Source organism: Telopea speciosissima, chromosome 1 (assembly GCF_018873765.1).
Source record: "Telopea speciosissima isolate NSW1024214 ecotype Mountain lineage chromosome 1, Tspe_v1, whole genome shotgun sequence".
In the NCBI taxonomy this organism is placed as follows: Eukaryota; Viridiplantae; Streptophyta; class Magnoliopsida; order Proteales; family Proteaceae; genus Telopea; species Telopea speciosissima.
Genome location: NC_057916.1, coordinates 87,090,027 through 87,224,560, shown reverse-complemented (window position 1 = coordinate 87,224,560; position 134,534 = coordinate 87,090,027). Strand labels below are relative to the sequence as shown.

The following is a 134,534-nucleotide window of genomic DNA, read 5'->3' as shown; positions in this document are numbered from 1 at the left end:
TAAAGGTAGCATTAATAGAGCTGGACAGAAGAGATTTGGTAAAAACCACTTTACAGCCAAGGTAAGATCCTCCCCAACAACCTCCCAAGAGTGTTAAAAGAAGGCCACCCCAAATCCATCAGGCCCCGGAGCTTTGGAATTCTTCATAGAAAACACCACATCCTTAATCTCCTTATTAGAAACCTTCCCAATTAAGTTTTCTTGTTGCGCATGAGTCAAGCCATATTGCAAAGGAACAAAAATAAGAAAAAAACCTCCATCATCAGCATTAGCTCCAAATAAATTCATGTAAAAGGAAACCGCCTCTTTTTTTATAAGATTGGGCTCTTTGATGACGACATCCCCTTCACTATGCACCTCCAAAATATGATTTCTGTTTTTCCTGCAAACCATAGATTTATGAAAGAAGCTATTGTTTCCATCCCCCAGCTGAATACTCTTCACTCTTGACTTTTCTTTTAGGAATTTTTCTTCAATGCTAAGAGCTTCCCATAACTTCTTTTTTGCTTCTGACTCCAAAGATACCAGATCCGAGTCATTAGGATGGGCAGCAAGGTATATCTAAATCTGTCTCAAATCAGAATCAGCAGTCTTAACTGCTAGGAAAACATCCTCGATTCTCTCTTTATTCCATTTTTTTAACTCTGCATTATCATTCTTGAGACGGGCAGCAAAGCGAAGGATAGGGTTGAGGATCATACTAACTGGGTAATTCCACCCATTCATCACCACATCATCAAACCCTTCTCTTCCAATCTAAGCCTCAAAGAACCGGAAGGGTTTTGGGCCAAAATTGACTCCTTCAAGGATCAAAATCACAACCGGGAAGTGATCCGACAACCCGGGGGGAAGGAAGGTAGCTTCAGAAGTCCTTAAAGCATCCATCCATATCACATTTACTAGGGCCCTATCCAATTTACAACAAATCCAAGAATTACCCCTCTGCCTGTTATTCCAAGTAAACAGATCTCCCTTCCATTTTAGATCAATTAGCTCTATGTCAAAGATGAATGAGTTGAATTCATCAACGGCATCTTGTCGGATGGGATCCCCTCCAACCTTTTCAGTTTGATGTCGAACAACATTGAAATCCCCAATAGCAGCCCAGGGTTCTGAAATATTTCTAGCAAAAGTGCTAACATCCCTCCAAAGCTCCCTTCAATCCTCCATCAAGTTTGAGCCATAAACAGCAGTACAGAAGAAGATGAGAGAGGTCCCTATGACTGTCACCTTAGCATGAATGAATTGATTATTTTTTTGAACCTCCTCAACCATAAAAATTGTTGTATCCCAGCCCAACCAAATACGGACAGTTGAATCTGCTTCACCATTATGAATGTACTTCCAACTAGATAGGAAAGGATAAAAAATAGAAGCTCAATTTTCCACTTTAACCTTAGTTTCAAGTAGAATAGCCAATTTGACTTGATTATCCTGAATCACCTTTTTAATCCCACGTCTCTTGGTAGGGGCATTCATACCCCTAACATTCCAAGAGATGCAATTCATTTAGTAGGCTGAGTTGAAAATTCACCCCCACCCTTGCTGGGTCCCTCCATCCTAATACCAGCACCTTCCTTAGGGATTAAAGGAACCCGTTGAGGTTGAAACCTAGTACCCCTCCCAACGGGCCGGCCTAATAAAGAAGAACTAATGGAATTTGAATAGCCCATACCTTTATCCGAAGACCCCTGGATGGACCAGTTCTCCGCTGCCTGCCATTTCAATCTTTCAAAATTTGCAGAGGTTTTATTAGCCAGGGCTAACCCTTTTCCCTTCAAAGGCACCACATCTTCCAAACTTTCATTCCCTTCCATGACGAGACCTTCCTTTTCCACCGCCGATTCATCAAGGTTCCTCCCCATGGGGGTCAAAGTAGAGTTCGTTGGGTAGTTGGATAGGATCAGATTTCCCATAGATTTTGCCATGGCCAGCTCATCAACGATTGGTAAAGTATCTATCCCAGCATTCCCTCCTTTTTCCAAGGGAGAATCACCAAGTGTCCTCTCATTATGGCAAGAAATTGAAATTGAAATCAAATTTGAGACAGAATCTTTTGCACATGGATTCTCCTCAATATCCTCTCCGCCAAATCTGCCTATAATCAAACTCTTTTGTCCATCAAAGGAAAGTCTATTTTCTCCCTCCTTGCCCAATCTAGGAAGAATAGCTAACGGTTGAGGAAAAATTTCTCCTTCCTCCTTTTCATCTCCATCAAATAGTTCATTGCCCAATAGTATAGCACAAGAATCCAAATCCAGCATCATATCCTCCGGGTTATAATGCACCTCCTCCGTTAGATTCTCCAGCAAGGCAAAGGCATTAGAATGGGTAACTTCTTTGACTTTAGTCTTTCCCACATAATTAGGCACAGATTTTTTGGATATCTTCTTACTCAAATTGGCATCTTGCTCCAAGGATTGAGAATCTCCTTTCCCTTTTGCGAGAATTAAAGGAATCTAAATTTGAATTTGAACCTTCCACACCAGCCTGTCTAACCGACTGCCAAGCCCCATTTTTGGCCAAAGAATCACCACCATTTCCGGCCACTTCCTTTAAGGTCTCTTCTACAGCATGATCATTAGACTTCAAATGGTCCTTCACTCGCCATTCTTTTTTGGATCCCAAGCTTTTCTGGTTTGAACTACGACTGCCAAACTCGCAAGTAGAATCTGAATGTCCGAAAACTCTACAGTGCTTGCATAAGGGCGGCCTCCAATCATAGACAACCCGTTGATAAAAGGAAAAACCATCATCATCATAAACCGGAATAGAAGAAGGGAGATCTTTACTCGCAGAAACTTCCACACACAGTCGAGCATAGGACAATCGCTCCATGGATCGCATCATTTTATCAGTCACAATAGGTTTCCCAATAACATTCCCAATCGAACTAAGAGCTTCGGACGACCAGAAATGAAAAGGAAGATTGCGAAGAGAAACCCAAACCGGGACAAAACACAAATCACCGTCTCCATACAAGCATTCGGGCTCCATGGACGAAGAATCATCAGCCTTCTTTGAACATACCATGGCCCCCCTTCAAGAACTTTAATCTTATCATCTTCAAGATTAAAGCGAAAAATGAAGATTCCACTTTCTAATAAGTTAACATCAACATGACCCAGATTTTCCATTGCTTCAATAACATATCTCGGGCAAAAATGAAATTGGGCCTGCTGCCAATAAAATGTCCCATAAGGGTGTTCTTCCATTTTTCCAGGCCATTCTTGATCATCGAAGATGAGCACTTAGCAGCCAAAGCCCCGTCTATCTACATAGGTTCAACAAAAGAAAGTTTTAGCCCATCCCCAACCACCGAAGAAGATGAAGAGGAGAATAAGGCTGACCAAGGAACCCCATTTCTTTTCTTGATGGTCACTTCAGATCCACTCAAAGCACCTTCTCTTTGCTGCAAAAGACCTCCAACACCAACTCCTTGCACATCCGATCCACCCATATCTTGTGCATCTTCCATCGAAGGCCCCACAACCATTGCACCTCCCTCCACCCCACCAAGATCAGCCAAAGCATCTCCCACACTTCCTACCATTCCACCCAAAACCCTTCCTCTCTCCCCTCCCCCCAGGATAGGAGGAAGGCCATTAGCCAGAGCTAATGGCCAGCCGGCCATTCTCAACAAGCAAGCAAAACCCACACTCCCTCAAAATCGCCAGAGCTTCTCTCTCCTTACTTCTTTCTCCGACTTGTCAGAGGCTGAATTGTCGAGCCCAAAATTGAGGATTATAGGATTCAATTCCACACATTATTTCGTGATTGCTCTAGATAGACACCATAGTGCAAGTTATGACAAACCAAAAAGGAAGCCCATAACTAAGAATGGGTTAATGGGTTGTGAAAGGCAAAAACAAGCCAAACAGGGATGCTAGTTAAAGAGTGAAAGGGGATAAAGGTGCTACTAGGACGGTCTTCAGGAAGTTGCAAGAAGAAGAGAAAACAAGCAACTAAAGGGCAGTGACTGACATTCGAAGCAATTTCAAGCCAGCAATAGGATAATCTCTGCTGGAAGGAGGTGGACTAAACTCAGGGAAATATGCATTGACCCAAAAGGGCCTCCTCCACCATGGGTGGAGTTAGACCAGACCAATTCATTATAGCCACTGTAAAAGACATATAAAACGCCAAATCAATTTGTTGTCCGTCAGTGATGAGCACAATTATGTGTAAGATCTTAGGGCATAAAGCATACATTTTACCACATTGGACGGAGTTACTTTGGTGCTTTCTTATGTTTTTCAGGTTTTGGGCTATTTTGGGCTATTCTGGACTATCGGGAGCTGTATGTCCCAAGTTAGACGTAAAGTTGCCATTTTTCTTTCCATGGCTGTAAAGAGGATTAAATTTGGAGCAAGTTGGACATGACGGAACGCAAGTACGCATTCGTCTAGCCCACCGTACAGTTGATTATTCTTTTCAGCCCAAGAAAGGATAATGGGTCAGAATGGAGCTGTAGTGCAAGCCCATAGTCATTCTACCACTGCCCAAGGACATTTTTGACGTTGTAGAAGATATTTCTAAGCAATGGTGGAGATCTACTGCAAGTACAGGGCCGTTTCGATAATTTTGCTTTCTTGAAGAGAGAGAAGGACTACTACCCACATGGAGGGACCCACACTGCCACTAGATTCCATATTTTTTAAGGCCCATAAGGTATCCACGATTTTTATTGGGCTGCATTTAATGCCCCACGAATTTTAAAGGACACATTGGGGATTTTATCATTTGTTGAGTGGAAATCCTAGTCATCACTCTCTCTCTCCCCTCCAACTTTTCAAGGGCATTCCTGGAATTTCACTTGGGAAAGATTTATTTTGAAAGATATTTTATCATCTATGGAAGGTTGAAGATGCTTTGATTTTATTGCTTGGAGAAGATATGTACAAAGAAAAGGAAGCACTTGTTAGAATTGGAAGTTTACTTTTCTAGAAATAGAAGGCTTATGTAAACAATATTCTCTTCTCTCCCTCTTTCTATTTTTTTTCTTTTTCTTAGGAGCCAAGACATTGTAAAAGAGGAAGGAGAAGAGAATATTCTCTTTTCTTAGGGAATATTTCTCCTACACTTCCCTCTTCTCTCTTCTCCTCTCTTCCCCCTATAAATACCCCTACCTCTCTTGTAAAATTCATTCATTCACTTAGTAAAATTTTCTTCTCTTCTTTGCTTTCTAAATTGTGATTTTTGGCTTTCTAGTTTTTAGCTTTAATTTCATAAGATTAGTTTCTTTCAAGTTTTTAGTTTTGATTTCATGTTCTTAGTTTTAATTTCTTAAGCCTAGTTTAATGGTTGTGATAGTTCTAGTTTAAAGCCTCCTAATCTAAGCTCCTATGTTGATGACAAGACTTGGAGATTTAGAAGAGGAAGCCATGGTAAGTTCATGCAAGTATTCATTCAAGCTTCTTTAATTAATCCGGTTCAAGCACATCTAGGTTCGCATTCTCTAAACTCTCAATCTCATTCTCCCTCTTCTATCTCATTCTCTCTCCCTTCTTCTTCTTCTCCCTCTATTTCTTTTATTTTTCTTTTATGTGATTATTGTGTTTATGTAGATGTAGATATGTGGCTACATTTTTATTACTTCTAATTTACATTAGTTTGATTGGTTTCTTTTATTCCTTTATTCCTCTCAATTCGCTTTAGTTTAATAGGTTAGATGCTTGTGAGTAGGATCCATTAGTTTAATTTAGTACTTTAATTGATTCGGTTGATTCGGTTCACTTTGCATTATTTTTAAGTTAGTTAAATAGAGTGGCGTATATCTCCTCGTGTTCGACCCGTAGCTACGATTGATCCGTACGCTTGCGGTTTTATTTTAACTCAAACAAGTTTTTGGCGTTGTCGCCGGGGAGATTATTGTCCATTTTATTTATCTGACTTTTAAATGGTTTGAAGTGTTTTAATTTATTATTTTCTCTTCTTTTTCTGAAAAAAAAAATAATAAAAAAAAAATTCAGTTTTTGAAAACCTCTTCTTGTTTCTCTTCTGTTTCAAATAGTGTGTGCCCAATCTAAAGTCCTTCATATGCTTCAACCCTCCATCTTTTGGTGTCCCTCATAGGATTAAGTTCCCTATGACGCTACATCTTGACTTGGTTGGGTGGATTGGCATGCGACTTATCTTTCGAGGTGACCACTCTTGATAACAGGAAAGCGACATAGTGAGAGCGTTGGAAACATAAACGTATAGTAGTCCTTCACTCTATATCAGAATCCATTTGGAGTCATCCGTAGGTGGCTATAGAAGATTATACGGGTTCCCTTGTTGTCAACCTATATGGCTCCTTACAGTTTTGGAACCATTGTTTCAATTTTTGAGGGATAGATGCACTATCTACCTCAGGCTCCCTCTTATTTTTAGTATTTTTTTTCCTTAAGTCTTTTATTTTTTTTTCTTTAATTTTTCAAAGGAGACCTCATATTTGTTTAGGTGGCTATGGTGTGGACTCGTGATTCATCTAATCGTCTTATTAGAATACCACCTTCTCCAATTCCCTTAACCCCACCTTTGACCATGGGTGACCAACAACCCAAAACTCTTAAGGATAGGTTTTACCCTACCAAGGCTGCACAACCCTCATGCATCAGTCTGCCTGTTGTTACAGGGAATAACTATGAACTCAAGACCAACTTCATCAACATGCTACCCCATTTCCATGGAATGGCTAATGAGGATGCATATCTCTTCCTTAGGGAATTTGAGGAGGTTTGTGTTCTAATTAAGGTCCAGAATTTGACCGATGATGCAGTTAGGCTTAGGTTTATACCCTTTGCCCTGAAAGACCAAGCCAAGAAGTGGCTCTATGGACTGTCAACAAACTCCATTAATACATGGGATGAATTCACCATTGTCTTTTTGAGAAAATTCTTCCCTCATCACAAGACCAATAAGCTTAAAAGTGACATCCTCTAGTTCAGGCAAAAACCACATGAGTTCTTTTCTAAGTTCATAGAAAGATTCAAGGACCTCTTCTTAGAATGCCCTCACCATGGTTTCGACTTGTGGCAGCTATGCCAAATTATTTATGAAGGTATTGATTATCAGACCAAGCAACTTGTAGAGTCCATGTGTCCTGCAGGCTTTACTTCTTTTTCTGAGAAAAATGATGCATGGACATTCTTAACCAACTTGGCTGATAAAACTAGGGAATGGGAATCCTCCCAAGAGACTGAAAGGACCACTAAGGGGTATCTTATTGAGGATATGCTAGCCAAGGAGGCCAAACTTGACAGCCTCATAAAACGGTTGGAGTCCATAGTTCTTAAAGAGTCTATACCAGTTAATCCGGTCAACCAGGTCAACCATGTGTCGGTATGCAGTTGGTGCCAAACCCTTGGACACCTTTCTGAGAAATGCCCCAACACCTTGGTGGGCAATTCCAGCACTGAGAATGTAAGTGCTCTCTACTAAAATAACCCATAGAGCAATACTTACAATTTAGGATGGAGAAATCACCCCAATTTCTCCTGAAATCAAGGGAACCAAGCAGGCCCATCCAATTTTAACCATCAAGGCCAGCTTAGTGCCCAAAGGCCCAACTATGCACCACAAAGCCAAGGAATGTCTCCTAACCCCTTTCCCCCTCGTCCTCATCTAGGACCTTCTATTAATTTTGCTAGGCCTCCTCTCCTTGCACCTTATCAGCAACCCCCAGGGTTTACCAATACAGGAGAGGCAACAAGACTGAATGAGATGGACAACAAGATAACTCTTCGCATGACAACACTACAAGAAATTGGTGCAATGGCGGCACTTTGGGTTGAGCTATTGCGGCATATTTTACAAATGTCGTCATATGTGAACATATACCGACATTTTATTAAAAATGCCGTCATATATACAGGTATAACGGCGTATGGGTATAATCGCCGTCATATATAAATATATAACGGCGTTTGATCACAATTGCCGTTAAACAAATTAGTTTCCGCGGCATTTTTTTTAACAAACGCCACTATAGTTTACTATTTAATAATGATTTAACATTTTTATTAACGGCGTTTTCAAAGAAATGCCGTTGTATGTCACAATACAACGACGTTTGTAAATAAACGCCGTATAAAATAATAGGTTTCAGCGAAAAAAACCCCAAAATCGTTTTCACTTCCCCGCGCCTTCCATCTCTCTCTCAAAAACCTTTTCGTTTTCCCCCGCTCTTTCCATCTCTCTCTCAAAGTTCTCTCAAAAATATTTTCAAACTCCAGAGCAGCGGTGAGTCGATCAGTTCTCTCAAATCTTTTTCTTCTCTCAATCGTCAAGCTTCTCTGAAATCTCTTTCAAACGACAGAGCAACGGTGAATCGGCGACTGTTGCTAGTTGGGCTTAGGTAATAGATTGGAAGCATTCTATGAGGAAAAGATTTCGGAGATTTCAATCAGTGATACCATTCTCGCAAGTCCCACAAGGTCTGATCCCATTGAACCCTTCTCCTCTGCTTTTTTCTTACATATTTTGATTCGTCTAAAAGAATTAGTTCTTGTGTTTGATCTGTTGTTAGTATTTCAAGTTTTTTGTCCACTATTCTTTTGTTTAGGGTTTCTATAGTTAAGTTGTGTTGTTTTAAATTTTTTTTTTTTAATCTTAAACTCTCCTCTCTCTCGCTCTCTCTGTTTCTGTTTCGATTCATTCTGTATTTATCTATGGATTTGCTTATGTAGTTTATATATGTATGAACATGTGGTTTTGATCTTTGAGGGGGAGAGTATTTTCTACTTCTCTGTTCTGTCTTCGTTCATTCGATTCTTTTGCTTCGTTTGAGCACCAGAAAAGATGGGTTTGATTTCTGGAATTCTAATGCGGTCGTCATCGGCATCGCTTTGATGGCTGGCTGGCGCCACATGATGCGGTACCGTAGCACCAAACGTATCGCAAAGGCAGTTGATATAAAACTTCTTGGGTCCCTTAGCAGAGATGATCTGAAGAATATTTTGGCGACAATTATCCAGAATGGATATCTTTCCCTGTGTATGAACAAGTGAAATGGCTAAACAAGCAACTGAGCAAATTGGGTCATAAGAGAATCTGTTGAACCACTACTGGAAGATTATCGACCTCCTGGAATTACATCACTGAATTTCAGCAAACTCTCTCTTGTAAATGTAGCACCCAAGATTGAAGGAATTCGTGTTCAGAGTCTTAAGAAAGGTCAGATCGCAATGGATATTCACTTTCGCTGGGGTGGTAATCCTAGCATCATTCTTGCTGTTGAAGCAGCACTTGTTGCTTCTTTACCCATTCAGTTGAAGGATCTTCAAGTTTTCACCGTTGTGCGTGTTATCTTTCAACTAGCTGAAGAGATCCCTTGCATTTCTGCTGTGGTAGTTGCTCTTCTTGCTGAGCCAAAGCCTAAAATAGATTACACATTGAAGGCCGTTGGAGGAAGCTTAACTGCACTTCCAGGGTTATCAGACATGATTGATGATACTGTTGACTCAATCATCACAGACATGCTTCAGTGGCCCCACCTGATTGAGTCTTGATTCAAGAATGGTTTATCTGAATTTGGGAGCAGCAGCAGCAGCAGCTCAATTGGGATGCAAGATTGATGGAGAAGATGAAAACAACCATAATAGACAGAGAGAAGCTATGAATCGACATGGATCACACACACAAGGTGGTTGTGACACATCAATGTATCAGTCTCATGACTACTAAAGCTAAGCTAAGCTAAGCTAAGCTAAGCTAAGAAGCTAAGAAGCTAAGAGCTTCTTCGAAACAAAGACAAAAAGGCTTTGGTTATAGTCTATGGAGAGAGAAGTGATTATTAGATTTGCATGTTATTCTGCCATTCTCTTTAGACTTTTTTTTTTTTTTTTTTTAATTTCTTCTCTGTTTCTTTCTTTTTCCTTCTTTTGTGGTATTTTTTTTTGTAGGGTTTCGATGATCATATGGGGTGGAATACCTCTGGACATGGATTTTTATGATGAGAGGAGACAACAAGAATCTAAGTTTGCTCTGTAGTGGGGGAAGATGCAGGTCAATCTTTTCAAACCTGGCCTGTCAACTCCTTTTGTATTTATTGTTATACAAAAATCATGAATTATTATTTCTTATGATTTCTTTAATCTCTTTTTTTATTTTTTTTGTTTTGTTTTGTTGTCCCCAACAACCATTTATATTACATCAATTCTACCAGTTTTTATGTGGTGGGTCTTTTGGTATTTTTGATATCTTAAATTTGTGGACTTTCTTGGTCCTTGGAGCCTTTGTTTCCTCCTCCATCCACCTATCCTCTCTCTCTCTCTCTCTCTCTCTTTTCTATCTCTTACATACATGGCTTCCACAGGAGTTAGATTTATCTTTTGGTATCCATGAAAACACTCAAGTTATTAATAAGTTCTTCTTGCCTACCATAAAGGTCTAGCCAATGTCTAGGAGTCCTTGGCAATAAGAAGGGATCTTTGAATGCTCTTTGCCCCTTATGCTCTAGTGGTAGTTCATAAATATATAGCATGTGCGAATATGAGTCTTTACTGGTTCTTGTTTATTCAATTACTTAGGCTGCATTTGGTATGCATTCTAGGTCAATTTCGCATTCTCGGATGATAAAAATAGTTGTTTTTATTGTCCAAGAATGCAATATTGGCCTAAAATGCATACCAAACACAGCCTAAAATTTCCAGTAAGAGAGTGGGAATCCATACTTTTTCTCCCTTTTTCACCCATGTGTTTGATTGTTGCTGAGGCATTTGTTTAGATAAACAAAATGTGCCATGCATTGCTACTTAAATCTTTTTATTTTGATAGACCAATCACTTCTATTTGTGTAAGTGATTGGTTCTTGGATTTGATGATATCCCATGCATTAAGCCTGTAGTGACAGAGCCTTACTAGTTTTCTCTTCTTAAAGAGTTGGTGAATTATTGAGAGGAAGTAGAGTTATAAGACCTAGAGAAACCAAGACAGGATAAATCCTTCTCCCATCCTAGACATCTAGATATAGTGGTTGAATGTCATTATTTAGTGAATGTAGTCATAAACTGTCTATATGGCTGTTTATCTATCCAACAAAATTTGGTGACTGTTCAAGGGTAAATATTTTGTCTTTCTTTGGATTGAAGGAGGTCATCTATATGAAATTTAATGCACAAGTCATGTTTACTTCAATGGTTACTCTAGGGTTTCAATCAACAATTGTGTCTAATTTATAACATCATTTTGGGTGCATTCTTGGATGTTGTCACCTATATTTGATGAAGATGAATGAATATTAAATTGTGAAATAGGTGTAGGCTCACACATCAGATTCAACAATGAGGAAAAATGATACAAGATTTTTGGTTAACATTGTGACAGATTTGAAGTATATAGATCTACAGTCTAGCCAAACTTCTTACCTCTTGAAAAGAAAAATCAGAGAAAAAAATATTAGAAATACTTCTAACAAAAAACATTAACAATAAGAATTTGATTGACTAAAGAAGCAAGGGTGGAGTTGAGGGTGGATGCTCAGGGAAGGCCTAGATACCGATTGTATTAATCTGATCTAGTTTTGTTAATTTGTCCATTTTTTTTGGGCTCGCTAGTTGTTCTCCCCGTTGATGGCATTGCCGTAAGTGGGGTTTCCTTCTAGTTGATTTCTGTTGTTTGTTTTCAGGTTCTTGCCAGTTTGTTTTGTACTCTACTTTTCTGTTTCTTAATATACATGTCAGGAATTTGTTGACAAACCTAGCATTAAAATATACTCTATTCTTTGCATTCAACCAAGAGTGAAGTACAGAGCCATGCTTCCAACAGCATTCTCACCTGACCTAACTTTTTTTTGTGTGCTAAGCAGCTCCAATGTCTGTTGAACAGAGTCAAAGAGATAGGAGAGAACTACAGCAGAACTCCAACACAAGTTCTCTCTTTAACTCAACTTTTTCACCATTATTTTAGACACCTAGAAAGGGAAAAAAAATATTGATTAAATAAAAAAGGATCCCTCTCTTCATGCTAAGTATAAGAGCTAACATTCCAAAACATTTTGAGTTGAAGCTTTATGTGTAATTCATTTTTTGTGGATCTTTGTTCAAACCCTTCTTTCCCCAAACTTATGCTCCTAGACACTGAAATCAACAAGAAAAAGATGCCTCTTCTTTTCCTACAAAAACTGATTAATCAGAAAGGAACAAGATTACATGTACTATAACCAAAGCAGAAGCTATGCTCCTCTGCCTGTGCCAAGCACAAAGATCAAGAAGAAAAAAAAATTCACAAAGCAAAAAGGGCTACAAACTCCTAGAGGAATGTGATCCCAATATCAAGTCTAGCCAGCCACCTCTTGTCTTCACTGAATTTGGCCTCTCTTGAAAACCTCGACTATAAGACCTCATGGTAATATGCTTTGAATCAAAGGGCTATAATCAGCCCTGGTTAAATTCCAAGATCATGGGGCAGAGGAGCTCGGCCAGCAGAGAGAGAGAGACTGATGTGCGTGTGTGGGTTGTGTAAGTCCATGTGCATGTGTGTTGCTGCCCAAGTGGTTGCGAGAGTGTGTGTCTTTGGGTGTTTATGTGGCTGCCCATTAGGCTGTGTATGTGTGTGTGTGTGTGTGTGTGTGTGTGTGTGTGTGTGTGTGGTGGTGTTTGGGTGCTTGGTTGAGGTTCAAGTGGCCTCAGCCACAGCTACTAACTGAAAAGAAAGTAAGAAAGAAGAGAAAAGAAAGAAAATAATAAGGAGAAGAGGAGGCGATGCTATTACTTGTGTTTATGTTTGCGTGTGTGTTCATGTGTGTTCTTGTGTGTATGTGTGTGGTAGCCATGTCCTAGTAAGTTGTGAGTGTGGTTGTGTGCATGTTTGGTTGAGATCCTTTGGGATCTCAATCACTGGTATTGGAAAGAAAAGAAAAGAAGGGAAAAGAAGAAAGAGAGAAAAGAAAGGAAGAAAATGAAGAAGAATAGAAAAAAAAAAAAAAAAAAGAAATGCTAGGGAGAAGATGAGAGACCCATTGTAAGGTTTAGTAGCTTTGGGGTGGCATGAGTGATGTGGACTTTCAATAAAAATTAAGATATAAGTATATGCTTGATGTTGGTCTTGTAAGATTTGTCTATATGTGAAGGTAACATTGCTGAATTTAGAGAGTTATGTTTTCAAAATGTTAAATCGACCAAGATACTCCCTCATTGCTCATGCAAGGCTGCTATACCATGATAAATGGGTTTAAAAGTGTTGTTTGAATTGTTTGTTTGAGGAACGCCTTGTATGACTGGAATGGTTGGAATAGTATATTATGACAATAGAGCATGTATATTGCTGAATTTTATACTTAACTGTTAGAAAACTTGTTTTAGTATAATTTTTTTCTTCCTCATTCATTCCCTTTTCTCCTTGTGAAATTGCTTGGTTTTGGGCTTGTGTTGAAAACTCAGTTACTAGCAATTGCTTTCAATAGTGTCCAAGTCCCATATTTTTTGTGCTCCTTTCGTATTTGAATGGAATGAGTTAGTTGATTTGAGTTATTATGCTTTTCAAATCATTTTTTTTTCACAGGGATCCAAACTTGCGACCTTCATTTGCACAGCTCACAATAGCTCTCAAGCCCTTCCAGTAGCTGTGGTATTTACATTACCCTCTTGAGTTGTCAATATTTTTTTAGTTTCATATTCGATATATACATTACCCATTTGCTGATCATTTTTGCTTATTAGATGTTATTAGATGACCTTATGGTTCAATGTCAAATGGATTTATGAGTACAATTAGATTCAAGTTGTTATTAAGCTTTTTGTCATGACGTTGTGACCTAGAATGAAAAGACTTTTTCTTTTTAGCATGTATCTGATGTAAACTTTTGGCTTTCTTATTCTAACCACAAGTTAGATAGTTGATATATCATTATTTTGGAATTTTTCTCTCTTACATTAACAAACTCAGCAATGGTTGAAAAATGTATCTTTCCTTGACTATTTTGATTTATGTTCTCTTCTTTCACTTTGGTACTGTCAGTCAAGTGTAGAGGCTTAACTATTTATGGATGAATGGATTTCTGTTTGCACTGGGATTCTTAATCAATGAGTTCTTTCAGGTAGCCTCATCCTCACAATCTTCAGATCTCAAATAACTATGGGAATGCTGCTGGCTATTGATACCCACCATTCAGACTTCCCTCTTGCTTTTTCTTTTTCATGTTTTACATAGTGAACAATCATTGGGAAGCTTACTTCTTTTTTTTTTGGGTAAGGGGAAGCTTGCTTGATACTTAATAGGTTATGATAGTCTACATATGAAAATATTGAATTTCTTGGTTTGATTTGTACCTTGGTAGGGAAAGATAGATTGGCGGGTTTGGCTGTTGAGGCAGCAAAGAGAGCTCTTCAAATGGCTCAAATCAATGCTGATGATGTAGACTTTACCCTACTGTGCAGATCTACTCCGGACGATCTTTTTGGCAATGCTCCTCAGGTACATCCACATGATTTAAGAATCTTGAAATGCTAAGGTTAAAGTAATCATCTTTGTAAGAAGAGGCAATTATAACTGTACTGTGGTTGCAAAACATGCTTTCATTTGATTGTGAGTGAAGAGCTAAGTACTTTATAAGAGTAATATTTCATTGTTAGTATAAAGAAGTGTGATGCTAGGTGATAAGGATCCAATTAAAACTCTATTTCTTGTTAGTTCATAAATTTCATTTTCTCTGTGTTATGCCATGCTTAGCTTAATATTGTGTTTCATTTATCATTCTTTTAGACTTGATACAGCTAAAGAGGAACAAATTAGTTTATATAGTTGAGACCAACGTTTCAAGAGACATATTCATTTCTAACCTATTATTATACTTAGTTGACAATCCATACTTGTGATATTGTTTGTCTAATCATTAACAAGTATTTGTGTTGGATCTCATACTACCTAATGTGCTTCATGTTTCTGTACCAGAGCATTCATTGTAACTTACCATCTCATGATAGTTCTAAAGATATACCATCAATTATTAGATTACAATCCCCTCAAGTGTGTTAAGGCATCAGTTAGACCTGAGCAACTCAAACTCAGAATTCTTTTTAGATGATCAGTGATGAATTTTGAATTTGTGCATAAAAGGACACTCTGTTTCAGTCTATTGATTTGGATAATTACTTGCTCAAGTCCTTGTTTCTGCCTATTGCTTATAAATGGGTCAGATTTGAGTTTGATTCAGACTATTGATCGCTTAATCTCTGTTTCAGTCCATTGCTTTTTAAATGTATCAGACTTTAACATGACTTGGATATATTTACTTAAATCTCTTATTTCATCTCATCTCTATGGATGCACTTCGAATCTGAAATGGGTAGGGTATTTGGTGAAGTATATCTTTGTTTTATATATGAATTTGGTTTGGATATAAAAATAGGTGACATGATGAATCTATTATCTTTGAAACAGGTTAATGGATTGAATATATAAATAATTTTAAAAAAAAAAAAAAAACATTTAGCGGCGTTTTTTTACAAATGCCGCTAAAAATATAAACTCAAGACCTATAACGGCACTTTTTAAATGCCGTTGTAATACACTTTTCCCGTTTATTACAAAACGCCACAAAAGAATAGAAATTCAATACCTATCACGACACTTATAAAAACGCCGTTGTAGGAAATTTTCCCCGACATTTATTAGAAAACGCCGCGGAAAAGGTACATACACAGACACCCTAAAAAAACGCCGTTGTACAAAAACGGCGGTACCTTTGCCGACATTTCAGCGGCACAAATTATAAACGCCGTTATATCCTATGGCGGCATTTTTTAAACTTATAGCGGCGTTTACAAACGCCGTCACAGCCCCAATTTCTTGTAGTGCAAGCCACAATAACATGGAGAAACAACTCACCCAGCTTGTCACAATCCTGCATGAGAGAGAAATAGAGAAGTTACCTAGCCAACCTGAGCCAAATCCTAGGCATCAGGTTCATATTCAGCAAGGTACCCAAGCTCCTCCAACCAATGTTGCACAAGGCCAACAGCACCAAAGGCCCTTCAGACAGGTAAATGTTGTTTATGCTTTAAGGAGTAGCCGTGAGTATCAACAGGCTAGTGCACCTCAGTCTTTACTATCTCATACTCCTGTTGACTCTCCCCCTTCTGAAGAGGCCATTGAAGTGCTTACTGTTCCAGGTTCGCCTGATGAACCTAAAGATATTCTAGATGATTTGATTAAGGAAACCAAAGAGGATTCTGTTAAGAAAGTTAAAAAGCCCAACCCTAAAAGAATTTATACCCCACCTGCCCCTTTCCCAAATAGGTTGGTTAGCAAGAAATCTCTTTCTGTGGAGAAAATATTGAATGTGTTTAAACAGGTTCAGGTGAATATCCCCTTGTTGGATGCCATTGCCCAAATCCCCGCTTATGTTAAAGTCCTCAAAGACTTATGCACCCAAAAGCGGACCACTAATGTGCCCAAAAAGGCATTTTTGGCTGCTAACATCAGTTCTCTCATCTCGCAGCCAGTAGCAGCCAAGCATAAGGATCCAGGCAGCCCCACCATCTCTTGCACTATAGGCAATACTACTATTGATCATGCCTTATTGGACCTTGGTGCAAGTGTGAACCTCTTACCCTTTCATGTCTACCAACAACTGGGATTGGGAGAACTGAAACCCACCAAAATCACTCTTCAGCCTCGAGCACTGAGTACACCCTATAGTTTCCCAATCCCGCTCCATTCTTCCATCAACATAATCATGCAATATCTGTTCCATTTTAATGGCCATATAACCCACCAAGATTATTTTGGTTCTCACAATTATTGGTTTTTGTTATCTTTTGTTGTTGAGCAGGTATGTAAAGCGTGCACTGTATCTTTTACATCTTACTTGTGGCCCATCTCATCCAAACACTGCGGCTACCTACATCAATGTTGCTATGATGGAGGAAGGCCTTGGAAATGTGCATGTTGCCCTTAGATATCTTCACAAAGCTTTGAAGTGTAACAAAAAATTATTGGGGCCAGATCACATTCAGGTCCTTTTTAATCTATCTAATGTCTCCCTTTGTTAGAGTATGTTCTTCTAATTTGTTCAATAGAGTGATGGGATTTTACAATTATGTGTTATTCTTATCTATCATCACAGCGAATCATTCCTTCATATGAGCAGCATACAAGCGGGGAGTATTGACCCATTGTATCGATGAGTCATATGTAGAGATCTGGACTGAACTTTTAGCTGATCTGATAATGTGATACCATTTCATCTTAATGGTCCCAAAAATGCAAATGATAATGTAGTTAGTCATTCTACCTGGTGGGTTTTGAACCAGGATATTTTTTTCATTTTTTCTTCCCTAAATGGTTACCCCACTTAGGGTTCTACAAAGTTTCCCGGCTTGCAAGGTGGGGAGCAACTGAAGACGGAAAAGCACTACCATTACGGATTAGTGCATCTACCACTACTTGGATATTTCCCCAAAAACTTTAACCTGAGAGTTGCCCCTTAAATGGGAGTATAGATACCAACTCACCTAAAGGGTGATTGGTTGAACAGGAGAATAATTGACGGGTTGATTGTGGACTCCAAATTCCAGATGAATGAGCATGCACAGATTGGTGCTAGATGTAATGTCACTAGTATAAAAGAAGAGGTTAAAATATAAAAGCTATGACCCTGTTTAAATGTTCTTCAGTGTTCGTGGGGATGTGAACTGTGCTTGTGATTGAATCTAGTGGAGTTCTATTTTCTCTATACATTGAATACTTAAAGATTATTTCACATCTTATAACCTATTCAAAGAATTTATGCCCATTGCCCTCTAAAGAGCTTCAAGATGGAATTCAGAAATTTTCCAGCAAATTGTTTGCAACCTCTGAGAAACTGTTCTGTTTTCAAATTTCAATTGATACAGACTGCAGCAAGTTACCATGCAATAGCAATTGCACTCTCATTGATGGAAGCATACCCCTTAAGTGTTCAGCATGAGCAGACAACCTTGCAAATTCTCCGTGCTAAGCTGGGGCCAGATGATCTGCGTACTCAGGTATCTTATGTGTTCTATGGTCTAACTATGAGTTTTTCCTTTTGAGAAGGTGGATTATTTTTACTCCTAAAGCTCTATAACATCCATGGTCATTGTCCTTGATGTCCAATTGGATAGCCACATGGTCAAAATCTCACATGACCCCAATCATGACTGCCTAATAACAGTCATGACTCCAACCATAATACTTTGGACAGAGAGTCGAGGGTGTTGTCTCTGCTATACGGTATTATGGTTTGATTCTATGAACGCTACATGGCAGCAAAAAGCCAAAAGTCCTTCCCCACCCTCGACATGATGGGACATGGGTGGTTTGAACTGCTCTTTCTAATTGTAAATCTGGTTTTTACTATTTATTGTCCATAGAATGGATGTGTAAAATATTGCTGTCAATTTTGCAGGATGCTGCTACCTGGCTCGAGTACTTTGAGTCTAAGGCTTTTGAACAGCAAGAAGCTGCCCGAAATGGAACCCGTAAGCCTGATGCATCCATTGCTAGCAAAGGCCACTTAAGGTATTATGTGTTAATATTGTTGCTAGCACTAATGACCTTTATGATGTGTTGCCGTTTCTGTAAAACTGTTGTTCCTTCTGAATGTCTTGATATACATATTGAATTGTTATGTATTTCAAATTTTGCATAAACGAATATCATATGGCCTAGTTATACTTCTCAAGAATGGGTGTTAGGAATAAAATGAACTCAGTACTGCCACAAGTCTGACAGCTGGCTTAACAGCTTTGAGATTCAACAAATCTCTGGAAAGGGGCTACGGGGAAATTAAATAATACTAACCATCGGATGCTTGACTTGCCATGACTTGGTAGAAGAGTGCAATTGATCTGATGGTTAGCATCATCAATCTAGTTCTATTTTTCCCTGGAGATATCCTTGGCAGGACTCATTAAACATGGGGTCATTATCCCTATGTGCATGATATGGCACTGTCAACGAGCTAGATTTTCTGGCATTGATGATCACTACTGGTAACATTCTTATAGGTCGTGCATGATATTAAGTCCTAGTGACCCATAGTTACCCTTTGTTTTACATGACAGTGTGTCAGATTTGCTTGATTACATCAATCCTAATCAAGATGCCAAAGGAAGAGATGTTGATGCAGTAAAGAGGAAAAGCCTTAGTACAAAGGTATGACAAATTCTTTTAGCATGGTTTAAACTGTTTTTTGTAAGTCATGTAACAACTAGAATGTATGGTCAAGACAAGTTAGTTTTCCATTACTAACTGTTGAATCTTAGTGGTTCATCCTAAGGTGTGATTCTTTGGTCAGTGCGGGCTCCATGATTATCTTCTAATCAAACAGTGTACATTGTCCACATATTCTGCAGTAGGTGTTTGGTCATATTTTAAATCTTGAAATCGGAAATTACTGGCTGTTCAAAGAGGAACTTTACTGACTTTTCATGTGTTTGTGAAGACAATGTTTGGCTTGTGATAAGATGCAAGCTGAATTTTCACCTTTGTTTAATGTTAGAGCTAGTTCTTTCACTTTCCTTTTTGAACTCTTTAATTCAATGAGTTCTTATTGGACATTCCCTTTGGTGCTTGTCCAAGTATAATCAACCCAATTGAAAAACCATGATGCATATGTTTGTATTCTTTCCTGGGATTTTTGAACAGTTAATTTTATAAATGTTTATTACTTCAAATGATGCTTCAAATCCTCCTTTGCAGGTTAAGGAATTATCCACCCAAAATTTCAGCTTAGCAAGTTCTGAAGTATCTATAAAAGATTCACCTGCAGCAACTTCAGATGAGGAAAAACAGGTCCCTGGTCCTAGAAATAATGAAAAAGAGATCCAGGAAAGTATTCCACCAATTCAGTCTGAGCTGACTGTGGTGGAAGAAGTTGCAGAAGAGAAGCTGAAGAACGTAAATGAAGTACCAACAGAAGTGAATGCTGAAGGAGAAGATGGATGGCAACCTGTCCAAAGGCCACGATCATCTGGCTCAAACAGTCAGTTAAGACAGAGGAGAACAAATGTTAGCAGGGTATATAATTATCAGAAAATGGATGTAGTTGCTGAAACAGATCAGTTTAGAGCGAAGAATACTTATCATAACAGCAGGTATTATTTACTAAAGAAAAGAACCATTATTCCTGGGAGCTACATAGATCATCACCCTGCAAAAAGCAACTCTCCAGCTGCTAAATTTGGTCGGAAAATAGTCAAAGCTGTAACATACAGGGTTAAATCAGTGCCTTCATCTACCAAAGCTGAAATAACAGATAATTCTATGAATGGAGATGAAGTATCCAATCCTCTACTTGAACCTGGAACCTCTTCTGCACCAAATGAAGTTACATCAGTCCAACAGAGCAATTCAGTAGTTAATCTTGGAAAGCCTCCTTCTTACAAGGAAGTAGCACTTGCCCGGCCAGGCACCATTGCCAAGATGCAGGTCATGAAGTCCCAAGGTGACCTTCCAGGTGATGATGTGCTGAATATTGGAAAACATAAAGAGGAAGAAAATGAACCAAAGGAAAAGATACCCATGACATTGGAGGTAGAAAGCACCATGGAAGAGAAGACAGATAGTTGCATTGCAGATTCTGTGGTCGACTTAAATGATGAAATTGAAATTGTTGGGAGGCAAGAAGAGACAAAACAAAAGGATGAATTGGGACATAACACTTCCGAGAATGTATCTTCGGTTATGGAAGTGGATGCATCAGACATCATTGAGGAACGTGGATTGGTACATGAAAGCAACCACACCGTTAATAGTGTAAGTTCCAGCAACGAGAGCATCCAAACTGATAACAGTGCAAGTTCCAGCAATATCTGCATCCAAACTGATGATAGTGCAAGTTCCAGCAATGCGCTAAAGGAAGATATTTGCGTAGAGGCTACATCTAGCATTGTTGAGCCTGGGGATATTTCTAGCTCTACAATGCAAGGAGAGGATCTTAAGGGGAAACTCTCAGCTACAAATACTGGTGATGTTCAAGATATCCCCAACAAGAAGTTGTCTGCCTCAGCAGCTCCATTCAACCCTTCTCCAGCTGTTGTCTGTGGACCACCGGTCTCGATGAACATTAATCTTCCCTCTGTTGTTGGTGCTGTTCCAGCTGTTGCTCCTTGGCCAGTGAACGTGACTATTCACCCTGGGCCCCCCACTGTCCTCCCTACAGGGGCTCCCATGTGCTTGTCCCCTCACCACCCATACCCATCACCTCCTCGAACCCCAAACCTTATACACCGTGTGCCATTTATATACCCTCCGTATACTCAGCCACAAGCTATTCCAACCAGCACCTATCCCATGACTAGCAGTCCATTTCATCATAATCACATTACATGGCAATGCAACATGAACCCAAATGCATCAGAATTTGTTCCTGGCACTGTGTGGCCTGGTTGCCATCCAATGGAGTTTTCTGTCTTGCCACCTGTTGTTGAGCCAATTGCTGACCCTGTCATGGAGCCAAAAATGCAAACCAATCATCTTGAGGGAATGAGTTTAGTTTCAACTATGCCAGTTGAGAACAGGGATGGGGGTGAAGCCAACAAAAACATTGGTGATCTAGCATCTGAGGTCGAAGATAGTGGGAGCACAGTATCTGAAATTGGATTGGAAAATATGGAAGAAAATGAAGAATCAAAATCTGGTAGAAATGAAACAGCTAAAAGTCAACCGAGCAATAGTAGCAATCTAAATGAAGAGTCTGGAGGCAGTGGTGAGAAGCATGTGTCAAGACACAGTCAAAGGATTGATGGAGAGGGAAGCTTTGGCATTTTGATTAGGGGTCGAAGAAACCGAAAACAGACTCTGCGAATGCCTATAAGTTTGCTCAATAGGCCATATGGATCACAATCCTTCAAAGTTATTTATAACAGAGTAGTCAGAGGGAGTGAAGTTCCCAAATCTAGTGGCATATCCTCTAGTGAAGGTTAACACTAGAAAGTGAACTCCTATATTATACTCAGTAGACTGGAGTACTTTTTTTTTCTTTCAGGTTTAATCCTCACATGATGTAGTACCATTTTGCCTGATTTGACCAAGCATTGGGAATGAATACACGTTAGTCACCATCTTTCACTTATTCATGGTCTTAAGATCACCCGGGCATGCAACCATGTGTGCTCAAACCCTTCTTTACTGATTAAATTGAGAGTCAAAATTGAGCTTCTACTGACATTCAAAACCCATTGGTGCAGATGCCAACAGTGAAGAGCTGGTCCCTTTTCCATCTATAGGTACTATTGAAGAAGCAAAAGGCTTTTCTGTTTAAAGAGGTATTTATCCTATTCCTAGTTTCAATTTACTATCTAGATCAATAAAACAAACACAAAGGTCAAAAAAGTCCAGGAATCTGCCCCCCCACCCCCCCCCCCCCCCCAACCCCAAAAGTAGGCCACCAAAGGATAGTTCACAGTGCCATTACCGCAAGTTTAAATACAAGCCAATCTTAGGCTATGTTTGGAAGGCAAGAAAAAAAAAGAGAACAAATTTGAAAAAAGTTGAAAATGAGGAGAGAGAAAGACACTAAGACAATAATTGCTTTCATCAATTATTTTTGTCTTCCAAACATAGCCTCAGGAGTGGTTTAAAATAGACCACTGTCTTTACCAGAGGAGGATGCAGGCAGTTTCCTTGGAATCAAGTTAGTTACAGAAAAATGTTACAGAATTTAGACATTTACACTTTTGGGATCATTGAGAACCTAAACTAGCATGGAAGTTCTGATTTTTGTTGGATCAGGTTGTTTAGTGAGCATAATGCAAGTCAATTGTGTAATGTTTCCCGGTCTCATTCTCATGGTTAACAGGATTCATTCCTCCACTTAATTTTTAGGGTTTGAACTCCAACAAAATAGGAAAATTATCTGTCAGTAGAATTCCTATCTAATAGCTAATGTTAAACATAATCAGAAATTATAAGGAGTCACCCAAAACTGATGGAAGTTTTAACTCCCTTGGAATGGGTACTTGGATGGGTCTAAGCTTGCTCAAGCCCAAAGGCTCCAAACCCCAAAAGTCCTTGGGTATCCTAAGGTTAGGCTGGGATTTCTGGGTTTTGGGTTGGGCCAGATATAAAAAATTTGAGGTTCCTTGGCTTGGGCTCATGCCATCCTCCAAGTCTGCCTGCTGCAGAATCCTACAACTCCCACATTCCGAACAGCATTAAAGGGGAAATTTTCGGATTAAAAGGCTCATTTTTTGGATTCCGATACAGTTTGAGAACCCTGTAAAATCATGCTCAGTTGAGAGTGAATGTTGCATTCGGCAGATGGGCTTATATGAAAGCCCATATCATTATAGCTCGAACGCTGTACTTTTTTCTTCATGTAATGCTTTTGTCTTCTGTATGATAATAGGGCTTGGATCATCGCAGTCTGATTAGTGTATTTTGCTGTCAAGCAGGCTTACAGTTATTTCTTTTGAATTTTGAAGAGATGTCTCAGGCAACAGCTTTTTGGTTTCCATAGGACATGTTTGGTGATTAACCTGCTATTTCCGGAAATAGCAGATTACTGTGTTTGTTATCATATTTAACAAAACCTGATCCATATTGTTTATTTACTGCAACAATGTTGCCAAAACAAATAATGACAAAATTTTGACATGTGCAAAGTAGTGATAAACTGTTCAACTTTGAGTATTTGTATTTGGTTACCTTCCCATTCTATGAACACCCCCCCCCCCCCTTCAATGATTAGTGTAACTTCTTCAGTCTTGGATTTTTCAATGCTTTGTTTTGTCATTTGGCCACGTCTATTTGGTTGAAATTTGATATGTGAGTAGAGGATCTAGGGTCTACTTGTCCACAGAATTTGCTCCCCCAGTTGGGTGCCACATGGCAGATATATGGGTTGTTATTTTTAGGACTTGAGTTTTATTTCATCAATTGTGAAAGAGGAATCTCATCACCAAAGGCATCTAGACCCTCTGATTGAACCAAGGCTAGTTGTGACCATGAATAATAGGGTATGGGAATTAATGATGAACCCAAAGTTCAATTATAGGGTCATATCACCAGTGGAACCTCTCCCTTTTGTCAAATTCCAAAAAGGGTTCTTTTATTTGCCCGAAATTACACTCATGCAATCTCTCCCTTTTGTCAAATTTCAAAGGGGGTTCTTTTATTTGCCCGAAACTACATTCATACAGTTTAGGAAACCCTCTACCAATATATATATATATATGCAGTGAATGTGTACTTCCCTTTCAGAGTTTGTCTCACTGCTGTTTTAGCTTGACTTGTAAGATGCCAATTTAAGCGGGTAACATGTAAATCCCTCTTTCCTTTTTTATTAGATTCCGAATTTGTTCTCATTCAGACCAAGCCAATAACAATCGTCATTCGTTAAAGAACTTACAAATACCAGTTTGTTCTTATTCAGGCATCCTAACATATTTAATTCTTCAAACCACTAGACAATCCCAAACCTTTGAGCTAATTATGTGACCAAATGTAGTAATTTCCACCCCCCCCACACACACTAAATGAATGAAATATTTTAGATATTATAAGCATGACGTATTTGCAAATTATTACCCTCCCATGTATGACCATGATCATCGGATCTTTATCCCCTCGAGTTCCCTACTCGGCCCAGTTTCCCAGTGCCTCTAACAAGGGGGGCACAATGATCACCCTACCTTTGTCCAAACTCTCTCTGCCCGAGTGGGGTCCATCCCCCCCCCCTCCCCTCCCCCCAACCTTATTTAGAGGAACTAGGAAACTGGACCGGGCAAGGAACTGGAGGAGATAATTTTCCCATGAGCATTCATCTCAATAGTTTTTGCACAAGGTTTTAAAGAAAGGAATCAATATTCGGATTAGTCCCAGCCTGATTGGAATCAATCTGAATTGGTCAGAAATCAATTAGAATTGAAAATCGATCAAATTATACCTTAACCATAGAAATCCAGTACGGATTGACCAGACGATCCTGAGTCTTGAGACACTATTTTTGGCCCTCTCTTAGCAGTCCTGAAAATTTCTAATGCTTTTATTTATGGCTTCACTAACTCTTTCTCAGCCTTGGCTAACTTGACATGTGGTAAAACTAGGTGCTCAACATTAGATTCCTTCTTAGACCACCTACATGAGGAACCAAACTCCTTGTATTCACAATTAGGGGTGTCAAAGTAGGCCCGCAGTGATAGGCTTAACCTAAATCGATCAGTTGAATCCCGAGATTAGTCCAATCGATTACTAAATGTGTCAGACTCAAGGTCTGACCCATTAATAATAGGACGTTCCCAATTCAAGGTAGTGGCCCGATGATTTCTCAATTGCATACTATGACCAACTGATAACCGGCAATTTTATAACTTGATTATAGTTTGTTTAAGAACCATTTATAACCCGATTTGTCAATTAGCTTGCTTAAAGCCCGAGTGCAGCCTGATTACCTTGAGTTTGATTATAGACCAGTAACCATCTGATGGAATAGAAACAAGTGGAAAACGGTGAATGACCTTAAAGGATCAGGATCGTCTCCAAGGAACCCAGCGACCAGGGTACTGCCAGCCGTTAGGCTGTGCCACACATTAGATAAGGGAGAATATGATATGAATTAAGAATGCGCCTATTAAAGTAATAGATTTTTTTGGAAGCTTTGCTTTACTTTACCGCTAAGCAAACTTTGATTAAAACTTAAACAACTGGAACAAAGCGATTTGAGCTCCATCATTTGCCACCGTAATACCGTATAGTAAGTAGTAACAGTGGCGTCCTTAAGGAGTAATTTGAGGCGAGGTGGGTGGAAGAAGCCTGGAAGTACGAGTCATGAAGCCGATTCGGAATCAGATCAAAAATAATTGCGAGTTGCGTATAAAAAAAACAGTTCAGATCAAACCCAAGGGTTTTAAAAAAAAAAGGAATGGACTCTCTCTCACTCTCATCTCAGCTCTTGCATTTAATGTTACATGAACTGTAATTCCCGTATTACGAGAGAGAGATGGAAAGGATGATTACATGTCGTTACCAACCGGCTTTCCACACCACAATAATCAGGAGTGGGGAGAGGCTTCAAATGCAAGAGACAACAACTCACCAACCACTTTGTTGGCATAGCAACATCATCGTTTCTTCTTCTTCTTCTTCTTTCTTGCAAAGCCCTCCAGTTTCATCATCAGTTGCTCTTCTTCTTCTTCTTCAATTCGACGGCAAATGGCGGGACCGAAAACTAAGGTGCTGCCTCTAAGGTTCCTCTGTATCTGTACAGCGCTGATTCTCTTCTTAAATATAGAACTTCATTCTGTGGTCGCTGATGATGTTACCGGGCTGCTCTGCAATGAGGATTTAACTAGCTTTCTTCCCGCTCTTTACAGCGACTCCTCCCGCTTCACCTGTAGATCTGTATGGAATAACTATGTCCTCAGAGTAAGTCTTAACTTATCTTACCTTCTTTCTCTGTTCTAGATGCTGTTTCGGATAAATTCAGTTGCTCACGTATTGTGGTTTTCTCTTAAATTGTTTATTGATGTTATTAGAGATAATGTACAAGTACAAATTTCAAATTCCTAACCAGTCAATTGCTGTATAATAATCCACAAGTAATATTGACTAAGATAATAGAAGCTAATTCTTGTATCTTTGATATGCAAGTAGTCTTCATAATGGATAAAGTCTTTACAGACTTCTGATACATTAGTATGGCCACTGCAGTACTTCCAGAGTGAGGATCATGTCCTGACCGTTGTATTATCTACTGAATATCTGTCTGGTTGGGTTGGAATGGGATTTTCAAAGACTGGACTCATGATTAATTCCAGTGCTATGGTGGGTTGGATTAATAAAGAAGGCCGAGCAAGAATCAAACAGTACTACCTACAGGGATCTAAGCCATCACTAGTCAAACCAGATGACGGCAACTTGAATATTACTAGCAGTCCAATTGTTGTTCTTCATGCGGCCACCATTTACTTGGCATTTCAACTGAAATTTGCTGCCCATCTTCGTACACAAAATATTTTATTAGCTTTCGGAAGTACAACTCCTCTTCATGCCCATTTATCAAAGCATGATGCTAGGACAACCATTACATTCGATTTCGGTACAGGTTTGTTCCTTACTCTGGTGCTTCCCCCTCCCCCCCCCCCCCTCTCCCCACCCAAAAAAAAAAAGAAAAAATGCAGATGCTCCTACCATATTCTGTCTATGTGGTATTGTGTGGATGGACTTCTTGCTTACATAAATCAAACAATGAAAATATGGAATGTGCAGTGCTATTATGGTTATTATGTGTGTGGTCTATGCATTAAAAACAGTTGATATTCTTTCCAACTGTCATTTCAACTCGCTTGACCACTGCTGTTACTGTTTTGGTAATCTAGAAACTTATAATTGCTTATTTCATATAAAAAGATGAAATAGTTTTTTTCTTTTAAGGTTGGTGGGGGGTGGATGGGGGCTAAGATTTTTCACTGCAGAAGTAAGTAAAACTTTATGGAGGTCTTTTCATTTTCCTATTATAACTTTCTTACACAAAATTCAATTTTTTTTATCCGATCTGGTAACCCCATGGTGCTTTAAGAAGAGAAAATGAAGAACCATGAACAGAGAGGTATGTGAATATTCGTTAGGATTGACCAGGAGCTGTAAAAGAGTGCTTCAAGGTTCGAAAACTCGGGTCTCGGTGCCAACTCGGACCGTTGAAAAACCGAGTCGAGTCGAGATCTCGCCGAGTTGGTGCACTTCTTTTTTTTCTCGACTTGAAGCCTCATCTCGGTGGGTTTTAGACCTAGTTTGGGTCTGAAACTTGGTATTCAGCCTATTTTAGGCCATTTAAACACAATGACACTATCAGATTTTACAAAAACAAAGTCCAAATAAGAGTTTCAGTTAGTGGGAAAGCAGGACAGACACTTATGCTAGAAACCAGGACAGACATTGGACAAACATACTTATTTATGCCTAATATCATTTAAGTTTGACCGGTACATAACTCCTTCAATATAAATCAGATTTTAGCAATCTTGGACTTGTTGGAAAGCTTTGTTTTGAAAGCTTTCCAACAAGTCCAAGATTGCTTAAATCTGATTTATATTGAAAGAGTTATGTACTGGTCAAACTTAATTCAGTGTGCACGAATGCTGTCAAAATCGCTCTGAATGAAAATAGTTTTTTGGACATCAACACAAATGAATATTTTACCGCACTTTTGGTTTTTAGCAATGTTTTACCATAATAAGATTTATGGAATTTTTAGATTTGAGAAAAACCCCAACATTAGAAAGTTGAAAATTGCACCTACCGCCGAAAATCCAGTTTTTGTTCTTGAACTGGGGGGTTGATTTTTTTTCCTTTTGGAATTTTATTTTTTAACTATTTTTATTGGATTCAAATAGGGGGTATTTGCTTATTCATGAATAATATCTTAAGTAAATGAAATACAAACACAAAAACATTTACTTAAATGATATTAGGCATAAATAAGTATCTGTCTTGTCTGTCTTGGTTCCTGGCCTAGATAGGTGTTTGTATACCAAGAATTTCCAGCAAGATCTCGAGATCTGGCACTCATATAAAGGACCTAGATGGGCATTTTCCTATGTCAAACCGAGATCTTGACCGAGATCTGAGATCTTGACCGAGATCTGAGATCTCGGCGAGATATTGACATTTTGAGACTCGTAAGCAGTCTCGTCTCGGGATTTCGAAAAGCCGAGATCTCGCGAGTTCTCGAACTATGGAGTGCTTATGTGAATATTTTACAGTGAGTAAAAATGGTCATCTATATGCATAGGAAATTAGGCAGAGAACAAGAATATTGCATGTAGTTTGGCTTTTTAGTTTATCTTCTTTAAATTTAGATGCATGCAGCCACAATTGTTATTTTCCTAGGTCAACCCTGCATTGTGTATCTCTTGACTGGTGTTTTTTTTTTTTTTTTTGGGGGGGGGGGGGGGTGGTGGGGTGGGGGGCAATTTCCTAGATTTACAGGATAAGAAAATTAATTGCAAAACAAGTAGGTTTACAAGACAAAGTTAGTGTAAAACAAAGTCAAACCTATTGTAATTCATACACCGCAGCTTTGGATGAAGACGGACCCTCATCCACTGGGGCCAGGTCAGCCGCAACTTTGGATGAAGAGGCACCCCTCAGGCCCTGTGCAATAAATGCTGCAAACACCTTTTTAATTTCTTAGATCTACGAGATAAGAAAATTAATTACAAAACAAGTAGGTTTACAAGACAAAGTAAGTGTAAAACATAGTCAAACCTTCTTCAATTCATACACCACAGCTTTGGAAGAAGACGGACCCTCGCCACTGGGGCCAGGTCAGCCGCAGCTTTGGATGAAAAGGTGCCCCTCTGGCCCTGCGCAATAAAAGCTGCGAACACCTTTTTCTAGTTAAATGAACTTTGTTTCTTTGTTTTTGTAACAATTGATTGTGCTCGTCTAAGTTTAAACCTGATAGATCTATTCTTATTCTTATTCTTGCTGAAGTCATTGAAATTGTGGTGACCATATTGCTTCCTCAGATGTTGCAAGTTCCTATTCCAACTGATATGACTTTTCATGGTTAGATTCCATTAGTGCCTTCCATATCTACTTGTGGTTGAAAATTTTGAGAGGTTATCTTAACAGCTTAAGTGGATGGAATTACTCCATTCAAGCAACTCTCCAGGATATGATCCTCATGTTGTGCCAGAAACAGTTATCAATGGAAGATATTTGCGGGATGCCAAGATACTACAAGGTCAAGGCCTGTAACTCTTTACCAAGACCCTTTTGATAACCTGCTAAATTCAGCTTGTGAAACACTCAACAAAATTTGCCACATGACCATAGAAAAGAATCAACATTCTTTTTGTATCTTGGCTTCCAAAGTACCCGGATAAATGAGCATGGCCACTAGAAGTCAGATATTAACATGATGTGAGAGCAATAAAGCAGCCGTAGAAAAGAAACCCTAAAATATACAGAAAATAATGGAAATCGTGAACAAATCACACAATGTCCACGATGAGATGAGATCTGCTTCACTATCATAGAGAATAGGGTTACAGCCGCTCGTCTTCACGCCTTTCTTAGGTTATAGAGAATGAACTTCCTTACGTACGTCAACATTCATAACGAACATTATATAGGTACAGTTTACCGTAATACAAGAAATCACACCCTAACATAAGCAGTATAGGATGCTATGGCTGTCCCTGTTGGAGGCTCTAGAGAGTTATGATTGTGTGGTATATGGATGGCATTACATGTCATTTTCACTAAAGGACCGGAAAAACAGAACAACAGCTTAAATAGTAGAGCTATGCTGAGTAGGTTAATGACACAATCCCTCATTTCAACAATTGTGATTCCATCATCTTTCAACTTACAAAAGAGGGACTAGAGGCAAACTGTTAGGGTTGGGTGTGTCTTGTATTCTGCAAGTCCACATAATTATTATTGGGCTTGTATTTGTAATTGGTTCGGATTTTGTGTCCATTACATGTACGGGTAAATTTGTAATTTTGTGGGGATTAGGGTTTTTGTAGGGTTTCCTATATATATTGTCTATGTGTGGAAAACCCTAGAACCCAAGCAAGGGAAGATAACATTATGAGGTGGAGAGTGGTGTAGAGAGTTTTTTCTAGCTTAGAGAAAAATATTTAGTTCTTTCGGGTGGATGCGGTCATTCGTGCAGAAACACGTTAAATTCCTTGTGTTCTGTGTGATTGTTTGCTTGGTTTCTTCCTTGTGGTTGCACATTCGTCCCCAATAAGTGTGTCAGAGTTAGGTTCGGTGGGGCATTGCAGGTGGTGCGTTGAGATCCAGGAGAAGAAAGCTGTGGAAGGAAAGCGAAGGAAGGAGGTTTCCGAAGTAAAAATCGGAGGTACGACTCTGATTTTGTACGAGATAAAGGAAGGGGAAAAAAAGGAGGGTTTATGCATTGTGTCATTTTGGAAGAAAAAAAAAGGGTTGTGTACCCACGTATTGAAGGGAGGAGAGACTGACAAAAGCACAAGTTCTTGCTTCATTGAGTTTTTTTTTTCGTGGTGAACAAAAAGATGGAGTAGGTGAGTTAGTTCCCCAATTTCGTATGGGTTTGGACCTGTACGGAAATCTGATTTTGTACAAAGGGTGTGGTATGGAGGTTAGGTGTTCCTAAGGTTTTTCGGCTTTCCAGATTCAGTGGAAGAGACAAATCGGGCGGATTCTGCTCCGTAGGTTTAGATCATGCAGATTCATGCAATATCAATGGTAATCATAAATTTTGAGATTGATGGTGGGTGCAGAGGGCACAAATCAGGTAAATCGGATGGTGGTAAAGTGGTTAAGCTTCTCCATAGAACCTTTCAATGGCTATAATGATTTCACTTTGTGGTAATAACATGTGAAGAATATTCTTATGCTGGAGGGGACAATCAAGGCTCTTATTAAGAAATTGGAAAAACCGGAAGATGAAGATGAATGGCAAGAATTAAGGGATCTGGCAGATAGTACGATCCAGTTGTATCTTGCAGATAGCACTCTTCGTGTGGTCATCGGGTTGGCAGATCCAGAGGAAGTCTAGACAAAGCTAGAGAGAAAGTACAAGTCATGGTCATTGACAAATCTATTGTTTTTTAAGAAACAATTATATAGCTTTCAGTTGTTAGAGGGAGCAAAATTTAAGGTATACTTGGATGAGTTCAACAAGATATTGATGGAATTGTCAGCTCTAAATGTTAAGATTGAAGAAAAGGACAAGGCACTTCTCTCTGTTGGCTTCACTAATTCCTTCATTGATCACATTTGACTACACTACTGTTTGGTAAGAATACTTTCAAATTTGACGAGGTTATTGTTGTTTTGTTGATGAACGAGTTACAACGGAAAAATAGCGGTGAGGGGGCATTAGAGGAGGGTAGTACCTTGGTTATAGATGGTGGTCAGGGAAGAGGCAGATCAGATGAGAGATTGGAGGAGTTTGGCAAGTGCAAAGGTCATTTCAAGTCAAAAGGTCAAAAAAAAAAAAAAAAACAAACTTGCTATTGTTGCAAGGAGGAAAGTTAAATAAAGAAGAATTATCTGAAACCTGAGGATAAAAAAGAGGAGAATGGAGAGAAATCATCAAATGCTGCTGTTGTGGGAGGGTCCTGGAGTGATGGATTAATCCTTCTCACTACTTCATCAGGTACGGAAACTACAAATTGGATTTTAGATTCTGGTTGTTCATTTCATCTGTGTTTAGTCAGGGATCACTAGGTGCTGTTAAAAAGCTAAATAATGCAGAAAGCAAGGTTGTCAGGGTTGGGGCCGTACGGATTTGTATGTTTGATGGGATTGTACGAACTTTGACTGGGGGTGAGGTATGTGTTGGATATTAGTAAAAATCTTATTTTAGTGGGAACACTAGATTCGAGAGGTTTTAGATGCTCATCTGAGTTTGGGAATTTGTACAGACTTGCAGGGAGTGTTGAAACATGTGGAGCTACTGTTGGTACTCAGGCAAAAGGTACATGTGGATTATAGAGACTGGATATGAGTCAGACGTAAAGAAGTGGGTGTCTTTCGATCGGATTGTGTGAGTGGAAATGATCATTTGAAGCAGGTTATAACGGTAGGAGAGGTGGAGCCACATCACATCATGCAGCGGTGAGTTGTATAGGACACCCCGAGTGGGGGTGTAGGCCATGTAGGTTGGGAATGGCGAAAAGGCAAAGACAATGGCGGAGTTTGTAGAATTGACAGCAACATTGGTCTTCTTCAAGATGGCTTGCAAAATCCAAGCCAAGGTGGAGATTGTTGAGGGTGGGTATGTCTTGTATTTTGTTGGTCCACATAATTATTATTGGGCTTTTATTTGTAATTGGGTGGGGTTTTGGGTCCATTATATATACGGGGGTAAAATTGTATTTGTATGGGTATTAGGTGTTTTTGGGGTTTCCTATATATTGTCTTTGCGTGGAAAACCCTAGACAAGGGAAGATCACATTTTGAGGTGGAGAGATGTAGAAAGTTTTTTCAGTAAGCAAAAAAATCTTTAGTTCTTTCGGGTGGATGTAGGCAAGGGTGCCAAAACCACGTTAAATTCCTCGTGTTGTGTGTGATTGTTTGCTTGGTTTTTTCCTCGTGGTTGCGCATTTGTCCCCTAGGGGCCCGAAGAGCCCAAGCCCAGCGGAAAAATTCCGGGCTTGGGTCAGCTTCAGATTGACGCCTTGGGTTAGGCCTGGCCTGGCCTTAAGCTACACCTTTGTGTATAAAATGTATTATATGTGCGTTTCACTGAAAATTGAAGAGTTGGGAGACTTTAGCTCATGAAATATAAGAAAATAAGCAAGCCATAGACCATCAAGGCAGCTAAAGACCCGGGCCCAGCCCAATCACTGACATCTATCCTCAAAGCAGATCTCTTCTACGGTCCTTTTTTTCCTCTCACTCTACCACCACCTAACCATAAGTTATTTGTTGTCTCATGCCCCTAAACCAAAACCAAGAAACAAATTGCAATGATTTGTTTGAATAAAAGAGTTTGGTTGAAGATTCTTAACTGCCTACCTCTGAAAAATCTTAGTAGAACAGAACTTGCAAATGGAATATGAGAGCAGTGGCATTTGTTTGTGTCTTGAACAAACATTAGGACGTTTTGCAGACATCATGGTTTAACTGAGTGAGATATCAACTTTTTCAGATATTTTTCTCATCAATTGTTTCAAAGTTTTTGTTTACTTGTTACCATTCTCTACTTGATAAAAAGTACAGATATATAAACAGATTTACTTTAGCAATTATGCATAAGCAGGAAATTTAGAAGGAAATATTTAGAATCTGAATTACTTTAATTGTAATTACTGACGTTTCTTAAAAAAGAAAAGTGATTTCTTTCTATTTTCTCAATATCTTTTGGTATTTCCTGTCTCTTCCAATGGAAATTTATACTGTTGCTTTTTCCTTTTTTTGTTTATTAGGTTGCAATACAAATTGCTGGCTCTATCTTTGACAATATGCCATTGACAAATAAAAGAAAAAAGTCACTACTCTTTCCTATAATGGTAGATGGAGAAGCCAGCTAGTACTATACTTTTCAAAGTATCTTTCATGTTAATTTCTGTGCACTGTCAAAGCCTGTCTATGCTTTGATTTTTGTATCCAATTTGTTTATGATTCTGCAACTTTTTCTTTAAAGTGATTTTACTGTTTTGTTTTTTCAGTCTTAGTAGTTATCTATGTATGAGAATTTCTTTTGGTTTAACCAAGTTAAAATTAGAAGTTTGTCTAAACACATATTAATGTTCTGCCACAGGTTCTGCATCTGCTGCTTACAACTTTGATGGCTTGAAGAGGAACCATGGAATACTGGGTACAATTGGATGGGGGGTGCTTCTTCCAACTGGGACAATTATTGCAAGATACTATAAGCACCGAGATCCTCTATGGTATTATCTCCATGTCTCCATTCAGTTTGTAGGATTTATCTTTGGGCTTGCTGCTGTGGTTGCTGGGAAGGTACTCTATGGTAAACTGCATGCCAATGTATCGACACACAGAGGCATCGGAATATTTGTCCTTGTGCTTAGTATTCTTCAGGTTCATCTAATTCTCCCTTCGCCCCTCTAGCTGATATTGACTTTTCTTTAAAATTCATTTGTTCTGATGTGGGAATTATTTTTGAAAAGTTTTTGCATAAGATGCATGGGAGCACCAGTAAAATGAGTATTAAGTGCTTGTGATGTAACACATTTGGTTGTGTTCTCAACCATATGGCAGGTCCTACATCCATAGATGGGTGCTTCCACTGTAACAGAGCATCCCTGCCAGTCATGTCTGTTCCAGCATTTAATTCTATAATACTTGTGTTCCTAGCATTTTCCAAGATCTATATATTGTAGAAGCTTTACATTGTCAGACGTGTCTTTGCATATGACCATATGCAGCATGTCCAACAATTCAGGTAGAAAGCTTCATATGATCATAAAAAACAAACTTGGGTCAATCAGAAGAGAATTACATAAATGAAAAATGCCCCAGATATGACCAATTTCATATATACATGGATGGATGTTTATGGGTGTTCACATGCATGCGTGCGTTTTGCATGTATGTGTGTGTGCTCCATCCATGTTTTTGTTTGGTGATGCTGGTATAAATTTTAGGGAAAAGGCTGGGTATGCTATAGTGGTATACCATATGCTAGCACCCTATGTGTCTATCTCTCTCTTCCTCCCTTTGAGGGGTAAGGGAGTCATTTCAAAGGGTGGAAGAGAGAGATAGACACATAGTGTGCTAGCATACGGTTTATCGCTAGCATACCTATCCCTCTCCCTAAATTTTATGTATATATTTTTTTAATTCTTCTACATCCCAAATCTAACCATATTTCTTACACAATGATCAGATAATGGCATTCTTTATACGGCCTGACAAGGATTCCAAGATTCGCAAGTTTTGGAATTGGTACCATCACTGGTTTGGGAGATTTGCTTTGTTCTTTGGAGTTTTGAATATTGCCCTTGGAATTCAAAATGGAGGCGCAGGGAATTTCTGGGTAGTAGGGTACTGGGTTCTTGTTGCAGTTCTTCTGATTATTGTTGTTATTTTAGAAGTAGTATTGCGGATGGGAATGTATCAAAAGACAGTTGATCCTCCGGCATTCCAGATGAATCCATCGAAATAGGTAATTTTCATATTCCTAAAAGTAAACATATGCTGTCTCGTTCTCTCCTTTTTTTTTCGGTGCATGAATGGTCCATTTTATTTTTATTAGTTTATTCATTGAGTTTCTAGTGCCTCTTCACATAGAGGATAAATATTATGTTACAATAGTTGTAGCTTTTTGTTGCTAAAGCATTGTTGTCAAAGCATCACCTAGGCGTCCAGGCCCCCTCCATCAACTAGGGTTGCCTAGAACGCCGTGACAACTATGGTCTAAAGACAACAACAGTCTCTCTCTCTCTTTTTTTTTTTTGAAATGATGGTAAGGAAAACTCATGCTCACACCCATCTTGTTTCTATAGAAGACCATTCCTTGTTGGCTGGATGGATGAGTTCCACTTTTATGATAAATGGCTGAGGATGTACTCTGTGCAAGCAGAGTATGTGGGATGATATGGTCTTTAGATGTTGATCCTGTGGACATGGAAAAGAGAGAGTTACACATATATCTTGGCCACTCTCGCTTCACACCTTGGCATGAAAACTCATTGTTCATACTTATATAGCTGTGTTGTATTGTGCAAAGGAAGATTCTTTATTTGGATTGTGCACTGAAGTTCTTCTTGAGGGTCAGTCTGGTGCTATATATATATATGATCAGACATCCTATTGATATATCTGTATTCAGTTTTGGTCTGTATTAAAAAAAAAAAAAAAATGTTTGATCTCTTGATTTAGTAGTAAAGAGAAGAATTGATTGCTGTATGGAAAGAAAATTGTATGGTCAAGTAATGGAGCATCAGATTCTTATGCTTGAGGAATATATGTAGCCAATCTTGCATTAAGTAAGCATCTTCATCTGCTCAAATCATAGAGAGCAAAAACCAGGACCAGAGTTTCCACTTAGCTCACCAGCATATGTAGGAGAAGGACTTTAATGAAGAGCTAGACAGCGTGGGCTCTATGAATGGGATGTGCACACGAGCATGGATGCGTCATGTTCATGGCAGTCTTTTTTTGTTTTTTTGTTTCCAACAAAATTTTACTTAGAAATGGCGTGTTATAACGTGACGTATAGGAAAGGAACAGAAAGATAACGGCGTAGGTATTATGACTCCGATAACGAGTGGCTTTCTCTTTCCTTCCACACACCACGACCCAAAGCTAGCGGTGTCGTGTCTTTTATGGTGTTTTGTTAATGGTGACTTCTGAAACCACGGCGGGACACTTGTCATTTTGTGTGAAGGAATGAACAGCTGGATCAAAACTCGGTTTTTGATCCCCACCCGGCGACACTTTGTCCGACTCCGATATAATTCCCCATCCACAAAAAAAATAATATATGGGATTCAACGATCCATGATCCACTGATCGTCTCTAATCCATCATCCATGGATCAATGGTTGCATATTACCCGGTATCAGCATTGATATCAATTGCCGACAAGACTGTTATCGAGTATGTATATTATAGACCGTATCAATTCATATCGGATAGGTCCGATGCAAAGATCAAAACACCAACTTTTATAAAAAAATATGATATTTGTGTCCGTATCAATCCAATCCATATCGGTTAAGTATCAGTATCTGTAACCATGGTTCTAAAGGTTTGGTATCGGGTGATCCAGACCAGTTTTGCACCTTGCTGATCTCGATATTGTATCTGTGACATGGTACAGACAAGGAGTAAAATGATCAAAAAAATCAAATTTTTAAAGAAAATCAGGGATAAATTTGTCCGATATTATCGATCCATGCCAATACCAATATTAATATCATATTGGTTTCTAGGTTGATCGATACCCGTCTGTTTTGTGCACTAAAACCATGTCTGTAACCATCAATACTGATATAGATCGACTGATACAATCGATCCGATACCGATGTGTCTAAATCGTAAATACACCACCACTCCCCCTCTACCTTCTAACCCTTAAACTTTTTGTCTCAAATGCGCTGTGGGACCCACATCATTATGTGTGGGACCCACAATGAAGTGGGATCCTCCGTCCATTCGTATAAATGCCAAGTAGTAGAGGAGAAAGGCTAAAATGAGTGATAGACCTTAATAAGTGCCAACAAGTTCAAAGAGGAGAGAGAACCCTTCTTCTTCTTTTTATAAGATGAATTTATGACAAGTTGGTTGATTATCATCTGAGGAAGACACATGCGCCGATGGAGTTATCTGGGCCATCCCTCTTCTTTGTCTCATTCTTTAGTGTTGTCTTTTCATATACAAATTACAAAGTTATCTCATTTTTATTTTTTATTTTTGGTTTGGTAAAGTACAAATCTCATCATTGGAAACTTTTGCTTAAAATCAATGGCTCCAATAACTTTGTATCTCCATTAGTAGCATTCTTTTTCAATCCCATTTATGTCATCGCCGGAGCAAGGTTTTAAAAGGTATCCTAATCGGATAGGGTGTGATCATATCGGATCGATACCGTATCGGTGGTATAGAATAGAAGAGGGTAAAATGATCCCAAAACAACACGGTATCAGTTTCAGCGAGCCGCCTATCAATACCGGTGTCAATATGTAGCCCTAAAACCCTGCACAACTATATGTTCTCTATTGCACTGGGGGGGCGCAGGGTGCGCCCAAACACATGGGGTGGGCGAAATGATCAGCCCGCCTCCCTGAATGATCGAAATGGTCACTCTATCCCATCCCATGTATATAGGCATAGTCTATGCCCCCGTGTGCTCCCAAGTAGCGAAACATCCCGCGGTTTATAAACGTGTGTTTTTATTACATTGAGATTACAAAGCAAAGCACTACTTAATTAGGAAATGTTATCTTTATTATCTTTGCTTTTCCTTTTAGAAGCAATTTTGTTTAGCCTGATATGTTTCTTTTTGTAGTTGTTGGAAATTTTTTCTATGATTATATAATTTTATTTAGTGATCAAAATGTAGGAGGGGCAAATGAACTTATAGTAAACCCATCAGATGTGATAAATCGCAAACCTAGGGTGTGTTTGTTTGGTTCTTTTCTTGCCAAACAAACATATTATAAGTCTATAATTCTGCCAACCATCTAGGGGTGTCAAAAGTTGGCTTACACTGGTAGGCTCAACCGGAATGGACTAGTTAAAGCCCAAAACTGGACCAACCAGCAGTAAACAACCCGGTGTTGGGCCTAGACCAATTAATAATCAGTTGGAATCAGCCTTTGGTAGTCGCCTGACAGGTGCCCAATCGGGGCTGATAACCATCCGTTTATAGCTTTGATCAACATTTCTAGCCCGATTTAACCAATTTATAACTCAATTAGTACATTTATAACCCGACTAACATGACATGATTATGAATCAATAACCTGACTGATCGAACGTGTGCATGCCTAGCCTATGAGTTCTGACCCATGTTGTTGAACAGAAACACTAACAAGAGAAAATGGAAAAAAAGTTTAAATTAAGTTTATAGGTACAATAGAGAGGAATTGGATCCTCTAGGCCATCATGTGGATTTTATACCAATTCAATGGTTGGTAGACAATTGCTTAAAATTTTTGAATTTTAAATTTTGAATTGAGTTCATCTACCAACCATTAGATTGGTATAAAACTCATGTGGCAGACTGTGAGTTGAGCGCAGCACAATGACTGCTCAACCCCAGGGAGCAGAGCATCCAAATCCCAGTAGAGAAGCCTTTTGAATTTGAACTGTCAATGTCCAACTTGGTACTACTTTAAATAGAGCAAGTTGTCCAGGTTAACCCCAGCCAACCTTCAACCTTTTAACATCCACCACAGGGCCCAAAACAAGTCCTTTCGTACTCATAGTTGCTGTCAAATATCAAAAACTGATTTAAATCTAACTGTGTGCTTCACTGAGTACACTCACAGGTACACACTATGTATGTAACATTATTCAATACTCGAACGGATGGTCTCAATGACAATTTTTTGATTGCCCGTTTATTTATGGACAAAGTTTTTCTCCACACGTAGAGGACGGTTCACCCATCATCGTAAGGTTCACAAACCCCTCCTAGGATTTTATTATGTTCCAAAATACTCTTCCGATACTCATTCCCACCCTCTCCCACCCCTCAGTGAATGGGATCCTATCATTGGTGGGTGTAGGTCCTTTATTTATTTTTAAAACTTGTTTTAATAGGTACCAACTCTACAAAAGGGGGGGGGGGGGGGAGGGAGGTAACAACCAGGAGATTCAAACTGGTGAGCGTGGGTTTAGCACACCACAACTTCACCAACTGAGCTAGGCCGTTGTTGTTTTTCAAAACTTTTTAAGTTCCAGGTAAAGAGGATTGTCAATTTTTTTGAAAGCGACTTAATACTACATCAATTTCAAGAATTGTCATTGTCCCACATTTTTTTTTTAGTATACATGTGAAATGACAAGAATTGCTCTCAATGAAGAAAAAAAAAATAGTGGTCATAAATGTATCGGAGTTCCACACGAAACTAGTGATTTCACATCGGATATGAATAGCTTGATATATAGGCTTAGAAGGACTTAGACACCCACTTTTTAATAAATAGTTTTAAGAGTAAATTATAATGGAGTTTCAACAAGTGGTATAAGAGTCATTGGGGTTTCATGCGAAAACAGTAATCCTACATTGGATGTAAACAGCTTGCTATAAAGGCTTATAAAGACTTGAGAATCCTTTTTTTTTTTCCCTTGGGGGTTCAAGTTGAGAACCCTCTCCTTAATGTCTAACCATTTGAAGATGAATTATATTCAAATTCCAAGAAAGGATCCATGATCTGATGAATCACATTATAATATTTTAATCCTTGAGTGGATAATCTGGTTTGTTTGTTGGATGTACAATAAATATTGCTTGAGCATAATAGTTAGGTAGAGGTCATCATACAATTATTTGGGAATTGGTGGTCCTTATAGGTATCTAGTATTCAGCTACACAGTATTAATAATGGACCCTTTTTTCCATTGGAATTCATGATCATGTTCATGCACTGTGTCATTGAAGAACTCATGGATCATACATTTCATGATTCCTAAATTTGATTATTCCCCATTTGATCTTCATTTATGATAATTCTGAGTGGTCCTGGAAATGGAATTGAAGAGGAATCAAGATCTTCCAAAGAGGAAGAAGCTACCACTTATGTAGTCCTCTAAGATTAGAAAATGGAAGAGAGTGATATGAATACCACCTTAGAATGCTTTGGCCCAACTATAAAAAGGAAGATTAGTTGGTGCTTGGGCCCTTTTTTTTTTTTTTTTTTTAAAATATATTTTGAGGTTTTTTCTTGACCTTGATCTAATATTAAATATTAGCGAAAGTTTTCATTCACCCGTACGGTAGGGTTCAACTATCATCCTAGGGTATTATTACTCTCCTCCTATTGTAGGGAGTCGATAATACCCCGTATTGTAAGGCGATACCCTTTTCACATCATTCAAACCCCTCAATCGTGGTTGAAGGAAAACCCAGTCCTTAAATATTCATGCATAGGTAAAATTGTTCGATCCGGTTCAATACTGGCCGATCCGTATCGGTATTGGTGCCGACATTGATCTTGATACTGATATCTCAATCCTTGGTTTGGGATGCTCTTATTTTTGGTAGGAAACAAACAAATTCCATTTATTTTGAGATAACTAACTCGAAGAATACGATGGAATTACCAAACTCTTTTTATTGAAGGGTCTAATAACAAAAAAAATAATACATTAAAGCATTATATGGAGAGAGCTCCTTGAGTTTATGAAGGCACCGTTGATCTAAATAAATTGATTTGAGACTATAACTCTATAAACTTTCAACATCTCAACACTCTTAATCACGTGTAACTTTGGCATACTTAACTTAGTTTAGGAAATGGACTCTAATACCATATTGCAGGGTCAACTAAAAACCTTATAACATTAGATGCAAAGGGCTACTCAAATATATAGAAACACCAAGAATATAAACAAACTAATGTGAAACTATAACTCTATAACTCAAAACGAGTCAAATTATCATTAAGGGGAAAAAACAATAAATACAACTTAGATCCTTGAAAAAAGAAGGCCAATGAAACCAAAACCTTGAGCTCCAATCAGAAATCAAAGATCTAAACTCCTGCATTGAGGTAAAATTAGCCAGTTCATGATATTAAACTCGGATGTTACCATTACCCTTATAAAATGCATTCCATTTTCTTGATCAATATAATAGAGAATAAAACTCCAAACCCAGTAAACAATTACTCGCCACTCAAATCCAAAGGACCCATCCCAAAAAAACAAATCAAATATTTGAAAATTGTTTGTATTTGGTTTTGTGGAGATTTTTTGTTTTCTTAAAAAAGAGAAAAGAGTTTTTTTGGGGGGAAAAGATCTTTCTGAAAGCCAAATTTTGCAGTTATCTTCGACTGCAAGAAATCTTGAAACACACAATGGTTGAAACCTTCGAACAGGATTGGCTCCGATGAAACTTTTAATTGTCCACATCTATAAACTATTAGCTGCAAACTTTTACTAAGCAAAAGATTCCACAAATGCTTTAAAGTTCGGATTCATGTAAGAATAGAATGGAAAAGATCGTAAAAGAAAAGTGGTGAGGGGTCCAAGGCTCCCTTATTATAACCTCAGAAAAGCTGCTCCAATAATGCTGTTGCTGTCTGTCTGGAAAGGAAAGGAAAGGAAGAAAGAAAAGCCAAATTGCACTAAGAGACAATCTATTTCGGCTGGTGTCGACATCTACTGATCTTGTCTCTCTTTCTTTCAATTAAAGCTTCCTCCCAATTTCAAGTTCTTCTCTGTTTTCATAATTGGTGATGGAAAATCCTTCCCTCCTCTCAAATTTTCTTTTTCCACTTCTTTCAGTAAAAAAATGGGAGAAGGGATTCATTTTCCTGTGCTTTTCAATCCACAGTTTTGGGTATTGGTATTGGTATTGATATTGGATCCGCTGTGTTGATTGAAAATAATAATTCTATATTGGTTGTGAGTAGTCCATAGAGATTGATAGGTACGTATTTGGATATCCTCTCCTTTAACGTTTAGTTTTAAGGTGAGTTATACCCAAATACCTAACAAGTGGTATCAAATCTCAATCATAGATGAGATCGATTATTTTTTAAGGATGAATTCTACTCAAATCCTTAACATGCTATGACCATATCGATCAATATACGTAACCATTTTTTGGTTGAAATTTTTTTTTTTTTAAATCCCATATAATAGTGGTAATACAATGAACTACGTCCATGTTCCCACCTCTCAAAGTTCATTTAAAAAGAAAAAAAAAAAAAAATGAATGAAAAGAGGGAATGAAGTTGAAAAAGGTTGTGTGGATGCAAAGAAAGCAAACAAAAATGGTGACCAGATTCATTTCATCTCCTTGTCAGGCTTTCCTCCTTTCCGTTTTCCAATCCAGCTAGCTATATAAGTCTATTTTGATAAACAAAAATTATAGCTTTTAAGTCCGGAATTGGATTTTAGTGTGTGATATTCAGATTTGATATTTATAGAGTAGAAATGGCAGTAGCTGCTGTGGTTGTGAACTTCTGATCAAATAATTCAGTGCGTTTCAAGACTATGTTGAATGTAGTTTTCTTTATTCATTTAGAACAGGAAGACTAGTCAGTCAGGAAGATACTTGGTTAACAAAAGCTGATTTTGGAATGTTTGCATTATTATAAGATTGATTATCTAAGGTTGATTTACCTTACAGAAATGGGTTGGTTAGAATAACCACATAAGCTCTTAGAGAGAGAGAGAGAGAGAGAGAGAGTCAACGGAAAATTATTGCCCCCAGCGCATCATGCGGTTGGGGCACCGCCCGTGTGTGCACAGTGGGCCCCACCATGCACACATGGGTGGTGCTCAACCGTACGATGGTACTTGACCGCCCCCAATATTGGGGGCGATAAAGATCTGAGAGTCAATTGGTTGGTATAGGCCAAGTGTGGACACGTTTATATTCAATCGATGATTGCAGGTCAGGTTTTTTTTTTTTGGTGCCAAAATGAGCCCACTCAGTGATGGCTTGGAGGGGGATAGGGTACCGGTGCAGGCCAGCTTTTGACATCTGAAAGAGAGAAATTCACACCTACCATGAAAGCTGCAAGTCAGCAAGAATATTCCTAATTTTTATATGACTAAAAATATAAATATGATGACATTATATAACAAGCCATGGACCATAACTTAGAAGTAAAAAAAACTTCCCACTTCAAAGAAAAAAGGAGAAAAAAAAAAAAAAAGTAAATACAAGTAAACCATGCTTATAGTACGAATCTATCTCAATAATAAAGTGATATAAACTCCATAAAATACATTTGTAGGATTCTGTTTTTTGAGTGGCTAAGTTGGATTTTGAATTGGTAAATAGGGTGGGGGAATTTAATGATAACATAAGAATCTAATCACATGATCACATCATCAGTGGAAAAGAGATTTCTCTACTCCATACTCCACGGGTGAATCAAAATCTAATCCTAAATATTATACGCATAATCTATGAATTTTTAGTATACTAATGAGTTTTAAATATTATAATTATAATTATGAGTCCCAACTCCCAACATGTACATCGCCCATATAAAATGATTAAAAGTTTCAAAATACTAATCTTAGAAAGAACTTAGATAACTGAAAATACAAAAGAAAAAGTGTGATACATTCTTTTCCTTAATTTTGATGTGTGATCAACATGCACTAATTGACACATTTATTGTGTTCTTTTCTCTTTCATTTATTCGTAAACTTGTCATTCATATTTATAGATTTGTCGGTCTAGAAAAACTTGTCTTCTTTGATATTTTTAAAATGATTCGAGGGTGGGCATGTAACCCGCTTACTAAATGCGGACGGCTTGAACCAATGGGATAGAGGGACAGGGAGGGGTAGGGGTAGGGGTTCTTTTCATCCAAGAGAAGTGACATTAAGAGTGCCCAAACTTTTCCCTTGTAAAATTTTAGGAACAAACCTAAACGTGTAGAAATAGAAATTTGGTTTCTTTAGGTGCTATTTTGTCTCGTTTCAATATATGGGGAGGGCATAGCCTACATATGAGTGGATTAGTGAATATATCGAATATTGAATTGAAATTTGAAACAGGGACAATTCATATAATTTCCTAAATATCCAAAAGTCAAAAGCATGAATTTAGTGGGTATCGATCATCCTGAAAACTAATACAATATCGATACGGATCGGCCTACATTAGATATTTTTGTATTTAATTTTCTTAAAAAAATTAGGTTTTTTGATAGTTTTACCCTCCAATCCATATCGTTCCAGTGACATGGGATTGGCCTGTGTAAGATACGGATCGTCCAATACAACCAATCCAATACTGAAACCTCAAATCATGGTCAAATTACCCTTCCACATGGTAAAAAGATATATACTTTTAGGTGAGAGAGCATATTGAAATATCGATACATAATGGGTCTTTACAAAAATTAAGTAAACAAAGATATATAATGAGTGGAACTTGGAAGTAAAAGATAATTAATATTGGGTCCTTCTAAGCATCACTATGTCCACTGAAGTACTATACTTAACTATTTGCTACATGATAGTACATGGATTAATCCATGTGGCAGAAGACCAAGGAAGCATCTCATTGGTACAATTTCAACTTAAAATGAGTAGAGAAAATAATTAAAATTACCAAAGATGCAATTTTGTATTTTATATTCATTTTTATTTGATGATATTTTGATAATTTTATCAAAATTTTGAATTAGAATGTCACATAGATTAACCCATATACTGACAAGTGGCAAATAGTAAAGTGTTATACTATCTAGTCATGCTAGACAACATGTCTGGTCGATTTGAAATTTTTTAGAGAGCTTAACTATAAAAGCCCCCTACTCATATGTCATGTCAATTTTCATCTCAATTGAAATAAGATTAAAAAGAAAAAACTAAATTTTGAATGAAAAAGTTTTTAGAGAGCTTAAGTATAAAAGCCGCCCCACACATATGTCATATCAATTATCAGCTCAATTGGAATCATATTAAAAAGAAAAAAACAATTTTTTTCAATGCAAGTCACATTAAACGAAAATGCAAAAACAATCCATGACTATCAAGAGGCTACATGATAATGCTTACTTTTAGTGTATAAACAATAAATGACATAATCAGTCTAGTCTCTTTTATTCTAATATGCATCTATGTATTTCAATAGTCAGAATGATCATATCATCAATTCAAATGTCACAACTATATAGGTCTCCCATTGATATTTTGGATAAGTTCAAATTATAAAACTTTTTATTTTATTTTTGGGAGAAAGAACACTAACTGGGCACGTGTGGTGTGTTGCCCATGCACCCAGACACAAGGGTGTGCAAAAGGACCACTACCCCCCCCCCATGAAAAGAGTGGATTTCCTGGGGATGCGATGGTCATTTCATGTGCCCTTGTGTCTAGGTGTATGGACAACATACCGCATGTGCCCATGGGGGCACAATGGTCATTTCATGCAAGAATGCTACCTGCCTGGGTGCAGGGATAGCGTACCGCATGTGCCCTAGTTGCGTTTTCTTTTCCTTATTTTTTTATTGATCCATGTGTCTAAACAAAAGGAAGCGCACCACACTTGCCTAAGTAAGGTGTCAAAATGTGACTTTTCACCAATGAGAAGGTAAGAAATTGAATCATCCACTAAAGGGTGAGACAAATTTTTTTTACCTATTTTATTAGTAGATGAAAGCAACTGACGATGAAATTCTTTAGTATGGGACCCACTATTTTACACAGATTTGGTGGCATGTGCTTTTGTTTTTTTTTTTGTTTTTTGGGAGACAGGAGGGGTATCCGGTGCTTTTGGGTTTTTAAATCATATGTCTCATGTTGGGCTTATGCTTTGCTCCGCCGAAAGAAAACAAAATATAAACAATTTTGGGAGAAAGTTTTAGGCAAGAAAATTAAAGATGGACTCCAAAAAGATGTTGCGAGGAGAGAGCAAAGCAATGCAAAAGTTTTCTTGTCCAAAAGTCAAATCAAAGACGAGTGAGAACAGTAAAACTGACACTTTCGATGGTATACAGCTTGAGATTTGAAAGAGAGCCACACAATGCTCTGATGAAATTAGACTGAGAAGACCATTTCGTTTGCTCTAGAGAGAGATTGAGAGAGCAAGAGAATAGAGAAAGGGACTAGTGTGAATGGTGCTAGAGAAGTGCAAGCTCATCATGTCCAAGTCTCCAAGATGTGTTCGATGAAAGTCCTCAATGGCCACAAAACTGTTTTTGATGCATGCTTTCCATATGTGGGCAGGCATTTATGATTGTCTTTGTCCCCATTAGCCATTTCAAAACTCTACATATCGAAAGTTCCCAAACGGCAGCATATAATTGGCTTTCTTTTTTTTCTTTTTCCAATGATGTGGAATAAAATTTTTTCAGGCCAAAGTGCCAAACCAATGAGAGCAGGAGTTACAGTGCCTCAAGATTCATATACAAGAAGACCCACATGTCAAGAGAGCGATGAGATCGTATAAACCCGGCAGTATGTAGTATGTACAGCCCTTTTCCCCTCTTTTTTTTTTTTTTTTCATCATATTTTTCTTTTGATTCTTAACTACAGGGATTAGCTGAAATTCTTTAAACCTTTTGGCTTTAACTTTACAACCAATACTCCATATTCTTCCCACTTTTGCCAAAAAAAAAAATTCCCCTCTGAAACTTGAAATCTAAATTGACTTTGGAATAAATACACATTCTTTTGAAAAGGATCTCTAAGTGGGTGTTACTATTTATGGGTTATGTCCTTAGATTCATGTAACTTACAGTGTAGTGTCTTAATCTTGACTTTAAGTTTGTGTTCATTCCATGCTTACTTATTTTATGCTTTTAGTTAGAGAAAGAGAAAAAGAAAAGAAAAGGGTATCATCTATTGTCAAGTTTTCTGAAGTGTGTTTTCATGTGTGAGTATCTTGGAACTTCCCATGTAACTTCCTTCATCATTCTTGTTATTTAATATCAAATTGCAGTATGGGGAAAGAAGAGGCCCCAGCAGCACTCTAAAGAGAATTTGAATAATTTGAAGGAATTGGAAGACAAGAATCCATCTTTTGTTTCTTTTCCAGCTAATTTTTCCTTGTCTTTATTTGTTTTCCCTTGTTTTGATGTTTTTTTTTTTTTACCAATCCTCAATGACATGCTTGTGCACATCATGATATAGACCCTGGTTTTGTGCTGATAGCTTACACTGAGAAAGAGAAAGAGAGAGAGAGAGGGTTGTTGACCTAATCTCCTAATAAAATATTTTGCCAAGAGTAACCTTAAAGCTATATTTTATTTTATAGGTTGGTTGTTAGAACCTAAGACTTGATTAATTAACACATGAATGGAGTCATAGAGGAGGAGCAATCATGGTTAATGATAATATCTCTAAAGAGTTATAGACTAAGACCACTTTCAATAAAGCCCTTAAAGTAAAAAAAAAATTAAAAAACACAGATTCATAAACTATACAATGTGAGTGTACCTATTTGCTTAATATGAATCCTCACTGTAACCTAACAAGTAGCTCCATGAGTGCTACACACTAAGATTCTATTAAGACTTAAATAAAGATAATATGAGTGTGGTTCATTGGAAAAGTGAATGTGCTAAAACCCATTTAAACAGAGAAAGATGCCTTGCCAATTTATGATGACCAAAATATCCTTGCAGAAGAAAGGATATTTCCTTGGATAAGAAAAAAGTGCCATTGTATTTAAAATTTCCCTGGAAAAGAGGAGGAGAGCTTGAGAAACTTGGTTCTGTTTCGTAGGTTGAGGGTGTACTTGGTTATGGTAACTGTGTGAAGTACAATAGCTGGTACAGAGAGGGTTTGGCCGTGTGGGGGTTGACCGGCCATACACCCACACAAAACAGAGAGAGAGAGAGCATCTATCTGCCAAATGTATAATGCCCACCAAAGCAAGTGCAGATCAGATGCTGTGGAGCCAACCTTTCTTGTTTATAAACTTTTATTTTTAGGGAATCTTGTTTATACACTTACTAGAAGGAGAAATGGTAGCTTCACTAGAACTTTTGAACAGAGCATCTAATATACTCAATTAAGAATGGTAGCTTCACTGGAACAGCATCTAATGAATTCAATTAAACAACACCATAAAGGATCAGATCCCTGATCTATCTCCACACTTACAAAAACACACATGTAAAAAAAAAAATTTTGAAAATAACATAAGGAGGAAAATGAAAAGTGAACACTGGATGAACAAAATACTAAAGCTTTCCTTTTTGTTATATTTATGTTATGGTTAGAGTATCATACTTGTACTTACTGCTAGAAGAGGAGGGGAAAGTTCTGCTAAGCCCTAATTTCCTTTTCTGGTGCACAGCATCTTTTTTTTCTTTTTAAACATTTTTTTTTATGTTTCTTTCTAATTCTTTAGGGCTCAGATGCTCATACTAGTGCTTATGGTGCAAAAGAGTACTCCCTTCACCCTTTATCTTCTTCTATAGTATTTGGAATCATCACCAATGAAAAACAACAACAATAATAATTGAGTCTGTTGCCCTTTATGTTATATTTGTTAAAGTTGGTGGTTTGATTCTGATTCTGATAGAACTATGGTAATTGGTTTTGATCAATTGGGTCTAAGTTAGGTTTTGTATAGGTGGGGATGTCTCTCTCTACAAAAACAAATGATAATTTATACTAATGAAATTGTCATATGAGTAGGTCTAGCTTCATGTTGACAATATGTATGCATTGTTTCCGCATCAGCTTTTCTTTAGTTACTTCACAAAAAAAAAAAAAAAAGTTAGATATTGAATCAACAAAACCTTCTCATCAATTAGTAAATCCTCATCTACTTGAAGATTCCCTTTTGTTACACTACTAGCAACTAGCAAAGTAGCTGGTTTCTTGAGCCTTTAAAAAGAATTACGGGAAAAGGAACACCACCTGGTCATTGTGCTGTGCCGTGTATCTACTACCAGATAGCAAGGGTGTGCTGGTCATTTTGCGCTCGATTGTGTCTGGGTGCAGGTACACGACACAACACACGACCGATTGGCATTCTTTCTCTAAAAAATTATTATCTACTTATTACTAGCAATTTGCATTTATGGATTCTAGGTTCTAACATTTTGGATTGAAATTTAGATCTCATACTATTATCAATAAATTTTTATATTTGTGAATAAAGCAATATTTTGCTTGTTTGTTTTTTTTTTTTTTTTTTTTTGTTCTTCTTCTGAATGTCGCATGGTTCTATATTAAATTATTAACATGTATATAGATATGTGCAACATACAACTTTAAATAATTTCTTTTGAATAGTAAAAATAATGGGTTAAGTTGCATTAAAAAAATAACTAAAGATGTGATTCCATTTGTAAAGTAAGGGGCAAAGGTATCAATTGAAAAAAATTCTTGTTACCTCCAAAAAAAAAAAAAAAAAAAGTCCCATGGTACCACATGTTAAGATAGTGGTTTAAATATTGTTTGAAGTAGCCAAACTTCACTCGAAGAATTAAATTTTGAAAATAAAAGGGAAAAATCACAAACGAAACTTGACATGTAAATTTATGAAGTAGCCATAACTATTATAGATAAATTAGAAATTTCTTAGATAGGTTACTTACCAAATTTTGGTGACCCATCTCAATAACATCACTCACAATATATATATATTTTTTCTTTGCTTTTGCATAGTCTATTTTTTGAAGTAACGTCGAAAAGATTTTTAACTTTTACAAACAAAATTTGAAACATTAAGGTTATAAGGTCACTACATAAATGTGAAAAATATGGCTCGTTCTTGATATAACTCTCTTTTGAGTTTTAAATTTTCTATCAGATTAAATTAATTAGCATCCAGTATACAATATGCTATTTGATGAATTTTAAATACACTGTTTTTCTTTTTGGTAGATTTTAAATACACTGTTAAAATGATAGTTAATCTAAAATTTTGATCAACATTCCAACATTTAATGACTGAAAATACAGAAATTAAACACACAATACATAATGGTTTGAGATGATACACAACATTTGACAAGATTACTAACACACATGGGTCATGACATCAGTATAGATCTATAGTGGTATGTACTATGTGATAAAGATTGTGGGAGCCCCGGGTCTTTGGAGAAGGCCTGATTGAATTATGAAAGAAAATGGAAGGCTGACAAGATAGTAGACATTAGGACATTATACCTAAGATGTTCTTTCTTTTGTTTTTTCATTACAATAATGAAAAATAATATTAATAATAAAAGGGAAAAAGTTTTGTACGTCGTTAGCTCAAAAATGAATTGCACACCCCTTCAAATATCATTTGTTCACATGAGGAGGTGATATATCTTAAATGCCCCTCTCTTTTTTGTCAGATTCCAAAAGGGGTTCTCTTATTTGATCAAAACTACACTCGGGCAGTGTAGGGAACCATCTTCCTACAAAAATATCAGAATAGGAAAGCATAAGTATTCACTTTTTTATTTTCCATCTGATCATGTATCAAAGGTAGTTTTGAATTCATTGGATATATAAGGGATAATCTAGATTTGCCATGTATCAAATTTCATAATTTGATCATTTACCCTTTCATGTAATGGCGTACCTTCTTATGGATGTTTATGACCTTGTCTTGGTTGATGCAGTTCTTAGTTGCCAAAAAAATTTATCAATATTTTTATTTTTTTATATGGTAAATGTCATTTGTATTAAAACTTAAAGTGTAAGGGATCTTGAGGTCTACTTGTCTACAAAATTTCGACTCCATTAAATCTGTTACGTGAGAATCTTTGTGCCATCCTCATAATAAAATGTGGGCATATGTTTGTTTTTTTTTTGGTACGATAAATGTGGGCATATGTTGTCTACGTAAGAAAGATCCAAATGTTTTTTCATTTTAAAAATTAATATTTTTATAAGAAAAATATATAAGTACCATTTTATGCAAAATATTAATTAAAATGTTCTTATTTTTTAATACATTTTAAGAAAAATAATGTTCTTGATGTTCTATCTAGTTTTTTTTTTTTTTTTTTTTTTTTAAACAATGGTTTTGTAGAAATATCCAATTATAAAACTTAAGCTAATAGATGTAGATGCTTAAGTGGAACATGAAGGAATCAAAAGTTTCACCCAACTGGAATATGAAGGCATCAAAAGTCAAAGAATTTTTCAATACAGGATTATTCCCAACACTCGTTCTCATGTGTTGCCTCTCTTTTGAGTGGAGTACATATGACATGTGTGGCCCTACTGTTGGTGTCCATATTCAAATATTTATTAATATAGTAAAATTTTAATGGTTCTGATACCATGTTGAAATATTCAATTTCAAACTTAATCTATTAGATGGTGAGACCATAGTTAGCAAAAACAGGAATGGTAATAAAACGGAGTTTTACGGTACGGGTTTTAAACGGTAAAAAATTACAAATAGACGGTCAAATAAAACGGTCAAAAAAACAGAGAATGATAAAATACGAACAAAAAAAAGTCACTATTCTCATATAAATTGAGGAATTTTTATTTGAAATCCATGCTTCTATTTTCGGTATCCATGCATTGACTTTGAGTTGAAGGTGATATCATAAAAAATGTAGCCCTTCGAGTCATCTTTACGTCAGTGAAAGAATCAAGCCGATCAGAGTTTGGGAGAGAGATATGGTCAGTTAAGTCAAAGGGCTTACAAAACGCCAAAAAAAGGGGGAACGTGTTTTAAACGTGTTTTCAACGCGTTTAAAACGGGAATGCTTGCCGTTTGCCATTTTTTATCGTATGTTTGGGAAGCATACGGTAAAACGTGTTTAAAATGGTAAAAAACAGGAACGTGTTTAAAACGGAGTTTTAAAAACGTTTTTGCTAACAGTGGGTGAGTGGGTGAGACTCAATGGGTATATATGAAGGTATCTAAGTTCTCAAAAATTTTCAATATAGGATTATTTTAACTAGAATCTACCTAGATGTACCAAGTAGAAGGACAATTCGACAACTCAACCAGTGGATACATGGGTATGGTGTAGCCTATGGATAGTTTAGGTGTTGTTATCAGATTGTCCGTATTAGGCGATCCAAATCAGTATCGTTACCCGTCGACTCTGATGTCATATCGGTGAAATAGTACCGACCATGGGTAAAACAATCAGAAACTTGATTTTAAAAAAAAAATCAGGGGCAAACTCGTTCGATATGGTCTAATCCGTGCTTAACCGTATTGGTATCAATATCAATTTTGAAAGTGACCAATACCCAATCCAATACATGCTCTAAAGCCATGAACCCATGTGTTGAATTTAATGTTCAAATTCAATCATATATCCCACCACATATTGGTACTTTTACCTTGTATTTTTTTATCTTATTTCAAAATTTATTTTGTTACTTGATCAACTTGTCTCCACCTAAAATATTTTATATTGAGTATTATAACCTTGGAGCATACATATCCAAAAAATGTTGATCCTATTCAACTTACCGTGTTGTAGATATTTCCACCATGAAAGGAAGTGGCCTTCTTAATGCATCAAAATAGGAGGCTTTCTTAAAAAGAACTATGGCTCTTTAACAACAAAAATATGCAAAGAATCCAATATGTATATATTATCACTAATTTCCAATCTAAGACTTCTTTAAATGTTTTTTCTCATTAACCTCTTTTGTTTTCACTTCTCAATCAATCCGAGATCCTAGGTTTTATGGTTTATAAATTTATTTATTTGGGAGATGATTCCGTACTACACTAGTATGAAAAGGAATTTACACACCATACCAATGGTGGTACGTAAAAAACCAGCAGTATCCACGTGAGCCCCACAAAGTCGAAGAAAATAATAAAGAACCCCATGTGATAGAAAAATATAGGATGCCAATCGGTTGGAGACCTTTTTTGTGTGTGTGTGTTTTTTTCTTCTTCTTCTGGTTGTTAGTTTCTTGTAGGGTTACTATCAATCCAGTCTCCGTTTTTTATTGAGTTTGGTCTAGATCAATGCATTTAATCGGTCTGATTGGGTTTCAGTCTCGACCAGTTTTGTAAAACACAACCCAAACTAAATCAATACTATATTTGATTTGGTTCAGTCCAATCTGAACCGGATGGTTCGTTTAATCTAAACTATTTGGGGTTGAATTTTTTTTTTTTGGTTTGGTAATGGGGCTGAAGTTTGACACACTTGGAAGTTAGAAATACTATTTTGGCATCTTGTTTGAGATTAAAATCCCCATACATACGAATACATAAGGATTTTACTTATGCGTTAATGAATCATAAGCATAAAATAGAGAGATAAATTCATACCGTTCACTATCGTATGCTGTGAGACAATTCCTCGACTCCCACTAGCTATGATGATGTTTGTTTTCGAAATATTTCTACAACAAACAATAGAGCTTCTAGGTTTCTCCCTCTTGATCTCCTACAATGTTTCTCAGTAATAGACTGATATGAAACTTAGCACAAATAGAGAGAGAGGGAAGACATAGAGTCCTTTATATAAATAGTATGATGGACTCCTCCTAGATTAAGAATAGAATTCTAATCCCTTTAGTTAGCTAAGATTGAGTTCCCTAATATAAATCCAAGTCTATATATACTTGGTCAACAAATAATAGATCATGTTGGGCACGTCTCTAGTGGGGGGCTAACGGCTCAACCAATGGGGGGCTGGGATGGGAGTCAAGAAACTTTTTCAATGGGAGGAGAGAAACAAACACAACGCTATCACACTCAGATTCTGATCTTTTATTGCACGCTGCCTGTTCTGCCACCATGCTTCCTCATACAGGCAAGCACGAAATAACCACCATACACCACCCGGGCAAGGTGCTCGAACAGTGGATAGGACAGTCATTGCGTGCTGCCTGCGTGAGAGGAAGCACGGCGTCAGGACGGGCAGCCCGCAATAGATGATCCCAATTGTTCATGCCCAACCTTTACCAAATCAATTTTTTAATTTTTTTAAATTTTTTTTTACCCATGTCTATACTGTTACAGTGATACGGGATCTTTTGCCAGGAAGCCGATACCTAATCGAAATTGGAAGAGCTAATGATAGTTGGTTTGACACGTGACGATAAATTTCACGTGGTGGTGGGGAGTGAGATTGGGAGAGTCCGGAAGCGATTGCGGGCTATCGCTTTCTGTGTAAACAGTTTTATAAGTGCATTATTATTATAACTATAAATAATAAAGAGGTAATGGGGGTACTAACGAGGACTGGAAGAAGAGGACAATCGGAGACCCAACCAAAGTCAGATTCTTTGGTGTGTCTCTCTCTCTCTCTCTCTCTCTCTCTCTCTCCCACTTCGTCTCTGCTCTGTTTCTGTTGGTCACTGCTCTTGCTTCTGCTTCTCTGTCTCTGCGTCTGCCTCTGCGGTGTTTGTTTGTTACTTACTTATAAGCCTATAACACAGCTCGATTACCACAGAGAGAGAGAGAGACTCTGCTTGAGAGTTCACCATTAAGAGACTCTTCTATCTCACAAGTAGTTGTGGTTGGAGAAGGTGGCAAGGTCGACGAAAAAATGTATGCAGAGACGGGGTTTCTGTATCCATATTTCCAAGGTTTCTCCCAGGAAATTCAGCAACTCGAGGACTTCTGTCGGTTCCAGAAGACCAATGCTATAGGGGTATATTCTCTTCTCCCTCTTTTCTTGCTTTCTCTTCTTTTCCTCTGTTCTACGACTCTGGTTTTTTACTCCGCTACTTGTTCGTATATAGAATCACAGATTTTGGTATCTCTTCTTCAGATCCAGCTTAGGGTTTCTATTTTTCTTTTTTCGTGTTCTATGAGTTTCCTGATGTTTCTTTGTTACTTACTATTCATCTCCTGATTCTGATTGCTTGAATTAAGGTTCTTCTCTTCAATTAAGGTATTTTGTTCAATTTAAGTTCTTTTTGAGCGTCTCTTCTAGTTCTGGCCTAACGAGGGAGGATCCAGAAGCGAGAGAAGAAGTGAAGAAGAAAAAGATGTTAATAATGGCGGTCTTGTTTAGTCATATTCTCCATGTTTTCTCCGTTATTCTCCCCTATTTACGGAGACACCATGTCTTCTGTCGTCATTTTTCCGTTATCTGTGGTGTTGTCTTTTCGATTTCTGATGTGAACTCGCAGTTGTGGACTCGCTTTTCTTCGCACCCACGGGTATTAAAAGAATATAAAAGTTGGAGAAAAGCGAAAGTTGGTCTTTTCCTTTTCGTCTGCTCTCCTTCCTTCCGGCCTTCCATTCCCATCACAGCACCACTCCGTTATGGAATCTGGATTCTGAAAGACTAATTCGGGAATGAAAAACTTTCTAATTAGAGAGAGAGATGGTAGTGCCGTGATGGACTAGTGGTACTGATGTTGTGGTTGATGGGAAAGATCTATAAAGTTGCAGAAGATCTTTTTCAGAGTTATTTTCCCCGGAAAAAATCACCCACATAATTCGATTGGGCATTTTGGTCATTTAATAAATCTTAAGACACTGTCATAGCAAATTTATTGCAAAGATAGTGGTTTCCGATAGGGGTCCATGGCTATGGCTACAGCTATGAAACGAAGGTTTATTCCATCACGATCCAGGGTTTATTCTATCTCGGGCTTTATTCTGCCTCTCCAAACTCCCATTGGTTCTATGACTGGCTGGGCTTTTTGATTTAAACTTTAAAGTATTAGAAACTCCCGATATGTTCTTGAAGAGCAAAGATGCAAAATCAAAATTTTCCTTTCTGTTGATGATTCATAAGAGCCGTGATTCTTTTCCTCGAAATAAGAAATGAGTTTGGATTATTGCAAGTGGCTTATATTTATGTCTAATGCTTTAAGGCTTAAGCAGATGTGGTTTGTGCATATTTACTGGGAAGAAATGCTTGCAGCTGATCATCTTGAAGGATGAAGGTGATAGGATATTGGGCAGAAGAATATCACAAATGGGCTGATGACAAATCGAACATATTTTTTTTGGGGGTGAATGATGACAGATCAAACTTATGTAGCTTGTATCTTAAATGGATTTACATGATTTACTACCTTGTCAAAAATTTGCAAATGTAAGGGAAACTACATAGTTAGCTCAAATTGTTTCATATATGTTGGTGTTCTGAACTTTTTTTTCTGTTTTAAAAAAGGAATATGTAGCAGAACAACTTAAGTTCAAAAGCCTTTTGTGATTATCAATTTCTTAGTTTCAAAGAGAATTTTCTGAAACAGGTATTGTGCACTAGTAATTATGGTTAGTACCTTTGCTACTCTGTTCAAGCGTTAAGGTAGTCGAATGATAATCAGTTTATTTTTTTGTATGGCCCTAAACAGCATCTTATTTAGTTCTTAGTTCCCCCAAATGCTTTTCATTTTATATTCGTAAAGGAAGGTTAAGTATTTTATTCTATGAAAGGAGGAGACAAGTATGATTCTTTCTAAAATAATACCTTCTTAAGCACCAGTTGGACACTCAGGCATAAGGCTATTGAGGAAATCTGATACCTTCCTCTTTTTTTTTTTTCTCTCGTGTATGTCATGTTTGGTGTTTTCTAATTATCTGGCGAGAGAGATTCTGTTTTGTTGCTCTTATAGTAGTAGCTCATTAATTTCTCTAATAATAATGGCTAGAAAGAGATTTTCACTGTACTTCTTGCAAATGAAAAGACAGTAGTGGACCCTGTAGAATGTTCTGCTGATACATCTGACCTGGATGCTCCCAGATGTTTGTTACCTATACATAGGGAAGTTCTTTTCTTCCTCTGCATTTTATTCTGACATTTATCTTCTTCTACTGTAGGACAACCTGTTTCAGACCACCGTATCTGAATATGACCTGGGAGGAGAAGGAGATCTATTTAAAGCTCCAGAGCCTATCATCGAAGAACCTATGATACACCTTGATCCCATGGCAGCTGCCATTTCGATGATTTCTTGTGGGGAAGATGTTATACCATCCCAAACAATTAAAGTCACAGATATTGATATTCAAAGCGATCAGCTGTTAAGTGAGGTTTACTATGAGTGCAAGAAGGATTTGTTGGCAAACTCCAGCATAGAGGAATCATTTCCTGAGGACCTGGATGTCAAGATTCCTGCTATCCAGATGGATGAGAATCCAACAGCAGAGAAACATAGGTTGACTTCAGACACACCCATCCCAAAAAGTGTGAGTTTTGAGTGTTTGAGCTCGATGGACCAGTTTCATGGGGGTGCCGCCAGACCAAATTTTCTGGATTTTCAGGGAGTGGATTTTGAAACTGTCTATGGGATGCGGAGGGCCTTTAGTGAGGGAGATATTCAGGTATGAGCTTTGGTTTCAAGTTCTTGTCACTTCTTATAACTCTGCAATCTGGTAAAACTGCGGCTATGGACCGGAAAAAAAAAGGAATGAAGATTATATTATCAAGTAAACACCGTTAGCATGGCAAAAACACTTTTCCCCCTCTGACACTGGAAACAGTGATTTTTTTTAGTTTGACCAAAATAGATAAAACAATAAAATGTGAGGACATCCATGGCACAACTGTTTTTAAATATGAACATCTCTTTGTGCATATAGATCACAAATGCATTAGAGGGAACAATCCTAAATGTTGCCAAGGCTGGTGACAATTGTTTCCATCAGCACTTCCCATGTGGGGAAAAGGTTGTGCCATCTGATCATGTGAAACTGAAATGGTGGACCCAAATAGTCTTAGCCCCAAACAAGCTAGGGAAGAAACTCTTTTATCACTTCCCCTTCCTTATTTTGGGCCAAAATTTTACAGGAGATGAACACTGAGTCCTCTATTACATGAACCCTCTGAGGTTCATCCATATCAGCCTTGTGACAATTGGTGTCATGTAACATTTCCCCATTCTTGGTGACAGTTAGATATATCCTAGAAAATATTGACTAGATCAGAATATGAGAGGGAGAGAAAGTTGTTATCATTTGACAAATAAATTTCATGGAGTTCTTCATTGCAAATAAGATAGTCCTGTAATCCTTCGTAACTTTCGAAGAACTGAACAATCCATTGTAAACCAGATGAACTGATTATTGAGGAGGCTGATTAATCCAGCTGTTCATGTTACTCCAACAATTGCCTGCCTCCGGTTTGATCAAATAAAGTTGCAGATTTGAGGCTTTGTTTAAACCACTGATGCCTGTTACCTTTGCATCTGATCATAAATGTTGATTTTCTGTTGTAATTACTTTATTCAATTTACTTTTTGTCGTGGCATGTGACAAATCTGGTGCAAACTAGAAATCAGACTAAAACCTGACATATAAAGGTTGAGTTATAAAGGTTTAGACCAATGATCTGAAACCCACCATACCCCTGACCTGTAAACGAGTCGGGTGGAAAGTATAGTAGACATAGAGTAAAATCAATATATCACAAAATTGAGGTGGAAAGTAGGTCTGATACATTTCTGAAGTTTCCAAGATCCAATACTGCTAGGCATATTATGTGGACATTTTCTAAAATTTTCTATGAAAAATGTTTGAATGGTCAAACTGGACAAAGTTAAAGGTCCAACCGTCCAGGATGACCACGCCAAAGAGTTTGAGTGAAACTGGCTGAGTTTTGTTCATTAGGAGACTGGAGATCTTATATGCTATCTGTTGAATGCTAGTGCAACCTCATATTTGCACTTCACCCTGCACTGCTTTGTTGTTGGACCCTCTTTATGTTCTACAAAGAGCTGCTGTGGTCGAACTTTTATGGATGCCTATTATCTAAAATGTTTGAGGGGAACATCATTTCAAGCAAGACAGGCTCATTTCCTACAATGGGCATATATGAACCTTCCTTACTAAGGCTTCATTTGTTTCCATGTAAAAGAGGCAGAATAGCAAAATTTTCCTGTAAGAAGGGTTTTTGCCGGATATTTTGACGTAAAATGCAAAAAATGATGTTGATGAAGAATTTTAAGTGGAAAGAAAAATTTATGTCGAAAAAAACAGGGCCTAAGCTGAAAGAGTTGAACAAACACTTGTTTTTATTTTTCTGTGGTCACAAATCTCTGGGGTGCTGTGCATGACTTATATTTGCTGTGGCCTCTAACAATTCATGGTCTTTGCTACAAAACTCTACAAATACTGAGAGTTGTTTAGTATGTTTAGGCCATTTACACAGGATGTCGGTGGGTCATTGACTATGTATTTTTCTAACAGACTCTTGGTAATGGGAACACGAGCTTCATCAACTCTCACTTTGAGCGCCCAGTAACCATCGGCAACTATACCCTTGAAGAACGCCGGCAAAGGCTTTCGAGATATAGGAAGAAAAAGACAAAGAGGAATTTTGGCAGGAAAATTAAGGTAAGCTCTCAGCCACCATGTTTCCATTTCTCTTTGCTTGGCTGGAAATTTTGGGTCATAATTCTTTGGTTTTAAAGAAATTACAACTTTTCATCAAATTAATTTAGCTGTGCTGGTTTAGTCATGTGGTCAAGAACTTGCTCGTAGGCTCGTAGCCACTAAATCTGAGATTTTTTCCATGAATTAGTCTCCTATTGATGCTTTTATGCTTTGAGGAAGACTTCAAAATCCTACCTTTCACACTTGGGATTTCTGTTATGTGGGTTTTACTTGGAAACACATTTCAGTCTTATACGGGGAGGAGGTGGGGAGAATTGTGGGTTACTTGAAGCTGTATGCCTGTATCACTAGTTCACAGTGTTCTAATGGTGGTCTATTTCAGTATGCATGCAGGAAAGCTTTGGCTGACAGCCAGCCAAGAGTACGAGGAAGGTTTGCTAAGACTGAAGAATCTGAAGTTCCGAAGAGTTAGGAGGTTTGTAAATATGGCAGTAAGAAATTAGGTTGCCTTTTCATGGAGAATAAAAGTAAAGGAAGAGATATTAGCTTGCTAGGTTCCTTCAAGATTGTCAGGATCAATTAGGGAGACCTCAGATCTTGGAACTAGTTTGTCTTCTTCTTTGTAATAATCTCTTCTGTAGTTCAACCCTTTAGAGCTGTATATATTGTTTGTTGAATAAAAGATGGCAAAATTTCTACTTGTTCGGACAAATAATGTAATAACCAAGTTCATGAGTGCAATCAATAATTTTGCTTGCAACCAAGCTTTTGTGTAGTTTGAAGGGACTCTACCCAAAAGCCTAAGCTAACTATTAGGCATAGATATCACAATGGTATGTGTTGGGTCTATCAGAGCTAAGGTCGTAGGTTCAGGTCACTCGACAAACATTGAGGGGGAATTGTCAGGCCTAGAAAAGCAACGTCCGACGCGAATAAAGATTGATCATATTGGACCAGATTGGACCGTTTTGTCCCTCAATACCGATACTTTAACTGTGCTTCCAACATCTCAACACTGATCTACCTGCAAAGAAGCAGGAAACTGATTCCCTTGGAAATTAGATCTTGGTTGAGCAATCAAACCCTGCTGGCAAGAAGGAACTAAGAAGAGGGTGGGAACTGGAGTAAAACACTGAGAGTAATTAAATTATTTGAACTTTGAGCGAAGACGGAGGGCTTCAACTGCCTCTGCTGATCATGGCGTATAATTGAGGTTTTCAATATCTGCAATGAGAGCAGAGGTTTCCCAGTTCCTATACTAAAGTAGTGATGGCAACTAAAAGCAGCAGCAATTAGACTTGGACTGTGAGAATGAGAACAAACCATAACATTTGCAAACTTGTGGGTGATTCATGTGAGGAAAGCAAGAGCTCTGTGTTCTACCTGGTCCATATGGTCACTCAGTCAATGGAGGAGAGATACCGATACCATATCGGTGGCATCGGAACAGAGAAGTGTAAAACAATAAAATATGTATTGATCATAGTAGTATCAGTATCGGCTGAGAGGGTGAACCTTCTTCACCAAATACTACAATAGCCACCAACCAGGATGGCCACTTGAACATCTGTGAAAAGGGTGAAACATCCACATTTGATTAAGCTCTTCCACCTTTTTGGGTCAATTTGAAGGTACCTGACAAACTTAGAGTCAAAGACTCAAAATTTTCACCTTTTCTTTTGGTTTACTTGTTTGCTTTTAGATGGATCTCATTGTTGGGGTTTCAAATGAAAGTAATGGTCTTATATTGACTGTGAGTAGTCCGATATGAAGGTTTATGAAGATTTGAGCTTCTTCTCTTTTATGACTAATTTTTAAGGATTAGTTCTTCTTGAGTTCTAACACTTACATTAATAATTTGCTTATCTCAATAATTAAAATGCGGATGCTCTTAATTCCCACATATGCTCCCATATGGAAGGGGGTGACCATTGCGATTCCACGTGAAAGTAAGTATCTCACATAGGATATGAATAACCCAATATGAAGGCTTATAAGGATTTGTTCACCCTCTTTCGAATTTTATTTGATCCCAACACTCATGTTAATTTGCTTATCCTAATAACTAACATGCCAATGCCCTTAATTTTTTATTTATTATTAAATACAAACAAGTTAGTTAGGGTTAGGACTTAAAACCAAAGTTTTACCAGTAATGCACCATGAAACCAAGTGGGTTTATTAAACCAATTAATACAAAATCTCCAAAATCTGCTGGTGCACAATTATTTCCCTTTATTTTCCATCTCCAATACCCAACTCTTTTATAAAGATACTAAATCTTTGAACCTGTATTCTCTCACCCTTTTGCTATGATGGTATCCTTGATGAGCTTGAGAGAGTCTTCTATATCACTGCAGAGTTGTTGAGGATCAGGAACCACAACTGGGTCAAATGCTAGAGCAAAGGTCATCTTGTTCAGATAGCTTTGGTAATTAATTGTTAAGGCCTACACAAAATCCAGTAAACATTAGTAAGTATTACCTTTACCTTCAACCAAATACTAGCTTGAGACTAATACAATTGATCAAGTTCAGATGATCATGGATATCACTATATATACTTGCCATTATAAATACTGTCTTTTTCTATATACATTAGGGGACAGGGAAATATACTAGCATTGTATATTAGTATCAGAAACATTGGAGAGAGAAACGTTCCTTTCGATGGGTGTCTGAGTGTACAACAAGGGTCCCACTGGTATTACTGATGAAAGAGGAAAGAATATGTGAAAGGATGTATATAAAAGCCTATAAGGTATCAGGAATGTGTCATTTTCCCATATATTAAAGGTGTTTGTTAAGATGTTGGGGGTTATAAAGGTATGCTCACACATCGGTTAATTACTTCAGGTCCTTATACCTTCATATGCTTAAAGGAGCTCTCTCTACCTAATGACTTAAGGTTTTGACATATATATTGAACCCCACAATAGTATTTGTAATTGTATGGATTTAATTCACAATATCAATTACCATCGATATCGATACTGATATGGATTGATGTGATCGATACTAATATGGATCGACACATCAGTTTGTATCAATCCAATTCCAATAAATAAAATAAAAACAAAATTTTGACCATATTAACCAATATGTGACAGATTCCTAAATTCATGGCTACTTGGTTATAGAGAAAGAAAAAAAAAATATTTACTTACATGTGGGTGCCCATAAACACTAGGAGCAAGGAAAGCCATTGAGTGGCCAAAAAAACAGATCTCTTCAATTGGGCCGACAAGGTTTGTGAATGACACCGTAGTGTGTGACAGAACTTTGAAAGCTAGAGCGCTTGCTGCCTGTCAACCATAGAAAGAATGACCCAAGAAATCCAACAAATACATATAAGGAAATCAAGATTTCAAGTATAATATTTCACTATTTGTCATATGATAATATATGGGTACGCCTTTGTGGATGAGAATGTGAGATACGGGTCAGAACACTCATTAATATAATCTCAGCCTAAAATAGATAGAGAAAATAGCTAAAATTATAAAAGATGGTGTTTTTTAAGTATTTTATACTCATTTTCAATTTTGATGATATTTTTGAGTAATTAGAGTTTGAATTATTTTTAGTTAAAATTTGACCAGTGAAATAAATGTGGGATCCTCTATCACGTACATGGACTAATCTATGGAATGTCAAGCGGTAAATTTATGCTTCATTAGGCATAATGATGCCTAGAAGGATCCATTTTTTATATTTAATCAAAGGGAAAAGAATGATGCAGCTTAACGTATGCTAGTTTCTTTGTGTCTACCTCTCTCCTCCCTCCGATGAAATAATTAATATATTGTCCTTATTGTGGGAGGAAAGATAGACACAAGGAGGAGCTATGTAACGGACATGGAACTCAATCCCATCAATCAAATATGTAATTTAACTAATGGGAGAGCATTCTTTGAAAGGAGCATATGTGGCTCCTACGCACAAGTATCATGGGGTGGGATTTCCACTTTTCATAGGAGGTGGGCCAGTCATTTCATCTCGCTTTGTGTCTGGACGTGGACGGTACATTCCGAATCCCCCCACATAAAACTTCTCTTCTTCTTAATTAATTTACCTTAAAACCAAATAATTTGACTATTAACTCAGAACTGGAGAAGGAGTAGATAGCTTCATATGAATGCTTCTTGCGATCAATTGTGGCTTTGGCTTGGCGGACATAATCCAATGGGTCATCTCTCAAGGCGATGTTGAAGGGGAGAAGCACATAGCCATGGCGATTACCCCACTTAGCATCACTTTTATCTTTCTCCATCATGTCAACTAAAGCCTGAAGCAGCAGCGATATTAATTAATGGTTTTGAGCTTCAATTCTGAAAATCTTATTAGTGAATTAATTACCAATTAATTAAGAAGAAGATCGAGACTCACCTGGATCCCTGGAGAAGGTCTTATGTTAACAAGAAGAGCTGCTCTCAGGCGAATTTTTTTGGGAAGATTGTTCCTCTTCTCCGTTGCTCCCTCATCCCTCTTCTTCTCACCTGCCGCGAGAGAGAGAGTGCATTATTAGCCAGCAAATACAGTACCTTTTTGGTAAGAGTACAGGCAGACGTGAAACAAAAATTTATGGAGTAAAAGAAAACTCACAGTATCTCCTGTTAAGATAACGAGAAAGACCAGCTTGTGTGATTCCCAGTGCGACGTCGTTTATTGTCTGCAAAATTTATTCATGATGAGCTTAAAGAGATCGAAGAAGTTATAATTAGTTAGAAGTTATGAAGTTATATATGCTACTTGTATTAGTACTATATGGGAGTAATGGATAGGTAAAATTTTTATGGGAGAGGGTTGGGTACGCCGTTAACTTTCCTAGAGCTAGCAATTGTGTCAAATGGACAAGGTGGGATGGGGAGGGCAGACAATTTTTATCCTCTCTTGTTACAGCACAACGCATCATGCAGCGGTTGCAGAGGCCATGTGCATCATGTGGGGCCCGTTTTGCCACATGGTCTTTGCAGCACCGTACGATGTGTTACAACATCGTGCTGTAATAGGAGAGGATAACGATTTGGAGGGCAGAGGGGATCATTTCCATAGGGGTGGGTGAGAAACAGACTCACATGCGTGCCCAACCTTTACCTTTATTTTATTATATTTGGAATAATAGTAATTTTAACCGTTTCAAATAATATAAATGGAAAAGATTGGGCACGCCGCCAGGTGTTAGCATGTGTCATCCTCTGTCCTCTTCCTTCAAAAAAGATCCTTTTGTCCTCCTGTGTTTAACCATGTGATTGATGCATGCCGCTAACTTATCAAAAGTTGATGGCATGTCCAACACCCTCTCCCTAATATAAATTAGCAGCAACCTAAATTTAGATAGACTTGATTCATTACATTTTTCTCTCTTAAGAAACGAGGTGATGCTTCCTTAGTAAAGCCAATAGGGGTATGGGGTTCAGTTCCAAGACTTGCAAGCAGCACGTACATGTGAGATACAGCCACCTGCTCTATTATTGCCATGTACAAGGTGAAGAGGGGTATTTATAGAAACAAATGAGACAGGTGATTATCGTGCAAATGCATAAGATCTATTCTTGAGGCATGGCTGCCTCCATAAAACCAAATTTATCAAATTATTATATTGGAAAATAGAACACCATCCTTAGGCTGCCCTGCACCCTGACATAGGACGCATGAAATGACTGTTACACCCCTTGGAACCCAGAAATGACCAAAGATGTGAGTCATTTTGCACGCCCCTATGTCAGGGAGTAGGGATGTGACGATCATTTTGCACACTCCTATGTCAGGGAGTAGAAGCGACATGTCCGACGTGACCGTGTGGCATTGTTTCTCCCTATTATGTTTTAGGGAGAATGTTTTCTGTCCGGGAGTGTGGCCTACGCCAGCACTCCCATGTGTCTATCTCTCTCCTCCTTAAAATAAGGGGGCAAATGTGTCTTTTCACATTAGAAAGGAGAGAGATAGACTCATGGGGGTGCTGGCGTAAGCCACACTCCCGGCAGAAAACTTTTCCCCTATGTTTTATCACTCTCCCACCTTAGACTGTTTTCATTTCTTTTCTCTTCAGCGTGCGTATCATATATATACCATGTTTAAGGCATTCTTGATGAGCTTCATGTCATCAAGACTAACAGTTCGGTGCACGAAGCGCTTTGGGGTGAACTCAACCCCGGGAGGACCTTTCAGAGGCGTTTCTGTATCCTGCAAAAACATCGATGTGGCGAAGAACATGAAGACATCCACCACCGTATTCCAAACCAGAAGGAGGAAGGCCCAAAACGCCAAGAACACCCGGGATAATACGCCGGCTTTGGTCTGGACAACCCTTTTTTTCTGGGTAGGAACCGTCGGCAACGCCTCGGAATCATCGGTTCTGCGAGTGCAAGCGAGGAGGAGTGACATGAGAGACGCGCCATCGCCGAGAGAGTGGTGAATCCGGAAAATAGATACAGATTCTGCTTCTGCAGTTCTGACATTGAGGATGTGTAGGTCCCATAGAGGTTTGGACATGTCGATGGTGGTCCTACTCAAATCGGAGATGTATTGTTCGACGAATTGCTCAGCTGAGTCCATGTCCGGGTCAAGTTCTGGCACGAAAACGTGCTTCTCCAAGTCCACCTGCACTCGGATCCAACTCATTTCCCCGGTTTTGCTGTTGCTGAGGACCTGAATTGAACCAGAGTTCAAGAAAAAAATATAAAAATTGAAAAGAGAAAAATTAGCTTCGTTGTTGTTGTTGTTGTTTTTGTTGTTACCTGAATGCTAGAGAAACGAGGGTGCCTAAGCAGAGTAGTCTCTAGTCCAGCTAAGACGACGTTAGGGTCGACACGAATGGTGCAGCCCATGATAGCTAAGATGTAACAGTTCAAGTGAGGCTCATGAAACAGACGTGAGGCAGGACTCAAGGGTTGTTCATTTCCTTCTCCCACCCTCTCGTCTTCCACTTCTTCTTCTGTGATTTTCTTTGTAGTGCTGTTCTTCGTCACAATGGTTCTCAGGTCTTCCCTCCTCGATTTCAGTCCTACCATTGTGTTTGATGTGAAGTCTCCAAAACCCAAAATACAGACTATTTGAAGAGTCTGCGAGAAGCTGCTTAAATTCAGGAAATGCAAAGAACGGGGACTACACATGCATTTTTTCTTTTCTTGGCTTCGCTTACGTTTTATAGTATTATAAGGTTACCGTAACAATGCTCTATTATGCTAAATTGCTTGGCGTTTATGGACTGATGAGAAGTGTCTTGAAGTTCATTTATTATCCCATTTTTTTTCTTTTAGATGCGCCGTTTGTTTGACGGGGAAGGTGGGGTGGAATTGTTGAGAAGATGGGGGACCCATATGTTGGCAATTTGGATCTTCTACTGCCGAGCTGCCCAGCAGGACCCTACTGCCCAGATACAGTAAGGTAGTAAATTACCACCTTACCCCCACTTGGGCAAGGCGCTCGGGCAAGGGTAAGGTGATAATTTATCGCCTTGCTGTGTCTTGGCAGTAGGGTTCTGTTGAGTAGCCCAGCAATAGAGGATCAGGGTCCATATGTTGGTGGGGGTTTTGTTAGGATGTAAGCATTAAGGTAAAATTACTTTTCTCATGATCATTAACTAAAATCCTACCAAATTGGTGGGACTTTAAAGTGTCACATTAACAGACAAAACAATTAATGATGTCCCATGAACAAACAATATGATTGAGGTGAGATTTTGAAGTGTCACATCAATATTTTCCCACCCCACCTAAGTTCCCCTTAAACAAATAGGATCGTAATGCAAAGGTAGGTAACCAACAAGTTGAGGATGGAGAAGTATTTTGGAGGGAGTCTGTGTCCTTAAGAAAGAGTTGGTTTGGCGTATTGTGGGAAGTCTTTAATCTATTATTAGACATTTCTATATTAATTAAAACCAAGGGTTGGGTTGTGCCGCACACATCTCGGTGCATGGCTAGGGATATGTGTGGCACAGCCCAACGGTTGGATACCCCCTGGGTGTGCTAGTGTCCCTTGAGAGGAGCTCAATCCAAAGAACTATGTACGGGAGTGTGGCCTACGCCGGCACATCTCTGCCCCCTTATTTTGAGGAGGAGAGAGATAGACACATGGGACACTCCCACACAGAAAACAACTTCCCATATAATAAAACACTTTCAAATTTGTCAATAAGATTGTTGATGAAGTGGATTATGGATGATAAGAAGTATTTTTACAGTAGAAGACAAGAAGTATTATTTATTAAAAGGAGAAAGTTCTCTGTCCGACAGTGTGGCTTATGCCAGCACTCCCATGAGTCTATCTCTCTCCTCTCCATATGAAAAGACATATTTGCCCCTTTTGTTTTGAGGAGGAGAGAGATAGACACATGGGAGTGCTGACGTAGACCACACTCCCGGACTGAGAACTACATCCCTTTACTAAAATAGTAGGAGACAAGAAGAATTTTTTTTTTTTTTTTTTTAGGTTATGCATAAAACACAAGTGTCACTCTCTCTATATAATGGTGTTCCTATTCCCACATGGGGGTTTATTTTTTTGGGTAAAGATTCCCTCAGTGGATACCCTCCATGTTTGTTCTCACATAACCTATGAAGATTTCAGTAAAATGTTGAAGATGGTGATTAATATTAATCCGTTGGATAATATAATCATTCATATGAGTCTACATGAGACTCACATGGTCAAGATAGGAGAGAGTGTGTGTCGGTGCGAACCTTAGTATTTTTATATGAGAAGGATATAAAAAAATCTGTACAAGGACATCATAACAATCTTTTTCCCTTAATATTATTAATATGTAATATCTTGGGTGCCGGAATTATTATATAAATTAATGGATTATTACAACTTACCCATATGTTCTATTGCAAAAGATTTGTTAACGCAAAATTTCAACATGTATGATGGATTTTTGTAACATGTGTTTTTTAGCTAATTTATCTGCATAACTATTAAATATTTAAACAAGGAGAATGTTTTCCACCCATAAGTCTGACCATTATAACTAGTTGAATCTTGAAAACACACGATCCTTTAAATAATTTTTTGGCCAAAGATTTCACACACGGCCGTGCAAGCATGCACGGTTGTGTCCCCTCTCACAAGGAGTTAGAAAAGTTATAAAACCCCACTCCTATTTAATGCCTTTAAACTCTCACCTTCTCACATGCACGACTTACACAATCGTGTATGAAAACTGTCCCCTAATTTTTTTGTCTTATAAGATTGAAAAAAACTTTCAATTATAACTTAAATGGTCATGAGTAGTCATCCGATCATGTCAATTCAGATCGTTTATGGCGCAGCTCTCCGTAGCGGCCTGCGCGGCGCAAACTGGGCCGCGCGCACAATGACTGCCTTATCCTTGCTCAGGCAAGGCGTTTTGGGCAGGGGTAAGGCGGTCTTTACATGCACGGCTCAGTTTGCGCCGCTTAGACCGCTACGAGCAACGTACCATAGAAAGTGAGACTTGTTAATGGGTTTTAGTCTAAAGGTATCAGGTATTCTGGTACCCCAAATGTGATACTTAACCCAATCAATTAGGCAACACTTAAAAGAGTTAGCTAGCTTGGTTTGTTTTTTTATTTTTTTTTTATTTTTAAGGGTGTGAATCGGGATGGTTCTGGTATTTGGGACAGATCTGTATCAATACCGATATCAAAGGTGTCAATCTCAGAACTGTTCTGTGTAATTAATTAACTAGACAAAACCTACATCCCGATCCTGATTATTAACGGGATGAGATGATATCGATTCCTAACTGATATTTATATACTGACTCCACTAAAAATCTTGTTCCATTTATTATTCGATATTAAAATCAGATCCAATACCATCCTGTTTATTAATGAGACAGTTCGATACAAGGTTTTAGCGAGACGGTTACCAATTCTGGTCCCAAATTCACACCCTTAGTTTTTTAACCGATTTCCACCATTTTTGGGGAGGGGGGGTTAGCCGATTTCCCCGATTCTGATCATATGATTGAAAATCATCCGATAACTTAAGTTCTACCCCACTTACATTGAAAATCGTTTCTTCATATCTGACTAATTTTCAACCCCAAGGGGTTAGCGCAGCTGGTTTGGAGGGGACATGAGACTCCGCCTCATGAAGCGAGGTCTTGTGATCAAATCTTCGCCGCTAGGGCCCAGAAGCTCCCGGTTCGTGCGTGGCGCGAGTGTCATGTACGAGCCCGGGGGATTTAGTCGGTCTAAAGTTGGATACCCCTCCTGTTTCCCAACAAAAATAAAAAATAAAAAAAAATCCGACCATCCCACCATAAGACACGTGGCGGATAAATAAAGCTAAAGAGGTGGAGGTTTCGTAAGGACTTGGGAATCTGTGCTGTTGGGAAGTCGCTCAATTCCAGAATTCAAAAAATAAAAAAATCAAACGACGGAGTTCGTTGGCCAATTTCATTTTCCACAGAGGCGCACAGTCACTGTTGTCGTCTCTCTTCTCCTCTCTTTTCCGATTTCCGAAGCCAACTTCCCAGAGATCTCTCTCCAACCACTTCGGATCTGCGTCTTCCAGGCGAAGTTCTTGCGACACTCCCTCCGGTGTCTATATTCATTATCACCGACGAGCTCTGACTTGCAGTTCTTGGTCCAGTTCTTTGTTTATCTCCATTGGCTCTGCTACTACTCTTCTCTGAAAAGGAGGAGGAGGAGGAGACGAAAACATGGAGAATTTGATCTCTTTGGTGAACAAGCTGCAAAGAGCTTGTACGGCTCTAGGTGATCATGGAGAAGAGAGCGCATTGCCGACCTTATGGGATTCTTTGCCTGCGATTGCTGTCGTCGGTGGACAGGTGAGCTCCTGATCTCACTTATAGTCTTCTTTCCCTTTCAATTTTCGGACGATGATCTGTTGATTGTTTATTTTCCTCTCCTTAGACCTTCACTTGCTTTGGATTAATAAATGAGTAGATAGATCCTAATCCAATAGTTTCTATTCGGGGATAGTTTGGTTGGTTCCGTCACATTTGTACCTTGGGCATTCTTTTCCTACCTTTTCTTGATTTGGGCCAATTTCAGTGCAACGTTTAAGCTGTCAATTTTAGGCCTTTCTATCCTTTCGACGCTCTGTTCTTTTTGTTTTGTAAATAAATTAATATTCTTCTATTTCTTTCGAGTATAAGCTTACTGCTCCCTCAGATCCTTGAGATGCTCAAATTCTTAGTTACTCCGGTTCGCATTGAAATTTGGGCTGGTTCTTAGGTTTTGCGAGTCTTCTGGACAAATTGTAAAACTTTGCCAAATTGCCCGAGGTTTACGCTTCGGTAAACAAAATCCTACATAGCAGTTCCAATGCTACGTAGAATCTGTTGTTGACCACATTCTTTTTACTATATTAACTTTTAATTTTTGGATATTTCCTATTCTTTGACTCTGATACAATCTTGAATTTACCATGGTTTGGTTTTAAAAACAGTTTTTCTATTTAGATCTAATACGAAAACTTTCCCTTGAAGGTTCAGATTGCATCTGCATGCTGGCCTTTATACTAGCTCCTTGTAATTTGCTTATATATATAAATTTGGTGAAACCTATTTTTATTTGATTGATCGAGGAAAAGTCTAGTTTCTCTTGGCTTAGTTTTTATATTGGGTATTTGAACTGAAGCGATTTTTTTTATTTGGAGCAGTTCATTCCTAAATTTTATTCCTTACTTTGAAAATTTAGCGGCAATCATCAGTCTTTCAGTGATTGTCGTCTGTAAATGCTACTACTGAAGCAAATCAATGCTTTACTCCTTCCAAATTGGATATAAGTCAGTGTCAAATTTTTTTAGGCAATTGGATATGTCCCTAATAGAATTTGTATGTATATTGATTTCTTCCCTGGTTTATGAGTAGTCTCAGGTTTCTGGTCAACTCTTCCACTTTTTCACCTCTCTTTGGAATTCTGACCACACACCCTCCACCCCAATCTGATTATTGGCATACAATACATCTTTTATTTGAGAACCTTGTTTGATAAAGCTGTCTAATGGAAAAATGGTCTGAGAGGTGAAATATCATCACCGCACATAGAAATGTTTTTGACAGATTGCGTGCTGTTGTTATATGAGAAGATTGAGAGGACTTTTGGTTGTTTAACATGCAAAAGTACGTGCAGACATGATTTCTCTTCTGTTCATTTTCCTTCCAAAGGACATTTTGACCTTCTTAAGCCATTTTTGGACTTTCAGTGTTTCCTAACTTAGATTAGTGACTTAAAAGTTGAAGTTAACCGGCTTTCCAGTGGAAATTAGATTGTCAAAAGGGTAAGTACTGATGATTTAATTCTACAGTTATTAGTGATGCTTAGTTGATCACTTGTAAAAGAGATTCTATTTAAGTTCTCAAGTACAATTTTCCTGAAATGTGTAAACCCCTTGAAATAATTTTTTTTTTGCTTTGTGTGGTAATATTTTACAGAGTTCAGGGAAGTCTTCTGTGTTGGAAAGCATTGTGGGAAAGGACTTCTTGCCTCGTGGATCTGGTAATTTACTTCAGTTTGAAAACATTCTTTCATCTATTTAATTTAGTCTTTAACTTCTTTGTTGTTAGGTATTTCCGTAAAATATTGGAGGAATGATGCAAGAATAATTTATGTAGGTATTGTTACTCGGCGTCCACTTGTGTTACAACTTCATAAGATTGATGAAAGAAGAGAGTATGCGGAGTTTCTTCACCTCCCAAGAAGGAGGTTCACTGATTTTGGTAAACATCTCGTGGCAGCATAATGTGTGATCCATTTGCACTTTTTCTTTCAAAATTGTTGCCTGTATTTGATACTTTGTCAATGTTACTCTAATTTTTCCTTCTCTAATATCATTCATTGTTAAAGTAATTTTTTGTTTCATTTCATGTGCTTGTCATATTTCATCATCAAGGGTTTCTTTGATTTTTTTATTACCCCTAATTTGTGGTCTAATCTTACGTACTGCTCTGATTTATACTTTTGTAGCTGCTGTGAGGAAGGAGATCTCAGATGAGACTGATAGAGAAACAGGACGGTCAAAACAAATTTCCAGTGTTCCAATTCATCTTAGTATCTATTCTCCTAATGGTGAGATGGGGCTGTGAACTTCATTTAATTATTGTTGTCACTCCAATGTACTTAAAATTTCGAAGCAGCTGATAAGAATCTTTAGCTATGTCGTACAGACTGACTGTTTGTTCTCTTCATGAATGATAATGTTTTGCATTTAATGTGTTCTGATATATTTTTTTTAAGACCCTGTATTCCACTGATAGAGAACCTAGGAGCAACTATTGTTATAATACTGATATGTATCTTCACAGAACATTGTGGTATTTCTTTACACCTCTGAGGTGAAGGGTTATCCACAGAGATTTTCTTTTCTCTGCTTTGAATTGGGTTATTCTTGAAATTTAGTTTTATCCCATATTCAAGTGATAATCTTAATCTGTTGCTGTACCTTCTCTAATCTTTTGAGGTTTATAAGTGGAGAGAGAGTTTGCATCTGCAAGATTAAAGAGTTTGTGTTACCCAGTGCTGGTCCCCCTACATGAGGTCCTGGGAGGGATGAGTTTGGAGTCGGTCCGAAGTCCTAACCTTTGGCATTTTTTTTGCACAAAGTGGCCACCCTCGAGACTTGAACCCGGGCATATGCCCTGGCAGCCTAAACCTTATACCATTGTCATTGCAAGATTGCCAGCTGTAAACTAGTGGGTATTGATGCTTTTCATGACCTACTTCAGTCTGGAACTGTGGTTGATGGTTACTTTGCTCAGGAATTCAACAATGATGCCAAAAGGATACTTTGAAGATTCTATATCCACATTTCGGAATTGTCAAGGCTTTATTTGTAATATATGCAATTGCTACATTTTATAGTTGTTGAGGCTTTATTTCTAATATGCAGTTTCTTGTAAAAAAAATTGCTTCTCATATCTTAGTTTCTGATGATTCTTTTGAACTTTGACAGTTGTAAACTTGACGATGATTGACCTTCCTGGACTTACAAAAGTAGCTGTCGGTAGGTTTCTTGCCTAAGGCCGCTTATTCAGTTATCTGTTACAGTTGGTCCCCCGATTAAAATATTTCTTCCCCTATGCATATTATCCTTCTCTTATGTGACACTGGCTAATTTATTGGGAATTACAGAGGGTCAGCCTGACAGTATTGTGCAAGACATCGAGAACATGGTTCGCTCCTATATTGAAAAGGTAATTTCTATTGGTAGTCCTGAAATCTAATTGGTAATTTGGAGATTCTATTATATCTTAGCTATGGATAGTGCCAGTTCTGAGTACTTCCAGTCTGCTGTCGTTATGGAGGCACTATCATTTGCATTTGACTAATACATATCATGAATTACATGGCAATTTCTGGTTTCGTGTTTGGACAAAAACGCTCACTTCTTGGTTATTTGAAGATGTGTTGATTCAACTTTTGCTTAATGAATGATAATTACATTAAGCAATATTTTTTTAACTTCCCCAGATGATTAAACTTTGAATTTCCAATTCTTTGGAGGCATTTGTGTAATTAAAGTGATCTAAGAGCAACAATTTAGAACCTTCCAGTCTGATACATATGATTAAATTACTGTACAGTATGATTAAACAACTAATTATTTCTTAAGTTGAATATTTTGATTCATATTTGCTTTAGGTTATTGCACAAGTCCTGCGGTGCCAGATTGGTGGAATAGGTCTGGGGCACAAGTAATTCACCACAAAGATGATGTTTAGGCTAACCAGTTGTTTCTTAGCTGTCGGACCTATAGCTTATGTTTTGCTACCTTGCAAAAACTATTTCTCACCATCTTATAGTCATAAAAAATATGGCTTCTGACTTCTTGACTGGGCTGACCATTGGCTAGTGCAATCTCTTGATTGGGTATGTACTCAAGGGTGTGTCACCGTCTTCCTTGCAAGAGATACATGACCCAGACCTATCTGTGGGTCCCATATCCCATAGTAATGTCCTCATGTTCTGTGGTATAGTGTGAACTGCTAGTCATAAATTTTCTTATGATCATGTTTTCTTTTAGAGCCTCTAGTCAGAATGGCCATTTAGTACTTAAAAAAAACAATAGCTTCTGGTTAAGGGTGAAAATTGAACTGGAAATCGAAAACCAAAACGACCAATAAAAACTGAACCGTATGTAATTGGTTCACTTTCGGTTTTGAACATTGAAAAAATATTCGGTTTGGTTCGTTTTTAACCAATAAATGGTTGGTCTCAAACTGATAAAAAACCTAAAACTCGGCTTTATATATATATGTCTCTGTGCATTGGACATAGTTCTTTTCAAAAAATTCCTTTTTCAGATTCTATTCCCTTCTCAGTTTTTAGCTTTTGATTAAGTACATGCATGAAATGAAATTACAGAAAGGTACATGTTAGGCTTCAACTTTCTGTTTCACCTTGCAGCCCAACTGTATAATTTTGGCAATTTCACCTGCCAATCAAGATCTTGCTACTTCTGATGCTATTAAGATCTCCCGTGAAGTAGACCCTAAAGGTAAGTCTTTACAATTTTGTATTTCTCAAGGTTTTTTTTCTTCATATAAGTACCTTTTTATTTTATAAATTTTATTATAGAAGTTACTAGTTCTAATTCCTGATTTTATTTGTTTAAACTTTCTAGGGGAGAGGACATTTGGTGTTTTAACAAAGATTGATCTTATGGACAAGGGTACAGATGCAGTTGATGTAAGTTAAAAATATTGGTCATTTTGGTGTTGGATTATCAATTCAAACCAAATGCAAAACTTGCCCCTTTATTCCTTTCTTGTTATCCTTGCTACTTGACCGGTGTCCATAATTCTAAATAATGAAATATGGGTGACACTTTCTTTAATCTCATTCTCATATTATAGTCACAGTAGGTGGAGATAAGGTCCCTTTGTCAAAACATTATGATATTTTGTATATGCTTTTAAATGCCAACTTTGACTCTGAAGTGTTAATGGGGGTTTGGGTGCAAGTTTCAGCGATTAAAGTAATTATGGTATTGTAGTTGTAATTGTTGATTTGTCGCACCTTAATGAGCGCTGACACATTGTCACACCGTAATTATGGCACTTGAATTTCTTTTGGGGTTATTCCATCCTCTGCTCCCCCCCCCCCCCTTTCTCCATTTTTTGCTTCCTGTAAATAAGAAAGATCCTTTTGTTGTTGTGGTTGGAAATTCTGTCACAGTTTTTTTTTATTATATGGAGAGATTTTCTTTTTCAACTTTACCCCTTGAGCTGTAGTGGATGAAGTTTCTGCACTTACTGTTTTACTATGGTACTTTCTACCTTTTCCAATGCCACAGGTTTTAGATGCACGTTACACATATTGTAGTTCAAAGATGGAGATATTGTTATACTGTAACTACATTAAAGAAAACAGTCAGAAGACATGTATATACATTAGAGTTTTCTTTTTTTTTGTTTTTTGGCTTTCTGGCTTGACCTTGATCATACTGACACTCTTTTCATTGCTTAGATTTTGGAAGGCAGGTCATATAAACTACAGTTTCCCTGGATTGGTGTTGTTAATCGTTCTCAAGCTGACATTAACAAGAGTGTTGACATGATTGCTGCTCGGCGTAGAGAGCGTGAGTATTTTGCAAATACTCCAGAATACAAGCATCTTGCTCACAGGATGGGTTCGGAGCATCTCGGAAAGATGCTTTCAAAGGTACAGTGCATGTATCACTGGGTATTCATTTTGAAGAGAGAGGATTATGTTGATGTATATAAGTATATTTATGATTCTTTGGTAACCTAACATAGCAAGTCATGCTGATTATTTATCTGGTTCAATAAAAATAATTAAATATATGGTTGCTGTTGCAGCATTTGGAAACTGTTATCAAGTCTCGTATACCAGGCATCCAGTCCCTTATTAGTAGAAGTATTGTTGATCTAGAAACGGAGTTGAGCCGCCTTGGGAAGCCTATTGCTTCTGATGCAGGAGTAAGCTTTTATTATTTGTCTTATTGTGCTAATCCGGTGGCTATACGTATGCTATAACCATTGCCACAATCATTAATTAGCATTTGGACCTTTCCTAAAAGTTGACAGCATTTTTCTTTGGATTTTGAGATATCTTCTTCTTGATCTTAACCTCTTCTTGAGGTGACAAGGTTTAAGGTGGGTTCTCATATGTACAGGGAAAATTATACATGATCATGGAGATTTGTCGTGTTTTTGACCAAATATATAAAGAGCATCTAGATGGCATGTATGTATCCTAATTTACCTTCTTCTATAATTTCTAACCTCCCTCAGTGTCTTGCTTGGTTCTGCAGGACATTGTGGGTTTACTGTATGCTAACAGCCATTGTGATTGACCTGTTGGTGTTAATTTGTGTTCATGTGTACAGCCGTCCTGGTGGTGATAAAATCTACAATGTGTTTGATAATCAACTTCCTGCAGCTTTAAAAAGGTTGCAATTCGACAAGCAACTTGCTATGGAGAATGTAAGAAAACTAATTACTGAAGCGGATGGGTACCAGCCTCACTTGATAGCTCCGGAACAAGGATACCGCCGCCTCATTGAATCCTCTTTAATCACTATAAGAGGTCCTGCAGAGGCAGCTGTTGATGCGGTATGCATTAAAATCTAAAGTTTGTTAGTTAGTAATTAAAAATAAAATCCAATATTTCTAGGCCCTCTGAAGATTATGCTATTGCATGCTTGTTAAGTCATCATGTGTTTTATCACTGTAATACTACACTATCTTTTCTGCAATTTGGTGATTTACTTTTGCCCTACACTTGTACAGGATCATTCCTAGTCTGAATAAAACACATGATGACTTGTTCCTGTATGTGGCTATCCACACTCCATAAACTTAGGCAATCATTGCTATTGGTTGTGAAGATTATTGGCATTGCAAGATTCTTAACTCCTCTTGTTCTTTTTCTTTGCTTCGTGTTCCCTTTTCATTTTTGTCATCGTGTTCTATTAGACATCTAAAAAAAAGAGCTTCCCAGTGTACGAGGCTCCCACTACTGCAGGTCTGGGAGGGGCAAATGTACGCAGTCTTACCCCCTGGTTTACTGAAGAGACTGTTTCCAAGTTTTGAATCTGCAACCAACAGGTTGCAATTGCGCTACTTAACCGTTGTGCTAAGGCTCGCAACCACATCCCAAGTACATGTATATGCTGCATGAGCTCCTGAGCCTCACTGGTGGTTACTGTTTACCAGTTATAATAAAACATTTGAATTTTGGTTGGGAGGGTGACTTGTCAGAGATGCAGTGCAGCCAGAAATTGGAGGAGATTTTGTTTCTAACTTTGCATGCGTGCATGGGTGTGTGCATACAGCATACATGTACATATAAATTGCCCATGTTCTATCATGTGCTGCTAATTTGGTGTGTTCATGATTCTAGGTCCACTCTATACTGAAAGAGCTGGTTCACAAAGCTGTTGGTGAAACATTGGTATAGCCCCATCTATGTTGCTTCCTTCTTATTGTTTTCTAAAATTTTTTCTCTTTTTTGTTTCATTATCGTCTCTTTTACATATTGTTGGCAGTAGTAGTTGATCAATGAACCTCATTTTTATGGAATTAAGTGCTTGCTTGAGTTAAGAATCAGTTGTTTTGATATGTTTGTTCTCCTGTGAGATTTGTTCCTGCTTGCTTTTTGTAAGGTATATACTGATAATTTGGAAGAGTGACTTTTTTTTTGTAACTTTGCTGATTTTGTATTTTGCTTATGATATTGCTGATTTATGCAACATCTTCATGCAATGTCAAATGATTTATCATTTCTTTCCCACAACTTGTTGGTTTAAAGGTTCTCTTTTTCAGCAAAGTAGTATACCATGAAGTCTTACTTTTCCTTCAGTGGAAAAAGAAATTCATGAGAGCTCAACAAGATCCTGGAGAATTTTGCAGCTGGGGAATTCCTTTGTGAAGTGCTTTCTTCTTTTCTACCTTCTCTCAAACAATATCATGGTTGCTTAAACAGAACGAATAGATCATATTGAATTGTAGAACTACAAAAATTGAGCTGATCACTCAGAATTGGTCCGATCTCTGGTTGGATTGCCCCAATGACCTGGCATGTGGGGTGGGAAGAACTATCCCCACATTATGCATTCTTTTGGTGGTCTATTAACACTTGTAGGAGAGACAAGATTATTTGTCATTATTTCTTTTTCTGATTGTGGTGCATTTGACTGTGATTTGGTATCCCATTAGTGTATGCCGTTCAAGTTTGGCAAACTTATGGCAGATGAGCTTTTTGAATGGAGGCTTAACAGGCATGATGCATTTATTTGTTCAGTTGTTTCAAGAGACCTTGTGCTGGCAGCCTTCCAGTAGTTTCTTTCCCACTCCTCCTTTTGTCATCCTGTTGGATCTCACTTTGTTTTCCACCTCCATCTAGTAACACTTCTATCATTGTTCATAAAAGGTGGTTTATAAATTATTTTGTGGATCATGGATATTTGATTTAATTTTATTAAACTGATGATTAATATGATTGGATCATGATTTTGTGGGGTTACTGGATATCAGAGATTCAGAATCAACAGTGCAACGCTTGAAGAAACTTTGATACTTCTTGAATAGCTTTTAGCACTAGGCAGTTATATGCTAAAAGCGCTCTGTTTTTTCATATCCATCTAGAATTTTCTATCCATTGATTTGTAGAGTATGTTGGCATCTTGATCCTCGTATTCTTGAGTTGTTGATTGGATTTCCTTTTCCCCCATGACAGGAGCTCAGGCAGTATCCTACTCTTAGAGTGGAGGTTGGAAATGCAGCATGTGAATCATTAGACAGAATGAAGGAAGAGAGCAAGAAAGCAACTCTCAAACTAGTTGACATGGAATCTAGTTACCTGACAGTTGATTTCTTCCGGAAGCTTCCTCAAGATGTTGAAAAAGGAGGAAACCCAACACATTCAATTTTTGATAGATACAATGATTCATACCTCAGGCGAATAGGTATGCAGACCCTATATGGAATGAAGTAGAATGGAGATTTCAACTAGCTTTGTTCAGTGGCTTATTTACTTTCTAGATAGAGATCCCAGCCATGATAGGAAGGACTTGGTTCATGATCCAACTTTCCCCCCTCCTATCAAGGATGCTGGACTTAATTAAATTAACTTGGGGTCATCATGAAGTGGTTTTGTTGATAAAAATTTTGAATGTATGAATGTTTTTTACGAGTCTTTGCATGAAAATCCAGTTAGTTGGTTGAGTCATTGAGTTTTTTTCCAGAGGCGTTGCAGTCTTGAGACATTTTTAGACTCAAGATTACTGTTAAAATGTAGCATTTCCGTTGCTTGATATTCTCTGAACACCATTTTGAGTTTCTTTCAGCTCTATTCAGGTCAGTGCTAATCTTTGGTTTCTCTTATTTTCTTTGAATCCCAACAGGAACAACTGTCTTGTCCTATGTCAACATGGTCTGTGGGAGCCTGCGGAACTCCATTCCAAAATCCATTGTGTATTGTCAAGTGCGAGAGGCAAAACGATCCCTGCTTGATCATTTCTTCACTGATTTGGGTAAAAAAGAGGTGAGGATGGTTCCCCTCTTTCCCATTTCCTTACTGTTCACTGGTGGAATAAAAATCATGGGTTCATTGTTTATTCAAATTCCAAAATTTTAATCCAATACACCTGTCGAGACCCCCCCTCCTGCTGGTTGTGCTTGTGCATACACCACTTTTTTCTTTTCAGGGAACTGTTCTATCTACCTTAACATTCCAAAACATTGAATTTGAAATGTATGCTGTCCCCTTCACAGTTGTGGAGAGCATGTCTGGCTTAGCAAATTTAGTCAGTTATTCATCAAATCTGTGATTTGTGCTACTTTACTACTAAGACGGTTGATTGTATTATGTTTGTGTCTTCCTAAGCAAATTTTGTTAGTCATTATTAGGAAAGACTGAATTGGTAGTTTACTGTTGACGGCTGAGAGGAATGAGATCAAGTTGACTTTTAAACCTCTCGTTTTGCAGTTAAAGCAGCTGGCTTCATTGTTGGATGAAGATCCAGCTATCATGGAGCGGCGGACTGCCCTTGCAAAGAGGCTGGAGCTATACAGAAGTGCCCAAGCAGAGATTGATGCAGTCGCTTGGGCCAAATAGAAATCCATTTTCTTTTTAGCATTTTGCTAATCATTTTCCTATCATTTTAATTTGTACGGTTGGGATTGTGATTCATTCATTCATGATTTGGGGGTTGGGGGTGTTTACTATTCACATGTAATTGAGAGGATAAAGATCCTTGAGTTGGAAGGGTTAATAGGAGGCTTGTCATTCTTTTCACCCATTGTCGGGTTCCTCGATAGTCGATACATGTTTTACTTCTTATATATACAAAATAGATGTTGGATGTACAATATGAAATACATAAATTGTACTATACTGCTTCACATAAATCACCCCCAAAAAAAAAAAGAAAAAAAAATTGTTATACTGCTTTCTGATTTTGTACTTGTATGTGATTCATTAACCGATCCCATTTAGTTGGGATAAGGATGAATTAAGTTAAGTTGAGTATTTGAGGTTGTTGAGTTTTTTTATTTTTTTTTCCTGAACAAAGTGCAAATGCCAGCTCAAAAAGGTTAACCGACCTTCTGAGCTGCGGAATGCCTTACGAACACAAACACACACCCAACACACCCGGTGTAGGACTAAAGCCCCATTATGGGAAGCCAATCATATATCTTTTTGGACAAAGCGCACACACCAGCTCAAAAGGGTTAACGAGGTTGATGAGTTCTCAAGGGTGCACCATTTGTGCTGTCGTACAAAGGTGATATGGTAATTCTGATAAATTGGATATCTATATTTTTGGTTTTGGGCGAGTGGTAAGTAACCCGATACAAATAATTATATTTTATTTTTCAAGTGGCAATGTCTAAGTTGTTTGGTTGGCCAAAGATTAGAAGGGATATTCTGAAAAGAAAAGCTGGTGGGATCCACAAGAAAATTCTAATTTGGTGTTCAATGGACAGGAGAGCCATTGCAAGAAAGTCACCAGTTTTCTGCTAATGAATAATTAATTTTTCTTTAACTCCCTGTGATATCTGGTAAAATAGTTCTCCAATTTCTGGGAGAAAACCCTATTGTGAATAAGACCAGGATTTCGTAGAAATCGACTACTAAGTGAGGGTCTTAATGGTATGAGAAAATGACAAAAAAACACAAACACACACAAGAAGCACAGGGATTTATGTTTTACATGGTTCGGTTTTTAGCCTACATCCATGGGTGAGACGGCGAGATGATTTCACTATTGAACAACTGGAGAATATAAGAATACTCTCTCACTTTAACCCAGAACCCAATTACACTCACAAGGTGGATGCCGACCATGACGTGCATCATCCTTTCTACACTTTGTTTCTCAATTTTTCTCTTCTTGTGCATTAGTAGCAAACAACCTCATCTCTTTTTTTTTCAAACAACATTGATGGAGCTGTTGTGGTGTTATTCAAATAAGGAGTATGAGGCTGCCTTTTTTGACTTATTCAAGTCATATTACGACAAACCCTGATATAGGGTGTGATGGTGTTCTAGAAGTGCCCCAGCAACATTTCTATCATCACAGCAGTGATAGTATGTAATTGCTCCTATATGATTCTTATTCGTCATCCATTGCACTATCAAAGCTTTGCTGGAGCTGCATGCAATGGTCAAACTATTCATTAATTGCACATGTATTTGTTTCTTGGACAAAGTTTTCCTTCACCGGTGGAGAAGAAGAATCCCCACATCACTGTCGTTTGACCTTATGATTGAATTTCTGTGCCATCAAACTCCTACACTTATTGTAAAAACACCCTCAATGGAGATGGTTTACGTCCGCCGTTCGTTGTTGTAAGAGTTCGATGAAACCTAGTTAAGAAACCTTAAGTAGAATCTCTAGTGCCATTTAGAGGGTGGAGAGGAGCCGGAGAGGTGAGGCTCTCTAAATGATGCTTTGAAGAAGCAGAGGAAGCGATAGCCAAAATTTTAGAATGCTGATTTAGCTCTCCTCTAGAGCTGCTTCTTACTACAATGCTTTGAAGGAGTAGCTTAGGATTCTTCTTTCTTTTTTTTTTTTTTTTTTAGGGTTGGGGGGGGGGGGGGTGGTGGTGGTGGAGGGGAAGGGGGAGGGGCATTGGTGCAGAGTAATGGCAAATCATCTGTTAGGTTTAGTGAAAACATTTCTGATTTGGGTCAAATCTGCTTAGATGACCATGTTACCCTAAGAAAAATCTCAACTTAAATCCAAATCAAAATTAAATTGCAATTCTGAATTGTTCAACCTGAATGATTTACAACCTTTAGCCTTATGTTTTTATTTATTTATTTAGAAGATATTATTACTGAGGCTCCAAGATGACATCAAATTAAAAATCCACTAGATTCAATTATAGTGAATATTACTATTGTGATTTCATGAAACTTCAAATTCACTTTGTAGCCACTTCTTTTGCTTCTTGTGTCCTTTTATGAGAGACCGATTCCTATTTCATTGTGTTCTGATGGTATGGCCGTATGAGTCAAGCATGGTTCATCAACTGCCATGAGGTTTGATTCTTAATTCTCAACCAAAAAAAAAAAGAAAAAATGGTAGGATTGAATCTATTGTGGCCTTCATAAGCTGGAATCTCTGGAAGTCAAGGAATGCCTTTATTTTCAACGGCACCAAAGAAAATCCACTAGTAGTGGAGAGTGCTCTTGCACACCTCCAAGAGTTCGAGGAAGCTTCATCAATCTCATCACTACAGAGCGGTGGATCACCCAACCCCTACATAACAAGTCCGGCCAAGTGAGAAAAGCCTCTTGGTAGTGTCTACAAGCTCAATACTGACATTACCTTAATCTCAAGTTTGAACAAAGCTTAATTGCAGCCGCATCAGAGATAATTTGGATATTCTAATTGTTGTGTTATGAGCCTAATGGGGCCCGATGTAGTGTATGAGCGTTGCATTGGGCCAATCTAGTATAGGATAGGTTAAAGGGTCTGATTTAACTCGTTATATTAGTTCTGGAGCTTTTGACGTATCGATCAAGTACCTAACACGTTGGTTCTATCTCTCTTGACAATTCATGTAAAATCACATTGTTGGAGGCAAAGTCGATAAGACAATGAATGCTGCTTACCGTTAAAATTGGAATTAATTATCTAGAAATTGAATTCCTTGGAGATGATTTAAGGCCGTTAAGAAAGGATTTTCAACAATTGAAAAACATTATGTTATTGAGGACATTTTACTTAGGGGTGCAAGTTTGACTTGGCGAGCTTGAGCCCACCTTGAACCTAATAGGGCTTGGGTGGGCTTGTCAACTTACAGGGCAGACCAATTTTTAGCCCTTGGCTAGGGCTGGCTGAGCCCGGTCAACATAGTAAACGAGGTTAATAGTATCATTCATGTATGTTCTTTAAAAATGTACATGACAATGACTTCTTTTGATAATGACATAATGATGTCATTTTCAACTCATTTTTAAAAACCCTTCCATGTCCATATCTTAAAAGAGTTTTGGAAATAAGACAAGGGGCAATTAAAAAGAACACTGAATTGTTGTTAAGTTCTAAATACATTTATAGAGGTGTCATTTATAGGCATTTATTCGTGTTCTTAAATTTTCAATGTAAGGCAAAAAACTTCTTTTTGAATCAAAAGAAGAGAAGAGACTACGAGAATGCGGTCATTTAATCCTATATTGCAAATTTAAGAAGAGGAAGGAATGAGAGTCAATAAATGAGAGAGAGAGAGAGAGAGAGAGAGAGAGAGAGAGAGTAATTAATTATAAGGGAATAACCTTGTAGGCAAGGACTAAAACTTCACAATTAAGAGGTCATGACTCATGAGTTTAACTTCTCTCACTTTTCCCTACGCTAGGCCTTGGTTTTCAAAGCCTGTTCAGTATAGCCTATTGCACCCCTAATCTTCTCTCGTTTCTTTTTGGTATGTTTGTTGTTGAGGTAGCCATTCTATGGCTAAGTTTGGGTTAAGGAACTCTTTCGCTTCATGTTTTCCATCCTGATCTGCTCAGGCAGGCTTGTAAACATTGTATCACTTGATCTACTCAGGTGGGTTGTAAACATTGTATCACTTGACCTCAAACTTGGTCACCAACTGTCAGCTCTGACACCACTTTGTTGAGGTTGGAAAACAACATTCTCTTTGCAATGTGAGCAACGCCCGAAATTGGTATACGCAAGATCAACAAGAACAAACAAAAGAAAAGAAAATGTTGGAGAAGATTTGACTTTCTCTCTCCTTAGAAAAAATCCATTAATTGTCTCTCCTCTAAGTTGTTGGAGAATATTTGACTTTCTCTCTTCTTAGAGAAAGCTCATTTACAGTTCTTCCAAAGAGACTCTTGGAAGACTCTACCAAGCATAATATCTTCAACCACCAAAACTGTCAGGAAGAAACCCACTTCCCTCTCTGATTGAACCTGTGACGAATCGATCGGACACAAGCAATGACAATATTCCAAATAACAAATGTAAAGAATCACAGCAACCACAACCACACAAAAGATTTTTTACGTGGAAAACTCCTCCAATACGAAGGATAAAAACCACGGCCGATCTCGGAGTCCACCTAAATCTTCACTATAATATTTTAGATACAAAACCTAAATCCAACTAGATACAAAACCTATTCTCAATACTTTGAAAAAGGAAAAAACAACCCCACATCCAACAACAATAGAAGCCACAAGAGGAAGTGAAGATAAAACAACAAAATCAACTTCAACAAGTGAAGAAAAGAGAAGAACTCACCAAAAAACGTGGTCTGAAACTGATCCAGGTCTACAGAAATGGAGAGCTCAAATAACGATCTTAACCGTCCAGAATGAAGAGCAAGAAGTCACGAACCTGCTGTCCAAATTTCAGCTCAATCAGACCACAGACGATTTCAGATCTTCAGTTTGATCGTAACTGTGCAGAACACCTAAAACCTGTGAAAATTCTAGGTTTTCTTCTCCTTCAAGGCTACTGAATTCACTCTTCTTTTTCTTGTCACTTTATTCCTCAAAGAATGCTAGGACAAATAGAGAAGACTAAAAAAGGGAGGGGCATTTACCAAAAGAACCTTTACTTAAAAAAAAGTTCAAAAGAGAATCTAAAATGGGTTGGACCTAAAAAGACCCAACAAATCTCCCCCTCCAGCCCAATGAGGGAGAAGACCACAACAATTCCTCAAAAGGAATCCATGCCGGCTAGCCATCGACAAACCTGAAGCTTCTCCATTAGAAATGCCTTTGTCATCATGTCTGAACCATTATCATCAGTGTGAACTTTATCAAGCTCTAACAATTTAGATTCTAAAGTCTGTCGTATCCAATGATACCTCACATCGATGTGTTTTGACCTCGCATGGAATGTGGAATTCTTAGCAAGATGTATAGCACTTTGGTTATCACAAAATAACACATACTTTTCTTGAGTGAAACCAAATTCCTGCACGAATTTTTTTATCCAAAGCAACTCCTTACATGCTTCAGTCGCTGCGATGAATTCTGTCTCTATGGTGGATAAAGCAATACATTTTGTAGTCTTGACTTCCAAGCCACAGCTCCCCTTGCGAATGTAATCAAATAACCTGAAGTAGAATTTCTAGTATCAGTATCCCCTGCCATGTCTGAATCAGTATACCCAACGAGAATCGGCTTCTCACTTCCAAATGAAAGTCTCAAACTAGAAGTGCCTTTGGGATACCTTAATATCCACTTCACTGCATTCCAATGCTTTTTTCTGGGATTTGACATAAAACGGCTAACTGTGCCAACTGCATGAGCTATGTCTGGCCTTGTGCAAACTATTGCATACATCAAACTACCAACGACAGATGCATAAAGAACTCTTTCCATGTCTTTCATCTCTTTATCACTAGATGGACATTGTTTGCTACTAAGCTAAAAGTGTGTGGCAAGAGGAGTGCTCACAACTTTAACTTTATCCATTTTAAATCTTTCAAGTACTTTCTCAATGTACTTCTCTTGAGACAACCATAACTTCTTGGCTTTTCTATCACGACTAATTCTCATACCAAGAATTTGCTTAGCCGGCCCCAATTCTTTCATAGCAAATGACTTGCTCAAATCTTGTTTTAACTTCTCAATCCTCAAAGCATTCTTACCAACTATAAGCATGTCATCTACATAAAGCAACAAAATGATGTAGTCATCTTTTAAGAACTTTTTCACAAACACACAGTGGTCAAAAATAGTCTTCTTGTAGGTGTGCTCCCCCATAAAAGATTCAAACTTTTTATACCATTGTCTTGGTTCTTGCTTTAAGCCATACAAGCTCTTCTTTAACTTGCAAACATAGTTCTCTTTGCCTTTCACCGTGAAACCCTCTAGCTGCTCCATGTAAATGTCTTCCTCCAAGTCACCATGAAGGAAAGTGGTCTTCACATCCATTTGCTCAATCGCAAGATCCAGGCTAGCTGCCAATCCCAAAATAACTCAGATTGAAGACATCTTGACAACTGATGAGAAGATCTCATCAAAATCAATCCCCTTTTTCTGACTAAAACCCTTGACGATCAATCTAGCTTTGTATCGAGGACGTGAAGTATTCTCATCTTGCTTCAACTTGTAAATCCGTCGATTCTTCAAATCTCTCTTGCCCTTAGGCAATGTCACCAACTCAAAGGTGTGGTAATCATGCAAAGATTTCAGCTCATCTTGCATCGCATCAACCCATTCCTTCTTATGCTCATCCTCCATTACTTCTTCAAAACTTTCGGGCTCGATCACCCCCGTTAGTCAATAGGACATACTCATCAATAGAGTATCTAGTGGAAGGATGGCGGTCTCTGGTCGACCTCCTCAATGTAGTAGCTGGTGGAACTGTAAGTGTAATCTGTGGAACATCAGAAATATCATCTACCTGAGTATCACTATCATCTACACCATGCTGATCATCCTGAGTCAGATCCTGAATCTGATCCTGTACATCATGTTGAATATTATCCCCAATCTAATCAAGCAATTGTCCCTGCAAATCGATAGGTGGGACCGCATCAACATCAATCAACATATCTGTATCACAGGATATTGTCTTCTCTGCCTTTTCAATATCCATTATGGTCTGGTCCTAAATAAATACAACATCTCGGCTCCTCACAATTTTCTTCTCAACTGGATCATAAATTCTATAGCCGAACTCATCAGAACCATACCTAAGAAAGATGCATTCTCGCGTCTTGACATCCAACTTGGACCTCTCATCTTTAGGAATATGAACAAAGGCTTTGCACCCAAACACTCTTAAGTGATCATAGGAAACATCCTTGCCAAACCAAACTCTATCTGGCACATCACCATGCAAAGCAACAATAAGAGATAAATTAATAACATGTACCACTGTACTCAATGCCTCACCCCAAAAGGATTTTGGCAATTTTGCATCTGAAAGCAAACATCTAACTCTTTCAATCAATGTTCTGTTCATCCTTTCTGTTATGCCATTCAACTGAGGTGTCTTAGGAGGTGTCTTCTGATGTCGAATGCCCTGCTGTCTGTAATGCTCATCAAATGGCCCACAATATTCACCATCATTGTCTGTTTAGATGCATTTCAACTTCTTTCCTGTCTGTTTTTCAACTGAAGCTTGAAACTGCTTGAATACATTCAACACTTGGTCTTTTGTCTTCAAAGCATAAACCTAAAGTTTCCTTGAATGATCATCAATGAATGTCACAAAGTATGATGTACCACCAAGTGTTCTTGGTTTGATTGGACCACAAAACATCTGAATGTACCAATTCCAACAAATCAGATTTTCTAAAAGGGGGGTGACTCTTGAATGAAACTCTTCTCTATTTCCCTGCCAAGCAATGTGCACACTTATCTAGTTTTGCACTCTTCATTCCAGAGAGTAAATCCTTCTTGGTCAATAAGTTCATTCCTTTCTCATTCATGTGACTCAATCTCTTGTGCAATAACTCAGCTGCATTTCCATCTTTCACAACATCACAAGTATCCTTGGTAATCTTGGCTTGCAACAAATACAAAGAAAACTCCTTCTTTCCTCTAGCCACAACTAATGAGCCTTTAGTGAGTTTCCATTGTCCCTTATCAAAAGTGTTGCAAAACCCTTCATCATCAAGTTTTTTAGTCGAGATCAAATTCAAATGAATGTCTGGTACATGCCTGACTTCTCTAAGAACCAGCCTTGTTCCATTGTTGGTCTCCAATACCTATAACTTTGGCCAAGCCATCATTACCCATCTTCAATGTGCCAAAGTCTCCAGGTGTATCTTTCTTTGAAGTGATATGAAGCGAAGCTCCACTATCAATAACCCAACTTGTCTCATTGCATGCAAAATTCACATTATCATCATAACACATAATGATAAGTTCCTTAGAGGCGGTGGCGACTCGATCATCATTTTTCTTCTCTCTTTTCAGCTGAAAATAATTTTTCTTAATGTGTCCCATCTTATCACAATGATGACACTCAACATTTTTATGCCATGATGTCCTTGATTTGCTTCGGCTCTTGTTTCTATCTCTTGGGCTTCTACTTTGACTTATTCTTTTGTATTTAGCAACCAAAACTTCTGAGTTTGATGAAGAACCCTGAGATTTCTTTCTCACCTCCTCATTCAAAATATCACTCTTAGCAAAATCCATGGTGACAATACCATCAGGAGCTAAGTTATTCAACGATATCCAGAAAGTCTCCCAAGAGTCCGGTAGGGTACCAAGCAACCAAAGTCTTTGTACCTCATATTCAAATTTAATGTTCATGGCCGAAAGCTGATCTATTACTCTTTGAAACTCATTCAAGTGATCAGACATAGATTGACCATCCCTATATTTCAAACCCATCAACTGCTTTATCAAATACATTTTGTTGTTGTCGGTTTTTCTCGCATACAATGATTCAAGCTTACTCCAAAGGCTTCTGGCATGTGTCTCTTTGCTGATGTGATTTAAAACATTATCATCCACAAACTGTCAAATGAAACCACATACAACTTTATGCTCAAGACTCCATTTGGCATCGGACATGTTGTCGGGCTTTGTATCTCCAAACACTGGTAGATGCCAACGCTTCACATATAAAAGGTCTTCCATTGTACCCTTCCAAATATGATAATTCTTTCCATTCAAACTAACCATTCTGTTCAAACTCGGTTCCATCGTTCAATCAAAGTAAATATCCACCAAGCTCTGATACCAGTCTATCAGGAAGAAACCCACTTCCCTCTTTGATTGAACCTGTGAGGAATTGATCGAACACAAGCAATGACAATATTTCAAATAACAAATGTAAAGAATCACAGCAACCACAACTACACAAAAGATTTTTTACGTGAAAAACTCCTTCAATACGAAGGATAAAAACCCCGGGACTGATCTCAGACTCCACCCAAATCTTCACTATAATATTTTAGGTACAAAACCTAAATCCAACTAGGTACAAAACCTATTCTCAATACTGTGAAAAAGGGAAACAACCTCACATCCAATAACAATAGAAGCCACAAGAGGAAGTGAAGATAAAACAACAAAATCAACTCCAATAGGTGAAGAAAAGAGCAGATCTCACCAAAAAACATGGTCTGAAATAGATCTAGATCTGCAGAAATGAAGAGCTCAAACAACGATCTTAATCGTCCAGAATGAAGAGCAAGAAGTCACGAACCTGCTATCCAAATTTCAGCTCAATCAGACCACGGACGACCTCAGATCTTCAATTTGATCGTAACTGTGCAGAACACTTAAAACCTGCGAAAATTCTGGGTTTTCTTCTCCTTCAAGGCGCTGAATTCACTCTTCTTTTTCTTGTCACTCTATTCCCAAAAGAATGTTAGGGCAAATAGAGAAGACTAAAAGTGGTTTACTTCCGACCATTACATTTAAACAGAATATGATCGGAGAAGATGAAGGGGAGCTCCAATCCTCTATCGCGTTCAACGATCGGGGAAGATGACAGGGGGCACCGCTGGTTGCGGGAGTTCGATCGTGAAAGGGAAAAAGGACATTTAGGGTTGAGGGAGTTCGATCATGAAAGGGAAAGTGTAAAAGGGTATTGTCAAATTAGGTTAGGACAAAAATGTCTTTCCAAATGATGAACAAATAGGTCAGAGCAATTACTTCTTTTCAAATTTTAGAAACGATAGAAGAAAGGGTAGTTTGGTCAATTTTTAGCACTTAACGCCTAAAATTAGCGGTGTGGACTTAAATGGCTTTAGAGGGGTAAAGTTGGGGTGGTACGTGGAATTTTCAGGAGATGCATGTGGACTTGTCAGAACCTTAGGGGGCGTGAGGAATATTAGGTGCATTTTAAGGGGTACGTGTATTTAACCCTAAAAGAAATCACTCGTGTACTCCAAAGCACAGTGAACTCTTATCCCAGTCTCTTATGATTTCTATCTTGACATATATTTGGGTAAAATTATCCAAAAATCAAAAATTTTAACAAAAAAAAATAAAATAAAGGGAGAACAGTCTAATCTAAGCTGTGACATCGATATCAATACCATGCCGGAACTAATATTTAAAACCACGGTAGTGAAAGGGCGATAGGAAAATAGGAGAGCATTTATCAAAAAAAAAAAAGGAGAGCAATTGCAAGAAAGTCAAGTCAACGAAGAATTAATCTTTTCTGGCAAATATGGAAAGGTATAGAAAGGTCAAAGGTGCAAGTCATTGGTTCAATTTTGTCATCACCAACGATGCATCCGAAGATTTGTATCTCATATCCATCAACATCTGCAGTGGCTACTTTATAATAATAATAATAATAAGGGAAAATTACATGCCGTTATCCTGTATTATGGTCTAAGTATACCTTTCTCCCCTGCATTTTTTTTCAATTACATTTTGATCCCTCTATTTTGCATAAAATTATTATTACACCCCTACCATTAGTGTCCATCTGTTATTAGGGCTGTAAACGGATCATATTCGGCTCGGATTGTGCTATATCCGCATCCGCATCCGATTAGCTATCGGACGGATTCGAATAGTGCTAAACGGATGCGGATCGGATATTTCATCCATTTATAAGTAAATATAGCTTTCCGGATAGCTATAGTCTATCCGTATCCGCATCCGTTTAGCTTTTGAACGGATTCAGATAGTGCTAAACGGATTCGGACACGGATACGAAAACGGATTTCGGCTATTCATTTACACCCCTATCTGTTATGTGGTGACATGGCTTAGTAATATTTTTTATAATTCCTAAATTAGCACACAGATCGTCTACGGCGCCCTGCCCAGAGCGGCGCACAAACAGGGCGCCCTACAATGACCACTTTACCCCTGCTCGGGCAAGGTGCTCGGGCAGGGGTAAGGCTGTCATTGCAAGGGCCCCTATTTGTGCGCCGCTCTGCCCGTAGCGCCGTAGACAATCAGGATCCCCTAAATTAACCCTAGATCCATGTAACATGACCTTTTTACCCTTCTTCTTCCTCTTCCTGCAACCCATTTCTTGCAACTCCGTCCCCACCCTTTTACCCTTCTTCTTCTTCTTCCTCCTCCTCCAATCCCTTTCCTGCAACTCCGCCCCCACCCTATTGCCGTCGCAAGCCATTTCCCGCCTATAGTGGAGATGTTATTTTAGCCATCAATCAGTTATCATTTCTCTGTAAGAGGCTTCACGGTAGAGTTTCTTGGCTGCCAATTTTATTAATTCCCATAGAAGCCAAAATTATATGCCAATCTGAAGATTCCAGAAATTTGATCTCCAACGACTTGTTGATCTGCTACTCATTCCAGTGAAATAGACCATATATAGCTTACGATCTCAAGAGTGACAAAAAAAAAGATTTTTGTTTCCAATGGGGATTTTGCCGGTTTTGGGCACGGAGAAAGGGAGTTTGATGATGAAGAGTTGTGGAGTCCTGATTCGTTGCAGAAACAGAGGAAGGAAGTGGAGAAAGAGTAACCTTTTTTCTTTTGTAACATTTGAGGTTAGTTTCTTCAATTTTCGTCCTCTTCTCTCCAAAGCTTTTCTTCACTCGGAATCATTGCTTATAATCCTTTCCCATTTTTATGTTCTCAAAAAGCCGCCATCCCTGGAGTTCCATTTTCTTCTGTTTGCAGAACAAAAAAATAAAAAAACAAAAAATGAGACGAATTTAGGTTATATTTGATGAAAATTTCAAGGAATCAGGAAGACCCATTTTCATTTGAATACTTTTAGGGAAGTAGTTTTTTGTACGGGAATGTGGCCTACGCTAGCACTCCCATGTGTCTATCTCTCTCCTCCTTAAAACAAGGGGGCAAAGGTGTCTTTTCATATGGGGAGGTGAGAGATAGACTCATGGGAGTGCTGGCGTAGCCACACTCCCGGACAGAGAACTTTTTCCCATAATATTATCATACATCCATTCAGTTTGTGTTTTTCTTCCTTCTTCGATTTCTGAACCCACTATCCAAAAAAGCAAAAGAACACTAAATAGATTGCCATTTTCAAACCTGCCATCAGGATTCTTAAGCTTCAAAACTCTGTAATTGTATCTTCTTCTAAGAATCAAAACATGAAAGATCTTGAATTACGATCCCCTTCTTAAAGCCTATCAATTCTTGATTTTTGCTTTCAGTGAATGTCTTTTCTATTCAACTCCCTTTCAAGAGCAGAGATGATGGTGTTCTCCTCATCTTGAGAGTAACGGTCCGCAGGGAGACTTTGGAGGTGCTCCAACTCTTCCTTGAGTTCCTTAATTTTGAAATGAATATTACCAAAGCAATCTTTGTTCCACTTTTTAAATGAAATTTTAGTATTTTCCAACTTTTTAGAACTAAGCTGAGATGGAGAACCAGAAGCCGAAATAGACCACCCTTGACTAGCAATTTTACCACAATCCGAATGGGTAAACCACATATCTTCAAATCTGAAAGGTTGTTTAGCTCGTGATGTAAAACCAGAGGAGTTGATGACAATAGGAGCATGATCCGACCCAAGGGCAGCCTTGACCAAAACCAAAAAATTAGGATAATCTTGAATCCAACTTGGATTAGCAAAACCTCTATCCAGCCTAATTTGAATATTATCTCTCCCTTTCCTTTTATTATTCCATGTAAAAAGCAGACCATTATATCCCAAATCTATGAAATTACAAGCATCAATAAACTCTCGAAAAACATCACAATCTCTATTAGTAGAGGAGTCACCACCTGATTTTTCCATCCAAGTGAGATAGGAATTAAAGTCTCCAAATGAAAGCTAGCTAGCACTTCTAGATCTTCCAAAAGAAAGAATTTGATCCCAAATTTCCTGTCTCAGATGTCGCCTAGCTTTTCCATAAACACAGGTAATAAAGAATGGAAGAAATCCATGTAACGAAATGTGAGCATCAATGAAATGCTGGGAAGAATCAATAATATCAACTTGAACATCTAACCACTAGAGAAGAGCGAGACCGCCAGCAGAGTTGATTGGGTCAACAATAAAAGAAGACTGAGAAGGTAGATGACTTTGAATTTTTTCAAATTTCTTCCTATTACTTTTGGTTTCCATTATAAAAAGAATGTGAGGCCTTTCATATTTGAGGAGATTCTTGAGGCTCTGAATTGTCAAGGGACTCCCAAAACCTTGACAATTCCAACTTATGATTTTCATGATGACCCGTGGGACTGATAACCCGCAACCACCACAGGGCCAGATGATAAAAAATGTTGGAGTGCCACATCATCATCCTTGATTATTTTAATAACTTAACCAGTTGGTTAAACGCCAAATACTTTTCATCTCCCGCTAACAAAACCCACTCCCATTTCATTCTTCCCACAAATCTTGTCTTTCTCTTCAATATTGCCTTTTCGTTCAATATCTCTTCCTCTCCCTCTTTTCAATATACCCTTTCGTGCTCTATCTCTTCCTCCCTTTGCTCTTCGGCTCTTCCACGGTTCCACGAGAAGTCGAGAACCTCAGGTCCACAACCAAGGACTCAGGCTTCAAGGCTGCAAACTCTTCGGCTCTTTCACGGTATGTATGTGTATAATTTTTTTATGGGAGAAAGTTTTCTGTCCGGGAGTGTGGCCTATGCCAGCACTCCCATGAGTCTATCTCTCTCCTCTCTATTTGAAAAGACACCTCTACCTCCTTATTTTAAGGAGGAGAGATATAGACACATGGGAGTACTGGCGTAGGCCATACTCCGGGACAAAAAACTGCTGCCCTTTTTTTATTTATTTTTTACTTTTTCGTCTACGGTAATCTGTTTTTTTTTTCTTGTTCTCTCATCTGAGACTCATTTCACAGTTCATAGTTTCAGAGTTTCAGACTTCTCGAGACTCTCGAATCTTCTTTTTTTTTATTCTTATTCTTCTTCTCTCAGTCTCACGAGTCACGACTCTCACTTGTTTTTCTTGTTTTTTTTCCTGTCTGCTTCTCACGGTAATGGATACCTGCAACTCCTCTGTCCTCTTCTTTCCTCCAATTGCTCTTCTCTCACAGTCTCATGACTCTCCTGTCTGTTTTTCTTGTTGGATTATTTTTTTTTTTTTTTGTCCCTGTTGCTCCTCTGCTCCTCACGGTAATAGACTATGTCATTTTTCTTTTATTTTCTCTGTTGCTCCTCTGATACTCACGGTAAAGAACTATAGTTTCTTTCTTCTTTCCCCCCCCCCCTCTCCTGTTGCTCCTCCTCACGGTGATGGACTCATGGAAGTTTTTTTTTTTCTTCCCCTTTAACACTTCTTCTTCCTCCCTTTCTTTTTTTATTCTTTGATTCAAGTATTAAACTCGTGCTTCTCTGTTAGTACATGTTGTGATGTGGTGATGGTCTGAAATCTGAATTTATTGATTTATTTATAGTTAATTAGTTATAATTCTGTCAAGCAGCTGACATATTAATGGTTTCTCATCTTGGTAGTGTTCTTTGTTGCTTGAGCTGTTATCTTGATGTGAAAACTGTTCAAATTATTTCCCTTTTATTATGGTAGGCTTCGCCCATTGCTATAGGTGTGCAGCACTTCGAATCACGCTTCAGTCTTCTCTTCTTGATGAGAAGAGAAAGACCTCAGCCATCCATGTATTTATCTATTCTTCAGCTACACGAAAAGTGATGTTTTCCTTTGAAAGGATGGATGACTTAAGGCTCTGAGAGTTGTTAACAGCATGGAGAAAATACAATGTCTTTGAGTCTTTTGCCCGAGGGCGAAGGAAGTAAAGCTAATATTAGCAGAGCAAAAATTGGAAGGAGCTGGTATTGATGAGAAGAAATTGGTAAGATCTTGATATGCTTTGCAGCCTTTACATGCATCTGATGAATTCAACAAGCCAATTCTCCAATCTTTGGGGCTAAACGCTGCTGCTAGGTAAGTGTAGCTTCCAACTCTTAGAAAACCGAGTTATGCAGTTTCAGTAAGTTATGGGTTTCTACTGATTGGATTGTTCTTTGAGATTGATATACCTTAATGTTTTGTTGTTTTTCTGGTTGATATAAATCTCTGTGTTTTCTGTTTCCAGGGCATATGATCGAGCTGCTATTAAGTTCCGGGGTGTCGTCTGGAAATTGGGTAGACAATTGCTTAGAGAGTGCTGTGCAGATACGAATTGTCATTGTGAACTTATATTCGTTTGTTCTATTGCTTGCTTTTCAGATAAGGAACCTAACCAAGGAAGAATTTGTGCACATACTTCGCCGCCAGAGCACCGGATTCTCTAGGGGAACTCAAAATACAGAGGTGTGACACTGCATAAATGTGGTCGATGGGAAGCTCGAATGGGGCAGTTCTTAGGCAAGAAGTGAGAATCCCTTAACTTAAAACAGAATTTTTTTTTCTGTCGCTCTATCTATCATCTGTTTCTATTTAAAGATATAATACCTGATCACATGATCTCGAAAACAAGTTTTTAAGGACATCTCATATTGTAAAACATTTCTATTGTCTGAGATACCTACTTTCAACAAAAAAAAAAAAAAAAGTGGGACAAAAGGAGCCTTGTAAACCCTGTTTTCATCAATGAGAAATGATGCTTGCTTGCAGGTATATATATCTCGGGTTATTCGGCCAGCGAAATTGTATTCTTCTCTCTCTCTCTCTCTCTCTCTCTCTCTCTCACACACACATGCACACACACTTTTGACACTTTTAATTTATCGATTGATATCTTCAGTTTCCGAAATGGATGATTTGCTAAACCACTTGATATACCACATACATAAAAGAATAAGAAAACTATAAAGAGAGAGAACACTCCTAAACATAGAAGTAAACTCTTTTTAAATGCAAAATTGCAACAGTTCAATTTTCCTATTGGACTACTTAGCCAGCTTTATCTCCATCGTCCTCCTAATTGGGGTATGGTAGGATGTAATAGAGGATTTCTCTATTGGTTCACTTGATGGTGGAGGATTCAAGTCTCCATTGCTTCCAGTTAATGAGATATCTTTTGGCTCACTTGATGATGGAGAATCTGAGTCTCCATTGCTTTTAGTTGATGGAATGGCTGGATCCATACGAACAGAAACCAGATACTTAAATGGGTGTTGCGTGTGAAAACCTCCGATGCTTGGTTCGCCCGTAGATGAACCTGCAAAAACCAAGCAATGAGCGCAAGAGGGCCGGTGTGGCTCCGGCCTAGGACTCTCCGATGCTCAAGTCAGGTCTCCAACGCGACAGGCAGAATCTGCGTAGTAAAAAGCAAAATCTGGAATAGAGCTCCATACACAGGGTATTTATAGAGTAAGTAGGAGATGAGACGGTTGGGAGAGTCCTAGTATGGTAGGAGTCCTTCTTTCGGAAGGTTCTCCGCGTGAGCGGAGTGGAGAGTTATTTTTGGGTCGGACTCTTATTAAGGTAAGAGTCCATGTAGAGTGTGATTCGTGTTGCTGTGGGATCGTGGCTCGGTCCTTATCCCGTGATTCTCGGGATGTCTTGACGTGGCCCGGAGATCCCCGTGGGGTGCTATGGGAGTCTCAATGGAGAAGGGCTCGGCTACGAGGTCGGCCGGTGGGAGTCGGCCATGGAGGTCGGCCCGAGAGGAGGTTGGTCTCGGCCATGAGGTCGGCTAGGAGTCCACTGGCTGACCCGTATAATCTCGGCCTCGATCGCCGAAGCTCGCACAAACCAGGCTTTGTCGGGTGACTTATCGGATATGGGGTCGGCCCAATTTCTGCTCGGCCCAACTCGGTTCTCGGGGAGGTCGGGTCGGCCACGTGGCGACCTCGATAGGTGGGGTGTTTTATGCCTCATCACGGCCCCCACTCATTAGGTGTCGGCTCGGCGATGAGTGAAATTCAGGCGCTTGTCGGGAAGAATCTTGCGGTTGAGCGAGATTATTCTTGCTCGGTTGTGGCCGCACGATCCCGCGGTTGGCGTCGGTGTCACGTCGGCCGGTCATTATGGCGGGCTCGGAAATTCGAAACGTCCTTTGATCCGGGCCGTTGGATCATGTTGAGCTCAGTCGACCGTTGGATCGAGTAGGACCCAAGGATTATAAATAGGTGACTCTAACTATTCATTCTTCACTTCTTTAAGTTATTGACTTCTCGGCAAGTTTGGATCCGTCACCTCGGTAGATCTCGGTAGACTTCTCGGCAAGTTTGGGTCCGTCAACTTGGTGGATCTCGGTAGACTTCTCGGCAAGTTTGTCCTCGATCGACGGGCCTAAGCTTCGTTCGTGGTCAACTCGGTGTCATTTCATTCCCGCTCGGCTCTTCTTCAACCGGTAAGTCTTCTCCGCACATGTCGGTTTGTAGTAGTCCTATGGGCGAACTGCTCGCCGGGCGGCGAGGGCACGAGTCCGAGCCGAGAACTCCCCGTTCGCTCTCCCACCATAGACCAGTTGGGCTCGACATCGATGAGCCCGACGTGGTGGAGCTTCGTCGGTAGGGTGGCCGAGCCCCCATTACCCATGGAGTCGACCACGCGGCCCAATCCACGAGTTGCGGTCCGGGCCGAGAACTCCGGGTCGTCCTCATCCGATGAAGAGTCAAGTGAGGAAGATTCGTCCGAGGTGGGGGTGGCTCGGTCGGCTCGTCTACCGCCCCGAGCCCGAGGAAGGAAGTGCCGGCCTGTTCCAGAGCACGATCACGGAGGCCGACCTCGACTATCCGAGGACGACCTACGCCATCCCCGAGGACATACGACTCAGAGTTCCTAATCCCGGGAGATGGCACCTTCATCGGGCCGGCGAGGTGGCTCATGCGAGACGCCCTTCAGTACGGGTTTCGGCTCCCCGTTCTCGGCTGGTGGACGGGATCTTGGACCACTTCCACCTATCTCCGGTCAGTGGTGCCGAACTCCTGGCTGGCCGTCTATGGCTTCTACGCCTGTTGCGAGATGGGCCGAGGTGCTAGCGTGGCGCTTTTCTCTCGGCTCTTCTTCTGAAGAAGTCTCCCGAGAAGGGTGGTATTTATTGCCGCCCGATCGGGAAGAGCGCGGCTCTAGGCGGTCACAAGTTTCAGTGGCACGCCGACCTTCAACAAATCTTGAAGCCCCGTTTCTTCTTCGCTTCCATTCCCAACAGCCCTCTCCGAACCGAGTGGAAGGAGATGAATCGAATTATGTCAATAGAGTATTACCCCCCGAGAGAGCGAGATGACCTCGCTCGACTGATCCCCAGCGTCCGCCCTTCGATGTTCTCGGCCGGGGACGAGAGGTTTCTCGAGTTGGCATATGACCCCGGGTAGGAGCCCTTGCCGAGCTGTCTTTGTTGTCAGAGCTGACCTCGTTACTTAGCTTTCTTTTCTTGTTCGACTCGTTTTTGTGTTTTCGATTTCTCTTGCGGTGGTCGGCCACATTCCTCCTATGGACACGGCTCGGCCGGGCCGAGATCATCGCGACGGGGAAGAAGAAGAATTCGAGAGAAGAAACCCTGGGCGAGTCCTCCAAGGCCTCCAAGGGAAAGGGGGTGATGGACCATCGGATGCGTGGTCGGCACAGGCCGAGAAGAACACGGGTCGAGGCCGTGTCTCCGAGAAAGGGGAAATTCGAAAGGCGAGAGGAGCCGCCGAGAGACATTAAACGCGGAGCTCTCGGTTAACGACAAGTGGCGGCCTTCCGCCCGTGGCCTCCCCACCAACATCTCCCGTCGTCACGGGGAGGGCTTGGCCAACAACGCCCCTGTGAGGCCGACCTGGCGCCTCTTCCTGGGGACTCGGCCTTGACGTCGGCCGCTCACGCCAAGGAGTGGCTGGATGCCGATCGGCTCCCAGCCGACAAGGAGAAGCTGGAGGCGCTGTCCGACCCGAAGCTCCTCTCCACCCTATTTCAAGACTTCAATATGGTAAGTTTCCTTGTCGGCTCCTGCTATGATCGATATGTGTAGTTTATCCCGATTCTTTGTTCTCATGCTTTTTGTAGGGGTTCGCCAAAGCGGTGGAGACTATGCTCCGCTTGAGCGGCTCTCGACCGAGAACTATTCCTTGGGCGTCCAGTGCAAGAAGGCTTATCAGGACGCCCGAGGATGCCGTTCGAGGCGTCGGAGACCCAAGAGAAGCTCACCGCTGCGAGGCCAAAGTGGAGAGCTCTCGGGCCGAGGTGGCGAGGCAGAGAGAGAGGTCGGGGCCTGCGAGTCTCGGCTCGCCGAGGTGAAGGAGAAGGCCAAGGAAAATCGGCCACGGCTCGGAGCGCGGCGATTAGCGACTATCTCCACTCGAAGAACGCCAATATCCGCCACGAGATCGGAAGCCTCCTTCGCGAAGGTTTTGGTGGCCGTGAGCTTTGGCGAGATCAAGGCCGCGTATCCGATCTCAATCTCTCCCGCTTGACGACGATGCGACTACTTTGCAGGGGAGATGGGAGATGAGGAGGGAGCCGAGGTCACCCAAGCTCGGCCCAGGCACTGCTTACCGATGTCGTCCTCCGTAGGCCGGACCTCAAGACCTGCTGGAGCCCAACACCGCGGACGCCTCCGAGGTCGCTTCAAGTCCCGCGAGGAGGCGGAGATGTAAAAATTTTTTTTTTTTTTATTTTATTTTTTTTTTTTGTGGGCGAGCGGCCTCTTTTGTAACCGTCTTGATCGGTCGGCTTTCAATGAATAAACAATTTATTTTTGTCAAAATTTGTCTAAGTATTTGAACTCGGCGCCCTCAATATTCTTTTCCTTGCGTATTCTATTTTGTTTGTGGCCGCTCTGTGAGTTGTTTCCTAGCCGAGCTTAGGAACTCGTCTCTTTTTTATCCATGTTCCCGTTGTCGGCGGTTTCGACCATGCAATGCCGAGGTCAATGTGATCCTCACCTTAGTTGTTTAATTCGCCCATACGCGGACACATGGCCGAATACCCTTCTGGCCGAGCCCAATGCCTTGGCTTAGTTTTGTACTTTGTTAGGCTCGGCCAAATAAGAATGGCGGCCCTTGAGATGTCGGCCATGTCTATTTGGACAGTCTTACGACCAGTGACAACTTTGTGAGTGTCGGTCTTTGATGTCGGCTTTGATCTATGAGGACCGGTCTTATGACTTGGCTGCCGACACTGTGAGTGTCGGTCTTTGATGTCGGCTGATCTATGAGGACCGGTCTTATGCTGATTTGCCGACCTATGAAGGTCGGTCTTTGATGTCGGCCTGGTCTATGAGGACCGGTCTTATGACTTGGTGCCGACCTATGAGGTTGGTCTTTGATGTCGGCTGGTCTATGAGGACCGGTCTTATGACTTAGCTGCCGACATATGAGGATCGGTCCTTGATGTCGGCTGGTCTATGAGGACCGGTCTTATGACTTGGCTTGCGACCTATGAGGTCGGTCTTTGATGTCGGCTGGTCTATGAGGACCGGTCTTATGACTTGGCTGCCGACCTATGAGGGTCGGTCCTTGATGTCGGCTTGGTCTATGAGGCCGGTCTTATGACTTATGCCGCGCCATATATGGTCGGTCCTTGATGTCGGCTTTGGTCTATGAGGACCGGTCTTATGACTTGGCTGCCGACCTATGAGGGTCGGTCTTTGATGTCGGCTGGTCTATGAGGACCGGTCTTATGACTTGGTCTGCCGCCTATGAGGGTCGGTCCTTGATGTCGGCCTGGTCTATGAGGACCGGTCTTATGACTTGGCTGCCGACCTATGAGGGTCGGTCCTTGATGTCGGCCTGGTCTATGAGGACCGGTCTTATGACTTGGCTCGCCGACCTATGAGGGTCGGTCCTTGATGTCGGCCTGGTCTATGAGGACCGGTCTTATGACTTGGCGCCGACCTTGAGGGTCGGTCTTTGATGTCGGCTTGGTCTATGAGGACCGGTCTTATGACTTGGCTGCCGACCTATGAGGGTCGGTCTTTGATGTCGGCTTGGTCTATGAGGACCGGTCTTATGACTTGGCTGACCTATGAGGGTCGGTCTTTGATGTCGGCCTGGTCTATGAGGACCGGTCTTATGACTTCGACTTGGGAGCTTGCCAATACGTTGCTTGTTGGAGAAAAGACTTTATTGAATCAAATGTCGGAACAAACCGAATACAATCATGTTGAATTATTGAAAAAACTTTTTCAAATTTTCCAGTTCCAAGGTCTCGGTACCTTCTTGCCCCGGTCGCAAGCGATATGCGCCGGCGAATTTGCTTGGAGACTATGTGCGGCCTTCCCAATTTGGTGCTAATTTTCCTTGTTGCCTCGGCTGAGATCGGCTGAGTTTTTCGAGAACAAGGTCCCCTTGGCGAAAATGCCGCTCTTTGACTCTTGAGTCATAGTAGCTTGCCGTCTTCTGTTGGTACGCCACGTTTCGGAGTAGGGCATTTTCTCGGACTTCATCGAGGAAGTCCAAATTGGCTCGCAGCCCATCTTCATAGGTCTTCTCATCGAAATTGAGCACTCGGTATGATGAAGCCATAACTTCAACCGGTGCGAGGGCTTCGGTCCCATAAGCGGGCGAAATGGACTCTCCCGGTTGGAGTTCTCACGTCGTCCGATATGCCCATAGGGCGGCTTGGGAGTTCTTCCACCCATCTCCCCTTGGCCTCATCCAACCTCCTCCTAATACCGGCGAGTAATGTTCGGTTGGACACTTCCACTTGTCCGTTTGCTTGTGGGTGAGCGACCGAGATGGGTCGGAGTCAATGTGGAAGTGCTCGCAGAATTCTCGGAAGGCCGGGTTGTTGAATTGCGTGCCATTATCGGTGATGAGAACTTTGGTAGCGAACCGGTAGATGACCTTATCTCGAAAAAATTTTTCCATGTTCTTTTCGGTGATGGTGGCGAGGGCTCGGCCTCGACCCACTTGGTGAAGTAATCGATGGCCACTACTACGTATTTTCTTTTCCGATCTTTGGGGTGAAATCTCCGAGAATATCCATTCCCCACATAGCGAATGGGATTGGGCTCGCATTGGGGTTAATTTTGTTCTAGTCGGCTTGGGATCGGCGCAAACGATTGGCACTTCTCACACGTCTTCACGTATATCATGGCCTCTTCTTGCATTCTTGGCCAATAGAATCCTTGCCAAGTATCTTGTATGCGAGCTCGGCCGCCCATGTGACTTCCGCAAATTCCCTCATGCACCTCGGCTAATGCATACTCGGCCCCCTTCGGTCCCGGACATCGGAGAAGAGGGCCGAGATCGCTCCTTGTAGAGTACTCCGTCGATCATTGAATACTTGGAAGCTCGGATCTTGACCTTCCTTGCTTCATCTCGGTTCCCGGGAGCGAGTCATTCTCTAAGTAGTTGACAATGGGGTCCAACCAGTCGGCCCATCCTCTTCTATGTGCTTTATGCTCTCTTCTTGTAAGGATGGCTTCTCCAATATTTCTATGTATACTGATCGGCTCAAGTATTGGAGGTCGGCCTCGGCCAACTTAGATAAGGAGTGCACGCGGCATTCTCTTTTCTCGGTATTCGAGTCATCTCAAAGTGCTCGAGCTCGGCGATCGATCTCGGGCTCGGCCCAGATATGCTATCATCCTTTCATCTTTTGCTTCGTAGTCTCCATTGACCTGGTTGACCACGGTTGGGAGTCTCCTCGCACCTTCAACCGCTTTATGCCCATAGCTTTGCTGACTCAAGTCTGCTAGAAGGGCTTCATATTCAGCCTCGTTGTTCGAGGCGGGAACTTGAACCTTAGGGCATATTGGACCGAGAAAGCCCTCGGGACTTACAGTATTAGGCCGGCTCCGCTTCCTCTGAGTTGCTTGAGCCGTCGACATTCATGGTCCAAATCGGGTCGGCCGCAGCCCAACCTCCTCGATTGTCTTTTCTTCTCCAACTTCATGTTCAGGCCCGTGCCTTCGGCGATGAAGTCGGCAAGTGCTTGTCCTTTTATCGCCGTCCTCGGTCGATAGCTTATATCGTATTCGCTTAGCTCAACCGCCGGAAATCAGGCGTCCGAAACATCGGGTTTGTGTAATATTTTCTTGAGTGGCTGGTCGGTCGACACCGCGATCGGATGAGCTTGGAAGTATGGTCTTAGTTTCCTTGCAGGCCGTGACTAGAGCGAATGCTACTTTCTCAAACCCGGAGTATCTTGTCTCGGCATCAACAAGAACGTGGGCGATATAGTATATCGGCCTTTGAGCTCGACTCTCTTCCCGATCAACACCGCACCGACCGCTACGGGAGTGGCGGCTAAGTAGACTTGAAGCTCCTCTTTTGGTTCAGTCGGTGAGGAGAGGCGGGTTCTCCAAATACTTCTTGACTCTTCAAAAGCTTCCTGGCATTCGGACGACCGAGATAAAGTCTTTTGGGTTCGAATATTCTTTAAGGCCTTAAAGAATGGTAGACACTTGTCGCCTGATCTCGACATGAACCGCGCCAACGCCGCCACACGTCCGTTTAGCCTTTGTACTTCTCGAATCGTCCTTGGAGGACTCATCTCCGGATGGCTCGATTTTTGCGGATTGGCTTCGATGCCTCGACGAGACCATGAAGCCGAGGAACTTTCCCGAGGTTACGACGAATGCACACTTGGTGGGGTTGACTTCATCCGGTTTTTCCTCAATCGCCGAATGCTTCTTCCAAGTCGGCCAAGTGGTGCTCGACCTTCAAACTTTTCACCAACATGTCGTCCACGTAGACTTCCATGTTCTTCCGACCTGCTCGCGGAATATATGGTTCACAAGGCGTTGGTATGTTGCTCGGCATTCTTCAATCCGAGCGGCATGACCTTGTAGCGAGAAATTCTCTTGGTCCGTTCGGAAGGCCGTGTACGACTCGTCCTCCTCATGCATCATGATTTGGTTGTAGCAATACGCATCCATGAAACTCGGCATTTCGTGACTCTGCCGTGGCGTCGATCAAGAGGTCGATCCGAGGTAGTGGGTACTCGTCTTTTGGGCCGAGGCCTTGTTGAGGTCGGTGTAGTCGACACACATTCTCCACTTCCCGTTCGGTTTAGGGACCATGACGACGTTGGCCAACCAGGTCGGGAATTTCTCTTCTCGGATGAAACCCGATCGGCGAAGCTTCTCCACCTCTTCTTTGATTGCGGTTTGCCGATCAAGTGCGTAGTTTCTCTTCTTACGCGGATTGGTTTCCGACCGGATCCACATGGAGTCGGTGCTCGGCTATATGTCAGGTATGCCCGAGCATATCGGCTGACCAGGCGAAGACATCGGCGTTCGCTTTTAAGAAATCTCCGAGCCGCCTTCTTTGATCTTTATTTAGTAGTGATCCGAGCTGGACCACCTTGGTTGGGTCATCTTCGGCTTGAGATGAAGTGGGGTCAAGTCTTCCACGGGTCGCCCTCTTCTCTCGATAAGCTCATCCCGCGATCCTCGGGGAGATGTTCGACGCATGGCCATTCCTCGAACATTACCCTTGTTTTGCTTGACGAAGGTCGCGTAGCACTCTCGTGCCTTCTTTTTGGTCGCCTCGGACCTCGCCGACACCGTTCTCGGTGGGAACTTCATCTTCAAGTGAGTCGGGAGATGATGGCACGGAGGGCGGTCAATGACGGACGGCCGAGTATGGCGTTGAAAGCCACTACCGACCGTACCACCATGAATTTGACCGGATCGTCGCTCGGCGGGGAGCTTGCCCAATTGTGACTAGTAGATCAATCGAGCCCTTGATAGTCGCGGCCGCTCCGAGAACCCGTGAAGCGAGGTTCCTTCGGGCTTAAGCGCTTCGTCGCGAAGCCGAATTGTCGATGCGCTTCCAATGACATAAGGTCCACGGATGCGCGGTATCGACCAATACCCGGTGTACGGGTCTGTTCGCAATTTCTACCGCACCACTAAAGCATCGTCATGGGGTAAACTTATACCTTCAAGGTCGGCTTCCATAAATGAAATCGTCACCGCCGGTTTGAGTTTCTTGGCGGGCATCTCGGCTACCCCGACGAAGCGGCGTTTGCCTTAGCCTTTTGAGTACCTTCTTGCCGGGCCCCCTAGGATAGTGTATATGGGGCTCCTTGTCGTTGCTCGGCCCGGATCCGTCCTCCTTCTTCTCGGCTCGGACCTTGTCATCGTCTCTTTCAACTCGCCTGGTTTCGGCCTTAGGCTCGGTTCTTCTCTATTCTCGGTCATCCGACGCCCCGACCTCCACGATCTTCTCGGCCTCCTTTGACATATCTCTTCAAGTGGCCCGCTTTTATCACTCTTCGATTTCTCTTTTCAGTGATAACAATCTTGATGTCGTGACCGATGTCCTTATGGAATTGGCAATACTTGTTGGGATTCCGAGATGACCCCGCTTGCATCGGTCGGGGTCGGCGGATGTACCCCCATCTTGTATTTGCATCGGATCTCCTTGCGAGATGCATTCAATGGCGTGTAGTCGGGGCTCGAGCTCGATCGACCTTTCACTCGGCGATCCGTCTTGGCCTTTTGTCTTCTCTTGATCGTCGGTTGTCGGCCTTTTCTTGTCGTCACGACCTTCGTTGCCCTTCCGGGCTTGGAGGACCTCGGCCATGTTTGCAAACTCGTTGCACCTCTCCAAGAGCTCGGCCAGGTTTCTTGTCGGCTTAGGGCCAAGTCCTTGATGAGGTCCATGTCGGCCAATCCGTTGCTCATAGCCGTATGGGCGTGGCCTCATCCAAATCCTTGATATCCAAGGATTCCTTGTTGAAGCGGAGACGAATGCTCCGATCGACTCGTCGGGCCTTTGCTTCACGCTAAGAAGGTTGGCCGTGGTCTTCTTATGTTTCATGCTACTGCAGGCGCGTGACAAAGGCTCGGCGAGTTGAGCGAAGCTTTTATGGAATTCGGCGGCAACCGGGAAAACCATGAGGTCGCCGCGCCCTTGAGGGATGCGAGGAAGGCTCGGCAAGAAACGATCTCGGTTCCCGTACATGGTCATCATCGCATTAAAGTAGTTGATGTGATCTGTTGGGTCGGTCGTCCCGTCATACTGTCAAACGGGGAGGTTTGAAACCGTGTGGTAGCGGCGCGATCATGATCTCGGGAGGATAAGGGTGACGCCTAACCAAAGAGTAGGCATCCGGTCGCTTGTTTCTTCAATCCCTCCACCGCTCGGCCAAGTCTCGTAGCCGTTTCTCAGCTCGGTTTCGGTGCTCGGCCAACCAGCTCCTCGGCCCGTGGAAGATAGGGTCGGTCATCCGTTGTGATCGGCCATTACGGTCGGCTCGGTCCTCACCATCCTTCCTTGTTCTTCTTTCTTCTTGGAAGTTGGACCCTCGGGGCTCCCCTGTTGTTCTTCTCGGGAGGTGAGCTCGAGCCGGGAGTATGATGAGATCTTTCTCCTTGTCTCGGTGCGCGCCTTTCGGTTGGGTCTTTCCTTTGTTCTCGGAATCTCCTCTTTGCTCATCCTCTCCGATCCGTCCAGGAGAATACCGACCTCCTCGCTACCGAGCCGGTGGTTCGATTTCACCCTGTTCGCGGACTTTGGCGATGTTCTCGTTCACCCCGCCTAGCGCCTCCATTGGTGCACGGAGGTGGAGTCTTCGACGAGACGGGTGCGAAGACGCGGCCCGACTCGGCTCGATCCTACGCCGGCCACCATTTTGTTGCAAGTTTCTTTCAACGAGCACTTTGGAGGCTGGGAGGCGCGGCGGCCGGCGGCCCATCAGCCCGCCTCGGGCCATCCCGGTTCATGAAGGAGCGCAGCATCTCGTTGGTGTGGAGCATCGCGCAAATCCATAACTCTGCCGATTATTAGCCGGAGCTTACGGGTCCAAATTCTCCGGCAATGGTGGCGGTCTGGTAGGCCATTCCCGTCCAAACTTGGCTCGGCTGTGTACCGGCTAGGCTGCGGCCGTGGTTAACACACCTCCCCCATTCCCGCTCTCGGGAGGGGAATGGTACTCGTGATGTGTGCGCACCACCGCCCTAGGGGTCTTCTTTATACCTGCCGAGAGGCTTCGGGAGGCGGTGATCGCCTCGTTTGCACAACAGTTGCGGCTCCTCCGTGCGGGAAGTAGAGCCATGTTGCCACGACCTCGTGTGCACCATTATTATTGCTCGGGAATTGATAGAAGCGACGATGCTTGCGATGTCGTTCCCACGACAGCGCCAAATGCATTGCGTGTGAAAACCTCCGTGCTTGGTTCGCTTAGTGGATGAACACGCAAAAACCAAGCAATGAGCGCAAGAGGGCCGGTGTGGCTCGGCCTAGGACTCTCCGATGCTCAAGTCGGTCTCCAACGCGACGGCGTAATCGCTGGTAGTAAAAGCAAAATGCGGAATAGAGCTCCATACCGGGTATTTATAGAGTAAGTAGGAGATGAGACGGTTGGGAGAGTCCTAGTATGGTAGGAGTCCTTCTTTCGGAAGGTTCTCCGCGTGAGCGGAGTGGAGAGTTATTTTGGGTCGGACTCTTATTAAGGTAAGAGTCCATGTAGAGTGTGATTACGTATTCTTGCTGGGATCGTGGCTCGGTCCTTATCCCGTGATTCTCGGGATGTCTTGACGTGGCCGGAGATCCCCGGTGGGGTGCTATGGGAGTCTCAATGGAGAAGGGCTCGGCCTACGAGGTCGGCCGGTGGGGTCGGCCATGGAGGTCGGCCCGAGAGGAGGTTGGTCTCGGCCATGAGGTCGGCTAGGAGTCCACTGGTGACCCGTATAATCTCGGCCTCGATCGCGGAAGCTCGCACAAACCAGGCTTTGTCGGGTGACTTATCGGATATGGGGTCGGCCCAATTTCCTGCTCAGCCCAACTCGGTTCTCGGACTGAGGTCGGGTCGGCCACGTGGCAGCCTCTGATAGGTGGGGTGTTTTATGCCTCATCAATGGGTTTGGAGGGGGAACAATTTCAACCCCTCCCTCTAACATCTTCACCACAGTGCTCATAAGAGGCCGGTCTTGCCTCAGGGGAGTGCTGAACACACCACAAGGCTACCAAAGAAAATCTCTCTGTTTTTCCTTTATCTTCTTCTTCTTCAATCCCAAAAGGAATCTTATTTATTAACTAATATATATTTGCAACAGATTAGTTTGATCTTCTAATTAATATCATGTTCTGTCTAGTACGTATTTGTAGCCTTCAACCAGGCCTAGACTTGTTTTTGAGTTTGGGTTGTTAAGTTATTTAATTTCTCTTTCTCTGATCGATTGATTATGTTATTCTGCTGACAAGTTCCTTGCATGCTTTTTAATTGGAACTATTAATGGAATGGAACTAGTATATATTTATTATGAGAGAGATTTATTTTTGACTTGAATGGCTACCTATTTGATTTACTATTATGTAGTAATGCTTCCAGCACAATCATGTACTCAGTGGAAAACAATCCTCTCCAATTCCCTAAAAGTGCATGTGCAGTGCTCGATCATTCTCCTCCAAAAACTGTAAACGTCCCCCTAAAAGTAATCGGGGTAATTCGAATCAACCTCCAAGATGAAACAACCTTAACAAGTTCACTTATAGCAGGAATGTTCCTGCTTCATGGCTAGCAGCCAAGGAAATGATCGATATTATTCACTTCCCCTTTGGGTTCATAAATACCCTCCTAGGTTTTAGTATTTTCTAAAACACCCCTTAAGATTCCATTTCCTTAGTTGGTAGCCTTGTAGCAGGAACATTCCTGCTACTAGTGTAGCTGCGAAATTTTGAAGCCCTTCCTGTAGTAGTTGCACTCATTTACTTAGGCAAAGTTGACACACACACACACACACACACACACTCAGGTTGTGTTCAGTCAAATAAACAAGAGTCAAGAATATACTTGTCAAAATGGTGAAAAACAAGAGGCAATGATCGAGCCTAGCTTCATTCCTTTCGTAAAATCCTATGAACTCTCCTCCCCATGTGAAAAGATACATCTACCTCCCTTGTTTTAAGGAGGAGAGAAATAGAGACATGGGAGTGTGTTGGCATAGGCCACGGACAGAAAACTGCTTCCCATAAATTAAATATAAGCTTCACTAATCTTTCTTCCACAAGTATTAATACGACTTACTTTTACACATTGGTTATTGTTTTGTGTGTCGTAAATTGCAGATTCTGTTTGTGTGTGTGAAGATCGACATCAGGAATTAAGATCAGAATACAGAGACTATACATCTAATTAATTAATGGGAGGATCTACGCAGCAGCAGCATAGCTTCAGCGATTCAGGACGTACAGACCTCACAATTGATAATATTAATTGGTACGTACGTCCAACGTACATCTTTTCCCTACCCCACCTACTTAGATTGATGGATCGGATCGGATCGGATCTTCTTCATCAATCAAAATCATTATTAATTAATGGTCGTTTCTTCTTCTGTATTAATTTTTGTATGTATGATATGATATACAAACTGTGGCAGCATGCATGCATGCATGCCTACTTGGAAGGAAGGAGGAACTTCCGTACACTTACTTAAATTAAAGAAAGAGTTCAAAAAATATTTAAAAAAATTTTATTATTTATTTATTTATTTATTTATTTTTATTTGTGTTTTGCAGGAGTAATATAATAAAGATCACTGTAGAATTGTTTGTGCTTGCTTGGTACAAGGTGTGTATATTTTAGAGGAAGAGCGCCAAATAAGACGTAATCGGTGTGATTCTCTTGCTCCACCCTGGTGGAAGACCTTTGGTTTTCATTTGTTACATGAGATGAGTTATGATGATAATGTTAATAAGACCACCATTAATGGTGCCATTTATGAATCCAAACCTCCCATTAATGGTCATGACTCATGAGTACTCAACCACCAAAGGGGCCCCTCCAAGATACGTGATTGCCTTTCGAGGCACAGATTTGAATTTGAGTCGGGACGTCAAATGTGATTTCCGCATCTTCCTAAATAAACTTGATGAAGGCAAACGCTTTCGAACTGCAATGGATCATATCCAGATGATGGTCACCAAATTAGCTGGAGATGATTTGGAGAATAATCTTTGGTTAACTTAACTGGTCATTCATTAGGCGCCGCCATTGGACTGCTCGCTGGTAAGGCCATGATCATGGAATACGACATTTTTCTAAAAGCTTACCTCTTCAATCCACCGTTTTTGTCTCTTCCAATTGAGATGATCAAGAATAAGAAAGTAAGAGATGTGATCAGATTCGCCAAAGGTCTCAGCACTGCCGCATTAGCCCGCCTCAAACTCAACCGCAAGAAGGGTTCAGCATCAGATTCTTCTTCTTCAGAAAAAAAGGAGGAGGAAGGTCACCTCAACCGCAACCGCAACCGCAACCGCAACCCCAACCGTAAGAAGGGTTCAGCATCAGATTCTTCTTCAGAAATAAAGGAAAAGGAGGAGGAGGAGGAAGATTGGTTTAAGAAAATGTGTCCATGGAAACCGCACTTGTTTCTCAATAAAAAAGATCAGCTTTCCTAGGAGTATAAGGGTTATTATGAGAACGTGCAAAATATGGTGGATATTGGAGTCGGGGAAGGAATTGTAAAACTGGTAACCCAGAATTCCAGACGTGTGTCTTTTGTTTGGCGAGAAAGGATCAAAACCTATGCACCTCCTCCCCTCTGTAATTGTCACCATCAACGTGACTCCATCAAATTTTTTAGAAGCTCATAAGCTTTGCCAGTGGTGGGATCCAAACCTGCAGTTGAAGTCTATACGCTACACCGTATAATACAAGTCAGGATTCTATAGATTTGCAGCCAAAGTAACTACGTACCGTACCGTACCTTCTTTTCCCGAAAAAATAAAAGTAACGACCGCTTTGAACTTCGGATACCCTCCCACCCGATTCGATCTATCTTAATTCAGCTCCTTTCTGTAAACCCCCCATCCACTCTTGTGTCAGCCTTACAAATTTTACTATTTGTGTCTTCAATTAAGTACTTAGATTTTTGTGTAACATAAAAATTGCACTTACAAGTGCGATTTATTAGTCGCTTTGTGTTTGATTGGAACTTAATATCTTTTTCTTTTCAGTGATTGATTAATCTTATTGTAATCAAAGTGGTGAATTGCGGAGTGGAAACCTTATTTTGATGGCTTATTGTTTTATGGGTTAATCTGTACTTATAACTGAAGTGGTTACAACAGATTTTGTAACTTCTCATTTTTAACCTTTGTCTATCTGATTTGAATGATTTAGAAACGGGGACAACGTAAGGTAATTTCACTTTTAGCTTAGCCCAGGCTAACTATAAGCTTGGATAAAAGTTCTACTTGAGCCAAAACCACGAGAACATGCATGGTCTCGTGCCAAAACTTCATCATCATCTTCTCTACATACGATCTGACCAGACATAGACACAAGTTTAATATATATATAATTTGAGTATCATCGGATATATATACTGGTTTGGCTGTAAATGGCTAAGTAGTGGAACAGTGCTGTACGTGCGGGAGTAATGGTCAAATGTCGGGTAATCAATACGATGATGTTCATATATTATATCATTTGAGTATCAATACGATGATTCATATAAATTCTAAATTATAACGAGTGTCGGAACGACTCTCTTATTCTTAAAATTTTTTTAAAAAAATTGTAAAATATGTCAAAATGACAGGTGTGTTTAAAGCTTGAAACATTTATTTTATAATGAGGAGTAAAGTTTTAAACACACCTGCGAATAAGGACAAATCTATCATTTCATACAGGAACTGCTTCCATTTAAGGGTATCAATTCGGCATTATCGAATTAGTAATGTATCAAATTATCAGTACCACACCGTATTGAATATAGTTCGATATTGTATCGGTATGAGAAATTGATATTATACTTGGCATGGTACGATATCGGTATGAGTTGAAGGTTGATACCAGCGATACATACTGATATTGTAATGAATTACCAAATAATGGTACCATTTCATGGGGTGATTTCTATTTCAAAGACCTTTGTTATATTGGGATTCTTCTTGAAAAGTTTACTGTTTATGTGTTGGAAGCGAAATTCTAGGGTTCTTATCCCTGAGTGTGTGTAGTTTGTGCAGAAGAATTCGGTGTTTGTTTCTTTTGGCTTGATGGCCTGAGTTTGACTAGCCTCTCAGAGATCTTGGCTTCCATGGTGTGCCCTACAAGGATACCTGCAACTCATCTTCCCCAATCGATTTGGGAAGATGAGTTGTAGGTTTTTTAACTTGCAAGGGCATTTTTGTCAGTTCACCCATTGTTTTTAACGTTGTTAGTTCTACACTAACGGGATGGGGCATGTGTTAAATTTTAAGAACCTTAAGAGGGCACGCAGAATTTTCTAAAATTGAGGGGTGTTTTTATAATTACGTGATACCTCAAGAGAGATCCGTGAAAAAAAAAACCCAAAAAAAAGACATTGCTGAAGCTCTAGGGCCGGGAAAGGAGAGAAATCATTGAAGAAATCGTCGCTGGAGCTCGTGGAGAAGATTGGGAAATCGAACTCAAATTCGGCATTAGTTTAGGCACTAATGCTCTAGGTTTCGATTCCAGCCAAAAAAGGAGAAAAACCATTACCAAAATTGTTGCCGGAGCTTGTAAAGAAGATCGTAAAATCGAATTTGGTCTCAGTTCTGACGAACACTTTTATCGTCGAGTTCCAAGGCAGAAGAAAACGAAGAGGCTTGGCTCAAGTTGAGCCATTTAACAAGCTAAGCCACATAATAAAAGCCAAACCAAAGTGAAATTACTTATCTTGTCCTTCATTTCAGTACCTATAAAGAAAAGAGAGGTTACAAAATTTGTTGTAACCAGCTCGGTTATAAACAAATTTACCCAAAACTATAAATAAGAGACATTTGTTCATGGTGGTAATCGTTATCACTATATTTGTATTGGGATTCATTCATGCAAAGAACCTACGACGCATAGAGGTTAGAGAGAAAAAGGGGAAATAGCCAAGTAGTCAGTGGACTTGGTACTCCTCAGTATCTGTTTACACCTTATTTTGGTCATTTGACGGAAGCACTGTTCATGTCTAGCTTCGGTCCACAGAGTGAAACAAAAAAGAAACAACCAATTCATCGGCTTGCACCCAAAGGTGGTTATAACCTATGGAGAAGATAGGATCATGGGAAGTTATTTAACCACCTAGTAACTACTAAAGATTACTAACAACAACTATAAAAAAAACGTTGGAGATGAAAAAAGGATGTTGAATCAACACAACAAATTTATCTTTTATTTTTTTCATTTTCTTTTAGGAGTAGGGATTGTTATTGTTGAACCTAATTTCATATAATCCAAGAAGTACTGGTGATTCTTCCCCAATATCGACGACCCGGATTTTTTGGTGAGTCGTTTATATTGGGGGTAATTTTGTACTTTTGGGGATTTGGTTTTCTCTAAATTATACTGCGCGAGATGCGATATAGGAGGGGGTTAGGGTTTGTATCATTATCATCGAAATAGTGGAAACTCACCTTATCGTTTGACTATGGATGTAACCCATCTTGGGTGAACCACGTAAATCTGTGTTTTGTACGTGTTTGATTTTCTTCTACGTTTTTTTTTTTTGCAAATTGTTGTTCCGCTGCATTGTTAATTCCTAATAGGAATAATGAAGACTTTTAGATCTTGCTTGGAGAATATATAACTTCAGCAATATGACTTATGAAAAGATGTCTATTAGCATTAAGTTGTAATTAAGTTTCAACAGATACGTTTCTTCAAGTAAACAATTTGATTTCGAAATTCCTTTTATTCTTGGCATTGTAATTTTTACATTTAAAAGTCATTGGAGCGATCGAGACATTAAAAAGAACCCATTCTTTGTTGAATATAAGTCAGATTCAATTTATTTTATGACACATGTGTGCATCTTGATCAACTAATGAGTAGATAAAATCATTTCCCAATATTATTGAGTCAACCAAAGGGAAAATATGTTTCAACTTTTTGGGATTCCTTTTTGAAAGGGAACTTTCATGGCTTTGTTGAGTGGTGGAGCTTAGCTACTTCCCTGTATTGGTTGAAAAGATTTGCGTGCATGCAGTTGCTTATAAGAGACACCGGAAAACTCTTGTTCCACATTGAGGAATAGAGACGAATGTCCTGATTGCAAAGCTTGATTTAAAAATTCTCAATCTATTTTCTGATCTCCTCTGTTTTCTCTCCTATACTCTAATCTCTCCCTCGAGATTTTTCTCCTTCCACAACTTCCGGGGAGTTGGGGTACGTCTGTGTGGCTCTTTGTTTCTCTTTCACTGGCATCTTTTAATATATAGGGGTGTCTGCTTGCTTTGAGTATGTTAAAGTTGGGTCGTTATGAGTGGCGGTAGTTATTTATTAATTTGTTTATTTCTATGTTAACTAACAAAGCAAAGTTATATTATTTTATAGGGAGAATGTTCTCCGTGTCGCAGCGTAGGCTGCGCCCAAGCACATGGGTTTGCCACTCAGGAGACAAAATTGTCATTACGCCCACCCTCATGTGCCTGGGCGCAACCTGTGCTGCAGCTCAGAGAACATCGCCCCTACATTATATATAGAAAAGGGGATGAGGTGAGTAGACCCACCCATTCCGTTTTCTCTTAATATTACTGAAGAATTTCTCGATTTTCTTCTTCTATTGGTTTCTTTTCTTCTCATTCTTCTTCTTTGCTTGCTGGTTTGCTGGTTTATTAGTGTTGATATTGACTGTTACATGGTATCAGAGCACTAATATACTTAGTGATTGAAAAGTTGGAGACTGATTTATGGGGAATATTGAATTGAAGATATCAGTTCTACAAATGGTTTATGATTTTCTGAAATAAATAATCAAAATAATAATTAATAAAAAATCTTCCATACCCCTAGCGGATGCTCTGTTTTAGGTCACTCTTTTCAGATCTATTGATTTTTCACTTTGATTCTAATCCTACCATCTGATCAGCCATGTCGGTATTGGTATCGGCCTCCACCGATACTGATACGGATCAGCCATATCGGTTTGTTTTCATTTAAAAAAATTTATTTGTTTCCCTCATTTTTACCCCTGTCCATACCCATCCATGGATACAGGATCAGTAAGGGGTATCGGTATACCGATACGAATCGGCCGGTTTGATATCGATTTCTCAAACCATGGTGTGGATGGATTTTTATTTTTTTTTTTGAGATTGTTCCCATATGTTTTATCAGCTGCCATGGGTGATTCTGATCATTTGAGGTGAGGTCACTCTATTACTGATATTGATCACATGTGATCAATGGAGTGCTGCCCAAGACTGCTCAAGATTGCTGATTTATGCAACATCTTCATGCAATGCAAAATGATTTTATCATTTCTTTCCCACTCCTCCTTTTGTCATCCTTTTGGATCTCACTTTCTTTTCCACCTCCATCTAGTTACACTTCTATCATTGTTCAGAAAACTAAGGTGGTTTATAAATTATTTTGTGGATCATGGATATTTGATTTAATTTTATTAAACTGATGATTAATATGATTGGATCATGATTTTGTTGGGTTACTGGATATCAGAGATTCAGAATCAACAGTGTAACGCTTGAAGAAACTTTGATACTTCTTGAATAGCTTTTAGCACTAGGCAGTTATATGCTAAAAGCGCTTTGGTTTGTTTTTATATCCATCTAGAATTTTCTATCCATTGATTTGTAGAGTATGTTGGCATCTAGCTTGATCCTCGTATTCTTGAGTTGTTGATTGGATTTCCTTTTCCCCCATGACAGGAGGTAAGGCAGTATCCCACTCTTAGAGTGGAGGTTGGAAATGCAGGATATATGTGAATCATTAGACAGAATGAAGGAATTAAGAGAGCAGCAAGAAAGCAATTCTCAAACTAGTTGACATGGAATCTAGTTACCTGACAGTTGATTTCTTCCGAAAGCTTCCTCAAGATGTTGAAAAAGGAGGAAACCCAACACATTCAATTTTTGATAGATACAATGATTCATACCTCAGGCGACTAGGTATATATGCAGACCCTATATGGAATGAAGTAGAATGAAGATTTCAACTAGCTTTGTTCAGTAGCTTATTTACTTTCTAGACAGAGATCCCAGCCATGATAGGAAGGACTTGGTTCATGATCCAACTTTCCCTCCCTATCAAGGATGCTGGACTTAATTAAATTAACTTGGGGTCATCATGAAGTGGTTTTGTTGATAAAAATTTTAAATATATGAATTTTATTTTTTTTATGAGCCTTTGCATGAAAAATCCCAGTTAGTTGGTTGAGTCATTTAGTTTTTTTTCCAGAAGTGTTGGAGTCTTGAGACTTTTTTAGACTCAAGATTACTGTTAAAATGTAGCATTTCTGTTGCTAGATATTCTCTGAACACCATTTTGAGTTTCTTTCAGTTTCAGCTCTATTCAGGTCAGTGCTAATCTTTGGTTTCTCTTATTTTCTTTGAATCCCAACAGGAACAACTGTCTTGTCCTATGTCAACATGGTCTGTGGGAGCCTGCGGAACTCCATTCCAAAATCCATTGTGTATTGTCAAGTGCGAGAGGCGAAACGATCCCTGCTTGATCATTTCTTCACTGATTTGGGTAAAAAAGAGGTTGAACTTGAAATGTATGCTGTCCCCTTCGCAGTTATGGAGAGCATGTCTGGCTTAGCAAATCTAGTCAGTTATTCATCAAATCTGTGATTTGTGCTACTTTACTACTAAAAGTGTTGATTGTATTATGTTTGTGTCTTCCTAAGCAAATTTTGTTATTCATTATTAGGAAAGACTGAATTGGTAGTTTACTGTTGACGGCTTAGAGGAATGATATCAACTTGACTTTTAAACCTCTCGTTTTGCAGTCAAAGCAGCTGGCTTCATTGTTGGATGAAGATCCAGCTATCATGGAGCGGGCGGACTGCCCTTGCAAAGAGGCTGGAGCTATACAGAAGTGCCCAAGCAGAGATTGATGCAGTCGCTTGGGCCAATTAGAAATCCATTTTCTTTTTAGCATTTTGCTAATCATTTTAATTTGTACGGTTGGGATTGTGATTCATTCATTCATGATTTGGAGGTGGGGGGTGTTTACTATTCACATGCGAGTTGGAAGTGTTAATAGGAGGCTTGTCATTCTTTTTCTCCCATTGTCGGGTTCCTCGATAGTCGATACACGGTTTACTTCTTATATATACAAAATAGTTGTTGGATGTACAATATGAAATACATAATTTGTACTATAATGCTTCACCTAAATCACCCCCCCCCCCTCACCCCCAAAAAAAATAAAAAATTGCTATACTGCTTTCTGGGTTTTATGCCTACTTGTATGTGATTCATTAACCGATCCCATTTAGTTGGGATAAGGATGAATTAGATTAAGTTGAGTATTTGTAGTTGAGTTTTTTTTTTTTTTTTTTTGATGAACAAAGTGCAAATGCCAGCTCGAAAAGGTTAACCGACCTTCTGAGCCACGGAATGCCTTACGAACACAAACACACACATCCAACCCACCCGGTGTAGGACTCAAGCCCCACTACGGGAAGCCAATCATATATCTTTTTGGACAAAGCGCACACACCAGCTCAAAAGGATTAACCAGGTTGATGAGTTCTCAAGGGTGCACCATTGGTGTTGTCGTACAAAGGTGATATGGTAATTCTGATAATTGGATATCTATATTTTTGGTTTTGGGCGAGTGGTAAATAACCCGATACAAATAATTATTTTTTATATTTGTTAAGTGGCAATGTCTAAGTTGTTTGGTTGGCCAAAGATTGGAAGGGATATTCTGAAAAGAAAAGCTGGTGAGATCCACAAGAAAATTCTGATTTGGTGTTCAATGGACAGGAGAGCCATTGCAAGAAAGTCAGCAGTTTTCTGCTAATGAAGAATTAATTTTTCATTTAACTCCCTGTTATATCTGGTAAAATAGTTCTCCAATTTATGGGAGAAAACCCTATTGTGAATAAGACCAGGATTTCGCAGAAATTGCCCATTAAGTGAGGATCTTAATGGTACGAGAAAATAACAAAAAAAAAACAAACACACACAAGAAGCACAGGGATTTACGTGGTTTGGCTTTTAGCCTAAATCCACGGGTGAGACGGCGGAATGATTTCACTATTGAACAACTGGAGAATACAAAAACACTCTCTCACTCTAACCCAGAACCCAATTACACCCACTGTACTCTTCTTATCTCTCTCTAACAGGAATATTACAAGAGCACTTGTAACTCTAAGATTGGATTTTCTGTCTCCGATGAGATGGTTTCTTCAAGGACCTCTCTCTTCCTATTTATAGAAGAGGAGAAGAATTCTGCATATCGACATGCAAGGTGCAACTCTCAATTCATGAAAAATGTGCACCGTTTCTTGTGAGCATTGTCAATGGTCGATGCCCTTTAGCAACACCTCTTTTTCAACAAGGTGGATGGGCTTCCTACACTTTGCTTCTCAATTTTTCTCTTCTTGTGAGAGACATTTTATCTTCTTCACATTAATCGCAAACAACCCCATCTCTTCTTTTTCCAAACAACATTAATGGAACTGTTGTGGTGTTATTCAAATAAGGAGTATGAGGCTGCCTTTTTTGACTTATTCAAGCCATATTACGACAAACCCTGATATAGGGTGTGATGGTGTTCTAAAAATGCCACAGCAACATTTCTATCATCACAGCAATGATAGTATGTAGTTGCTCCTCTATGATTCTTATTTGTCATCCATTCCACTATCAAAGCTTTGCGGGATCTGCATGTAATGGTCAAACTATTCATTAATTGTACATGTATTTTATTTCTTGGACAAAGTTTTCCTTCACCGATGGAGAAGAAGAATCCCCACATCACTATCGTTTGACCTTGTGATTGAATTTCTGTGCCATCAAACTCCTACACTTATTGTAAAAACACCCCTCAGTGGTGATGGTTTAGTGAAAACATTTCTGATTTGGGTCAAATCTGCTTAGATGACCATGTTACCCTAAGAAAAATCTCAACTTAAATCCAAATCAAAATTAAATTGCAATTCTGAATTGTTCAACCTGAATGATTTACAACCTTTAGCCTTATGTTTTTATTTATTTATTTAGAAGATATTATTATTGAAGTTCCAAGACGACATCAAATTAAAAATCCACTAGATTCAATTATAGTGAAATATTACTGTGGTGATGATTTCATGAAACTTCAAATTCACTTTGTAGCCACTTCTTTTGCTTGTTGTGTCCTTTTATGAGAGACCGATTCCTATTTCATTGTGTTCTGATGGTATGGGTCAAGCATGGTTCATCAACTGCCATGAGGTTTGATTCTTAATTCTCAAAAAAATATAATAAATGATCTGAGTATCGGTCCATTTTCAAGGGGTGTTTCATAAATTTCTTAATTTTTTATTCAACATTTCATTCTCATTGTTCTTCTTCGAACAGAATCATGGTTCTAAGTATTGGTATCGTATCAGCCAATACATACCGGTTTTGCTAGTCATCGATACCAATACCGTGCCGATCCCGTATCGGTAGCATGGTACAAACAAGGGGTGAAATCAGAACTCATTTTTTAAAGGAGATTTAGGGGTAAATTTGCCTGATACAACCAATCCAGGCCGATACCGTATCGGTATAGTATCGGTTTTGCAGGTTATCGATACTCGTTTCGATACCGTGCACTAAAACCATGGAACAGATCAACTGTCTTCAAAAATAATAAAAAGTAAATTAAATAAAAACAGGAAGAAGGAGAAGAAGTGGGGTGCTTTGAAGAGAGTCGACGCACGGTATTGGAAAGGGTATCGGTAATTTACAAAACTGATACAATACCGATATAGTATCGGCTTGGATAGGTTGTATTGGGCAAGATTACCCTTGAATCTCCTTAAAAAATGAGTTTTATGACCATTTTACCCATTTTCCATACCGTGCTCAGTGACTAGCAAAACAAATATGTATCGATCGATATAGACAATACGATAACGATACTTAGAACCATGATCTGTTTGAACTTTGAAGAAGAATGATGAAGATGAAATGTTGAATAAAAAATTAATTAAATAAAAAAATTGAAAAAAAAACAAAACAAAAAAACCCGAATGGAGTAACAAATGGGAGAGAAAAGAAATGGGTGGGTGCTTTTATTTTTTACTATTTTAATGACAAAAAAAAATAAAAAATAGAAGATGAATGAGAAGTTAAATAGATTAATAGGTTAGTAGGTGAAAAAGAAGGGCAATCTGGGTATTTAAAAATATGAGGGTAGAAGGAGATGTAAAAGTTTAAAAATAGGATAGTATTAGAAAAGAAGTTTAAGATAGGGTAATTTTAGTAAATATAGGCTATAAGGTAGTGAAGGCAGTTGCCCCTTAAAGTTCCTCTGTTTGCCTGTGTGTGTGTGTGAGAGAGAGAGAGAGAGAGAGAGAGAGAGAGGGGATTCTGAGTGTTAAGGGGAAATGGGGGAGGTGAGAATCGAAATCTGCAATTACTTTTAATCTGGCCTTCCGATTCAAGTGAGACTAGTAGAAGCAGCGGCGAGGGCGAGTGTCGCGACTCCCTCAGACCTCACTCCTCAGTCCCTCTCAGTCCCCATCCTCGACCGGCGTCCGGCGAGACGGCGACATCTCCCGCCTCAACCGCCACCAGCCTCCGGCGACATCTCGAGCCTTGGAGGTAAATATTGTGCTTTATTTTTTTCTTTTTCCTTCTAAACCCTTTCTCTAACCATCTCCAGCCTCCACCCCCATCGGCGACATTTCCAGTACCCTGTCTCCAGTCTCCACCCCCACCGGCGACATCTCCAGCTTCCACGGGAAGTGTTGTGCCTTTTTTTTTTTTTTTTTGATTCTTCTTCGAAAGTCTAAACCCTTTTTTTCTAACCTTCTCTGTGTTTCTTCCTTTTGCAGCGGTGACCTTTTACATCTTCCGGCACCGCTGTCTTCCTTTACTCCGGCATTCCGGCATGATCTTCCGGCCAGCAGCAAGTGTCCTTTTTTTTTTTTTCGGTTTCAGTTCTTCTCTTCTTCCGGCCAGCAGCACTTCTTTCACTTCTTCACTTCTTCAGGCCACTGGCCTTTTTTCCTTTTATTCAACTGCTATATACGTGGCTGTACTGTAGACAGCTTTTCTTGTACTTTTAGTTGCTGATTTTTCTCTTTCTGGTACGTTTGTAATGGATTCAATCAGGTTCTTATGCATTTGGCAAACAATCAAAGGGACATACATGTTCATTATTGTTTTTTTTTTTGGTTTTCTGTGGTAAAATTAATGCAGAATAATCTGTGGAGACATACATACATCAGGAAGATAAGAGAAGGGAAGGAGGAGATATCATAGAGAGTACGTAATGGCTAATAACAAGCAGCATAACTTCAGCCTTTCAGGACCTTCACACCTAACAACTGTTGATTGGTACAACATCTCCCTCCCTCCCTCCCTCCCTCCCTGGCTTTCATTAATATATATTTAGCTAGCATATATAGCAGGAGGAACACACTTAATAAATATATACGAACAGTCGATCTATCTCTTCTCGACTAGTGGATTTAATTATTATTATTAGGGTAGGGTATTTATTTATTTATTGGGTGGGTGGGGTGCATGGATGTGTGATAATTTTGCAGGAGTAATGCAGATCACCGTAGGTGTGTTGCTTCCAGCTTGGTAAAAGGTGTCTCTGTTTTAGAGGTGGACCGCCAGCAGAATCTAACACGACCTGGTCAATCTCATCTTCTTGCTGCACCCTGGTGGTTAGATCAGCCGCTGGTGGATAAAGATGATTCCTCCATCTTTGGTGCCATTTATGAATTCAAACCTAAACATCAGCACTCAATCCACCAGGAGTATGCCCCAAGATACGTCTTTGCCTTCCGTCGTACACTCCTAAAGCAATTCTCCATAACTCAAGACCTCAAATTGGATGGCCTTGTCGTCCTAGATAAACTTCATAGATCCTCACGCGTTGGGGAAGCAATCGAAAAAGTCAGGAACACGGTCACTGCAGTTGGATGTGATTTGAATAATCTTTTTTGGTTGACTGGTCATTCTTTGGGCTCCGCGATAGCAATGCTAGTTGGCAAGACCATGGCCAAGCTCCGCATTTTTCTCCAAACTTTCCTCTTTAATCCACCGATGATTTCTCTTCCATTTGAGATGATCGAGGATGAGACTCTAAAAGAATGGTGCCGAACGGGAAAAAATATCTTCACGGCGGCAATCAATATTTTAGTAGAGGATGACCGACCGGCAGAGGTCAGAATTTGTTAAATTGTCATCATGGTCCCCGTCCTTGTTTGTGAATCCGAATGATATCATGTGCTCCGAGTACATTGGTTATTTTGAGAACAGGAAATATATGGAGGAGATTGGACTCGGAAGAAATGGAAGATGGGCAACCCAGAGTTCCATACGTTGGGCTTTTTGGGGCGACAAAGAATCAGAACCTTTGCACCTCCTCCCTTCTGCATATCTCACCACTAACTCCAGCCCATCATGTACAGATTTTAAAAAAGCTCATGCGATTAGCCAGTGGTGGACTACTGAAAACCAGCAGCATTTGGTGTCTAAACAATACCGATTCGACTCCGGATCCTCTACCAACCCCGTTTTCCAACCCCATCCCAACCCGGCCGCCTACCCTCCTTGACCCCGCACCTTATTACCCTCCCTTTTCTTCAGCTCCTTTCCCTCTCAAGCCGCTTATTACCCTTACGTTTCTCCACCTCCTTACTAGGAACCAACCAACGGATTTTTATACCCTGTTGCAACCACTATCATCCTATCCCATCCCATCCCCTCTTTTTACTATTCGCTGGCGTTGGCTGTTAAGTTAGACGTAATACACCGTGTGTCTAGGTGAGGTCCGACTCTTTGTTGGCTATTCAGATGATCCCCATGGACGTACAACTGTGTGGCTTGTTGAAGATATTCGAGAACTCCGAGATACTTTCCCTAGTTGTGCCTTTGCTCACTACTTATTACCTGGCAAGTTTCTTGCACTCTAATCAGGAGATCAATTTGGCGCATAGATAGTCTCCCTGAGGGTCTGACCAATGGAAAGAAATATTTAAGATTGTAATTATTTAAAGTTTACCCTATATTAATACAAAGCTCCATTTTCACCAAAAAATATATGTATATGGCTTTGAGTGTATTCACGGTAAGGGAAGAAGAATCCAATCCTGATAGGTTTTATTTGTTTCCTGTTTTTCGTGATAATTATTTGTTTCCTGTTTTATCCCTTATTCTTAGGCACTGTTTGATAATGTTACATGTACGTGTTTCTATTTCGTTTCTCATCAAAAACATATTTTGATGTTTTTATTTTTAGAGTAATGTTTCTGGGTTGCAAAATAGTGTTTGATAAACCTGTTTTGTTTTTCTCATTTTGTTCGTTTTCTTCTTCCTTTTTATTCTTAGGCACCGTTTGACAACGTTACTAGTGTTTCTGTGTCGTTTTTTACTAAAAACATATTTTAATGTTATTGTTATCAGAATAACGTTACTGACTTCTTGGAAGATGTTTGATAAACCTGTTCCATAAACGTATCCAGAACACTATTAATACTGAAAGGTGTTTGATAAAACCTGTTTCTATAACAGTTTTGTATTGATTAATATAAATTATAAAATGACCATTTTTACTAAAATACATATAAAATCATGGATGGTAGGACATTAAAAATTATTTTTAATTAAAAAAAATTAAAAAACAAATATAAAAAACTAGGTCTTGGTGGATTCGAACCACCATCCCCTTGGAACATTCTTGAGACATCCTCATGTTTCAAGTGCTCTACCAATTTGAGCTAAAGACCCAACAAGTAAAGTCTGAAATTTACTATGAGACAATGCCAGAAACCATGCTTCAATGATAATACTAAACACAATCAACCTTTTCACTCTACATGTCAAACAAAGTCGGAATAAACAAATAAAAGAAAATAAAAGAAAAGAAAAAAATATCACAAAGCAAACATTAATAGATCACAAGTGGTAATCCAATGGAAGCAACAGAATTTCGCTAACACTTATCCAAATTAATTAGCTGTGCTTCAACTCCCAGGTTTATCAAGTGAATAACATGCTAGAATCTTTGGAAAAGCAAACCTAGAGGTCCCAAACGTGCCGTAATTATTGAAACAATAATTAACATCTCCGAATGGAGACCATGCACAAATACTGCGTTTTCATCTCATCCCAAACGGACTTGGAAACACCAAGAAAATCATCTCCTATACCAACACGAAATGCTAGCTGATGTAGAATCAAGTTTTAACAAATAAACCAATCTACAGGGGATGAAATCAAAGCTCAACTGCCTCTAGTAAACACTTCAATTATGTAATTAGTAAATTGAATTTTAGAAGAAGATTCAAAAAGATCAACCATGTAAAGGTTGTTGATGAGCAAGTATGTGGACAAGAATTAGTCACCCCTCACGATTCCAAGGACAGGATGTCGACATAATTTGTTGCATTAGTAAATCCAAAGTTTTATCTAGCTGAATTAATAAAGGTCATATGTTACTTATCAATAAAAAATTCTATATGCAACATGTGCTATAAGCATGTCTCAGGGTCAAAAAAACAAGAAGTACCAAAGATCCCTTCAAAGTAATTAATTTAAAGAAATGTATGAGTGATCTGGTTGTTTGGTACATGACAATAGTAACTAGGGAAACCTGGATGAAGATAGAGCAGCATGATTCCTCTGACACTCTAGCATCAGTCCATCCAAGACCTGGCAGGAGATTTCCCCTTGATTCTTCATAGTCACAGGCATCCAAAGAGAAGCTTCGAAGCAGTAGAATCAATTTCAACAGAAAGACAACCATTTATATCGTCTCACCACAGACACTCTCTTCTAACTTAGGAAAACGAGTCTCTTCTAAAGTTGTAAATCATACTTTGAATAACTACAAGTATACAACACATACACCAACAAGGAAGATTAATAAAAAGGTTAAAGAAAACTATATGTAGACTCTCTCTCTCTCTCTCTCTCCATAATGTATCATCTTTCATTCATTCACTTCAAGCATAATTTTTTGCATTGACTTGACATGTAGATTGTCATATGTTGGATGAATGATAAATACCTAAACATGTCCAAACCTTCACCTAACCAAAACCCCCCAATATAAACACCAAGAACTTTTTTTTGGGTGCCATTACACTTTTGCTTGCTAGGGCAGGCATAGGCATCATATCATGAGGAACACAACCATTTTTTTCTTTCACTTTTAATTACTTAGGAAGGCATGGCTATCATATCATAAGTAATAATACACAATCAAATAAGGAAATTGATTCAGAGAATGCGATATCTAATTAAAACAGCAGCAAAGACTTGAAGTGATAGTAAGGTTACCTCCACCTTATTTCCACTTAATAATTTAAGTTTTTAAAGTACTTAAATTAAAATTCAAACTCCCAAGTGATTAATAGAAACAAAATTTAAAAAATTAAAAGCTCGAGTGAAGGAAGATGTAACTGAACATGAACATGAGTGGAGAATCAACAACAATTCCCAAGAGATGTATCACAAAGTGCCTTCAAGTCGAACGTTGACGCTTGCATTATTAGATATGGCTTGCTGCAGGTTTTGACCAATCTCTCTCTCTCTCTCTCTACAGAGAAAGAGAAAGAAAATTTCTGGGTCTGAAAGGCAATTAAAGGCTAGGACAGAACTGAGTTAGGAACCCCAATGGAGGTGCATAAATGCATAACAAGACTCTCTTTCTCTTTCTCTGTCTGTTTGTTGGTTTGTGTTTGTGGGGTATTGGGGTTGGCTTCCCTGGCTTGTGGGGATGTGGTCCTACATAAGAGAAGAGAGAGACAAGAAGGGTGATGATGAACGGGGGGGATGTGACCACGAAGAGACTGCAATACGGATTCCAGCAAACATTATGACAAATGGAGAGGGACCCAACCAACGGGATTACCAGTTTTTAGAGAGACAAAGAGATAGCGAGACAGATAAAGAATGAGAGATTACCTTATTGTTTGCAATCACTGGTAATCCCCTTGCACTAAGCTGGACTTTTGAGGTAAAATCCCTACATTTGCAACACGAAAAGCCCTAAAATCAGGCCTATTACAGTGAATTTATAAGAATCTCAGTGCAAAATGCATCAGTAATTCTAACTCAATATAAATCATTCATCACTAGTTGAAAGGATTGAGCAGTAAGCCTATTACAGAACATGAATGTTTTTTTCTTGATTTATCACAAAGTGAAAGGCTGAAATTTCATATTTTGATGCCACTACTCCTCAGAGATCCAGACTTCAGGGTTCACTTACCAATGTTCGGTAATTCTAGCTCAGTATTTACCCATCCTATTTTGTGGGGGAAATCAATTTATTAATTTCCAAAATCATGGGTTAGAAAGCAAATTGGAATGCAATCAATTGCCGTTCAATAGTTCTATTAAATTCTTTCTGGTCATTGTTTATGCTAATTAAAGTGTCTTTAAATTAATTCTTAATTTGAAAGAAATCCTTATCAGAGAACTACCAAAATATCTCCATCATTTATTAAAAAAATAAGAACCTGAAAAAAAGAAAAACAAAATTCTGTAAAACCCAGATTTTCTCTTCCCTAAAGTTTCCCCCTGGAAACCAATTACTCTGAATATATTTTTTCAAATTATAGAACTCAGATTATCTTTGATCTTATAAACCTGAAATCCCGGCAAAGACATGATTAATAGCAGTTTTGGATTAACACTGCTTGTCTCACTTCACTCTCTCTGTTTGAGCAAGATCAGTAAGAATGGACAAAACAAACAGTTATGGGACTATGGATATCCCACCTCATGATAAAAAGATTGCTCGAGAGCTAGAAATAATGGGGTGTGCAGTGTATGGTGGTTTTACCTTGGAGCCGTTGTCGATGAGAAGGGGATTATTGCAGAGATGGAGAAAGAGCTCCTTCTTAGAAGAGAAATTAGACAGAGACGACGGAGAAACCGATGAGGAGAGGATCTGGTGGATATCGGAGGGTAAGAACTTCTCCCACACTGAGTCAGAATTTGCCGCCGATCGAAAAACCGAAGAAACAACCGACGACCTGCACGAATCTGGAGGAGATGTGAGGGATAGAATGTTCGAAATACAACTATCCAACAGGGTTGATTTGAATGGTTAGATCACAATTATCCAACGGGTCATGAAATTATTTTTGAACTCTAGGGTTCAACGATAAGAGAACAACGAAGGGGAAATTGGAGGTTTCGAGCCAATATTGGCTTCTAGTCACCGTTGAACCCTAAATCAGGAGGATTTCCACGATTTTGCACCTGGTATGGTTTTCCATTGAAGAAGATTAGAAGCGAGAGAGGGATAGCGAGAGAGACAGCGAAAGAGAAGGAGGGTACCTGGATCTCAGAGCATCGATTGCTTCTGCAGGTCTCCCTTCTCCTGTGTTTTCCCTTGAGCTCCTAAGCCCTGAAGACGATGAGTTGTAATGTCGTTGCTCCAAAATACGGGTAACACTTTTAGATTTTGGACCACAAAGTGGTAATAACTAATAAGAACAAATAATTGATATGTCAAAAACGATTTTTGCGCACAAATTGTTAAAAAATTTAATTTTTTTTTATCACAAACACTTGAAGTAAAATGGATTTATCAAATGGTTTTTCTGTGCAGTTCGTGTGCTGGGAACATTATTGACATAAAAACAACCGAAACAAAACGTTATCAAATGGTACCTTAATTTCTTTTGGCATCGTTTTTCTTTTTCCTACGAATCCTAGATTGCGTTAATTCAACAACATAGGTGCTTGACTTGAGAGTGAATGACACAATATAACGATTCCTCTTCTGTACAAAGATACGAAGTAGCCAGTCAATTCAAATTGTGGTGAACCAGTGTTCTAGGATTCCAACACCCATTACCTATAACCACTATCAAGATTGCAGATGGATATAGTCAAACTGCAGAGCTTCAAGATTAATATATTTAATTTCCTTTCGGTATCTCCTAATGGTTTTATAGGTAGTAGTTTACTGTGGAAGTATAATTGATCAAAGGTAGAAGGAATACAAATGGAAAACAGAGGCACCCAATAAAATTCAACCATGAAAGTAAATCAGGCAGAAAGATTAGAAGATCGTCTCCCCAAACTAAAACGGCTCCACCCACTTCTGATTATGGCCACTTGCTTGTGAAATTGTGAACGAGAAAATCAAAACCAGCGGTTCACTTTTTTATTTCTAGGAGAGAGAGAGAGAGATTTGGGGTATATTCTGTTCATTCAAGTGATCAGCTCTCCTGGAGTTCTCTGGACCATGAGAGCTGGTTAGAGGGGTTACAGAAGGGATAGTTGATGGTGGGTATCCACTCACTTTGCTCCCACCGTTCATGCAAGCTCATCGAAAGCTTCTTCTTCAACCTTTTACTCTCGAACCAGCGGCGGAAAGCTTCGATCCTAACTCATGCCCATGCAGCTTTTGCTGAGCATCTGGCCGTAGAGTTTGCTACCAAATTGGATCTGAGAACGCTCTCTTTGGATGCTCGCCTCAATCTGCAATATGCAGCTATTGGATGGGTTATTGATGGAGGACGACTGTCGATTTTGGAACTTCGCTCGATGTTCAACAGAGCTGGAAGCGTTAGAGCAGTGAAAGTTGATGAAATCCATATAGTGGATAGCACTTCAGCCAAGTTCGTCATCATTTTCCGAAATGCAAGGGATCTGCATGTCACCCTTTTCTCACAACCGTGGGTGTATAATATAATGGGCACCTGGTCATTCTCCAGAAATGGAACCCAGATATTCCAGCAGATCTTGTGGTTTTCCCAATGGTTGTAATGTGGGCTCAAGTAGAAAACCTGCATTGGATGTTTTATTCAAAAGAGATCCTAACCTCAATTTTCAATTTTCTCTAAGGCAGGCCGTTGCCTTGAACTGTGAGTTCCCGGCTGGGTCAGTGGCCTCTACCAATACACCGGCTGCTCGACTCATTATTCCAATGATCCCTCATACCCTCACCCTCACCACATCAGTTGATGTCAATCTTAGCCCCACGGTGTCTACCAAAGTTTCCTTCACATATGAACACAGACCTTCGCTTATTTGTGCTAATTGTACGCGTTCAGATCGATCGGACATCCAAGCCGAGACAAGAATACTTGCAAGCTTTGGCTGATGCCGATCCCAATGCTGAGATCAAACTTTTGCCTCAATCGACCGTCCCACCTCGTCGCCTGAGCCCTTTTGAATGAGGTGTGTTCTGTGTATGATGAATTCTTTGGTCTTGAAGGACAATCCAACAACAGCACAAGAACTACTGGGGGAAGAGTCACTTGGTGCAACAACCAAATAGGTGAACGCCGGATAGAGGCTAAATTGGGCAGAATCTTGGCGACTGCTGATTGGATCGCTGCATTCCCCGATGACACAGTATTGGCTGAGCATATGGCCACATCGGACCACAAAGCTCTAATTCTCCAAACAGAACCACCAAGAAGGATACTACCTCGGCCTTCTCGTTTTGAATTCCTTTGGACTTTAGAGCCAGGCTAGGGTATCAAAACATCTATCACTTCAGCTTGGAATTCTGCAATCCATAATGGGTCCCCATCCTTTCGGGTGTGTCACAAATTAAACACATTAAAACATAAACTTCTACATTGGAATCGGACACAACTGGGGAACATCTTTGTCAACCTGACCGAGGTTAAAAAGAAGTTGGAATTACATTACAATGTCCAACCTACACACAGAGGGGATGCTTGGTTTCTTCAGGAGAAGCATTTGATTGCAATCATAACCAAGCTCGCTCACCAACAAGAGATCCTATGGCAACAAAAGTCTAGAATTGATTGGTGTAAACTTGGAGATCGTAACACCAGATTCTTCCATTTGTCGACAGTCAAGCGACGAGCCAGAAACAAAATCACCTTTCTCAATGTGAACGGCCTCACTCTTCAAGAAGATTCAGACATAGGGCTGGCAATCAATCAATCAATTTTACAAGGATCTCTATACTTCTCAGCGTCCCCAACTAGAGGACAGCTATTTTGTTCATATCAAGGACAGAGTCACTCAAGAGGATAATCACGCCCTCAATCGTCCTATAACTGATGAAGAAATCAAGCGCACAGTGATGTCCATGCCTTCCCATAAGTCACCAGGCCCAGACGGCTTTCCTGAAATTTTCTATCACCAATCTTGGGACACAATTGGAACGGAAATAACAATGGCAGTCAAGAATTTCTTTGAGACTGGTTCCTTTAGCCTACAGATGAATCATACGCATATTGCTCTCATTCCCAAAGTGGAATCCCCATCCAGTATTTGCTGAATATAGGCCCATAAGCCTGTGCAACTTTTCATACAAGATCATCACTAAGATCTTGGTTAACAGGCTTAGACCTATCCTCAACAAAATCATCTCCTTCAATCAAAATGGATTTATCAAAGGCAGGCACATCCAAGATAATGTTCTCATATGCCATGAGCTACTGCATAGGATTAAGAAGGTTTGAAGGGGCAACAGAGGATTTTTCTCCCTCAAAATCGACATGAACAAGGCTTATGGTCGAGTAGAGTGGAGTTTCTTGCGAAAAACATTGCAAAGTTATGGCTTCAATGAACATTGGATCGACAGGGTCATGTTTTGTGTGGAGAAAACCCAACTAAGTGTACTACTCAATAGCTCGCCTCTCTCTCCCTTCATTCTTTTAAGAGGATTGCGACAAGGAGATCCATTATCTTCTTACCTTTTTGTTCTTTGTGCGGAGGTTCTATCAACCAAGCTCGCTATGGCTCAGGCTGAGGACAATCTAAAGGGTATGCAGATATGTCGAAGAGGTGCAAGAATTTCACACGTGGCGTTCGCTGATGATCTCATTCTCTTTGGAGAGGCAACCATGTCTGAGGCTAGGGCCTTCAATAAAGTTCTTGAAACTTATTGAGCTATGTCAGGACAGAAGATAAACATCCACAAATCTAGGGCTCAATTTAGCCCAAATGTTCCAGCCTCCATCAAGAGGCAGATGAGAGAATTTTTCCAGATAACTCCGACCTCTGCCATTGACGTGTATCTAGGCATTCCATTTATTGGTGGCAAGATTTCCAAGAATCACTGCGCTGCGTTAATAGATCGGGTGGCAGGCAAACTTCAACATTGGAAATTGCAGTTTCTGAGTCCAACAGGTAAAACAATTCTAGTACAGTCCACCCTTTCGGCAATGCCCCTATACACACTGTCTTGTTTTAGTCTCCCCTCCTCTGTTCACAATAAACTCGACTCCATCAGCAGACAGTTCTTCTGGTCTAATGGTTCTTCTTCACATATTCCAACCATTTCCTGGAGTTCCATCTGTTTGCCAAAAAGATTTGGCGAACTCAATATCAAGCAATCAGCTCATATGAATCAAGCCCTCTTAGCCAAGAAAGGGTGGGAACTTCTTAATCCGATTGATTCTTTGTGGGGAAGATTAATGAAAGAAAAGAACTTTCCAAATTGCTCCTTTCTTTCAGCCCATTGCCCAAGTACTGCATCATGGGGATGGAAATCTGTTTGTTCTGCTAGAGACCTCCTAAGAAAGGGGATCTTTCACACAATTGGTAATGGCTTAGACATCAACCCCTGGCTCGACTACTGGATTCCAAATAATCCTCCTTCGGGTGCACCACTCCCTCTTCCACAAGGAGCTCCCACAAATGTAGCCCACTTCATCAACATCTCAACACAATCGTGGAACTGGGAACAGGTATTTTTTTAGTGGCCTCCAGAGATTGCTCATATTATCATATATATCCCTCTTCCCATCTTTCCTTCTCGAGATAAGATCAGATGGTTTCCAACTTCTAATGGCCAGTTCTCAGTTTCTTCGGCCTATAGCATAGCCATTAAAGGTTTGGTACCCTCCAAGAACAGATCCTGGTTGAGGCTTTGGCACCTACCAACATCCCCAAAGATTCAACATTTTATTTGGAAGCTGCAGCTGAACAGGCTCCTTTGTCGGATTTACTCAATCAGAGGGGCATTTACACCAATCAGATTTGTCAAATCTGTCATACCCATAACCAATCAGCCAATCACCTTTTCTCTGACTGCACGGTGATACAAAATATGTGGAGAATGTCAGGACTTCCCCAGCACTTTACGGATCCACCTATATCCACAGCCATTTCAGCTATAATCACATCACCTCTGCCTAAGAACAGGGATTCACTTCTGCAGGTATCCTACTTCTGCCTCTTGTTATGGAACGTCTAGACAGCTTATTGGGATCAGGTATTTCACTAGAAGAATTTTCGGGGGAGAACAGTAATCCTTAGAGCAATGGCGGGGGCGAAAGATCATATTTCCAACTCAACTTTCTCTACTCACAATGAAAGAATCATCCGGTGGATTCCTCCCTCTATGGGGATTGTCAAATTCAATGTTGATGGGGCAAGTAAGGGCAACCAGGGAATGGCAGGAATAGGCGGAGTCTGCAGAGGTCCACAATACTCCATGTTATGTTGTTTTGCAGAAGGAATAGGTTGGAATACTTCCACTATGGCAAAGGTCTTAGCAATTCGAAGAGCTTTGATTTTAGCTAATACATTCAATGTCACAGTCCTCATCATCGAATCAGATAGTCTTCTCATGGTCAATATCCTTAACAACGTCTCTCATTCAATTCCTTGGACTATTGCCTCCCTTTTACAAGACTGCAAACAACTTGCTTCATCATTCCAAAGGATTTCCTTTGTTCACACTCTCAAGGAAGGAAATCGTGTGGCGGATTGCCTAGCTTCCTCAGCAGCCACTTCTCAGGGCAATAACATCTAGTTACAATCCCCACCCCCTTTTATTAGTCAACTGTTGTACAACGATCTTTCTGGGACCTTGTTCCAGCGTAAATAAAATTAGCTTTTCACCCAAAAAAAAAAAAAAAAAAAAATGGTAAAAACAAGAAATTGTTACTTCTATAATAACCTCTTCTTTATTTTTTTGTATAAATTGTTATAAATCTTAATTTATGGTAACAGAAACACCTGAAACAAAACAGGTTTATCAAACGCTTTTTCTGTGCCATTTGTGTGCTAGGAACATTGATGGCACAGAAACAACACGTAATCAAACGGTGCCTTAGTTGTTTATTTTCTTATTACGTTTATGAGTCATTTATAGCTTGCAACTCACATTATTAATTTGGTAATATATTGATGGGAAAATGATCTCTGTCCAAGAGTGTGGCCTATGCCGACACTCCCATGAGTCCATCTCTCTCCTCCCTATGTGAAAGGACACTTCTACTCCCTTGTTTTAAGGAGGAGAGAGATAGACACATGGGAGTGTTGGCGTAGGCCACACTCCTGGACAAAAAATTGTTTCCCTATATTGATTGAAGACTAGTTATAGAACACACACACTGATTCTATTGTTGGATCCGTTCTCCAGTTCTTCCCTTCTCTTCTCTATTAGAGTTTCCAATATCCCATAGGATGATTAAATACCAGGATCTTCCCTTCACACAATTACTAGAACACATTTACAATGAATGGATTAAGAGATTGGAAGGATCCACATATCCGTTAGCTCGTTTGCTGTAGATCCACAAGAGATGGTGAGGAAGCTTTCTCCAATGATCCTCTTTGTCTCTAGCACCAAGTTTTCTACCGTCTTTCCCCCTCAAGATTCCACACTAACTCCCATGAGCAAAGTTACGCTTGAGATTAGGGCGACAGTAAGGATCCAGGGCAATTATTTATAATAATAGCCTCTAACCCTAGTCTAACTCCATAATAGACTGGGTTAGTCAATCTCATGGTAAGTGGGCCCGGTACAAGGTTGGCCCAATAAATCAAATCATATTAATTGGGTCCAAAACCCAATAATCTCCCAATTCGGCCAGATTAATGTAAATATATTTCTATTGGTATTGGTCATATATCCCAA

The 134,534-nt window shown here is 39.6% G+C and overlaps 6 protein-coding genes, 1 long non-coding RNA gene and 1 pseudogene across 10 annotated transcripts; 6 read left to right on the top strand and 2 right to left on the bottom strand.

Moving 5' to 3' along the window:
• Positions 1 to 16,694: 16,694 nt before the first annotated feature.
• Positions 16,695 to 21,980, top strand: LOC122656162 (protein TSS-like; the record flags this gene model as incomplete). The annotated part of the gene is made up of 5 exons (XM_043850619.1): positions 16,695 to 16,940; positions 17,820 to 17,951; positions 18,353 to 18,465; positions 19,011 to 19,101; positions 19,648 to 21,980. Coding segments are annotated over 5 exons (2,808 nt in total), but the record flags the coding sequence as incomplete, so codon positions are not given.
• Positions 21,981 to 23,336: 1,356 nt separating this feature from the next.
• Positions 23,337 to 23,587, bottom strand: LOC122649141. The gene is made up of 2 exons (XR_006331171.1): positions 23,481 to 23,587; positions 23,337 to 23,426 (listed from the first exon to the last, which is right to left on the bottom strand). It is a non-coding gene; the product is annotated as an uncharacterized LOC122649141 (long non-coding RNA).
• A 2,293-nt stretch (positions 23,588 to 25,880) lies between these two features.
• Positions 25,881 to 36,090, top strand: LOC122649140 (cytochrome b561 and DOMON domain-containing protein At3g61750). Of its 2 annotated transcripts, none has more exons than XM_043842515.1 (5): positions 25,881 to 26,313; positions 26,599 to 26,992; positions 34,157 to 34,440; positions 35,249 to 35,527; positions 35,871 to 36,090. In XM_043842515.1, exons 1-4 carry the CDS (start codon positions 26,101 to 26,103, stop codon positions 35,525 to 35,527), a joined length of 1,170 nt encoding a protein of 389 aa, XP_043698450.1. In that variant the 5' UTR covers positions 25,881 to 26,100; the 3' UTR covers positions 35,871 to 36,090. The 2 variants fall into 2 exon arrangements, with proteins under 2 accessions (XP_043698450.1, XP_043698449.1); XM_043842514.1 differs by having other exon boundaries at positions 25,882 to 26,313; positions 35,868 to 36,090.
• Positions 36,091 to 43,224: 7,134 nt separating this feature from the next.
• On the top strand, positions 43,225 to 60,409 carry LOC122656401. Of its 2 annotated transcripts, XM_043850894.1 has the most exons (6): positions 43,225 to 43,230; positions 54,885 to 54,901; positions 54,932 to 55,061; positions 57,191 to 57,694; positions 59,558 to 59,704; positions 60,087 to 60,409. In XM_043850894.1, the coding sequence occupies exons 3-6, from the start codon at positions 54,957 to 54,959 to the stop codon at positions 60,174 to 60,176; spliced, it is 846 nt and encodes a 281-aa protein (XP_043706829.1). In that variant the 5' UTR covers positions 43,225 to 43,230; positions 54,885 to 54,901; positions 54,932 to 54,956; the 3' UTR covers positions 60,177 to 60,409. The 2 variants fall into 2 exon arrangements, with proteins under 2 accessions (XP_043706829.1, XP_043706838.1); XM_043850903.1 differs by lacking the exon at positions 43,225 to 43,230 and having other exon boundaries at positions 54,874 to 54,897; positions 54,931 to 55,061.
• A 1,568-nt stretch (positions 60,410 to 61,977) lies between these two features.
• On the bottom strand, positions 61,978 to 66,807 carry LOC122656381 (wax ester synthase/diacylglycerol acyltransferase 11-like). Its single transcript, XM_043850872.1, has 7 exons — positions 66,444 to 66,807; positions 65,776 to 66,354; positions 64,309 to 64,375; positions 64,093 to 64,202; positions 63,779 to 63,991; positions 62,871 to 63,008; positions 61,978 to 62,153 (listed from the first exon to the last, which is right to left on the bottom strand). Exons 1-7 carry the CDS (start codon positions 66,714 to 66,716, stop codon positions 62,004 to 62,006), a joined length of 1,530 nt encoding a protein of 509 aa, XP_043706807.1. The 5' UTR covers positions 66,717 to 66,807; the 3' UTR covers positions 61,978 to 62,003.
• A 3,415-nt stretch (positions 66,808 to 70,222) lies between these two features.
• Positions 70,223 to 116,489, top strand: LOC122656343 (dynamin-related protein 5A). 2 transcript variants are annotated; one of them, XM_043850823.1, is made up of 16 exons: positions 70,225 to 70,486; positions 72,098 to 72,161; positions 72,278 to 72,382; positions 72,630 to 72,731; positions 73,615 to 73,665; positions 73,794 to 73,855; positions 75,069 to 75,159; positions 75,286 to 75,350; positions 76,131 to 76,325; positions 76,484 to 76,603; positions 76,801 to 76,871; positions 77,014 to 77,239; positions 78,030 to 78,080; positions 79,365 to 79,593; positions 80,032 to 80,171; positions 80,616 to 80,854. In XM_043850823.1, exons 1-16 carry the CDS (start codon positions 70,358 to 70,360, stop codon positions 80,742 to 80,744), a joined length of 1,830 nt encoding a protein of 609 aa, XP_043706758.1. In that variant the 5' UTR covers positions 70,225 to 70,357; the 3' UTR covers positions 80,745 to 80,854. The 2 variants fall into 2 exon arrangements, with proteins under 2 accessions (XP_043706767.1, XP_043706758.1); XM_043850832.1 differs by lacking the exons at positions 79,365 to 79,593; positions 80,032 to 80,171; positions 80,616 to 80,854 and adding an exon at positions 116,414 to 116,489 and having other exon boundaries at positions 70,223 to 70,486.
• Positions 116,490 to 116,514: 25 nt separating this feature from the next.
• Positions 116,515 to 117,770, top strand: LOC122656419 (annotated as a pseudogene).
• A 4,200-nt stretch (positions 117,771 to 121,970) lies between these two features.
• Positions 121,971 to 122,890, top strand: LOC122656151 (GDSL esterase/lipase At4g10955-like). The gene is made up of 2 exons (XM_043850610.1): positions 121,971 to 122,035; positions 122,248 to 122,890. Exons 1-2 carry the CDS (start codon positions 121,971 to 121,973, stop codon positions 122,888 to 122,890), a joined length of 708 nt encoding a protein of 235 aa, XP_043706545.1.
• Positions 122,891 to 134,534: the final 11,644 nt, after the last annotated feature.

Excerpts from the sequence above, each read along its gene's own strand:
- LOC122656381 (XM_043850872.1), bottom strand. The coding sequence starts at position 66,716 with ATGGTAGGACTGAAATCGAGGAGGGAAGACCTGAGAACCATTGTGACG. Across the intron at positions 63,009-63,778 it reads TCAAATTATTTGGTTTTAAG|GCAGCAAGCGCTCTAGCTTT; the intron begins GTAAATTAATTA and ends TATGGTTGACAG. Across the intron at positions 62,154-62,870 it reads GTGTTTATGGGCACCCACAT|GCCTTAACAATTAATTACCA; the intron begins GTAAGTAAATAT and ends GATTTTGTGTAG.
- LOC122656151 (XM_043850610.1), top strand. The coding sequence starts at position 121,971 with ATGGCTAATAACAAGCAGCATAACTTCAGCCTTTCAGGACCTTCACAC. Across the intron at positions 122,036-122,247 it reads CACCTAACAACTGTTGATTG|GAGTAATGCAGATCACCGTA; the intron begins GTACAACATCTC and ends ATAATTTTGCAG.
- LOC122656401 (XM_043850894.1), top strand. The coding sequence starts at position 54,957 with ATGTATGCAGAGACGGGGTTTCTGTATCCATATTTCCAAGGTTTCTCC. Across the intron at positions 57,695-59,557 it reads TTAGTGAGGGAGATATTCAG|ACTCTTGGTAATGGGAACAC; the intron begins GTATGAGCTTTG and ends TTTTTCTAACAG. Across the intron at positions 59,705-60,086 it reads ATTTTGGCAGGAAAATTAAG|TATGCATGCAGGAAAGCTTT; the intron begins GTAAGCTCTCAG and ends GGTCTATTTCAG.
- LOC122656343 (XM_043850823.1), top strand. The coding sequence starts at position 70,358 with ATGGAGAATTTGATCTCTTTGGTGAACAAGCTGCAAAGAGCTTGTACG. Across the intron at positions 76,604-76,800 it reads CTATTGCTTCTGATGCAGGA|GGAAAATTATACATGATCAT; the intron begins GTAAGCTTTTAT and ends TCATATGTACAG. Across the intron at positions 77,240-78,029 it reads CAGAGGCAGCTGTTGATGCG|GTCCACTCTATACTGAAAGA; the intron begins GTATGCATTAAA and ends TCATGATTCTAG.
- LOC122649140 (XM_043842515.1), top strand. The coding sequence starts at position 26,101 with ATGGCGGGACCGAAAACTAAGGTGCTGCCTCTAAGGTTCCTCTGTATC. Across the intron at positions 26,993-34,156 it reads TACATTCGATTTCGGTACAG|GTTCTGCATCTGCTGCTTAC; the intron begins GTTTGTTCCTTA and ends GTTCTGCCACAG. Across the intron at positions 34,441-35,248 it reads TTGTGCTTAGTATTCTTCAG|ATAATGGCATTCTTTATACG; the intron begins GTTCATCTAATT and ends CACAATGATCAG.